Source organism: Manis pentadactyla, chromosome 1 (genome assembly GCF_030020395.1).
Source record: "Manis pentadactyla isolate mManPen7 chromosome 1, mManPen7.hap1, whole genome shotgun sequence".
Lineage (NCBI taxonomy): Eukaryota > Metazoa > Chordata > Mammalia > Pholidota > Manidae > Manis > Manis pentadactyla.
In genome coordinates, this window is record NC_080019.1 from 149,883,972 (window position 1) to 150,005,867 (window position 121,896).

General features: G+C 35.2%; 1 protein-coding gene across 1 annotated transcript; it reads left to right on the forward strand.

Annotated features, from left to right (window-relative positions):
- Positions 1–36,657: 36,657 nt before the first annotated feature.
- HTR1F (5-hydroxytryptamine receptor 1F) lies at positions 36,658–117,411 on the forward strand. The gene is made up of 2 exons (XM_036898890.2): positions 36,658–36,841; positions 112,824–117,411. The coding sequence occupies exon 2, from the start codon at positions 112,864–112,866 to the stop codon at positions 113,962–113,964; it is 1,101 nt and encodes a 366-aa protein (XP_036754785.1). The 5' UTR covers positions 36,658–36,841; positions 112,824–112,863; the 3' UTR covers positions 113,965–117,411.
- Positions 117,412–121,896: the final 4,485 nt, after the last annotated feature.

A 121,896-nucleotide genomic window follows, 5' to 3' on the forward strand; every position in this document is an offset into this window, starting at 1 on the left:
CTTGCCACAGTAAACTTCAGCAGTTTCTAGTCTAGTTCCATGCCTGGCCAGACCACACGTTTCTGGATATTAGCATGTCTCTCAGTGCTTCAAGCAGACAGCAAGCATAGTGATAATACCTTCCTATCCCACTGAAACTTTGTTCTGTAGTCATTCCTTTACTGGCATTTAGGGTGTGGTAGATTGAGTCTGCCAGCATTATCTTTGCTTATTCCCAGATAAACAGCTTTTTTGAAAGAGGTAAGATTAAAATTATTATATTTCCATCCTCGGTGCCATCCATCAAATTGATTTTACACTATTCAAGCAGAAATTATTGAAATTTAACCAGTAAGATGTCATGTAGCACTAGTTTCTAACAGTAGCTCAGTAGTTCCCTTCTTTTTTGGTTTTTTAAATGATTTCAGGATGAACCGAAGTGGATGAGGAGCCATATACAATCTTGTAGAGAAATTCCTTGAGTTGTGGCTTTTGACCCAGTTTATGTATCAGATGAAGAGGATTTATTTATTTTTGTTGTTGAGGTATAATTTACTAGTTGACAAACTATTTGTGCATAATTCAATATCAACTTCAACTTTCCTTATTCTTTTGAAGGCCGTGATTTTCTTAGGTGTCAGATGCTGTAGCCCCTTGCAACGGCTTGGAGGCTCTGGTCTGTCCTTCAAGAGCTTCCACAGAAGCCCCCAGCCCCTCAACCCTCTGGGAGCCTCCCACTCTGTGAAGAGGATTTATATATTTGTAAAGGAGTTACAAGTTTTAAGAAGCACTTGGCCAGCTGTGTATACATTGAGCTCTTTATCTATCTGAGATTGATATTCTATCTGCTCTTATAAATTTGGAATATTAAAACTTTCTCTTGTTTTTCCCCAAATAATCTGACTCTCCTTTCTGTAGCAATTGACCATAGACTAGGTACTAGCATATAATCCTGATTTCAGGTAGTTCATTAACTTATTTCTTCTCATAGTTCATAAAGACTACTTATTTCATACTTCTTTGAGTCTCATATAAGAAATATTTTATGAACCCTAGTCACAAAATTGGGACTTATCCATGCTGACTCATTGGCTTCTCTAAATGATTACCCATAAATCTTCCCCTGCAATTCAGGTATATTCAGCACATTTAAGAGAGTTCTGTTGTGAAAAAGAAACATTCCTTACAGATAAGGCTCAACCTACTTGAATCTGATAATTCTTGGCACAACTCCACATTGAAATTACAATTTTAAAAAGGGGCAAGGAAGGGCTATGAGTAAATGAGGGTAAAAAGGAAATTGATGGGTTTTATTTTGTAATAGTGGGAAGTCTGAAGCATAAAGGAAACCACAATGATATCTCAAGTGTCAATAGATGAAAACTCAGCTCTGAAAGATATCTAATAGTGAAGTAAAGAGATTAATGTTAAAATTATAAAAAGATGCTTTCAATGTTCCTGGATGACAGTGTTTTGACTGGTGGTGTTCTGGTAAATGTTTAACAACCAACTGGGGAGATGGAGAGCAAGAACCCTGCTTTGTAGAGTTTGCCAGTTTTCATAGTGTACATGCTTCTGACATGATCAATTTGAAACTATCAAGTGAAGTCACAGAGTTGGCAAGAAATGTGCCCAATGACTCTCATGAGCCAGTGGGAGCCACCTCCAACATACCACTGGTGTAATCTTTGTAATACTTTTAAAAATGGTTACCAGGCTATGTAAGAACTAATCAGTAAAAGTAAAGGATATCTTGTGTCTGGTGGTATGTACTTTCACACTTAAAGGAATGAATAAAGCAATGTGGTGCATATCAAAGTGATTGAGATCATAGGATCAGAAACTGTTGGGTTTGAATCACAGCATTATCACTTAGTGTGTGATTTTAGCAAAACTGCCTGGTCTAAGCCTTAATATATTCATCTGTAAAATTCTAAATAATGAAAGCAATTTCACAGGCATCTTTTGATGTTTAAAAGAGAGAATAAATAAGAATGTAGTTGGTATATAAATAGATAATTATTATTTTCTTTAATCTTCTGTACTATTCATTTCTTTTTGTTCTTACTAATTAGGGATTATTATAGTACACTATAGTCTTACTATATAGGAATCATAATTGATATAGTATACTATAGTGTTACTATATAGGAATTATAATTGATACAGTATAATTAGTAAGGAAAGATCATATCTCTAGTATTGACATACCTACATCACCATCTAAAAATTGCTCTGATACAAGAAGGTTTTTGAGAAATGCAGACAACACAGGAAGAGTTCAGGAAAAGGTACCTATATTTGTTTTCCTTTCCGTTTTTGAAGTGTCATAATAAAATAAGCACAAAACTTTGAGGAAGCTATGAGGCAATGGCACATGAACAATCTTTATGACTCATGGTTGCTTATCATTCTGCAGCCTCTGTGGTGAAGGGGAAAGACAGACAAGGAATGTGTAAGAGGTATTGAGTGGGCCAACTCGGTATTTACCACAAAAATACAATTGTGGAAAGGTAGAAATACTATGTCATGGGACTTCATGGAAGTAAATAACTTTTGGCTATAGGGAAGCCTGACATTTAAAATGGTATTTGCAAGATTTTGATGAATGGAAATGGTCAGATTCAGGACATTTTCGGTGAATCAAAAAAAAAATCGAGATGACACGGAAGTATAAGAGATTAAATTTTTTAAATTAAAAAGTGAGTGAGCCTAATATATTCTAAATGCAAAATAAATCTAGGATAGAATTAGAAGATATACTACAAAAGTGGACTGGTGCTATATTGACAAATGAGTCTATAAGTTTGTCTCATATTTATTATATAACTAAATGATATAAGATGCATACTCTCTATTAGCAGGTTTATATGTGTTTCTATGTAATACAAAATTAATACTAAAAAGAAAGTGTCATCTCATTTTGTAGAAAAGGTAACTGCTGCTTCCCAATTAAACATGGACAGTTATTTGATATTTGCTAATTAAAATTCTTAACTTACTCTACACCACAGGTAAAGTCAGCAGAAACTATTGATTATTGCAGATGTGGAAGAGTCATTCTCGTAGCAGATGATACTGTCTTAGTAGCTTTCATTATGAAAGCAAGAGTGACTTCCCTAGCATTTTTCTTACCTCCTTCCCTCTTTGCAGTATATCATTGAAGGTGCATTTGCTTTTGCTGGCATATAAAACAAAAGTTATCCTAGGTAGTTATTTCAGACTTTTTAATCCAAGTTGTCATTGAGGAATAAGTTACCCATCTACTCTTATGTAGTGTATTAGTTTGGATTAATTTTTCAATTTCATTTGCAGAGAACTGAGCCTTGAGGAAATTTGAAACATGACAGGAAAATGTGATTAAGGAAAGAACATTTGCAAACATGTGATTATAGTTGAAAGGAAGGACTTAATTGAGTGGCTAGGAAGATATCATTCTCCTATTAATTGTTCTTACTGAAGTCATCAGTGACCTCCAAAGTCATAAATACAAAGACTAATTTTGGTCCTCATCCTATTTTATCACTTGGAAATTTTTGCTGTAATTTACAGAAACTATTTCTCTTTTTGAAACCACTCTATTGGGGTATGATTGACATACAAAAAGTGTACACATTTAAAGTATACAACTTGGTAAGTGTGGAGATAAGTACACATTTATGAAACCATCACCATAGTCTATGCCATAAACATATTGATCACCTCCAGGTTTTCTTTTTCTCTCTTTATATTTTGGTAATAAGAATACTTCACATAAGATCAACCCTCTCAGAGCAAAATCTTCAGTATACAATACAGTATTATTAAATATGGGCACAATGCTGTACAATAGAGCTCCAGAACATATTCATACCAGTGTAACTAAAACTTAATACCCTTTAACTAACACCTCCCCTCTTACCTGTCCCCATAATCCCTGGCAACCATTGTTCTCTCTGACTCTATGAGTTTGACTACTTTAGAGTCTCCCTAAAAAATCATCATGTGACATTTGTCCTTTGTAAGTGGCTTTTTTAACTTAAGAGAAAGTCTTCCAAGCCCATTCATGTTGTCACAAATAGCAGGATTTCTTTCTCTTTAAAGCTGAATAATATCCATTGTACATACATATATATATAAATCACATGTTCTTTCCCCATTCATCTGTTGATGAAAATTGGGTTGTCTCCTTATCTTGATTATTGTGAGTAATGTTGCTATGAACATGGGAGGACAGATATCTTTTCACGATCATGATTTTAATTCCTTTGGGTACATATCTAGAAATGGAATTGCTGGATTTTATGCTAATTCTATTTTTAATTTTTTGTGGACTATTCATGCTGTTTCCATAATGATTGCAACAATTTACATTCTCATCAACACTGTACAAGCATTCCCTTTTATCCACATCCTCTCCAACACTTGTTACCTTCTGACTTTTAATAATAGCCATTCTAGCAGATGTGCAGTGCTATCATTGTGGTTTTATTTATATTTTTCTGATTAGTAATGTTGAATACTTCTTAATATATCTGTTGCCCATTTGTTTGCCTTCTTTGGAGAAATGTCTATTCAGGTCCTTTTCCCATTTTTTAATCAGGTTGTTATTTTTGCTTTGTCTGTTTTGTTATTGAGTTGTAGGAGTTCCCTACATATTTTGGATATTAACCCTTTATTAGATATATGGCTTACAAATACTAGTTCCCATTCTTTTGATTGTTCCATTTTCTGTGCAGAAGCTTTTTAGTTTGATGTAGCCCCACATATGTATTTTTGCCTTTGCTGCCTGAGCTTTTGTTGTCATACCCAAGAAATCATTGAAAGGTCAAGTCAAGAAACTTTTCCCCAAAGTTTTCCTCTAGGAGTTTATAGTTTCATGTCTTTTTTTTTTTTTTTTAGGTATCATTGATATACAATCTTATGCTCAGGTTTCACATGAGCAACATTCTGGTTACTACAGACCCCCCTATTTTCAAGTCCCCACCCCATACCGCATAACAGTCACTGTCCATCAGCATAGTAAGATGCTATAGAGTCACTACTTGTCTTCTCTGTGCTATACTGCCTTCCCCGTGCCACCCCCCCCATATTATGTGTGCTAATCATGATACCCCTTAATCCCATTCTCTCTCCCTTCCCCTCCCCAACCCCTTTCCCTTTGGTAACCACTAGTCCATTCTTGGGTTCTGTGATCCTGCTGCTGTTTTGTTACTTCAGTTTTTCCTTTGTTCTTATACTCCACAGATGAGTTAAATCATTTGGTACTTGTCTTTCTCCACCTGGCTTATTTCACTGAGCATAATACCCTCGATCTCCATCCATGTTGTTGCAAATGGTAGGATTTGTTTTCTTCTTATGGCTAAAGAATATTCCATTGTGTATATGTACACATCTTCTTTATCCATTCATCTACTGATGGACACTTAGGTTGCATCCATATCTTGGCTATTGTAAGTAGTGCTGAGATAAACAAAGGAGTGCATATGTCTTTTTAAATCTGTGATTTTGTTTTCTTAAGGTAAATTCCTAGGAGTGGAATGACTGGGCTAAGTGGTATTTCTATTTTTAGTTTTTTTGAGGAACCTCCATACTGCTTTCAAGAATGGTTGAACTAATTTACATTCTCATCAACTGTGTAAGACGGTTCCCCTTTCTTGACACCATTTGTTGTTCCTTGCCTTTTGGATGTTGGCCATCTTAACTGGTGTGAGGTGACATCTTATTGTGGTATTAATTTGCATTTCCCTGATAATTAGCGATGTGGAGTATCTGTTCATGTACCTGTTGGCCATTTGAATTTCTTCTTTGGAGAAGTGTCTGTTCAGATCATCCACCCACTTTTTAATTGGGTTATTTGCTTTTTAGGTGTTGAGGCATGTGAGCTCTTTAAATATTTTGGATATTAACCTTTTATTGGATATGTCATTTATTAATATAATCTACCATACTGTAGGATGCCTTTTTGTTCTGCTGATGCTGTCCTTTGTTGTACAGAAGCTTTTTAGTTTGATGTAGTCACATTTCTTCATTTTTTATTTTGTTTTCCCTTGCCTGAGGAGATGCGGTCAGGAAAAAGTTGCTCATGTTTATATTCAATAAATTTTTGCCTATATTTTCTTCTAAGAGTTTTATGATTTCATGACTTACATTCAGGTCATTGATGCATTTCAAGTTTACTTTTGTGTATGGGTTAGATAATAATTTGGCTTCATTCTCTTACATGTAGCTGTGCAGTTTTGACAACACCAGCTGTTGAAGAGGCTCTCATTTCCCCATTGTATATCCATGGCTCCTTTATCATATATTAATTGGCCATATATGCTTGGGTTTATATCTGGGCTCTTTATTCTGTTCCATTGATCTATGTGTCTGTTCTTGTGCCAGTACCAAATTGTTTTAATTACTGTAGCTTTGTAGTAGGGCTTGAAGTTAGGGAGCATAATTACCCCCAGCTTTCTTCATCCTTCTCAGGATTGCTTTGGCTATTTGGGGTCTTTAGTGATTCAATATGAATTTTAGAACTTTTCTTCTAGTTTGTTGAAGAATGCTGTTGGTATTTTGATAGGGATTCATTGAATCTGTAGATTGCTTTATGGAAGATGGCCACTTTGACAGTATTAGTTCTTCCTATCCATGTGCATGGGATGTATTTCCATTTATTGGGGGGTGTCTTGTAGTTTTCAGGGTATAGGTCTTTTACCTCCTTACTTAGGTTATTTGTAAGTATTTATTATTTTTGATGCAATTGTGAATGGAATTGATTTCCTGATTTCTCTTTCTGCTAGTTCATCGTTAGTATATAGGAATGCCACAGATTTCTGTGTATTGATTTTGTATCCTGCAAATTTGCTGATTTCAGTTATTAGTTCTAGTAGTTTTGGGGTGTATTTGTTTGGGTTTTCTATATGCAATATCATGTCATCTGCAAATGGTAACAGTTTTAACTTCTTCCTTACCAATCTGGATGCCTTTTAGTTCTTTGTGTTGTCTTTTTGCCATGCTAGGATGTCCAGTACTATGTTGAATAAAAGTGGGGAGAGTGGGCATCCTTGGCTTCTTGTTCCTGATCCTAATGGAAAAACTTTCAGCTTTTTGCTGTTAACTATGAGGTTGACTGTGCTGTGTGTTTGTCTTATATGGCCTCTCTTCTGTTGAGGTACTTGGCCTTTATAAAAATCATCTATCATTTTATTCTTCCCAATTTTATTTATTTCTTCTCTGATCTTCATTATATCCCTCCTTCTACTAACTTTGGGCCTCATTGTTCTTTTTCCAGTTTTGATAAATGTGAATTTAGACTGTTCATTTGGGATTGTTCTTCTTTCTTTAAATAGGCCTGGATTGCTGTATGCTTCCCTCTTAGAACTGCCTTCACTGCATCCCACAGAAGTTGGGGCATTGTGCTGTTGTTTTCATTTGTTTCCATATATTGCTTGATCTTTGTTTTAATTTGGTCATTGATCCATTGATTATTTAGGAGTATGTTGTTAAGCCTCCATGTGTTTGTGAGCCTTTTTGTTTTCTTTGTACAATTTATTTCTAGTTTTCATACCTTTGTGGCCTGAGAAGTTGGTTGATGCAATTTCAATCTTTTTTAATTTGCTGAGGCTCTTTTTGTGGCCTAGGATGTAATCTATTCTGGAAAATGTTTCATGTGCATTTGAGAAGAATGTGCATCCTGTTGCTTTTGGGTGTAGTATACTGTAGATGTCTGTTAGGTCCATCTGTTCTAATGTGTTTTTCAGTGCGCCTGTCTCCTTACTTATTTCCTGTCTGGTTGAAGTGGCCTTTTGAGTGAGTGGTGTGTTGGAATCTCCTAAAATGAATGCATTGCATTCTGTTTCCCCCTTTAATTCTGTTAGTATTTGTTTCGCATATGTAGGTGCTCCTGTGTTGGGTGCATAGATATTTATAATGGTTATATCCTCTTGTTGGACTGACTCCTTCATCGTTATGTAATGTCCTTCTTTGTCTCTTGTTACTTTCTTTGTTTTAAATCTATTTTGTCTGATAAAAGTACTGCAGCTACTGCTTTTTTCTGTCTATTATTTGCATGAAATATCTTTTTCCATTCCTTCACTTTTAGTCTGTGTATGTCTTTGGGTTTGAAGTGAGTTTCTTGTAGGGAGCGTATAGGTGGGTCTTGCTCTTTTATCCATTTTGTAACTCTGTGTCTTTTGATTTGTGAATTCAGTCCATTTACTTTTAGGGTGATTGTCAATAGATATATACTTAATGCCATTGCAAACTTTAAATTCGTGGTTGCCAAAGGTTCAAGGGTAGCTTCTTTACCATCTAACAGTCTAACTTAATTCTTATTCTGCTATTTCAAACACAATCTAAAAGTCTTTTTCTCCCTTCATTTTCTTCCTCCTCCACTCTTTATATATTATGTGTCATATTCTGTACTCTTTGTGTATCCCTTGACTGACTTTTTCAGTAGCTGATTTAATTTTGAATTTCCTTCATAATTAATTGACATACTTCTTTTACTGTGAGTTTATTTTCTCTGGTGACAGCTATTTAGCCTTACAGGTGCTTTCATCTATAACAGTTCCTTTAAAATACACTGTAGAGATGGTTTATGGGAGGTAAATTCCCTCAACTTTTGCTTATCTGGGAATTGTTTAATCCCTCCTTCAAATTTAAATGATAATCTTGCTGAGTAGAGTATTCTTGGTTTGAAGCTGTTCTGTTTTATTGCATTAAATTTATCATGCCACTCCGTTCTGGCCTGTAAGGTTTCTGCTGAGAAGTCTGATGAGAGCCTGATAGGTTTTCCTTTGTATGTGATCTTTTTTTTCTCTTTGCCTGTTTGTAATACTTTGTCCTTGTCATTGATCTTTGCCATTTTGATTATTACATGTCTCAGTCTTGTCTTCCTTGAATCCCTCGTGTTGGGAGATCTGTGCACCTCCATAGCCTGAGAGATTATTTCCTTCCCCAGATTGGGGAAAGTTTTCAGTAATTAATTCCTCAAAGACACTTTCTTTTTTTCTCTTCTTCTTCTTCTGGTACCCCTATAATATGAATATTGTTCCGTTTGGATTGGTCACATAGTTCTCTTAATATTGTTTCATTCCTATAGATCCTTTTTTCTCTCTGTTCCTCACCTTCTTTGTATTCTCATTCTCTAATTTCTATTTAATTTACCATCTTCTCTATCTCATCTAATCTGCTTTTAAATCCCTCCATTGTATGTTTCACTTCAGATACTTTCTTTTTCAAAGTTTCTTTCTCTTTCTTGAAGTCCTCCCTGAGAAATTGATTATTTTTCTGTAGTTCTATGAGCATGTTTATGATTTTTATTTTGAAACCTTTATCAAAGGAAGATTTGCGATTTCAGTTTCACTGAGCCCTCTTTCTGGTATTTGAGGGATTTTTGTTTACATAAGAATCTTTAGCATTTCATATTTCTAATGACTACTATGGAATAATAACTTTGTACAGGTGCTGCCCTTTAATGCTCAGAACCTCTATTATCTGGAGCTGCCCAGCACCTGTTTTTAGGCATGCAGTGCTGATACTTGCCAGAGGAAGAAGCTCTTTCTTGCTTTCTGGCTGCAGTGCCAGCCCCCACTGCCTGGTTCAGTGGGCCGAGCACACAGGGAAGAGCTTCTGTGCTACATCCCTCTAGCTGCCACAGGTAGAGCCACCCTCCAGCTGGCCTGAGACCATGGTGGGAGCAGTATGTTTGTGAACCAGTGCCTACTGGGAGGAAGGAGCAGCAGGCTGTCTATCTTCATGGCTACCTTGGCTCGTCATTGCCAACCATGGGAATGGAGTGCCTGAAGCTCCTGAACATTCCCAACCTGCTGGCATTAGTGTGCCAGGACTATTTTTTCCACCTGTCCTTTCTCCTGAGCAGCAAGCTCCATGTAATCCTTGTCCCTTCAGCACCCCTCTCACTGCTGGGACATCTCTCAAAGTGCCCCCTTTCTTTTGTCCTGGAGCTGCCTATTGTGGCTACCTATTCTCCACAAACAGTTGGAATCTCAGTTTCTCCAAGTATTCCACCTGTGTTTGCTTTCCAATCCCTCTAGTCTCCAGGGCACCATGTAATGTGGGTTCCTGCTCCCAGAGCAGATCTCCAGAGGTGGGTGTTTAGTGGTCCTGGGCTTCTACTCCCTCCCTGCTCCATTTTTCTTCCTCCTGCCTGTGAGGTGGGGCATGGGGAGGGCTTGGTTCCTGCCAAATTGCAGCTTTGCTGCTTTATCCTTTTCTGTGATATCTTCTCTTTTACCCCGATGTAAGCAATCTGTTGCAGTCTACTTTTGGGTCACTCTTTCTTTCAGGATCAATTGTATTTGCTGTATTTTTGTGTTTTATGTGGTTTAGGGAAAAGGTTTTTGCCTCACTTCTCATGCTGCCATCTTTTCATGCTGCCCCATTTTAATTATTATATGTCTTGTTTTTTTCCTAAGGTTCCTTGTGTTGGGAGATCTCTGCACTTCCATGACCTGAGAGACTATTTCCTTCCCCAGAGTGGAGAAGTTTTCAGCAATTATTTCCTCAAAGAAACTTCCTATCCCTTTTTCTCTGTTTTATTATTCTGGTACCCCTATAATGTGAATATTGTTCCTTTTGGATTGGTTGCACATCTCTCCTATTATTTCTTCATTCCTAGAGATCTTTTTTCTCTCTGTGCCTCAGCTTCTTTGTTTTCCTATTCCCTAATTTCTATTTTGTTTACCATCTCCTCTTAAATCCCCCCACTGTATGTTTCATTTCAGATACTGTATTTTTCAAAGTTTCTCTTTCTTGAAGTCCTCCCTGAGATCTTGAGTATTTTTCTGTAGCTCCATGAGCACGTGTATGACTTTTGTTTTAAAATCTTTATCAAGAATATTGGTGATTTCAGTTTCACTGAGCCATCTTTCTGGCGTTTTTCCTTGCAGTTTTGTTTGGACATAATCCGTTTGCTGTTTTATTTTTTTAGTGTTTCCTACAGAATAATAACTTTGTGTAGGTGGCACTCTCTAGTGCCCAGAAGCTCTCCTCTTGAGCTGCTGAGCACCTGGATCAGTGGCAGGGGTCACAGGCAAACAGAACCATCTCTTGCTGGGAGGAAAGAGCTCTTTCCTGCCTTCCTGGCTGTATTATCTGCCTCCAGTGCCAGGTCCCATGGGCCAAGTATGCAGTGAGGAGCCTCTGTGCTACACAGTCATAGCTGCCATAGGTGGGGTCACCCTCTGACTGTCCTGGTGCAAAGGCAGGGGTAGTGGTTGTACTGGACAGGTGCTTGGTGGGAGTAAGGATTGGCAGGCTTTGAATCATGGTGGGGGTCATCAGCACTGCATTAACAGCCAAGGGAATGGAGTGTCTGAAGCTCCTGAAAGTTCCCAACTTGATGGGCTGAGTGTGCTGTGATGATTTTGTCCACCTGCCCTTTCTCCTGAACAGAAATCTCTGTGTAATCTTTGCCCCTTCAGTAACCCTCTCTGCTGGGAAGTCTTTCAAACTTCCCACCTTTCTTTTGTCCAAGGAGGTCCGTTGTGCATACTTGTTCTCTACAAGCAACTGGAATCTCAGTCTCTCCCAGTATTCCGCCCATCTTTGCTTTCCAACCCCACTCATCTGCAGAGCACCATGTAATGTGGGTTTGTGCTCCTGGAGAAGATCTCCAGGGCTGGGTGTTCAGCAGTCCTGGGCTCCTTCTCTCTCCCCAATCTGTTTCTCTTCCCTCTGTGGGCTTGAGTGGGGGAAAGGCTTGGGTCCTGCCAGATCACAGCTTTGCTACTTTTGCTTTACTATTTTCTGTGATGTCTTCTCTTTTCCCCAGATGTAGGCGGTCTGTTCTGCAGGCTTCGGGTCACTCTTTCAGTATTAGTTGTATTTGATGTATTTTTGTGTTTTATGTGGTTTAGGGGGGAGGTTTCTGCCTCACTTCTCATACTGCCACCTTTTTCTGACCCTCTCTAAAAGAAAGTTTAAAAAAATTGACAATTGCATATTTCATGAGCAAATTAAAGTTCAGTGACTAATAGTTTCTGGGCCTCTGTTTGTAGTATCATCTCAGTCAAATCTCTAAACATCTTTGTTTTCTCTATTCACCTGCAAAAGAGGTATAAAATTTATTGACCTCATTAAAGATCTCATAATTATTGTTTGGAGCCAAAAGAAGAAAATTAACTGTAAGTATGAAACATAAGGTGTGAGCAGATTAATTTGAATGTCATAAGTCCATAGTTTTTCTGAAGTTCCAAACAGCCACACACATGCATGCAGGCATGTGCACTCACATATACACACACACACACACACACACATGAAATTAAATGCTATCAGATTTCTTATCTTTACTAATTCCTTCTTATATCTCCCAATGTGTAGAAAAAGTATTGGCTTTGCTGATTTGGTAGCCTCGCAATTGAAAGCTATCAAGGCAGAGGTATTAACTGCATTTAACATAGCTTTTTGAATTGTTTTAACCTACATCATTGTTCTCTTAAATTCCTGAAAGATGAGAAGTACATCCCTGTGTAGTATACAACATATCATTATACACAAATAGTCAATAAAAAGTCATCTTTGAAAGTGATAACGGTTTTCTGAATGGTTATAAACAGGATTAGAACTAATTAAAAAACTAATATGCAAGAGGAAAAGTCAGGCAATGGTCCTTATCATTCCCATTGGAAAATTCCTACCAAAAATGGTATACATTTTAGCTAGGAAAACATTATTTACAAGTCCTTGAAACTGTACCAGTTGGGAATGCTGCACTTGTTGGGGAATTGCTGGAAGCTCTGGTCTTTTATTATTGTTCTGTATACGAACTAAGCAGTGCTTTTGGCATCCTGCAAACTGTTAAATTTTACAAATGAGATGCATAGCTACAATGTGACTTGATCTCTGCTTCTGGCAATCTTTCAAATGCCTTTACTCCAAGTGACATAAAGGAAGTTTAAATTTTAGAAGTTAAAGAAGACAAATGGTAAGATTAAGATTATGGAGGTGTTTTAAATATATGTCACATTTCTCATCATCCATTGGTTTGGCAGTTGCTGCCTTGGTACTATTGCTCATGTCGCTGATGAAGCCATGCTATATAAAGCACAGATCTGTCAAATTCCGGAGAGTTAGTAGAAAGATATTCATTGTCAGAGGTAGAATTGACAAGTACAAATTCTGTGGAAACTGTCTGATAACCTTCAGAAATGGCACTCTACTTTGTAGGATCCCAAAGAGACACTATTATCAGGAAGAAAAACAGGAGTTTTTATGATTTATTCCTGGTTTCTCTGAAGAATTATACAAGTGCAATGTAACTCTGGGAATTCTGCACTTATTTATTTGTGTCATGTTTGAAGATCTCTCAGCAGAGACCTCAGCTAAGATGTAAAGCAGCCCTCTGAATGAATCAGAGAAACTGCAAAGAGCTGTGCTAAATATGTACATAGGTAAGACAAAAACCTTCAGACTTTTTCCCCCATATTGACAATATTGAAACCAACTGACATAGAGACCAGAAAGTTTGTGATAGGAACCTTAAAAATAGCCCATGTACAAGGTGATGGGGGTGACAGAAGGATGACAATGAGGAGTCAAACTCACTTTAGCTTAGCCAGATTGCATATTTCCTATGTGTCAAACGAAAATCTAAAAGATACCTGTATTTGAGCCATCCTTCCAGTACCCCACCACTAAGGCTGCCCACAGAGTAAGGCAACTTCAGAAGCAAAAGAATCTGGGGAGCAGGAAGAATGGTGGGAGACAATGTCTCAGACTTAAATATCATTCCAAGGGTCCACTTGATCCACTGGAGACATGCAATTCTGTCATCCCAAATAGTCAGCTTGTAGGCTTCTCCCACTGCCACCCCTCTCTCAGCCCCTTGTTTCCCACTCTCCTGTCCCAGTCTCCATGTAATTATACTTTCTTGTGTGTACCCCATAGACATCCCATCAAGTCTATGAGCTAAACCAATATCCAATTAGGAAAGAAGTTTAGAGCATAATATTTAAAGAGGCATTCTCAGGGCTGTGCAAGTATCTCCTTAAATTCTGCTCACTAGGAACCTTACTTGCCTCACAATAATCCCAGATATAAGAGGAGGATACAGTGGGATGTCTTAGTTCAGGCTGCTTAATAAAACATCCTAGACTGTATGTTATGAATTACAAAAATTTATTTCTCACAGTTCTGGAGGCTGGGAAGTCTCAGATCAAAATGCTCACAGATTTGGCATCTGTAAAGCTTGCTTCCTGGTTCATAGACAGCTATCTTCTCCCTGTGTCTTCACAGGGTAGAAAGGAAGAACCATCTCTTTTGAGCCTCTTTTATAAGGGCACTAATTACATTCATGACTTAATCACCTCCTAAGGCCTCAACTTCAAGTATGATGACTTCAACATAATGAATTTGGGGGAATATAAACATTCAGTCTATAGCACGGGGTAACCTTGGAATTCTCTCTGTGAGCTCTGCAAGATATTGACTAGCCTCAATGACTTAATTGAATGTTATTGCAAGATTTATAAACTCATATATTGGGTTCTTGTTGCTTTCTGTCTTCAGCTGTCACTTGAAATCCCAGGAAACAGGAAAAATATCTTACCACATCCTGTTACTTGTAGAACAACAGAGGGAGCTTACTTCTAGTCTTTCACTGTTATAGATAGTTCAGTGAATTGTCTCATGGTGCCATACTATTTTATTTTACTTCATTTAAATTATTTCTTAAGGATAAGCATTCAGCAATAGGACCACTAGTCATATGATATGAAAATTTTGAGGATGTGTTGCTGAATGCCAAGTTTCTTTTTAAAATAATTTTACCAATTGTCACTGTAAATTTGTGTAATTGTATTAATTTCTTCATAACCTGATACACCTAAGTATTTTAGTTGCTAATCCAATTGGCATAAGATGATAAGATTTTTTTTCTTAACTCTTGAACATTTTTATATATTTGATGTCAGTTTTATCTTTTGGCTCATTTTTGTAGCACAGTTTTATTTTTCATCTAGTTTGTGAGTTTGGTTCCTCTAAACTCAAGGAAGAATGATAGGAAATTTTTAGTAAATCACTTCCTGTTAACTAGACTCTCCCTATCATTTTTTCTCTTTTTCTTTGAAGAATATGCTATTCCTTTTCAAAATATCTTCAGCTTTTGTTTTCCACATTTATATTCGTGCTGGGATTTGGAAAGTTATGTAAAGAAATAAAAATGAGAAATCTGAAATGTTTATTAATAAAGAACTTTATGATTGACCAGCATCCTAATCATGCCAGCATGTAAGAGTATAAAGTTTTAGTGTATGTACTAAGAGTACATTTGCTAATATGAAGCAAAATGGTTTTACGTTTTATAAATTTCCCAAAATGAGATTCATTATTAACATTTCAACCAAAATCCATGGGGAATATTGACAAACTATAGATGTTAGTAAAATGAGGAAAAAATTCAACATTGAATGCGAACAATTTAACTTAAGACTTAATGAGCCTGTTTTCAAGGATATTGCAGATATATAATTTTATATTTTAACATTAATATTCTTTTTTACATTTCTATGTGAATATTTGAATTTCTTTTTGAAAAGTAGAAATATTATAACCCAACTTTGGAAAGTAGTAATAATAAATAAGTCTAAATCTTAAAACCTGATAGACAAAGTGACAGAAATAGGCATGAGTAAAGATTTTGATAATACCAGTTTTCTAGAATTAGGAACCATTTTATTACGATTCGTGCTCATATGCAGAGAATTGCATATGCCATCTCCAAGATATTGAGAAATATAAGATGAGAATACACTAATTTTTTGTTTTAGAATAATTAATAGTACTTCATGAGATTATTAATCATATGTATACATACTTAAAATTCAAAAGTTAAATTTTAAGTAAGAAATTTGAAAGTTAAGCCCAGTATATTTGGTTAAAATCAATCTCATATATTTGTTATTATATTACTAGTTTTCTATCTTAAGGGGAAAGGAATGAATATAAAATAAAGTGGCTAAGATTTATAGATTCAACCAGCAGTAGCATTTATTACCCTTATTTATGTTGTATAAAGTTTTGCATGACCATTTGAATATTAACTCAGGTAAATCAAAATTTAAATTTATATTGAAAGATACTAAATATGACTAAATCAAAAGAGACTGTAGGCATTTTGGAACATGTTGAATAAACCAATTATTTTTCAACTGAGAGTAATGTCCACTTACTCCCTAACTGATTTAGACAAGTAATAATGGGATTACTAATGAGTAAACAATCCTCTGGTAATATTTGGCATTTCATACTGTTAGTGCTGTATTCAACATTTTATTCCTGACTAAAGATACTAAATAATGAATAACATATGCTTTTGGTACATAAAGATTATTTAAATTAAATTCTATGTACCAAAGCATATGTTATTCATTATTTTGAATTTTAAGATCCAAATGTTTTCTGTGTTTATGTTCTTTTAATTAAAGCCACTGAAAAGAATTCCAGGAAGCTATAATAAATTACATTTATGTAATTGTCATATTTTCCGAAGTATTTCCAAGTACCTTACGTCCTTTGATCCTTTTACCAACTCTATGAAATAGGAAAGGCCAATGCTGTCAGTTCTTCTTTATTCCAAGAGAAACTGACCTCAGCCTACAGAGACAGTAATCTTATGGTATTTTATCCTTAATCCCACAAGGTATGGTATGTAGTTTGTCATTAGTTTATTCTGTATTAAAATGTCAGTCCCCCACCTGCTAGGAAGAGTCTCCTCATAACCCCTCAAATCCCAAAATATTCATGATTGTCTTTCAGTTATTGGTAACCCTAGTCTTCCTCCCCTATGTAAGTAGTGTTATAAGGAGCAGGTCAGTGAAAGTACTCTTCCAACTGTCATAATTAAATTTACTACCAGTTCTCTAATTGATTCTCTAATCAAATATCTTGTAGATACTGATGTTAATTACAAAAAAACTAGCCAAATATCTTCATTTAGTATGCATTTTATAACACAGCTGTTACTATATTTTTATCTTCACATACACATACACACACAGAAGCTATTTTCTTTGACTTCTACCTGGTGTTACACTTTAAAAGTGGCTATTTGTTGGGGAGTGGGAGGAAGGGCTACAGTTGCATCAGTACATCAGAGCCAGGGTGCATTATGGCTGGAAAAATTGGGGGAGAATAAGAAAGAAGTCATTTGTTTTATTTATTTATTTTTTAAGGACGGATTAAGAAGAGTGGGTGAGATTAAATTGGACTGTGAGCTGTTCACTAAATTCTCACAAGAACAGGAATATGAGGCGGTGGAGTGGTGATGAAAACCAGTAATTCAATGTATCATGATATGGTGAGCATTCTCAGATTTAAATGAAGCAAAAAATAAGTTGGGAATTTGGGAGAAAATGAAAAAAAACAGTGTGATAAATCAAGGAACTAAAAGCAGAAGTGACACTGCAGGGATGAAAATCAGTATGAGTAGTGTTTCCCGAAGGGCCACCATCACTGACGCATCTGTACACTAACGGCCAGGAGTGTTTAAAGGTGAAAAGAAGACTCAGGAGCCTGCTGGAAGAAGACTGGGCAGAAACAGAACTATTGCTTAGGAAACATTTGAGATAGTGAACATAGATTAAGGATAAAGTGAGTTAAGAGAATTCCAAAAAATGAAAAATGGACAAAAAATACTCTAAATAAAACCTGCAGAATTTTAGACTTAACAAATCATTATCGTCATCATTTGGGAAATCCAATTTTTATAAAATTATTTAAGGGGATGATAATTATCTCTGATGGAATGACAAATTGGCTTGGCACATCTCTTCATGTTCCTGACGATATTTGAATTAATAAAGTAAAATATTATTTTAATCACAGAAACTACCTGTTACTCACACTGCTTACTGCCCAGTGTGAGGTGACCATCCACAGTTTACCTATGCAATACACAGCCTGTATAACCCACATGCATACATTTGATTTGAAGTGTAAATAAGAAATCAAACTCTGTAATAATGGTGATCTTGGGAAAAGCAGTGGACTAGGTCCTAGCCACAAAACCCTTGGTTAGGTAACTTCTAGCTAGATGATATTATTCAAATCAATCAGCCTCTGGATCCCAGTGAGCTTATTAACAAAACAGTGATAGCAGGATTAACCTTCCAAACCTCAGCACTTCATAAACTGTAATGGATTGCCAGTTTGACTTAGAAGTAATGTAGAGAGTAGTGGTAATCCTATTCATGACCCTCTTCCCCATGTACAGTCTACTTTGCAATTCATCCTTCTTTCCAGGACTTCTACATGTTGGAATGCTCTAGGGGGTGTCTCTTCAACTTTCTTCCCTTCTTTACCCACACTCCAATTATCTCAACTGTTTCCATGGCTTAAAAAATGTACACATACAGAAGTTTTCCAGATTATAGCCCCATTCCTGAATTCCTTACAACCTCTAGATTTAGAAATGGCTCCATCACATCTTGTATGTCTAACCCACATTTCAAAACAAACATGTCCCAATTCAGCTTCTCAATAGTCTATTGATACTTGTTCCTCCCCAAAATCTTCCCTGTTTTTTCTTAGAGTACCATTTAACCACTGGTTACTTAGGTTGAAAATAAGGGTGTCCTTCTTGACCACTTTTTTCCCTTATCCCATCCAATCCATCAGAGAATCTTACTGGTTCTACGCTAATATATCCCTTATCATGCTATATGATTGGATCCCTGGCCATTATTTCAAGCTCCTCTATGTAAGACAGATCTTTTCATTTCACAAAGCCCTCCTGGAAATTGTATTTATATTTATCTGTTTATCTATTGTCTCTCTCCCTTATTGGACAAGGACTTTTTCAGTTTTATTCTAAGGCCTGTACCTAAAATGCTGCCTAGCACATTGTAGACACTCAATCATACTTGTGAATGAATGAATTCATAGCCACTCTATGAATCCCTCAGTAGAAACAGGCTTGGAATCAAGGGGAATATGATTGACATCTGCACAGGACCATTACCATGCTAGGTGTGCTTTCATAAACACATTTTTTTGTTTATGAAATACATTCTTGGCATTCCTTCTGAATACAGAAGGCCAAAAATGTCATATTGATTCAAAGAAATAATTCTACCTATTTTCAACTCATGGTAGTTCCATAATAAAGAAGGCTCTCAAAGAAAAGGCAAGGGGAAGTTGTTGGGTTCAAGTTGAACTATCCATCTCTCCAACCATTCTTCCCTACCTCTGAATTTTATAATTAGGAACACATTTTGTCTTTCCTCCCATAGTCAAAACTGATGTTCAGACTTGATTGCAATTATGTGAAGTATTATGCCAAGTCATTTTAATTGTGCAACAGCCAAAGCACATAAATATATGTCATGGTTATAAATCTGTTTCCTACTCTTCATAATGTCTTATTTGCCCTAACAACTTTGCAGACAATAGTCATAAAAAATTAGCTTTCCTGTGTGATTTGCATATCTCTCACCAGAAAAGTAGTGTCTGTTTTAGATCTTGAAGTTATATTTGATATATTTAAATGATCCTAAATAATAATCCTCAGAGCCATCTTGACCTGGCAGTGAATTTTATAGTTCATTATAGTGTTCATTTGTCTGGGCCTGCAATAAATTAATTACCAGGAAATGTATGAAATGTGCTATAGTAAAATCCCTGGTTTCTCTCTTCTGAATTTATTTGAACAATTTCTAAAGTATGTATCATTGTTTTCTGGTTAAGTTTAATCTCCTAATAGTGGAGCTGGTTGCATACCCCATATTCTATATGTTGATTGATGATGATTTCTTTTATAAAGTCTCTCAAGCTGGACGATTCATTTCTTAATGCCCTCCCCTTCATTTTGTATATCAGATGGGTCATCACACTGTCTCAGTTCTGCTTTCAAAATATCTCTGGCATCTATTCCCTTTGCTCCAGCACTGTGACCTTGGGTAAGGTCACCTCTCTGGAATTTAATTTAACCATATTTGATTTTGGATAATAATTCACAGTTTATAGGGTGGTTGTGAAAACTAAATAAGAGCATCTGGGCAAAAAGATATTTCCTGACTTGTGTTGTATGCTAACCAGATGTTAGTTCTCTTCTTGAATTCTCCTACCACTACTGGGCACCGGCATATGTTACCCAGAATACCCTTGCAGAAACCCTACATGCTTTCTTAGCCCTTTGTGCTGGTTTCTTTTGGGTAGCAAGGATTTCCTTACTTCTCAATCAGGATAAGGAAATTTGAATGAGACACCATTTTGTCTCAGGGAACCTGTTTCTTTCAGTGCCTCTGTAAATTCTCACTCTAGAATGGCTGGAAAATATTTCATTTCACACTGTTTTATTGCTTTAATATACATCAATGACTCTAGAGTCCAGGCCGTTCATAATCTTTCACTCCTCTGTACTCTATGTGGTTAGTCTTTCCAATTAGAATGCCTTTCCCCACTTGCCATTTGTATGTCCAGTGATTGCTTAATAGTTTCAGATAAAGTCCTCTATAAAAAGCTTTGTCAACCTTTGCCTCAACTCAAGAAGTTAGTTTTTCTCAGCTTAGTGTTTCCATTACAATTTCATATATCTCTATAAGCATATATCTTGTCATATTGGTACTATTATGTGCTCTTTGTCGTACCCACTATCATATGAATTCCTTGAATGAACGACAGTACTGCAGCACCTTCCTGCCATGTGCTTGATGGCCATAAATAATTAATGGTAAGGGAAGGTATCAGCATTATTTCTATTACCTGCACCTGTTGAAAACTTTTCTCCCAGATTTTCTTTGTCAAACTGTTACCATTTAGTATTCTATATCAGAAACAAATATGATTTTTCTGCAAATGCTATATCATATAATTCTGAACACCATGATTTAAAAACCTAGGTGAATGCTCTGGTATGGTATATGTGCTTCTCTCATTTGCATGAAAATAACATTTTGCAATTGAGGTTTCAAAGTTGAGTAATTTCAAAGCCCTGTTATAAAAAAAAAACCTTTAGAAAAACTAATTATATTTTAGCCAGTTTATTAAATTAACGCATTGGAAAGCAACAAAGCATAATTTCAACTACCTTCAAAATAAAAACTCACCTTTTATTTCCAAAGTACTTTCATATTACAAGTTGGTGCCAAAAAATATATCTATCATGATAGCCCTGAGAGAAGCTCCTAACTTGGAAAAAGTTGCGGAGATATAGGAATACCTGGTGTACAGCTATTGTATCATAGTTAGCCTCAATACCACCTGGCCAAAAGGGACCACACACACACACACCCAGGATCTATGCCCTTCCCTCCTAAGTTACCTCAATGAATTTCTGTGATTTCCTGCAGTGTTCATCCTTAAGACAAAGGTCAGAGAGAACAGAGCATTTAAACTTCTAGCCAGTAAACCTACTCTATGGTAGATCTAACCAGCAGGTTTGGAGATTTCTCTAATTTTATCTGGTGATGGGGAGAGTAATTGTACCGTCTTTTCCAATATATGTGATATGTTTATATTATTCACATTATTTTAAGATCTTCTTATAAATTCTTTCCAATCTCTTAAAAAATCTGGTAGGTAACTGTACATCTCTACATTCTTCAGTTTGTGTTTGAGAATTTTTGAAAACCTCCCTCAGAAAATATAACTCACAAAATGGGGAACTTGGACTTGCTGATAGAATATGAGCTGAGAGTGTCACTCTAGTTAGATTAGTGAAGCATTAAAAAATATTAGTCTTATACCTGGGGAATATTTTTATATGGCCATTTTTCATTACTTTAAAAGTAGTTTTCTAACAAATTCAGTTTAAGTATAAATACAATTCTTAATTACCTATAACCATGGGAGTGAAAAATTGAAATCTACAGATAATCTGATTTTTATTTTGAAGAGTGCATTAAACCTTTGTTCCCAATGAGCTTCTTAACATTGCTCAGAGTTGAGAATTAATCTGTGTGTATTCTATCTTCTTTTTATTTGACAGCTCACCCATGGAGGAGGAGTTGGTCAGGAAGTAGTAAGTTAGGCAGGCACTCAGTACAGAGTAGCTGGAAAAGAGTGAAATCAGAAACCCAAGGACTTGACTCAACCACAAAATTCATAGCTAACCCTGGAAAATTCAAAATAAAATAAATTTTCATTTTCATTTTATAATAGCAATAGACATTCTCAGAACTAAATACAAAACATCTTGAGTATGTGAATTTCTAGAAAGGATCATCTCTTGTCATTTGAAAATATAGGGTATAATCATTGATTCAATTTTCTGGATCAAACAGTGAAATAACTATTTCATACTTTATCAAATTCATCCAGTCCTAAGCCACAAAACAAAGAAAATAATTTCTCTGTTTCCCTTCTGGATTTTTCACGTTTTCCATCAACAAAAAAACACTGGCAGACGTGGTCCCATTTTGAAGGTGGACAGTAATGGTTTTTATTTGTGGTGCAAAGTCAGCATGCAAAAAAATGTCCATAAGATCTGCCACCTGTCCTGATCCCGTCTTTGGTTCTGCTCACTGCCTGGCCAGTACAGCACAGCAAACACAGTAGCTCCCACAGACAGCATCCTTCACAACCTCACCAACACTTTCTTCTGCCTATTTCATAACCTCAGTCTTATTCCCAAGCTCTGATATTTTGGTTGGGTGGTTTCATAAGCATTATCTCTTAATTTCTAAAAGGATTATCTTTTGAGGATAAGTAACATTCTGTATTTGTATGTAACAGGCAGAATGTGAAATCCAGCATGGAAATTGTCACATAAAGCATGAGCAATATGTTGGGCATGCCTAAAGAAGTTGTCATCTTCCATAGTAAGTTAAAATCCAAATCCTCCAGAGTTATCACAGGGAGAAATCCTCCACTCATGAGGAGGCGTGCAGACCACTACCCCTCGCTATCATTCTCCTGCAATTTCCCATTTCCTTAGAGATAGCTTCATTACCTCTCCACACCCACAGTGGCTTGAGTGGGACTGAGAAATGCTACATCTGGGTTTACACACTTGCCTCTTATTCATCAAACACATGATCACTACTCCTGTTGCTTCTAGTAAACCAGCCTCATGTAAGACACACCATTATTCTCATGGAGATAATATATCGATTATATAATATATAAATCTATATAGGAGATATATCTATATAAAATATATTGATAATTCTCTTTGGATAGAGAATCATTTATTTAAATTGTTTGTAAAAATAGTGATGTAGGTCAATTTTAACAAATGTAACACTCTGGTGGGAGATGTTACTATTAGGGGAGGTTATGTATGTTTGGGGCCAGCTGGTATGTGGGAAATCTCTGTACCTTCCCCTCAATTACAGGTGAACCCTGTATTGCTCTAAAAAAAGTTTTAATTTAAAAAAATACAAGTTCCTCCTATTTTAACAGATAGTAGCTGTACAAGTGGGGGTGAGGATTTAATAATATGGATAACTATTGAACCTCTGTGTTGCATACTTGAAACTAAAGTAAGACTGTATATCAATAAAAAAAAATACAAGCTTCAGACTTATTCCAAAATAAATAAATAATGATGTAGACCTTAATATTTAATCAAAGTATTTATAAATACTTCAGAAATTATTGATGATATAACTGAACAGTCATAACAAAGACCATATTGCCTGCAGTATTGGAAATATTTACTCTTTGGCCCTTTATAGACAGTTAACTGATTCCCTAGTAAATACAGCTTAAGTGTCTTGACCAGGGTGTTACCTAAATGATAGATCTGGAATCAGTCAGGTGCTGTGACCACAGATCCAATGCTTTTCCCTCTGCACCATGTCAACTTGGAAAACTGGTTTTAGTTCTGGATCATGCACCCTTGGCTCCAGTCTTAGAGGTTCTTGTCGTTAAGCGGAACTGGATTTGAATCCTCACTCTATCAGGGCTACCTGACTTATTTGTAGGTTCTACTGAAGATGAACATGCCAGGCACTAACCAGAGGCCTGCCGTCCCCTCCATGGCAGATAGGAAACCCTCTGCATTGGGATACACTAAATAGAGCGGACTACCTGGTTCCCAGGCTAAAAGGTGGTGAAGGTGCCAGTCCGACGCAGGGAGGGGCACTGTCTCTCCTCCTCCCCCAAGACCCATGGAGCACATGCCCAGCCCTGACCCTCCAGGGAAGAGGGTGGCAGTAATCAAAGAGACTGGACAATTAGTTGGGGTCCAAAGCACCAGAGGGCAGGGATTGAAGGCAGAATAGTACATGACTGAGGCCCTAAGCCCATGGCTCCTGCTCCACTGTCTCATTGGACTTTACTCACAAAATGTAAATTCAAAGAGAAAACTATTGAGAATCTCAGGACAGCATCCACAGAACATTAAACTCCAGGTGCAGGCCCTTTCTGAGCCTGGACCCACTGGTTGTACTTCCATAAAGCCAGCTGTGACTCTCCTACATAGTCAGATATGATGCCTTCACAAGTTAAAGAATCTATCTGAACCCCTGTAATGCAGTGTGGTTAATGGTATCTGTCTCCAAAGGTTTGGAAATCAATAGACCATGCATGTAAATCAATTAGCAATGTTCTTAGCTCTTTGTTTTTCAATTTCCTGTACTTCCTTCCAGGACTGAATCAAGAAGTGTTATTCCTATCATAGAAGACTAAATGTCATTTCCCTATTAATTTGAAACCAAATTCCTTCCTAGCATGAACTTTAGCAGTGACTGGATCATATGTTCTCCTAAAGAGAAGTCCAAATTACAAGTAAATTGAGCCATTAGTTAGAGTCATTTTGGTTCCCTTTGGTTGTCTTTCCTTGGGCACTTTTTAACTAGTTTGTACCCTCTGGGTCTGCACCTTGTAACAAAAAGAGTGCATTCCTCAGGGCACTTTCAGACCCTTGCATTAGTTGTAGTGAGCCTGTGCAAAGGATTCTAGCTTGATAATTTTAGGGTCACAAGCACTAAACTTACACTGACACCTATATTGCTTATCCTGATTGTTCTCCAGGATTCTATCCAGCAGAAAAGGAAATATCACCCATTCCCCTTCCATTGGCAAAGCAGGCAGCATGCATTTTATTGTCTGCCAGTGTTGGACCCTCTTGGTCAGAGGGATTCCATACTAGTGTTCAGCTTCTCTTGGGGTCTTGCAACCAACGAACAGCTTTAGAAAGAAGGTAATGCCTCTATTCTGTTACTGCAGAGACCTAAGTCTGAATAAACTCAGTGCACTCATAATATTACCTTCAGCAAGATTATCTCACCCATTGGGATGATGATTGTTTTTAATTTGAGAAAGGTCATTTCCTCTTTTAGTTTTTTGCTTTTTGTGCTTAGAGTCACATAACAATATGTCCTAGTAAATAATCTCCCAAAAGATTTAAAATGAAAGCATGACCTGTGGATTTTTCATTATTACTATCTTTTTAAATTTTCTCTCACTCAACTCAAAACCTTCCAGGCATTTCATTCCCACTCCCAGATAGTAATCAGTAAAAGTCTATTTTTTAAAAATACAACATTGTATATGATTATTTGCATTTTTTATTGCTCAACGCTACTTCATGGAAATCTTTAAGTCAATATGCTAATTCACTCTTTTAAATGACAACCTAATATTCCATGTTGTTAATGTGCCATATTAACTCTTTGGTGTTCTTTTTACAATAATATAGTCACCACCCCTGAACATCTAACCTAATGAATTGGTGCTTTAATTACCTTGGGAAAGATTTACAGGAGTGGCATTGCCAGGTATAAGGATATGTATCTTTAAATTAAAATAGCATGAAATTCCTCTCCCTCCACCAAAAAAAAAAAAAAGCTTAACAATGTACATTTCTATAAGCAATATGTTTTTTCCCATTATCCTCACTAGTAATAAAGAATATTTCCTGTCTGCTGTGAAATGGTATTTTATTATAACTTTCATGTGTATTCCCCTGGCTAATACTGAATTACATCATATTTTTATGTTATTGGCCTTTGGATTTTCTCTAGTGTGAACTGATCATCCATAATTCTTTTTCAGTCCAAGTTTCTATTGCATTTTTAGTCAATTTAACAATTTTTCATTGGCTTTAGCCTTTAATCTACCATTCTCATCACAAATTTTGTAGCAAAAAGTCTGTTTTCTCATAGCTTATGTATTTCTGTTCTTGTTTAAGTCTCCCATTCTTAGCTTTTACATAGAGTCCTGAAGTTTATTTCTAATATTGTTATTCCTTAATTCATCTGAACTTTATTTTGCATATGATGTGAAGTAGTGGTTCAACTTAGTCTCATCCTGAAATAATATCCAGGTACATTTATTAAATAAAACACATTTTTCCCCACTGAATTGATACTGCCTATGTCATACACTAAATTTTCATATATTCTGCAAACCATCTGCAGAATCTTTACCCAAATACATTGATCTCCATTCTTATACCACAACTACATAATCTATTTTTATATTTTTATATAGACCATTTGATAATGCAACCTCCTTCTTAGAAATATTTTTTATATTCATTTGTCTGTTCTTAGACATTCATTCTTCCTTGAGAAATTTATGTTTGTCTTAGATGTTTAAACAACAAAAAACTAAACCCCACTGTGATTCTAATTGCCTTCCAGAAAATACATAGTGTTTCATTGTTCATATTTTTGTCCTCCAATAAAGTTTTATAGTTTTTCCATAATCTGACATAGTTTGATATTTTAATGCCTGTCTTTTCTAAAAGTGGTGAAATTTAGCTGTGAATCCATCTTATCTTGAGGCCTGTTTAATGTCATTTTAATATCCTTGTATTTATTTTTATACTAATTGATCCTGTTTATCCCTTTTTATGTTAACTTCACAATTTTTATTTTTCTAGGAAATCATTTTTTTCTAGGATCTAAACTCCACTTCCAAAATGATACATGTAGTGTTCCCTAGTGATTTATATTTTTTTTCTATTAAAAAACCATAACTTTATAACTCCTTTCTTATTCTTACATTTGTCATTTCTATTTTCTTGAACATATTTTATTAGTGTTTTAACTTTGTTGTTCAGTTATAAGAATCAGATTTTAGATTCATTTTTCATTTCTAAGATTTTTCTTTTCTATTTAATTCATTTAACTTTTATCTTTATTGATCCCTCTTCTATTTTTGTTTCTTTCTAAATTTCCTGTTTTTTTCATCTTTCTTCTTTAATAATTAGGACAAGTGTGCCTATATCTTTGTTTCCAAGTTTGGTTTTGTTGGTTTCCATTCATTCATTTTGGTTTGAAGGATTAAACTTTTCATTAATTTCTTAAAAATGTAGTGTCAGCTTTGAGTTCCCCTTTCCTCTAATAGTTATCTTCAGTGGTGTATGTTAATTATACTTAATTAAAATGGTAAATCTTAATTTTTTAAGTAGTAAGAGTTTAAAGTTTTTGTGTTTATTTTTATTTTTATTGATTATAACCAGGAAAAAAATTAACATTTTTTAGCAATAGCTGAAACTGAATCTGCTGATTACACTATCTTTTTGCATTATTTTCTGTGGTTTGAGATATTTTTCCTCTTGAAATTCCAACCTGCTAATTTAAGATTTGACCTGCTAGTTGATCATCTGTTGATTTTTTTATGATTAAGAATTGTGTTATTATAGTTCTAGAAATAAGATACTGTGTTCATGAATGTTTTAAGTAGTAATGGTTGTTACTGTGTGCTCAGGTTATTTTCTGACTCCTCAAGCAGCTCTATTTCATTAGGGTGTCTTTCCTAATTGTTCTCTCTCAGGCTCTCGTGTTGCTGCCTCCGCTCTTTAGATATGTTGTTACTTTTCTTTATATATTTAACAGGGTTCTGTTCTGTCTGCTGGGATTCCTGGATTAATACTAGAAGCTTAGATAATCAACAAGGAATGGTGCTGTGGTCCCTTCTCTTGTAGGCAATAGTGCATTCACATGTCAGTTTGTCAGTCTCCCCGGGCATCTGGAGGCAGCTCTCCACTCTGTTTCCTTGTGCTCTCCGAACCTTAGGGGCAGAGAGAATTTAGCCTACTCAAGGAGTTGAGCTACTCCTTGGCCCTTTGGAAACAAACCATGAGGACTTGATAAACTCATACTGGGAATATTAAGCTTTCCCATTTCCTGATATTCCAGGGATCTTAATGGATCAAGCTCTCCCCAGAATCAGCTTTGCTCAGATTTCCATCCCAGAGACCTCCAAGAGCTCTTCAGGGTTTCTCCAAAGCAGAAGGCGAAAGATCTGCAATGACTTTTCTCCAAATCCCTGAACCAGTCTCAATGGCAAGCTCAGAAAAGAGAATGAATTTACTTTGATATTGAGAGTGAGGAGAAAAGTGGTATGCATTTAGCTGCCGCATTTCTAGACTCTTTTTCTTCCATGCATTGTGTTACCTATAATAATAAAGTAACATGTTAAAGTTAGGTATGGAGGGCAGAAACAAAAATTTCTGTATCTTTGCTCAGTTTTGTTGTGAACTTAAAACTACTCAAAAAATAGTCTATTTTTTAATGAAATATGAAGAAGTAAATATATTTGAACGTGATTTAAAAGTTTAAAATATTCAAAGGGACATCCCATACTTGCCTTATATAACATAGATTTGGCATTTATACCAGTTCTTTGTGACCTATACAAAATAAAACTTTCTGCAACAAGATCCCCCATTCAAAAAGACATATGCACCCCTATGTTTATGATAACATTATTTACAATAGCCAAGACATGGAAACAACTTAAGTGTCCATCAATAGATGAATGGATAGAGATGTGGTACATATACACAATGGAATATTATTCAGCCATAAGAAGAAAACAAATTAGACCATTTGCTACAACATGGATGGAGCTAGAGGGTATTATACTCAGTGAACTAAGCCAGGCAGAGAAAGACAAGTACCAAATGATTTCCCTCATTTGTGGAGTATAAGAACAAAGTAAAACTGAAGAAACAAAACAGCAGCAGTCTCACAGACTCCAAGAAGGAACTAGTGGTTACCAAAGGGAAGGGGCTGGGGAGGGTGGGAGGGAGAAGGGGATTAAGAGGCATTATAATTAGCACTCACAATGTAGTGGCTCACAGGGAAGGCTGTGCAGCATGGCAAAGACAAGTAATGGCTCTGTAGCATCATGTGACCAACCAATTTTCTCCTAAATATGTGCCAAACTAAATATAAGCATTTAGACAAATGTAATGTTATAGAAAATAGTACAGCCTCTATCATACCTCTAAGAATGGAAAATAAGTCTTATAACTGCTTTTACAAAGTTCAATCTGTATGTCCTCACATTATCCTCACATTAAGATTTTACTTAGAGTCACAATCAGTCCTTAGGACATTATTAATTAAAATGTACATCAGCTTCTACTGATTCTGCAGGTGCTTTCATATGCTGATGCTTTTATAGCTAGTCTTAACCCTTGTATTCCTCCAAACTCATTAGCATTTTTTATGTCTTGCTCTCTTCCTTTATGACATTGCTTTGCCTAGGACTATTTTGTGAAATCAAGAAATTATTTTACCATGCTCACTTTTGCTGTTTAAAGAGCACAATGAGCCAAAAGGGAGACAAGAAGAAATTGTCTCTGAATGTTCATGAACACAACTTGCCAAATATTTTTATGTTATACCAAATAAAAATTTTTTCTAATAAGCAGAGAAAATTCTAGTCAACTTGTTTAGTTCTGGTAGAGAATGAATGCAGATTACTACATCATTATAATGCATATTCCATATGTATTCTATGATATAAAGGAAAAGTATCAAATGCGTAATCTATGTTTAAAAATTAATTTAAGTCCCTATCTAAAGTCAACCACACAAGTCTATCCAAAAGAAAGAATGATCCTACAGATTTTTTTCCATAATAAATAGACCCAAAATTGAAAAATAGAGGACAATTACTTTTGAAGAAGTTATTTTAATATGTTTTCTAAATATCCACAGCCTTTGTTCCATTAAGAAGAAGGTTGAACCTCTTAAAAACCTTCCAAAATCGCTCCTTACCAGAGTAAGATATCTTTGATTCTAGATTTCACAGTCACGCATGCTGGTTACAAATCCTGACTCTGTCAGTATCTTTGAAACTGTCTGTTTCTCACTTTCTATTTCATTATTATTGGAATAGTATTTCTTAAGATTCTGTCCCAGGCACTTTTCATTTCTTCCTTGACATATGCTCCTGCTTGTCAATGACTCCCAAATATGTTTCTCAAACCCAGTCTTCTCTTCTGAATTTCAAATCAACATATCCAATGGTAACTCAGTATCCTTACTTGGATGTCTCAAAGGCATCTCAAACTCAATATATCCAACATGAGTCTTGATAATTCTTCTCAAACAAACATCTCCTAAACATTGTCCTTCACATTGGATGCTCCATGTTCCCTGTGTTTGATGCCAGAGTATTGAAACTGTTGTTTGACTCTGAGTGCCCCACACCAAATCAAATCCATGTCAATCCTAAATATTTCCTGAATGTATCAAATTCTCTCAATCCTCATCCCAATCACCCTTCTCTGGTCTACTACAATTTTCTCTTATTGTCCTGAAAGACTCCTCACTATCTCTTTTAATCTGTTTATCCTCTTGCAACCAGAGGAAAACTAAAATGTGAACATTTTTGAGTCACACACTAGTTTAAAATCCTTCAATCATTTTTCACTGTTCATAAGATAAGATCCAGGAACCTCCATGTGCCCACTTTTTCAGCTTCACCCTAACCCACTTCTTTTCCTTTAGTTGTTCTGTACTTGTTTCAGTTTCTAAAGTACTATAAATTTGATCTCTAGATCTTCCTACATGGTATAGTATTTACTCAGGGAAGTTTTCTCCCTACCCAACTTCCTTTGCTTCATCTATAACTCATTCCATTCTAAGTCTCATCAAGCGTATCGTATTTCAGAGAAATCTTGCCTGACCTCCTGGTCCCAATACTGGTCTCTGTTTTACAGGCGAAGAGCACTCTGATTTATCCTTTACATCATCCATCACACTTTTACTTACATGTCAATGCCTTTCTTTTTCCAGCAAAATGTAAGGAAAATGGGAGGGAAATTGTATTGATGTCATTCCTTTTAACCACTATGGTCTAGCATTTATACATTTTACATATTATAGATTACTAATACTTTTTAAAGATTGAGTGAATAATTGAGTGAGTAAATAAAGGTTAGACAAATCAGAGATATTAATACATATCTCCTAAGGTCACTGTAAAAGATCAGTGTAAAGGGCAGGGCTGACATAAAATAATTTTTCATCCATTTCTTCTTTTCAAACTTGATACATGTGGAAGAAGTATGTATTCATTTTCAATCATTGCTGTAAAAAAATTACCACTAACTTAGCAGCTCAAGCAGCACAAATTTATTATTTTCCAGTTCTGTAGATGAGAAGTCCAATATAGGCTTCACTAAGCTAAATGAAAGTGTTGGCAGGTCTTCATACCATCACCAGGCTCTAGGGAAGGATTTGTTTCCCTGCCTTTTCCAGCTAGTAGAGGCCACCCACAATCCTTGACTCTTGTTTCTCCACCTTCAGAACCAGAGACAGCAGGCTGAGTCCTTCTCACACCTCAGCTTTCTCCTGCTTTCTCCGTCCTCTTTCTGACCTAGCTGAGAAAGATTATTATATGATAGATTAAGCCCACTCAAATAGTCCAGAATAACCTTCCCATCTCAAGATCTGTACCCTTAATCACACCTGCAAACCTTTTTGACATGTAAAGTAACATACACACAGGATCTGGGTATTAGAGCACAGGCATCTCTGGGGCTTCTTATTCTGTCTACCACAAGGTGTGATGATAATGTCACTATTACTTTTATTATTAAACTAAATTTCTTCAGTATTCTAATGCTTTAATGTAAAAGAAGAAACATAAAAAAATGTTGCAGTGTACTGTTACTCTATTTCTCCTTTTGTGTGGAATACAGTAGTAAGAGGAGAAGGAATCATAACCTTTTCTCTTCCCTCACCCAAACTCAGGCCCTGGTCTAATTATTTTAGTAAACCTCAGAAGTTTTTTTGCAGATAAAGGGGTTTAAGGCTTGTTAAATATGCCCAACATGTAAAGTGTGAGTCTACAACTTTCACTGAGCAAAGTAATATACAGAGCACTGTGAAAGTTTGTGCCCCTCAGGCATGTGCCCAAGACTCAATAGGCCCTGACTATGGTTTGTGATCCTCTATGAATGTCTGCTCAGTCTTCACCCTCTGTATTGAAGTTAGTAAAAACTTCACCATCAGCCAGTGTGTTGCACTGGTTGGCGCAAGATGATAATAGTATCCTTTGCTACTGCTTTGTTTTTCTGCCAACATGAAACACCCTCCACTTCACTTCACTGTTTTGCCTGTCCATATTTCACTTCTTAAAGATTTTTTTCCAATCTCCTGTGCCCCATGAGCTTTCTTAGATGTCATTATCTCTATTTGGAACCCTAAAGTGTAGTATTTGTGGATCTGGTTTCAATTCTTTCAAGCACCTGCAATCACCTGTAAAATTAATTCTATCTGAGAAAGATGGATATTTGTGTTTTTTGACAGTGATGGGATATTTTGTGTAGACCTCCTCCTTTTTACTAAAGCCAAGCATGGTATTTTTACTAAGAATGACAGAAAGATGATTTACAATGAAAGACAGCACTTAACTCTGTAAGGGTCAAACCACTTCTAGTCCCTTTGCAAATCCAGGCTGCAAAAATTGCAGACTAAGACAAACGGTTACAATGCTAAGGTTTTTATGAATTTCCCTCTTCAACAGTGCATTTCCTTCAATGAGTTTCATAAATTTTGTCAGAGGAATATACTATGGCTGTTCATTGCTATAGCACGTTAGTCTCATATAAATGATCTGTCAGCCCAAAAAGATACTGTGTGCTCAATTGGCCAGACCCAGGTTTCTGGAGATTGGCCAACCCAAACAGCTGGTATGCAGTATGTCTCTCCACAGATAACAGGAATGAGGTATTAACTGAATGTTGCTTTTACAATGGAACCACCGAAGGGGTCATCCCTAAAGCCATATAATATTGATTGGCTTTCACAGTTACAATACTAAGGAATCACTGGGGCCACAACTTAAGGGAAGCAAACGTTTTTTCTGTGTCTGGCAGCCGGGGAATTGCATAATCTGTTACTCTCGTATTTATTTCCAAAGGGTATATTTCCTGCCTAAAACAATGTCACTATTAATATGCCACATAGCAGTAGAAATCTATCTTCTGTGGGAAAGAGGGGCTGGAAGGGAGTTGGGATGTAAACTGCAATTAAGTGTGGACTTTGGGCAATACCACTGGCACCACCAGGAAGCTTGTTGCCCAGCCCAGATCTGCTAAGTCAGAACCACATTCTAGCAAGGTCTGTGGAAACTGGTTCAGCACATTGCGTTTAACCAGCACTGCCCTGGGAAGTAGTTCTGCACCACTCATAGTTCTGTCAGAGAAACCACACCTTTCTGTACTTAACAGTTGTTTCACTCTTGCCCAGCTCAACAGGTGCTTTCACATGAAGGCCACTCCTCTTTCTGTCAACTCCTGAAATTTTGTCCTGCACAATTAATTTTGCAATTAAAGTAAATGCTGTTCTACTGTTTTACTGATTTCATTTATCTCTGCTGGCAGTACCCAAAGTCGCATCTTATATATGGTTGCTTAAGTGGTTAGTACTTATAATATATACTTATCACGTATATTTATAATGCATTGGCCTAAATTGATAGCTCATTAGAAAACCAATTGATTCTAACCTGAACACAAAAACAACAAAAAACAGAGCAACATGAACACTTAATTTACTCTAAAAATGTGGTTATTAAGGATGTAACCTTTCAGATGTGACCGCTGAGCAAAGTATATTTGACATTGAACGTAACTGAGAAAAATTTTAAATGCACTGCATAGATTTAGAACTTTGCTGAGAAATGTGTACTATAATAATCTTTATGTTATTTTGCATGATAACATTTTAGGTAACATGCATTGTTAAAGTGAAAAGTGGAAAAATTTTTATGAAATATAGCGAGTTGTGAAATCAACCCTCTTTTCTAGATTGAAACCAATAACTACTTTGTAACTTACTATACCAGTTGGTAAATATGAGGGTACTCCTATAGTGTGTGACTACATGAGTACCATTGAAATACTGGGTTACAGTTTATGTTCTTATTTCACTGAGGCATAACATACATTGGGTTGTAATTTTTGGAGAACATTAGGTTGAGTTAGGAATTCTTTCACTGTCCTTTCTCTGTGGAACTAGTATCAGGCCAGATCAGTTCATAGACATACTTCCTTTTTTGGCATCTGTCCTTTTTTTTGCCTTTATCAATTATTATTATTCCCTAGATTCAGAATCTCTAAATCTTTGATAAACTAATAGATTGAATTTTATATTAAACTCTTCCCTCTCAACACTAGTGAGATGGTAAATATTACAGAGTGAGATATCCATTTTTTTAGTGTGTTATGATCCAGACTTAGACTCAAAACAGAATATTGAGTTTATCTCAGTCACAGTACAGCATTTGTTTGCTTACATAAGGACATGGCATAATGATTGGAATATTTAAATGTTTTGCCTAGAAACCTCTGGACTCATAATGATGTAAGTGAAAAGTTGACTAAATAGTTACAGAAGAGACTGCCAGAGTGATTTACTCTGACTTACGTATAAAATAATAATATCAATTCAGAGCCCACTGTACTTAAAAAGTATGAAATTTTGGCTTTTGCTTGTGGGCAGAAAATTAAGATGATGTCTTCACTGGTTTTACTAGGAAGTAGATGCATGTTAATTTTCATATAAATATGTTTATTTCATGTACTTTTTTTCACTCTTTGTATGAGTGAATACTAAATCTATTTTGAATGAAGCCTAAGTAATCAAATTTTGAAATAGAGCCCTAAGAGTTAGAGTGAAGAATCTTACCTCCTAGAAATGACAAGTTTAATCTTTTCTTAGAAGAAACAATCAAAATGATTACTTTTAGCAGAACTACATTTCCATTAATATCCCAACAATCATTATTGACTTTAACCTAAGGAGCCACATAAGCCATTTTCTGCACTCGTATAGAGTACAATATTCAACATGCCTTACAATATTTATTATAATAGATTCAAATTTCTTTTGCTAAGATTTAAGGCCATAGAGCTCATAAATATTTTAGAAAACACAAAAATATCTCTTTCCCATTGCACTGTTAAAATTAGGTGGTTGATATCTTTCCATAGCTCTTTTAGTGACATAAATTTGTGTTCTAAACCTTTGTTGATATTCACTTATACCCACAGGGTTTTTTTTAGGTATACTTCTCTGAATTATTTTTAGATGAGTGCTCTAGGGATGACATCCTTAACTTTTCACATTCGAGTCAAAGTTAATGTAGTACCACCGCACATAAAATATAAAAAGCATGTAACCATGTAGGTGCATTTACTCCCCCATCCTTTATTATTCATACATTTATACATATTATAAAGTCCACAATCTAATATAATGATTTTCCTTTAAATAATTATTTATATTTTAAATAAACTAAGAGGGACAGAATAGCCTCTTATTTTTACTGACACATTCACCACTTCCGACGTGCCTTATTCCTTCCTACAGATTCAAGTGATCAAATCTTGATCCTTTTTGCCAAACAGTTTTTCCACGATTTTATCTCTTTCTTCTCACATTTTACTCTAAGAAGCAAGAAGAAACCCTGCCACAGCTTCAACACTCAGCTTGGAAGTCTCCTCAGTTAAATATTTTGAGTTCATTACTTCCAAGTTCTACTTTCCATATAACTAGAGAACACAATTCTGCTAAGCTTTCTGCCATCATACATCCCCTTTTCTTCCAGTTTCCAGTACCATGTTGCTTATTTCCTCCTGAGTTCTCTCTGGCAAGGTGAGCATCCACATTTTTATTAGTAGTCTGTTGAAGGCAATCTAAGCTTTTCCTATAACGCTCCTCAATATTTTTCCAGCCTCAATCCATTACCCAATTCCAAGGCTACTTCACACTTCTAGGTATTTGTCACAGCATAGCAACCCCACATCCAGTACCAAAATCTGTGTTCGTTTTCTTTTTGTAGTAACAAACTACTACAGTCCTACTGAATTAAGTAGTGCCAATTTATCTTACAGTTCTGGACATCAGAAGTCTGAAATGGTTCTCACTGGGCTGACATGAACGTGTTAGCAAGACCACAGCCTTTTCTGGAAACCCCAAAGGAGATTGTTTTTTTCTTTTTTCTAGAGCCCTGAAACTACCTGAATTCCTTGGCTGGTGTTCCCCTTCCCCGTCTAGTCTTTCTCCTAGTGGGTCACCAAAACTGACTCTGCTGCTTCCTTTCTATGGATTTGAGGACCCTCATGATTACATTGGGCCCACAAATATAATCCAGAAAAATCTCCCTATTTTAAGGTCACATGACTAGCAACCTTACTTCCAATCTGCTATTTTAATTCCCCTTAGATGTGTAATTTGACATATTCACAGATTCCAAGGACTGGGACCTTTGATAGGCTATTATTTGGCCTACCATACTCAGCATAAACTAAAACTATCTCCCTTGCAATGGCAGCCGCCCAAATCTCAGTTCATTCTCAGCCTTAGCTGTGCTGTTAGGAGTCTGCCCACGTATATGTTGTTCAGATCAGCTAAGGAACTGGTTAAGATTTACACATTTACACATAGAATTCAGGGCTCCTTCTCTTAGGCTGCCTCATTTCTGGGATCTCACCTGACAACATCCAGTGACTATGGTTAACCCAAACTCTGTCCTCAGGTTCTGCAAACCAATAAGATCATGGATTTTCTACGAACTTTTGGCCACCCTACATGACAAAGATCTGTGCCTGTCAGTGAAAAGGAATATATATGAGAAGCTGTCCTCATGTGATTCCAGTCTACCAAGTGCCGATTTCCCTCCAGTGTCTGTCTGCTTTTGGATACTCGGGTAGATCTACTGTCTTCAGGTAGGTTTTGTTTTGTTTTGTTTTCAGAGATAAGATATTTTTATCTGCATGAGGGTTGGTATGAAGGTTAGTCTAAGTGTTGGTCCAAGCTCTCTAACCATACGAGAAGCCTTGATTTTACTTTTTTTAATTGCTAATGACCTTATTTACTTGTGTCAATAAGTCAAATTCCAATAGAACAATGTTTCTTTTTCACCTTACATCATCATCTGTATCACTCACAATAAATAACAGGAAATCTACTATGCACAAATCACAACTCGATGAATTTTACTTAAAGTAAACACACCATGGTAACTAGCATCCAGATAAAAACAGAACTATCAGTTCTATAGACAGTCACCTTATGCCATCTTCCAGTCCCCATAAAAACTCTTCCCTAAAGCTAATAGTTTTCTTGACTTACTTGCTTATTCAGAACTTCATATAAATAGAATTGTTCAACTCATAGGAATTTTCTGTATGTATGGCTTCTTTTACCCAAAATTATGTTTGTAAGAAGCATCCATATTGTTTGCATACAACAGTAGTTCATTTATTTCATGAGGTTTAGTATTCCCTGTATGAAAAAATTATGATATATTTATCTTTACGACTTTTAGCGGATATTTGGATTGTTTCCAGGTTAGGTCTATTACAAATAGATTACTATGAACATTTTAGTGGATGACGCTTAGTGTTGATGTACCCAGCTTCATGTTGCACATGTCTAGGAATGGAACTGCTGGCACATGGGGTTTGCATTGTGTTCAGATTTAGTTAACACTGACAACCAGTTTACCAAAAAGTTGATACCATCAATAAATAAGAATTCATTTCCTCCACATCCTTGCTAATATGTAGTTGTTGTTTATGATGTAAATGAAGAAAATTTTTTCAAATAAGTTATCTTGTCCTAGCTTGCTTATTAATCCAGTCAATTTTTCACTAAAATGCAGGCTAAGAACAATTTTTGAAGATAATGTCAGTAAGTAAGTAATCCAGTGTCCTAAAGAGTATCAAATAATCATCCACTACTTCTAACAATAATATTCAAAAACCTTGTTAAATGCAAAAGTAGATATTTTTTTGTACTAAGATTTTCTATCTGAGGTAGGATCTGAATATTTATGCAGTTGAATAAAGATTTAAAGCTGCTAGTCAGAACCTGACTGGATTCAGAGCTTGCCCAAAAGAAACTAATCAAGGCAATTAATTTTGTTTATAATGCATCCATAAAAAAAATCATAAATACTTTGAACTAAAACAACCATCTGCTTCAGAAAATCTTTTGAGCATATTAAAAGACATCCATATTTGTACTATAGGACATCACCAGATTTTACCTGGTACTGTGACCTTCACATTATAAGGAGATTTAGAAATTGACCTAAAAGAGCACTTCAAAAACCAGAGTGTTTGCTAGTTTCATTATGCTTTCTACAATTTTGCTTCTTATAGACAATATTTCTCTCTGTATTTGTGAAAAAAATACTTGTAGTGATTTTCCTATAAAATATGAGTGTTTAATTTCTTACAATTATTCATTAGAATTTCTCTAGGATAGTGATTTTCACAGGTAGGGCAAATTTTTTGTATTAAGATTTATTTCGGAGGCATGCATAGCACAAGTGTGTGTGCAGTGCATGTGTGTGTATGTGCATGCATTTGTGTGTGTTTTTAGGGGACAGAGTTATTGAGGTGAAAGGAAGTGAGCATAGTACCACTTTTCCAGATTTCTTTACCCCCACCTTAAGCAACATTTCTGTAAAGAATGTTACCTTAACTTGAAGTGAAAGTCAGCTTAGACAATTGTTTATAGACAAAATATTGGTGTGATATGATTATTGCAAGAAGTAAACTAATTTATGATTTTAACAGAGAATACAATAGAAACAACTTGCATACTAACCTGTAGCATGTCAAGGTACTTTTCTCAAACACTGAGCTGTGGAATCTTTCGTAACTCAAAAAGGAAATTCCCTTTTGCAAGCTCATCTCAACTTGTGCACCTTAGCATGTTTTCTGTGGGTCAGTGTGTTAGCTTAATATCCTTTAGCATGTTCCCCTTAGTAGGAATGTGGTAGTAATAACAGCAAGTTCTCAGAGAAGATAGTTTGCACCAAGTTTTCTGATTACTGCACATTAAAACTTCCTATTTTACCCCCCTTTTCCTTTATGTTCTCTGTCTTCTCACACACCCACACAGAAATCTCCAGAATAGGTAAAATGGGTGGGGGAAATATGGGACTCATATTTTATTTGCTCTATCATGGGACAAAATCTTTAAAAAGGCAAAAATTGAAAAGTTTTATTCAAAAATCTCAAAGTTAAACAGATTCTCCAGGAAGATAAATTACATCCAATATCTCTCTGAGTGACATCCAGCAAACCAATGTATACATGCCCAAGGACTATTGTGCTTTTATCATTATAAGAAATTGGGCATGTACTATCTAATGAAAATTTGTTAATTCTTTCATGCAACTTGAAGTTTCTTGGCTTAAAAAAAATCAAATTCTACTCCATTCATATTACTCATTTTGCTTACTGGAAAAGAATGCAATATGGTTGAGACTTAAAATGGTACCACTTTATGCAAAATAACAGGGGCCTTGATTTATAGTTTCATCAGAAAACCTTTCCATATCTGGATTTGATCTCATAGCTTCCCTTTTTTCTTGTTTAAATAATTAATTAAAATCATATTTAAATAGTGGCTCTGCTTCACAAGTGAGATAAACTGCAGGTCAGAGTAAATGTAGTATTTTGCTATGGCTTATGATCTGGTTTGCCTTAAAAGTTTCATTAGTTATGTTTCCTTTTGGTATCTCCTGTGGCGTTTCTACTGGCACTGCTAACATTTTTCTCTCTCCTCTCATTCTATCAGGTTAATCAGTCACATCAATTCATCAAAAAAATATGCACAATTTCTGACACTCTTTAGAAGACAATTTTGTTGCCATGGTGTCTGTTAGCTTTTTAGGTTTCTCACATATATTGGATTGGATTGTTTTTCCAGCTCTTTTTACTCTTTTTTTATAATGAAGTAAATACATTTTACTCAACTTAACATTGAATAAACTCACGACTAATATGACTAATTAATTGGATTAATTCTATAGTCTTGTTGAGATTTGGGTTAGCAATTACTTCCTTTTACATGTGAGAGATGGTAATGCTTGCTAAAAGATCTGCTTAGAAAATTAGAAAGAAATATTTGGCTAACAAGGATATGCTTAGATAAAAGTGTTAATGCCTCAGGAAAAATTATAATATATACTTTAGATAAGGAGTAGATAAAATGAAACTTCAAAATAGAGAGCCTTACCAGAGAATTTGAGAAGAACCTCTCTGTGGTTTTAAGCCTGTGTTTATAAAATTCAAAGATTTTAGTTTATTGTTAGTATTCTCTAAATAGTATTGAGTTCAATTAAATGCATTTAACTATCTAGCTTTCCCTGTGGAGTTAGCTTTATTGCATTCAGTATTAGTGTACGTTTACTTACAACAAACATTCTGGTCTGTCATCTGAATCTTGTAAGGTCTTGCCTTTTAAATTATTAGTGAACCAAGGGAAATAATTTTATATTCATATGTCCAGCAAATTATCCTACAAAAATAAAGGAGAAATAAAGACTCTCCTAGATAAACAAAAGCTGAGTGAGTTCATCACTAGACTTGTCTTAACAAGAAATGCTAAAGGGAATCCTTCAAGTCAAAATGAAAGGATGCTAGTCCTTTGAGTCAAAATAAAAGCATGTGAAAAGTATAAAGCTGTATGGCAAAAGTAAATATATAAACAAATACTCAATCTTGTAACACTATAATGGTGTTGCATAGTCACTTCAATTCTACAATAGGATCTAAAAGATAAAAGCATAAAAAACAGCACTATATCATTAGTTAGTGGATACAAAATATAAAAATAAGTAATATTGTGTGTCAACTATACTTCAGTAAAAGAATTTTTTTTAATATTTAATTTGTGAATTTAGTACTGTAAAATAGGGAGGATGCAAAAGAGTAGAATTTTTGTGTACAGTTGAACTTAAGTTGTCAGTTTAAAGCAATTATTATAACTGCAATATGTTTCATGTAATCCCCATTCATAACCACAAATACCTGTGGAAGATACCCAAAAGGAAACCAGTATGTATCTATGAAAAATTAATGAAACATAAAGATGACAGGAGAGGAAAAGAAAGATAAAATAGCTATAAGACATGCAGAGAATGAATTAACAAAATAGCAATAGGAAAGCCTTACCTATCAGTAATTACTGTAAATATAAATGTATTAAATTTCACAATTTAAGAAGATCGAATGACTTATGTAAATATATTTTAAAAACAAGACCTACTATATGCTGTTTGTAAGACTCACTTTAGATTTAAGAATATACGTAGGCTGAAAATGAAAGAATGGAGAGATATATTCCATTCAAATGATATCCAAAGGAGAGCAGAGATTACTATACTACTATCAGGCAAATAGACTTTAAGTCAAAAACATTTACAAGAGACAAAGAATGGCATTATATAATGATAAAAAGGTCAATCCACTAGGAAGATATTAGAATTTAAAAATATATGCACCTAACAGCACACTCAAATACATGAAGTAAACATTGACAGAACTGAAAGGAGAAACAGAAAGCAATGCAATAGTAACAGAGACTTTAATACCTCACTTTCAACAATAGATAGGTCATCCAGACAGAAAAGCATAAACAAAACAGAGAACTTTAAGAACACTATAGACCAGATGTACCTAACAGGCATATACAGAATATTCCATCCAACAACAGCAGAGTTCACATAATTTTCAAACATACATAGAACATTCTCCAGGATAGATCATACGTTAGGCCACAGAACAAGTCTCAACAAGTTTAGTGTTGAAATTTTACCAAGTATCTTTTCAAACCACAATGGAATGACACTAGAAATCAATAGCAGAAGAAAAAATGGAAAATTCATAAATAAGTGGAAATTAAACAACACACTCTTGAACAATCAAGTACAAAGAAAATTAGAAAATATCTTGAAACATTTCATCAAAAACAAAACTTACCAAAATTTATTGGTTGCAGCAAAAGCAGTACTAAAAGGCAAGTTTATAGTGATAAACATCTACACTAAAAAAGGAGGAGAATTCCAGATAAATAACCTAATTTTATATTTCAAGGAGTTAAAAAAAGAAAAACAAACTAAGCCCAAGTTAGCAGAAGGAATGAAATAACAAAGATTGGAGCAGAAATAACTGACCTAAAGAACAGAAAAAAATCAACAAATTGAGAGTTGGTTTTTTATGAAAAGATCAACAAAATTGACAAAACCTTGGCTAGGCTAAGAAAAAAAGAGAAGAGACTCAAAAAAAATATAAATTATAAATTGAAAAACACTTTACAACTGATGCCAAAGAAATAAAAAAGATTATGAGACTACTATGAACAATTATATATCCCAATAAATGGTTAATCTGTAAAAAATGGATAAATTTCTAGAAACATACAACCTACCAAAACTAGATCATGAAATCTGAACAAACCTACAAGGAAGGAGATTGAGTTAGTAGTCAAAAACCTCCCAATAAAGATAAGCCCTTAACCAAATGGCTCGCTGGAGAAATTAACCAAACATGTAAAGAATTAACACCAATATTTCACATATTCTTCCAAAAAATTAAGAGGAAGGAACATTTCCAGATTCATTGTATGAGGCCAGCATTACCCTGATACCTAAACCAAACAAAGATATTACCAGAAAAGTACAGACCAATATCCCTGATGAATATTGTGCCAAAAAAAACCTAGCAAACTGAATTCAACAGCACATGAAAGGATCATACACCATAACTATGTGGGATTTATTCTTGAAATGCCAGGATGTTTCAGTACATGAAAATCAATTTAATGCAGCAAAAATTAACAGAATGAAGGACAACAACCACATGATCATCTCAACTGATGCAGAAAAGGCATTTGACAAAATTCAACACCCTTTCATGTTAGAATGGATAAATGGATTGGAAGACTTAATGGCCCTACTACCCAAAACAAAGATTTAATGCAATCCCCATCAAAATTCCAATGGCAATTTTCTCAGAAATAGGAAAAAAATCCTAAAATTCATATGGAATTTTAAGGACCATGAATAGCAAAAAAAAACCTTTAGAAAGATAAACAAAACTAGAGTCCTCAAACTTCATGATTTCAAAACATATTATAAAACTACAGTAATCAGAACAGTATGGTACTAGCATAAAGACAAACATATAAACCTATGGAAAGAATAGAGTCCAGAAATATATCTTCCTATGTATGCTCAAATAACCTTCAATAAGGATGCCAAGATTGCACATGGAAACAGGATAATCTCTTCAGCAAATGTGTTGGGAAAACTGGATATCCACATGTGATACAATGAAGTTGGACTTTTACCTTCCACTTATACAAAAGTTAACCCAAAATGAATTAAAAACCCAAGTGTAAAACCTGAAACTACATACAGGTAAAAAGCTTGATGACATTGTGTTTGGCAATGATTCCTTGGATATGACACCAAGAACAAGGGTAATAAAAGCAAAAATAGACAAATGGGACTATGTCAAACTTAAAAAACTTCTATACTGCAAAGAAAACCATCAACAGAGTGAGAAGGCAAAAAATAGAATGAAAGAAAATATTTGCAAACTATATATCTGATAAGAGGTTAATTTCCAAAATACATTAGGAACCCTTACATCACAGTAGCAAAAACAAATAACATGATTTATAATGGGCAAATATTTAAATAGGCATTTCTTTAAAGAAAATATACACATGGCCTATAAAAAGCATATAAAAAGATGCTAAACATTACTAATCATTAGGTTTTTTTTTAAAGAAAAAGTGTTTTACAGAAGTGTTGGTGAGGATGTAGAGTAATTGGAACCCTTTTATACACTGATGGTGAGAGTGTAAAATGGCATAGCTGCTATGGAAAACAGATCTGGCTAAAAATTAAAAATAGAAATACCATATGATCCAGTTATCCCATTTCTTGGTTTTCATCCTAAAGAATTGAAAACAGGATCTTGCACTCCCATGTTCATTCCTGCATTATTCACAATAGCCAGGAGTTGGAAATGACCTAAATATCCATGAATAGATTATGGATAAAGAAAATGTGGTATAGACATACAGTGGAATATTATTCAGCCTTAAGAAAGAGGAAATCCTGTCATAATCTGTAGCATGGATGAACCTTGAGGACATTATGCTAAGTGATACAGATAGTCACAGAAAGACAAATACTGCATTGCATGATTTCACTTATATATATTGAGTAGTCAAACTCAGAAATAGAAAGTAGAATGGTGGTTGCCAGGTAGGAGAAAAAGGAGAGTCATTGTACAATGGGTGTAGAGTTTCAGTCTTATAAGAAAAAAATTCTAGATATTTGTTGCACAACAATATGCATTTAGTTAACACTACTGTACTGTGCACTTTAAAATGTTTAAGATGGTAAATTTTATTTTGTGTGTTTTTTACCACAAGGAAAAAGAAATCAAACTTCCAAAAAGTAATTTTAGGCCTAAGAATATTAAATGTAATGTCTACAAAGTTATCTAGAAAGCATCAGTTTTTGGTCAGTCCACTGATTTCAGTTAAAATAGAAAAAGGGAACTGATATAGTAGAAAGAATGAAATATTTGCAGTAAGTTAAAATCTCTGAAAAGTAACCATAGTTTGCCATTTATAAGTTCTAGGACTTTAGCCAAATTACCTCTTCAAGCTGGTTTTCTTATTTGTAATAAAAGAAAATAATATGTTACCGCATTGTATATTATAAGTATTAAATGGGATAATGTGCCTGAATTATCTAGCATAGTGCCTGACCATAGCAGATAATGAATTTTTTCATTCCCTTCTCTTTTCCTTCCAATTCACTAAACATAGATTAGGTGGCCACTGATGCTAGAAAACCATTCCAAAAAGATAGGTGGAGGGTTTTTTAATTATGTGACAAAGAAAATATTAGTTTTAATATAAAAAGGTAATGATTATTAAGTTATTGCAGCATGCCAGGCACCATATAGGCATTACTGCTTTTGTTCCTATCATTTTGACAACGAATCTGAGGAGGGCTCTGTAATTACTACCATTTTTCCATAAAGAACCTGAGGTTAAGTGAATCTAATAACCTATCCAAAACTCCAACTAGGAAGAGCAGAGCCTGAAACCTACTCCAGATGTCACACTGAAGTTCAAGCTCTCAGCTGCTACTATACCATACTGTATGTGGAGGATGAGCTCAAATGTGTAAACAGGCTTGCCTAGAGATATAAAGCAATTAAATGTGAACAGCTTTATCTCGGGGAGGGAAAAGGGAAAGGAAAAATGGGTAACAAAACTCCATCCTTTCCTTTATACCTGTTCCAGACCTCGAGTAAAATGTATCTAGTAGTTTCTCCAATTTCTCTCTCAGTTTTATTATCTTAGTAACTAAGGCTTTCTACTATGCTTTACAAATGGGAAACAAAAGTGGTCTTGGACAATTGATACTACTTTTAATGGAGGGGAAAAAATCAGCTGCCCCTTGAGAAATGGGTTAAATTTGAACAGATTGAGAATATAGAATAGAGAGAAAGGCTAAGATGAAGGAATTAACATGATTTTTTTTTGTAAACAATGATAAGATTAATCATTCTAGAGCAGAAGTTTTGCTTTGAAAAGATTAAGCTGAAACATGTACGGAGCTCAGTGTACAACTTTGACCATTCACCACCCAGATCATTAGTTATCAAATCATCTTGAAGAAAAGTAGATACTGCTTAAGGCTCTGAAATCACTCCCAGATGAAGCTTGATAGAACCATAAAGTAGCTGCTAAATAAATTTAACTCATGTGTGAAAGGTAAAATTGAACTTGAGATGTTGACAAAAATGATTCCTAGCAGGATAGTGAGAACAAAAGATTTTTGCTCTTCTGAGGTGAATCCAACTCCCCTTTGCCCATAGTTTTGTTTCTCCTAAAAGTGTAGGATAAGGCAGAGGCAGGATCTTTCTAAGTTTGCTGGTGGTGTCTGAGTAGAAATGAGACATTGTTCTCTCAGCTCTACTCTTTTGTATCGATCTTGCTCTTTACATACACACACACATCTGCACACTCACACACACAGGTTTTTTTTTTATCAACAGGAATAAAGAGAAAATTAAAAACAAAAGAAAATACTTGTAGACTTCTTCTAGCCATTACAATGTTATTTCTTGTTAGTTTACCTTATAGTTAATTTATACCTACGTCTCAGCTTGAACTTGAGTCTCATTAAAAGTCTATTATAAAGGTGTCATATTTTAGTTGAGAAAAGCAATATTAAGTTTGTTAATGCTATGAAACGTAGGACAAAGTCTGTTACTCTTTTCATCTTTTAGTAGAAATATGTGATTAACACCCCCCAAAAAATCTTACACATATTAAATATTTAATTTAAATAGGAAATGGAAGATGAATTTGGATTTATGCTTTTAAAATATGCATATGGTAATCATATGGAACCTTTTGAATTCATATATGCCTTGAATCTGTTCTTAGCTACTTGTAGATTTCAACAAAGTAGTTATTCTTTTTTCATTTCAAACTATGCTAGAAGTCACATTACCTGCAATCTAAGTGGAAATATAGTGCATATCATTATCGTTAACAGAGTTGAAATCTTATTATCACAATAAACATTTAAAATTTTTTCAAAATTAAAATATTCATCTTGAGAGTTACAGTCATATTTCATGGTGTTTACTACTTATGTAATATAATTTTTAGTATTGATGTATATTATAATATTAAATGTCATTAACATTTTAGAATTTCTCTATTAACTCCTAACTCTCCATAACTTGGCAGAAATGTCTTAAAAGTCAAATCAAATTATTATTATGCCAAGTTAGTAGTTCATTGGCCAACCATGGCCCTCAACACACAAACACACACACACACACACACATGCCCCCGTGGATGATATCTTTAATGAAAATTTTCTTTGATAGTGTCATAACAACATTCTAGTATATGTAGAATTGTTCATTAAAGAAAAAGATGTCAATTTCTCAAGATTCTTAAAATTTCAATTAAATAGATATCTCATTAATTTATTCTAATGCATAATAAGGTATTATCAATATTTCCATAAATTGAATTATTCATTTCTTGTAGAGCTTAACAAATACATTTATGTGTGTAAGTAAAATATAGTTAGATAAGCAAGATTTGTTTAACCTCTATACCTACTTAGAACATCACCCTGTCTTATTTCTCAAAAAGAATTGAGAATATATTAATTCTATAGAACTATTAGCAATACATAAATTCTAATGATATGTCTTCTTTTCTGTTACCCACCCACAACTTTAAAATATACAGAACTTTAGAAATTTTGATTCCAGTGATTCTATCATAGCCCGTATATTTAAAAGAGATGTGCAATTTAAAAAGCATTTTTCATATAACTATAAAATTTGGTAAAGTCTGAGATTTAAGTCCTGATAAAAATAACTTTACTATGTCTGTGTTTCAAATGGTTCCTATCTCAACTCAGGAAAAATTAATAGATTTGCAATATTAATCATAAAATCTCTTCATTCAAAACAATTATTTTTATAACTTATTTTTATACACTCAGCATTATCAAAAACCACATAAAATATACATTCATTCTAATTTGAAAAAGTGGATAACTTAAACATAAATTACACTTAACATAAATATTGGTGATCAAATACAAGAATTCTGCTTCCAGAATGGCAAAAGAGTAAAGTTCTTAACAGACCCACATTACTGCAGAAAACAACTATAAACTCTGGACAAAATACAACAAAATAAAACCAACAACCTGAAAGATCTAGGGGGTGAACAGAGCCATGAAAATCCTTGCAAGAGAGCTAAAATTTGAAAGAAGATTCCAGTCATCATAGATGACACCAGTTTAGTACGCTCCATTTAGAGTTGTGTCATCCAATGATAATCCAAAATCTGCCTTTCATTGAAGAAGAGTTTACCCTTTGTGGTATCTCATGGAAGCAAAAATTATTCAGGATAATATTCAACACATTAATATGCTTAGATGAAATTTATTTCTCGTTTTAAATATATAATTTAAATTTTAACTTCAAAAATATACCTGAAGATATATAATTGCTTAAAATTTTGTAGTTTTCATAAAATTCACACCACTCATGTCTATTATGGATCCACAATAATCATTTAAGGTAATTTTAGAGAGCAGGTAATTTTAGAGATTGAAGTTTTTGAGAGGTTAATAAATTGTTGGGAGAGAAGAAACAAATCTTCCTTATAGAAGGATTACAAATAATATATATATAGATAACTCCACCTGCTCCGGGAGGTGAAGTTTAACTCCCAGCCCCTTCCATTTAGTGTGGGCTGGACGTAGAATAGAATATTGAAAGAGAAAAACAGTAACTTTACAGTGGAGAAACCTAGCAAAATCACCTTAGCTAAATGATCAATATTAGCATCACCAGTAATGTCATGTGGATATCATGTACTCTCTGATGTGACAGGATGAGAGGGGCACTTCTCATTATTCCAAATTATTCTGAAATACAGTTTAATTTTTTTTAAAATATTGCTCACATATTGATGCCAGTACTAGGATTCACAAGAGTTTCTGCTGAAAATGTTCCCTCACTTCACCTCAAATCAATTATTTCTTAATGTCCAGAAAGAAAATTTTGTGCATATATATATAAAGAATGCTTATAGTGGTGCATGTTTTAATTTGCATTCATTTTATTAAAATTGTAATTTAAATTAATCCTCTTAGATTTTCAAAGAGAAATTCTATCTAATAAATGCACATATAGATCTAGTATTTTTGTTAAAATTAAAAACATGCAGTTATCCCTCATTCTTTGAACAATGTTCAACTGACTTTTAAGTTTGACAGATTAATTTCCCCTAAACATTTGGCACCATTTATAGGCCTGATTAATTCAATTTCCTCAGATATTTTAAATTATAATTACAAATTTTAATGCGTCCAAATCTCAAACATTTCAAACATTTCAAACACTTAACAAGAAAGATTTACAAATCTAATAAACAACAATCTCTTAAAATATTAACCACTACACATAAACCTAAAAAATATAAATTTCTAGAGTATTAGAGTATCAACCATTTCAACAATCAAATATTGTACACAAACTTCTCTTTCCTTACAGTTATCAATTTAAAATTATAAATACAAAATACGCATCTCTTGATTATTCCACCTTAAAATAAAAATTCTAACATCAAATAAATAATCCTGAAAATCCAAATTAAGAACCTGAAATTTAACATCAGTCACATTTCCTTAAACATTTAAATTAAAGTATTTCCAACATGCCAGACTCTCTTAATGTCAAATTATCTTCAATATTTACAAGCTTAATGAACAAAATGCACACAAGCTATCATGAGGATTATAAACCCTATCCCTAAACTAACATAAATATATGCTTTTCATATTTTCTCTTTATGTGTATACACACACACACTATATTGAGATTTGGAATCCCTATCACACTGCAAATAATCCATTTATTACCCTTTTGGCTTCTGAAACCTCTTTATGTTTTACTTTCTTATCTGTTAGACCCATCATCATTTATGGTCATTTTTTTGATACACTGCTGTTTCTCAATATATGTCACTCATTTAGCGGAGGAATGCCCATAAAATTACCTATGTCAGTCTCCAATTTGTCATTATTCGTGTATCTCAAATTCTTTGTTCTGTTCATTAAGACATAATTATTTGAGGGAATTTTTCAACTCAGTTACCAGTTCCACAATTGCCACTGTTTGTAATCAATCTCTGACTGGCTGTACAGTGTCAGTGGGTGGGGAAAACAAATGATTTAAGTCAAGCTCATGTTCTTGTTGAACTGCCAACTCAACATGTATTTTCACTCACCCATGCAGTGCCCTCTCTTCCTTCCCTAGATCTTGTAAACACTAAAGGGGAAGAATCGCACTAAATTTACATGAGTGTTTCAGCCCCACATCTAAGAGCAGTGCTCATTCCTGATGAGAACACCTCAAGGGTTCTGTGGCTTCAGTGGTGATCAAGAATGAATCATCTCACTGATAAAACTTTATTTACCATAGATACTAAGTCAAAGATTTATAATCAGAGAAGGCTGTTATGCTTTAAAGACCTTGATAAAAAGTACTGAAAGCTATTATAGGGAATATAGGTGAAAATAGCCAAAGTTAGGTTAATCCTGTTATTGGCACTTTCCCTAGAAGATTTAAATGACTAATCTCTTTCATTTAACATTTCTACTTCTAGTGATCATTAGAATTTTCTATTTTAATATCTAGTTCCACTGTAGCAATTGCTTGCTTTATGGTTTCCACAAAGATGCCAAGACATGGTAGAAAGAACATGAATTATAAAATAAGAGACCTGGGTTTCAATTTCGGCTCTTATTACTTAACTTTTCTAACTCAGTTTTCTCATCTTGAGGAAGGGAATAAAACCCAGCCTCAACATTTTAATGCTACTCAGTACAGTTGCTGACACATTGTAGGTGTTCCAGAAATAGTACTTTTTTCATGACATTGCTTTTCAACTTAGATTCACCTGTGGTGTTAAACATGTAGAAACATTGCATTTTCAAATGCAGCCCTTAAAATAAAGCCAAATCATATTACTGTGCATCTTTTATAGCTTTGTTTTGTTTTCATCTGTACTGCAATGAGGAGTAGTGAGTTTGCATCTGGATCTCATAAGCAGAGTAGCAGATATTACGGTGACATAGCTAATATCACAGTTGTTCAGTAAAGAATGGCATGCTACCACCACCTGGCATCTTGGTCAAAGGTTTTGACAAATTGATTATGAAAAATTGATTAAATCCCTAAAAAAGGAGAAGGGCTACTAACATACTAAAAAAAAAAGTTACCATTGTCTTTATTACAGAACTGTAGGTTATTAGATTACAGGTATTTGACATCTGAAACAGCCTGAAAACTTAAATATTTCACTAATGAGGAAACTGGAAATCAGAAATATGGTACAACTTGCTGTTTATATGGCAAATCAGCAACTGAACCCAGCTCACCTGTATCCTCTTTGACTGTATATACACTAAACTATGCAGCCTTGATAAGATGCTTACGTCATACATAGTTTGCTCAACCAAAGTTCTTTGGAGCAATCATTAGCTAGTCATCTTTCTAACTCCAGTTCTTATTAAATACAAATTTTCTCTCTCTGAGATCCATTTATTTAAGTAGGTGGCTCAAGCTTGAATGCAATTTCAGATTTATCCTTATTTGGTTTGAATGTAAAAATATTTAACTCTGACTTGTTCAAAAAGATTATGAAACAAACACCTAGTGCTAAATGACTGAGTTGGAATAGCTATCTTATTTTCTCATTTTTGTTTTCAGAAAAACGTCTCAGGAGGCATTCTTTTGCTATGAGCAGTGAGTGGGGCTTTAGGTACCACTTGGGCTGAACATTTGGCATCAGTTCTGTAAATACAGTGGCCATGTAAAGCAGTCTACTACATTACCTGAACTCCCTCTTCCACCTGTGTGGCTGAGGGATGGCAAGACAGCAGGACCAAGGACCCAGGCCTGGCTAACTAATCAGATTCTTTCTTCTCTGTATGTGCATTTAGAACACAAAATACACTTAGGACATATTTGACCTGGGAGTTGATGAGGCTAATGGGCTAGGGTAGTGATATTTATTTCCCTCTAGAGCAAAGAAAGTCAAATGAGAGGGGGGGAAAAAAAGCAGATATGCTCAAGAAAGAGAATCAAGCAACCATGCTGTTTAGAGAAAGATGGGACAGCTGGCTTGCGTCCACTGACTCTTAAGCTGCCTGCTCACCCTGTGTGGGTCTGTGTGGAACTTCTTCCCTGAATGCTATGAGCTTTTTCTTGATCTTCCCAATAGATGTCTTTTATTCTTCCAATCCATTTATGCTTACTCTTTCTGCTTAGATGGGTTTTTGTTTGTTAAAATTAAAGGCTTCCTAATTCTGAGAAGGAAGAATAAAGCTGGGGGGATTACACTCCCCAACTTCAAGCTCTACTACAAAGCCACAGTAATCAAGACAATTTGGTACTGGCACAAAAACAGAACCATAGACCAATGGAACAGACTAGAAAGCCCTGATATAAACCCAACCATATATGGTCAATTAATATATGATAAAGGAGCCATGGACATACAATGGGGAAATGACAGCCTCTTCAACAGCTGGTGTTGGCAAAACTGCACAGCTACATGCAAGAGAATGAAACTGGATTATTGTTTAACCCCATACACAAAAGTAAACTCAAAATGGATTAAAGACTTCAATGTAAGTTATGAAACCATAAAACTCTTAGAAGACAACATAGGCAAACATCTCCTGAATATAAAAGCATGAGCAACTTCTTCCTGAACCCATCTCCTCGAGAAAGAGAAACAAAAGCAAAAATGAACTCATGGGACTATATCAAACTAAAAAGTTTTTGTACGGCAAAGCACATCATCAACAGAACAAAAGGCATCCTACAGTATGGGAGAATATATTTGTAAATGACATATCTGACAAGGGGTTAACATCCAAAATATATAAAGAACTTACACACCTCAACACCCAAAAAGCAAATAAACCAATTAACAAATGGGCAGAGGACATGAAGAGACAATTTTCCAAAGAAGAAATTCAGATGGCCAACAGACACATAAAAAGATGCTCCACATCACTAATCATCAGGGAAATGCAATTAAAACCACAATGAGATATCACCTCACACCAGTAAGGATGGCCAGCATCGAAAAGACTAAGAACGACAAATGCTGGCAAGGATGCAGAGAAAGGGGAACCGTCCTACACTGCTGGTGGGAATGTAAGCTAGTTCAACCATTGCGGAAAGCAATATGGAGGTTCCTCAAAAAACTAAAAGTAGAAATACCATTTAACCCCGTAATCCCACTCCTCAGAATTTACCCAAAGGATACAACTTCTCAGATTCAAAAAGACATATGCACCCCTATGTTTATTGCAGCACTTTTTACAATAGCCAAGATATGGAAACAACCTAAGTGTCCATCAGTAGATGAATGGTTAAAGAGGTGGTACATATACACAATGCAATACTATTCAGCCATAAGAAAGAAAAAAATCCTACCATTTGCAACAACATGGATGGAGCTGGAGGATATTATGCTCAGTGAAATAAGCCAGGCTGAGAAAGACAAATGACGAATGATTTCCCTCATTTGTGGAGTATAACAATGAAGCAAAACTGAAGGAACAAAATGGCAGCAGACTCAGAGACTCCAAGAATGAACTAGTGGTTACTAAATGGGAGGGGTGTGGGAGGGCGGGTGGGGAGGGAGGGAGGAGTGGATTGAAGGGTATTATGTTTAGTACACATGGTGTGGGGGATCACGGGGAGAACAGTGTAGCTCAGAGAAGGCACATAGTGGATCTGTGGCATCTTACTACACTGATGGACAGTGACTGCATTGGGGTATGCGTGGGGACTTGATAATATGGGTAAATGTAGTAACTACATTTCTTTTTCATGTAAAACCTTCATAAGAGTGTATATCAATCATACCTTAATAAAAAATTGGAAAAAAAAAAAGAAATTAAAAGCTTTCTGGAACAAGCATTAACTGGCTTTTTATACTTAGGAAAAGTTATTCTCTTTCACCCTAAATTTCCAAATCCACCTCAGTGAAAAATAGCCATTTTAAATATGTTAGACTGATTTCAATGTAAATTAGTAAATTATTATATATATACTTGACTTAAACGTTATGAGAAATTAAGATCGCATTGCAACAATACAGCTTTTAAAACCATGCTCCCCAGTGCGGTTCAGTACGGCAGGAACAGCGTTGCGTGGGGCTTGTTGGAGAAAGGGGTTAAATAATTTGTACATTCAAAAACTATTTTAAAGAGGGTCTGCTCAGAGGCAGCAATGGTGAACAGAGCGCAGACTTGATGTCAAGCATTGGGTTTGCCTTTTACTAACTGGATAACACTGACCGAGCTATTTCACTTCTCCATTGATAGCAAAGAGTTAAAAATACCTGTCCCATGAAACAGGTGGGGGGGGGGGGAATAATGAAAAAAGAAAAGAAAACAAAAAGCTTACCCTATGAGATTCTTGTGAAATTAAGTGAAATAGCATATATGAAATATTGGCAGAAAGTAGGTACTCCATCTGTGTTATTTTCTACCCTATTGCCTTAAAAAGAAAATTTGTTTGACTGTCGGGACTAATTTCCCCACCACACAAAATGCATCTTTGGATTTTGCTGAATTAACAGCAAGTTTAGTTTATACTAGAAGAGAAACTAAGTTCTAAGTGCTTCCTGCTCCTCATAGTTTCACTTATCATATTTAAATTGCCTATTATTTGCCAGCTTTAATGGGTGAATATGTTGTACTTTTAGATAAAAACCTTTTATTTAGTGAGCATTCACAATTTTAAAAAATTTATTAAAATAAAGTTATCATTTGGATGAATTTTTGCATCTTTCTAGGAATTCATAAAATTTGGTATGGAAAAAACATGGGTTGATAGTAATGACCCTAAAAAAGGAAGTGGGAGAGAAACACTGGCAGGTGGTGTGATGAGCAAGTGATTTACAGTCATAATGAATTGAAGCCCTTCCAATAGATGTATTTATCAGAAGAGTGCTTTAAAATGTCACCTATACTGCTAAATCACAAATACTTCAAAAATAAAACAAGAAAGAGAAACTGTTGTGAATCATTGATTTCCTCCACTTTGGAACAATGACACTGCTAGGAAACAACAGATGGCCTACTGGTCTCGGAATGCTGCTTTCTCTTTGTGCTGCTCGGCTAGGACCTCTTTGACTTTGTGCCTGTCATTCTGTTTTACTCCAGAGCCATTAACTGAAAGGGGCTTTACCTGTTCAGTGCCTGTGCTGATTCACAGCAGCAGCCTGGACATCCTGCTGAAGGATGGGAAGGGACCTGGAACTTAACCAGGCTTCAGGAACGGGGCTGACAGTCCATCCATCTACCATTTTATCTGATTACCTGATGTGTGCCAGGCACTGTGTTAGACATCACTATGTCATGTTGCCCAAGAAAGAACAGTCCTTCTATCTATATTCAAATTAATAAGCTGAAAGAACAGCAAGTGATTTCAATTTAAAGGTAGGTCTACCTAACAATTTTTTGGACCCTTAAATGACATGAAAAATATCCTTGGCATGAAAATTGTAATTTTAAATTTTGATCTGTTCTCCACTGTTACACATTTATTTTAGAATACCTGTGTGTAGAAACAGTTTGCTCATAGGAAAGGGATCTTCAAAGTAGTTTAAATTTTTCCATGAAATTAGCAAGCGATTTGTCTAAATTAGTTTGTCTGCCTTCCTTCATATATTGGTGGGTGTTTACTGTCATCATTTTAATTAAGGAAAAGATTTGTGTTATGCCTTTAGATGCCCAAGTTCTTATTTCTGTAGAGAATAATACTGAATACTCTCTAAGGTGAAATTTAATCAAATTGTTAAGTGCACAGCTCTGTTACACAGAGGACTCATGATTGCAGTGTTGCTGAAATTGATGAAGTTTACAAAGCTTTCATCAAATAAGGAAAATTTAACAAATTCTCTGAAATTTAAACTGAAGTTTCAGCGTTTAGACTACCTCATTGTAGTAATCAGTATTTTTCTTCAAACTTCCTCAAATAGAAAAAAAAATCACTTTTTCTGATTATTAAATCATTAGGATACTGGTGGTACAAAATTTATGAATACTATAGGGATACGTAAATAAGAATGTGAAAGTCCCCTATAATCCACCTCCAGAGAAATAACCATTGTTAATCTATGAGCCCAATATTCAAGTTATTTTTATTAGTAAATTCCTCAACTTAGTATGCCAACTATGTATGGGTCATTTTTTATAATTCCCTCATTTTTAATAACCTCTTCAATTAACAACTGAACCAATTCAAACTTGTCAGAGAGGAGGGCTTATTCATATTTATTTGAAAGTAAAAATCAAAAACCATTTTTAATTTCTTGATGAATATAGCGATCCCATGAAAATATTAGTGTTTTGAACTTATTAATTCACAACTGTCCTATAAAGATTTTACTGTAACTCAATAGTACCCAATATGGCACATATAATTCTTTGTGATCTAATGGCACCAATTTTCCAGCCTCAACTCCTATTAAGTGTCTCTTTCCTGCCTTTCCCTGAACATACATATATGGACTCTCACAGAAGCAACAAATTTGCTTTATCCACTCTTCATATTCTTTCACACCTCTCCACATGTCATTTCTTCTCTTCCATTCTGTCCCCATGCCATCCTGAAACTCTTATTTGTACCTTTTACTGGAAATTTGACCTATCTCTTCCCAGCCAACTTTGTGATGTATATAATTTTATGCAACCTGTTTATTATACTTATCTCAGTATGTTATAAATGGATTAAATGTCTCTCTAACATTGTAAGCCTGCCACAGATTAAGTGCTCCATAATTAGTTGATGAATGAGTGAGTGGATCAATGGATGGATGATGGGTATATAGTTAGATTAATGAATAGATGTATGAAAAATATAGATGACTGTGTGACTAGATGCATACATAGATGGGTGTTAGTAAGACATAATGGAATTCCCCAAGACGAAGTAACTCCATTTATTCTAAAGTGAGATCCAAGGTTCTGCTCTCTACATGAGAGGCAACATGTAGAGGTATGCATGATGGCCAAATGTTTAATGATATCGAAAAAAGGTGAACAATTGCAGTGATTATTTACCCTGAAGAATTTTTCTTAAAAAGAAGAAAAAATGTATTCAAATTATAGTCATTTATATGCACTACTTATAGATGTATCTAGTTATCATTCAAGAAAACATCATTATATGCATCATTAATATGTGTCAGTTTAACTGCTCTGTATATTTATTAGATTTAAAGACAATATGCTTGTTTTCAAGTAATTATAACTACAGTTACATTATCACTATACTTTTACACTATATTGCATTATATTATATTATTTTATATTATCATTATCTGTGAATATTATGCATGGCTTACATTATCCTAGACAGGGTATTGGGACTCCTAGAATTGGTAATTATCACTAATCCAGATACCTTAACATATCGGGACCCTGCATTTACTATGATTGCATTATTACTCTTCTCATAGCAGTGTCGAGTATTTGGTATTACTGAAATACGTAGTAAAATAGAATTTTCTAATGGCATGTCATAAACTTAAAGCAAAAGAAAAGGAAAAGAAAAAAAAACCCAAGCATAAAGAATTTAAGGGCGTAGCCAACACACTGCTGCAAGTGTGGGTGACTGATCAATACCCCTTATGTACCAGGTGAGGTTCCAAGCGCTGGAGACACAAACATCAGACGCGGTTCTTACCTTCCAGGCATTCACAGTCTTAAGTAGAATTTAGACAAAACAGCTGCTTTAAAATCTTACCAGGGAACAAGATGGGCTAAAAATAAAACAGTAAGTGAAAGAGCCCAAATTAAATCCAGTGTGGTAAGAACGCTGAGAGAGAGATGAATACAAACCCCTATCAGGTGGGTTAATTGCATAGTTTTAGAATTGTGGGGCTCAGAATTCATCTAAAGTCTTCCAGTCCTAGTCTTTGATTTGAAGATATAGAAAATGAGGCATAGAAATATTAAATACTTGAAGCCTTGGGTAAGTCACGGAGCTTCTGTAGATCTCAGCTTGTGCTTATGTTTTTCCTGTATAGACACAGAAAATGGGTAATAATCAACTGGCTTATGTCATAAAGCTAAATCATAATTCATACCTCAGGAGGTTAACTATTAGTAAGATTAAGGTAGTATGTTATTGCAATATGATTCTCTTCTCTAACATTCTAGTTTTTACAGAAAAAAATTTAATATGGGAGATGAATTCATTTTTAATTTAAAAATATGAAATCTGCACCTACTATGTGCTAGGCTGTCTGATGTAACTTCTGAGATATGGTAGCTGACGACCCTCTTTTTTTCTCTCACTTTACCTGTTTTCAGTACTTTTGAGTTACGTAAGTACCATATTTTTTAAATTCCTCTGAGTTATACTTATTTGCCCAGTGAAATTATTCTTATAAGAAATGTTGCTTATTAATAACTCAGAGAAATTCAAATTATATTTTAAAAATAGATGTTTGGATATTTGAAAGCCTAATTTAGTAGTTGCTACTTCTGAGGCAAACATTTTTGTGTGTGTTTTCCCTACCTGAGAAATAAGGTCAAGGAATTTATAAGGGAACTTTTTAAAATTTATTCTGAAATTGCAACAAGATTTTGCTTTGAGAACAAAATATGGTATATACTTAATATGTCCCAGGAAGTAAGCACAGACATTAAATTTTCAGTGACAGAACTAATTTTTATCTTTTATGGTCCTCTTTTAGCCTTACGAATGTTTCATTTATCAAAATTAATATAAATAACACAAGTAAGCATTTCCCTTTCACAATGCTAGGTAGGCCAAATGATGTATTAAGAAACCCAAACTTATTTTCTCAGTCTCAGACACAAAGATGAAAATGCCCTAAATAGTTGTCTTTCAGCACATTGTTACTATACCATGGTATATTTTAGGTGCACTTTCCTTTGATCACCATAAATACTATCAGAATTCTTTCATTAATAAAGCATTTTTAAATGTTCGTAATTACCTAATTAAGGCAGTTCCTTAATTTTTATTTTACTTGTAGTAAAATGGAAAAGAGCTGAATACCTGTTAATTTATAAAAGACTTAATTATATGTTTACAAAAATTAAAGTTCATATAGGAAAAGTAAGTAATTTTATGATTTTCAAACAGTATACATATTAATTGTAAATAGCCTAATACAAATATCTGGGTGAAGACAGTATGTCATTTTTAGGAATCCATCACTGCATAAATTAAATGAAAACTCTCCATGTAGGTCCTACACATGTGTAGAAAGGCAGGTATAAAGCAAAATGAACAACTTCATTGTTAGTACTGTAAATGGTGAGAAGTGCTATAAAGAAAAAGAGGAAGGAAGCTAGGGAGTAGCATAAATTGCATAGTCAGGGAAGTCTAACAAAGGTGATGCCGTTTGAACAAAACATGAAGGAGGCAATGGAAACTAAGCTGTGCTGATGTATGGAAAAGGAGTTCAAGGCCAGGGAATCAAAAAGTGCATTCCCTGTCTCTGTCCAGGGACGAGCAAGAAGGCCCTTGTAGCTGGAGCTGAGTGGACGAGAAGGAGGATTGTCAGGGATGAGGCCAGACAGGTATTTGGAGATGAGGTTTTGGATGCAATTGTGCTGGCTTCAGCTTTTATTTGAATAATATGGGAAGTCACTGGCAGGCCTCCAGTAATGAAGGGCCATGATCGGACTTACATTTCAGTAGGATCACTGATGCTGGACCAGTGAGGATGGCAAGGGTGGAAGCAGAGAGAACAGTGAGAATATACCACCAGTAACCTGAGCAAAGGGAATGGAGCCATGGACTAGGGAGGTTATAGAGGAGGTAGCAAGAATTACTCTCTGAATTTATTTCTAAATTAGAACCAACAGAATTTTCTGATGGATTAAATAAGGCAGAAGAGTAGGAATGAGTTAAAGAGGGCCCCCAAGGGTTTTATTCAAATCAACTGGAAGAATAGAGTTGTCACTAACTGATATATGGATGATAGCAAGGGAAGCTGGTGTGAAGGAAAGGAACAGGAATTTGGTTTTGGATGTGTTAAATTTGAGATGGATATCAGACCTCCATGGAGAGATGTTGAGTAAATCATTGTGTCTGTAAGTATGGGATCCCAGGAAAAGATATGGAGATATAAATTTGGAAATCATCAGGACATACACATGTATGGTAAGAAAGGCCACATAACTGGTATCTAAGAAGTGAGAACACCTAGAGAAGAAAGACATCCAAGAACAGGGTCTGGGACAGACACACCAGTGGAAGAGAGAGGAGCTACAACATCCGGTGTGACTCTGCAAAAAAACAATGTTTTCACAATAGCACAGTTGCAGCTGGTGTACAGTTCACGGGCACAATAAAAAAAGAAAGTATTCTGCTGTTTTCTCTTTGTTTTCAGACACTACGTTATTAAAAATTATGGCAAGATACTTGTTCTAACCCCACTACCTTAAAATGCTACTGTATTTGAAGATAGGACCTTTAAAGAGAGATGAAGGTAAAATGAGGGATGGGCATCAATCCATTATAGTTGGTGTCTTTATAGAACAGGAGATTCAGACAAAAACACAGGGAAGAACGTGTGAAGACACCAGAGGAAGATAGCAATTCACAAAGCCAAAGAGAAAGGCATTAGAAACCAGCCCTGCTGACACCTTGACCTCTGATTTCTAGCCTCCAGAAGGATGAGAGAATGAATTTCTGCTCAAGCCTCCAGTCTGCAGTACTTAGTATGGAAACCTAGCAAACTAATGCAATACCCTAAAAACTTAATAGTGCCTGGGATTTTCTAGACCTCTGAAGGGACTTCATATATATACATAACTTTGTAGTATTAGACAAATATATTGAGACAAATGTGAAGAATGAAATCAAGCCAGCTACTTAAATAAGCATACATTGGATATGATTGTTCCTTTAATATTTGCAATTAACATATACTCACCAAAAATGGTGGGAAACATGGTCTCTCCTTAGTATTCTAAGATAACTGGTTGCATAGTACCCTGCCTATTTTCTTCATCATTTTATTCTAGTCAAGAATGACCATTCTAATGGTAAGTTTTATGTAGGTTCCGATGACTAGCTCTAAAAACATCCAATATTTAGAGTTAAATCTAATAAAATACCAAGACCTCTATAAAATAACTGCCTGACATTACTGAGATAACGCAAAGAAGACTTAAATACATGGAGTGGTAAACCATGATTAGAATCACTCAATATTATAAAGATATTAATTCTTCATTTAATTAAGCAAAATAATTTCAACCAAAATCATGTTTTTGTGGAAATTGATTCCAAGATTTATCTATAAATACAAAATAACGTTGAAGAACAACAATAAAACTGGACATCTTAAAACTATCACATATCAGGATTTAAAACTGCTGTGATTAAAATTGATGTTTTTAGGACAGAAAAATAGATAATAGAACAGAACAGAGAGTCTAGAAAAAAGATATCCACACATAGGCAGTTGCCTGCTTTATTCAAGATGCTAATGCAATGCAAAAGGGAAAATATTCTTTTCAAGAATTATTCTGGATCAATTTAATTTCATTGGGGGAAGAAACGAACTACGATTCATATCCCAGAACATTCAGAAAAGGCAAATCCAAAAGAGGAAGAAGATGTTGGAAAAGGAGTTTAGGCGATGCCCTTTGAAGATGGAGGAAGGAGCTGCCAGTCAAGGAATGCCATCAGCCTCCAGAAGCTGGAAAAAGCAAAGAAATGGATTATCCCCTGGAGACTCCAGAAGTACCAGTTCTGCAAAAGTCTTTCAGCCCAGTGAGACCCATTTCAGACTTCTGATCTAGAAAGCTGTAAGAACATAAATTTGTGTTGTTTAAAAAAAATAAAGTCAAGTCCAGATGGATCATAGTTCTAAATGTAAAAAAAAGGTATCTGAAAGATAACGTACCTTCATGATGAAGATTTCTTAAACAGGACACAAAGAGCAAAAAAAGAAAGATAAATAAGAACTTGATTACAAATATTAAATATCTAGATCAGAGGCAAGAGAATAAAACAAATCATAATGCTAGAATTAAATATAGAAAATAATGTGATTTCTGAATGGGGAGTGAGTTTCTTAGTATAAAAGCAGGGGAAGAAATAGCAAAGAAATAGAATATTTTTTGATAAGGTTTTCAAGTCAAAATAAAGAGCTATCAATTGATAGCTCTAATATAGATATATTAGAGTACAAAGTAGTATAAGGTTCTGGAAGCAATTTGAAAGTGTGTGTTGAATTTGTTCTTTTAAATTTGTGTTCCTAGCCTTTGAAATAATATTTCCATTTCAAGTCATCTGTCCTAAAAAAATAATCAGTATTGGGAAAAACACTTATTCAAATATTTCCAAAAGTGTTATGACAACACATTTTGGACATAAAAACATAATTGGCAACCTCTTTTTTAGGATATTTCCCATAATACATTTTTCTCAAGTTGTTATTTAAAATGTTGTCTTATAGTGCTATGAATCTGTCACAACAAATTCTGGTACAGTGTTACCTTATTTAAAGCAGCTCAATAAATACCTTTTTAGGGAAACAAAAATAAGTAGATTGATGATTCTTGAATTAAAATGCCAGTGAATTTTGTGTTTTGTGAAAATAGCCACATTGTTACATTATTGTTCTGAAATGTTAATGCAGCTAGCTAGCACCAGGTGATCAGGAACGTCTTTTCAGTTTACCATCCACAGAGAAATCACATTTGTTTAAATATCCTTTTTAAAATTCCCCAAGTGGGATAAATGTCACTGCATTATTTTAATCATGATGATTTAATTAGTTTTCCAAGAACTATCTGATAACTTAAATGTAATTGGAGGCTATACTGTAGTTGCTATATTCTGAATAAAATTATATTTTGAGAGAGAATTCTAGAAATATTTGAAGTCATGTCCATTTCACTTCTCAAATCTTTCTCCTATGCTCTGGTTTCAATAGGTCTTATCTGAACTCTACTTAACAGCTGCTCAATCCATGCCTGCTAAATGAATGGATGAATAAACATGTGTGTGCGCTGTGAATCTTTAGGATTTAGTGCTCATCTTCTTCTCCGGCAGAGATTCTTTATTTCTCAGTAATTGCCATACACCTGCCAGAGAGAGATTAGTGTTGTTGAAATTCTGATCCGGAAATCTTTAGTTTTTTCTTTCTGGAGGAAGACTTTCTTAAGAAATTAAATTGCAGTAGTCTTCCCTCATCCACAGGGGATATGTTGCAAGACCCCTAGTGGATGCCTGAGCCCATGGGTAATACCGAACCCGATACATGCCATCTTCTCTTCTATACATATATACCGAAAGTGTAAGTTACAAATTAGGCGCAGTTAAGAGGTTAACAAAAATAATTAATAATAAAACAGAACAGTTATAATATACTGTAATAAAAATTATGTGAACATGGCCTCTGTCTCAAAATCTCTTATTGTACTGTAGTCACCCTTCTTCTGATGATGATGTGAGATGATAAAATGCCCATGTGATGAGATGAAGTGAAGTGAATAACATAGGCATTGTGACATGATGTTAAGTTACTACAGTACTAACCTTCTGATAATCTGTTAAAAGGAGGATCATCTGCTTCTGAGCCACAGAAGGTGAAACCACAGATAAGAAGGGACTACTATAATTATAGTGAAACTTTGTAACCAAAAGGTAGAAGCATTATTATTGTGCATTAAAAGCTTTCATGTTTTACATTGTAGTAATGTGGGAAATATTATTAATGTCCCCCCCCAAATCCACTTTTCTTCTACTTCTGAGCATGAGGAAGACCATATTTCCTACCCCTCCCTTAAAGTCAGTCATGGCCACATAAGTAGTTCTGACAAATGAAATGAGTGATGTGTGTCAGCAGCAATAAATACTGGTGCCCAACTATCTAGTCCATTCTTCCCCTTCTGAGCAAAAGAAATATCGTATGATAAAGTGTGACTACATGGAAAACAGCCCCTTGTCAATGCATGTTGGACTGTACAGTGAGCAAGAAATTTTAAGTCATTGAAATTTTAGTGTTGTTCATTGCCTCAGTATAACCTAATACGTATGCTTCAGACCAGATACCTCTGGTCTGTCTCTGTACACAAAGTCTCCTTCCAAGATCACATGTGCTAACAGTGAAAACAAAACAAGTAGATTAATGTTCATGATATGCTTCATCTCCTGGATACAAAAGTAGAACAATGAATTGATATGTGTTTAAGAGTTTCAAATCATCAAATTGTAGTTTCTCTTTCTCTTTCCCTTTAGAAGCCTACTAGCAACAGACACTGTAGAAATTCAAGGGCGCTGGAGATACAAAATCTGTTTCTATGAGAAGGATTTAATTCAGCTCTAAAACAGAAATAAAAAATAATATTTCCTTAAACATGATAGATGTTTGTTTTTCTTTTATAAAGAAGAAGTTGAGCTCAAAATCTAAGGCTCATATGGCAGATCCGAAGTGCCTTCAGAAATCCTGGTTCCTAACTTTCTGGTCTCCCTTCCTGATGTATGGTTTTATCTTCAAAGTTACCCCTTTGGTCTAAGATAGCTACTAGAGTTCCAGTCATTTCACTGGTACCCAGGCCTATAATAGGAGTAAAAAAAAATGACAAAAAACTGTTGCACCAAGCTGTCTTTATGCAGCCTTCACGGTTCTTTATAGCAACCCCCCCCCAACACTTCCAGTTACGTCTCATTAGCCAGAACTTGGTCACATAAACACACTGACTGGCAAATGTAGCTTGGATATACTGTCTTCTTACTAGAATTAAGAGGAGGATGAACATTAAATGGCATGTACAATCCATACCACACTCCTTGCCAAGGATCCTGTCCTACCTCAGCTTTAATAATTCTCCATATTCTTACCCCTTTACAGTCTAACTTCTTTCTATCTTTTCTCATTCTTCATATACATATTGACATCACTCTCTTAAGTGTTATACCTTTTCTTTTTCCTCTTTCCTTGATAAATTCAGTGATCCTTTTTTATTCCAAATCCTGTTGGCACTTGCTACAACTTGTAACTCTTCCTAATTGGAATGATACTACTGCCTCCTGCTTCTCCTCTCCCTCTCTGATTATATCTTTCCTTGTGTGTTAATTTACTGTCTCACATGGTATCCTTCATAGCTCAGTACTTGGTTTTTGATGTAATTCTAACTATTATATACACAACTGAGTTTTCCGTTGTCACTGAAAAAGGAAGCTTCTCTTTCACATTTGAAGAAGACTCACCAATAGAAGATATCTATTGCTGGGTATTTGGAGGAATCATTAAGAATCAAGAATAAATCAATATAACATATCAGAACATAATTCTGTGTGTTTAACAGCCTATATAGCAAAATAGGAATTGATAGAGTACCTAGTGGTTAAGTATGTATTGACTGGATTTAATTTACACTCCTCATGTGTGGAGATTATAATTTATTGTAAGAAATTGGGTTTTATTGGTTACATCTTCTTGTTGGATTGACCCCTTTATCATTATGTAATGTCCCTCTTTGTCTCTTTTTTACTTTCTTTGTTATGAAGTCTATTTTGTCTGATACAAGTACTGCAACTCCTGCTTTTTTCTCTCTATTAGTTGCATGAAATATCTTTTCCCATCCCTTCACTTTTAGTGTGTGTATGTCTTTGGGTTTAAAGTGAGTCTCTTGTAGGCAGCATACAGATGTGTCTTGTTTTTTTATCCATTCAGTGACTCTGTGTCTTTTGATTGGTGCATTCAGTCCATTTACATTTAGGGTGATTATCGATAGGTATGTACTTATTGCCATTGCAGGCTTTAGATTTGTGGTTACTTCCTTAAGGTTAGCTTCCTTACTAAGAGTCTAACTTACTTAATATGCTATTACAAACCCAATCTAAAGGTTCTTTTCCTTTTCTCCTCCTTTTTCTACCTCCTCCATTCTTTATATATTAGGTATCATATTCTGTACTCTTTGTCTATCCCTTGATTGACTTTGGGAATAGTTAATTTAATTTTGCATTTGCTTAGTAATTAGCTGTTCTACTTTCCTTACTGTGGTTTTATTACCTCTGGTGACAGCTGTTAAACCTTAGGAACACTTCCATCTATAACAGTCCCTCCAAAACAGACTATAGAGATGGAATTCTCTCAGCTTTTGCTTATCTGGAAATTGTTTAATCCCTCCTTCAAATTTAAATAATAATCTTACCGGATAAAGTAATCTTGGTTTCAGGCCCTTCTGCTTCATTGCATTAAATCATCATGCCACTCCCTTCTGGCCTGTAAGGTTTCTGCTGAGAGGTCTGACGTTAGTCTGATGGGCTTTCCTTTGTATGTGACCTTATTTCTCTCTCTGGCTGCTTTTAACAGTTTGTCCTTATCCTTGATCTTTGCCATTTTAATTATTATATGTCTTGGTGTTGTCCTCCTTGGGTCCCTTCTGTTGGGAGATCTATGGATCTCCATGGACTGAGAGACTATCTCCTTCCCCAGATTGGGGAAGTTTTCCGCAATTACCTCCTCAAAGACACTTTCTATCCCTTTTTCCCTCTCTTATTCTTCTGGTACCCCTATAATGTAAATATTGTTCCATTTGGATTGGTCACACAGTTCTCTCAATATTCTTTCATTCTTAGAAATCCTTTCTTCTTTCTTTGCCTCAGCTTCTTTGCATTCCTCTTCTCTAATTTCTATTTCATTTATCATCTCCTTATTTTGAGATCTCTTTCAGGAAGATTCATGAGGTTGATTACATTTGACTCTTTCTCTGGTGTATTTATAATTTTGCTTTGAAGCAGGTTCCTTTGACGTTTCACATTTGTATGTGGCACCCTGTAGTGCCCAGAAGCTCTACTCTTAGGAGCTGCTCAGCCCCTGGAGCAATGTTGGGGGTTGCAGGGGAGCGGTGTTGGTGCCTGGGGGGAGAAAAGAGCTGTTTCCTGCTTTCTGGCTCCTATGCCTGTCTCCACTGCCTGAACCAGTGGGCCGAACACACAGGTATAAGCCTCTATGCTTTGCATTTGTAGCTGCTGTAGGTGGGGTTTCCCTCTGGCTGGCCCAACACCAGAGCAGAGTTTGCCATTTTGCGAGCCAGGTGCGGGCTGTCTGGGAGGAAGGCACAGCAGGCTGAGTATCACAGAGGGGGGCCTTGGAGCTGTGTAGCCAGCCAGGGGGCTGGAACACCTGGAGATTATGAAAGCTCCCAACCTGCTGGGCAGAGTGCACCCAGAAAATTTTATCTACCTGTCCTTTCTCCTGAGCAGTAAGCTCTGTTCAATCCTTGCCCCTTTAGCAGCCCTCTCACTGTTAGGAAGTGTATCAGACTGCCCACCTTTCTTTTATCCCAGAGCAGCCAGATATGGATCCCTGTTTTCCACAAATAGCTAGAATCTCAGTCTCTCCAGGTATTCTGCCTTTCTTAGCTTTCCAACCCCCTAATCACAAGAGCACCATGTAATGTAGGTTTATGCTCCCAGAGCAGATCTCCAGAGCTAGGTGTTCAGCAGTCCCAGGCCTCCACTCCCTCCCTGCTCCATTTCTCTTCCTCCTGCCAGTGAGCTGGGGTGGGGGAAGGGCTTGGGTCCAGCAGGGCCATGGCTTTGGTATGTTACCCTGTTTTGTGAGGTTTATTCTTTTCTCCAGATGTATGCAGTCTGGTGCAGCCCTCTTCCTGTTGCTCTTTCAGATTTAGTTGTATTAATTATATTTTCGTATTATATGTGGCTTTAGGAGGAAGCCTCTGTCTCACCTCTCACACTGCCATCTTTAATCTCCTATCTCTGAAATTGCTATTATTGGAAATTTGCCACAAATGCAAGGTGTAAAGTAATACTGCTTTAATTTATGTGCAAGTCAAGTTCCAGAATGTCATGAACATTTAAACTTGAAATAAATTATTTACTCTTTGTTTTTTCAAAAAGCATATATATATATCATTTCATATTTTAAGGCATGAGCTTATGTGAGCCCCTCTCATAGCAATACAGTCATACATATTCACATCCCTTTGACAATTCTGAAATTAGAGAATCTGAGTGGATAAATTTGGTATTGATAGATGTCATAAGAGAAGTTGAACCTTGGAGGTTCTATGATTCCCTTAAAAGGTGCTCCCTACAGGTGGCTCAGTGTTGACTGTCAAGTTTAACAGGAGCCTCCAATTAACCAGATACTTCACTTTAAACAATAGATCAAATTAGGATATGTTAGAAAAATATATCAAATTAGACAATAGATCAAATTAGGATTTATTAGAACACTCTTCTAGGAACAATATATTTCCAGTTGCCCACTTGTCAGTTGCCCACCAGGGCTCAGATACATATGCTCCATGGCACCCTGTTTTTCTCTTTATGAGAACACTTACAATACTTTAATTATTAGTTTTATTTACATGGCCCCTATACTATGGACCTTTTGAGGAAACGTTGCTCATTAATCTTTGTATTCTAAACTATTTGGAAACCCTAGATGGTATTTTGTATTTGGAAATCTCAAATGACATGTTTTATAAAACTATAAAACTTATTATTTGAATAAGGAAAAAATGAATATGAGCCTTTGTGGAGCAAATTTATTCTGATTTTCTTTATAACCATTTGTGCCATTAGTGTACATACAAATTAGCATTTGCAAATACCTCAACTGAATTACTGCTTTTATTTATTTATTATGCAACAAATATTTGTTGATGCCTGCCTATCTTATGCAAAGCATAGTGCTAGATATTGGAGATACAAAAGTAAATTAAAACAGGGAATAGTGCATAAGCAAATAAGCCTTCAATGACTTGAATACACATTAACATATCAGTTAATTTTACAGGTGGTGGTTCTACAGTGTATGAATTTTAAACTATTTTTTAAAATGCCACATCAGAGGTAATCATGAATGTGTAAATAATCTCCACTAGTGCTTTACTGAATGATTTTGTAAAATTACTTTCTGTGCTTAAATTTTGTATACAATTATCAATAGTCCAGGTAATCTTCATTTGCTTTTAATTGAAATATATATATATATATATATATATGGGATGTATGTACCATATTTCTTCAGCTGAGTGGTAAAATTTGTGAATTGAATATGCTTTTTTTGCATGGCTCTAACTTTTCTAAGTGATAGTTTAGGTGATTTGGGATTACTTGTTTATATACTTCTTTAAAATTTCATGATTAAATATGATTTTCTGTGTCTCCAAAATGAATATTTTCACTTGCATAGATATAACTCATTTGTAAAGAGTTAATGTATCAGAAAAATGCTGTTTGCCACAGGGCATATGAAATCTTGCTACCCAGAAGAAATATTGCTGAAATTAGATGCTTTCCATAGGTTTTGATTCTCCTCACTTTATTTATGTTACAGTTTTAGTCCTTTCATTCTTTCATTCACTCCTTTATCTTTTATCAGCTTACTTTTCCTTCCACAAAATAATAAGCACAGAAAGTAGGCAAGACCACCATTCATCAGAAGAAAAGGAAAACCATAACTTGTACAGAAGGAGAAGGAAATACACACTGTGTATGTGAGAGTGCAACATATCAGTTCCAGGTGCCAAGAAAGCAACTAATGGAAAACCACCACCTGAGTCGAATAGCTCCTCAGAGCAGCTTCGTTTGTGATAATGTAGTGAAAGCACAGACATTTTTATTTGCAAAAATGCAGTGTGTGGGTTCAGAAAAATGATATATCTTAATCTTTATATTACCCTGTCAACTAGAGATAAACAGGGTTATGAGGCACGATGGATTTAGGTTTGAAGAGTGGGAACATTAGTGAAACAGGAATCAACTAGGGTCTCTGGAAGCAAGTTTCAACAGTTAAGGTGCTTCTCATTCAATGTTGGTAGCTGCAATGAGAGCAACAGTAACTAACAGCTGTGAAAAGTACGTGGCACCTGGCCCTTTACTGGTAGAGCAGGTGCAGTGGTGCTCAGCAAACCAGTGGTAGAGTTCCTCATCAGGGTGGAGCATCTTCCTGTTGCTGACTTTGGCCTATGGAAACACGGTGTCCTGGAAGACAGGAGAAACTCTCCCTAATGCCAAAGTGAAAGCCAGTGACTGACTAGTGCATAAACATGAACCGCAATTTTTGTACTTCCAGGAGGACGATTCTGAGGTGATATTTACGCCCCAGCTTGTGTGATCAGAGACAGCTGCCCTCAGTGGGACTTTGCAGTGTGCCTTCTTCCCCAAGTCCCTTGCTGGTTTCTCCCAGGATAACTTTCTTAATCATAGCTTGCACACGAGTCTTATGTCAGGGTCTGTTACTGAGAAATCCAACATACAACATGCCACTTTACAACAGTTACTTCCTTCATATTCCATATCAGCCCTAAGAGGGAAGTTAAGCAGTTTACTTTAAGAAGTACAAAGTTGGATTAAAAGTTTAGGGTGTCTGACTTTAAAACTCATGCTCTTAACCATTACTTCACAAAATCGGGACCCTAAAGGCAGAGAGCATTGTGAAGGGTATTGACAAGGAGCCAAAAACCTAAGAGAAAGAAGAGCAGTGGGGAGCTGCACTGACTCCTCCGTCCTCCCATCCCTGCCTGTCAACTGGCGGCTCCGTCACCAGGCAGCTTGGCCTCACATTGATGGCTCCTTAAGAGTTTACTTTTCCCTCTTCTCTCCTCTCCCAGAAGACAGGAAGGTGCACAACTTGTCTCCATTCTCCCAAGCTTTCACCTGAATCATTCCACCAAGGTGAGGCTCCTGCAGTGGGCCTGTCCTTGCTGAGGATTTCCCACTGAGGCAGACTGCTTTGCTCAGTCAAGAGCAAATTGGAAACTCACAACTTTAAAATTCCTGACTGAAAATAGTCTGCCAAATGTATTCCAATTAAAATGTATAACTATCAAACAATCTAGAAATAATCATTATGGTGTTTCATTAATTTTGTTTTGTTCAACAATAGGCTAAAATTATAAAATTATGAGAGATGTCATTAAATATCTCCATGTTAGAAATTGACTTAATGGTTGCAAATGAAATGATTTGTGCAAAGGAATTACTGTCTTTAAAGAATTTAGGGTTAATAACATTTCCCATATTTTTAAGGTTTTCAATATTTGCTGATGCCCCCTATCATATACTCTAAAAAATGTATTAATACTCTGACAAGTTTTACACATAGGAGAGTTTTTTTAAAAGACACAGTTGTACATTCAGGACCTAAAATTAAATGTACTGTTTTCTGTTAAAACCTTTTAATATGGAAAATTAAACAAACAAAAGTGACTAATTTGTAAATGATACTATAAAAATACATTGATTTTTATTGAAAGATTAATAATTTATTTCTTCCACAGCAATCTGAGGCTCTATGCCTGCTTGAATTTTAGTCTTTTTTCCTTTAATTCATCATCTAGTCATCAATGCCACTAAACCTATAGCAAGGGTTTCCTTTTGTAATAAAATAAAGGAATAAATGACTTAGAAAAAACTTAATAATTTTGCTTTTTTATAATTACTCCAGTGAGAGACTCACCAGAGAATGGAGGCAAAATGTGTGATGCTTCTGAACACATGTTGCAACAACTGTTCTGGAAGATAGTAAATTCTAAAATATATAACAAAGAAGAGCTAGAGCAAATTTTGAAGCACAAAAATACATAATTTAAAGTTGATTTTATACATGAAATCATGGAATATTAACAACTGAAATAAATTTTGTTTGGGGTTCAGAGCAGCTAATGCTCTTAATAACAAGCCTGTTTTACACACACAAAACATGTAAATACATAAATCCATTCATTTTGATACTAATTTAATTTGAAAACAAATCATAATGCTGACTTTGGGAAATTAATTTTTCCTTTCCTCTGATCTGTGGTCTTTGTACTTTTGGTAATAAAAATGTCTTATTAAACCAGAAAAAGCAATACTTCTAAAAAATGTGAAGTCTGATTGATTGACTCACAAAGTTAAAAAGAACTTATAGAATCTTAATTTATTCATATTTGAGGAAATAGTGGCATATATTACTTTATATAAACTGTGCAAATATTGACATTTGTATAGTATTTGAATAAGAAACAAAGAAATACAACTTGAAAATACTGAACATTAGCACTAGTGGGAGTCAAAGGATTATACTTAATCTTACATAATACTTTTCTAATGTTCTACTTAGAATTTTGAAACATCTCAAAGTTATCCTTGTAAAAATCAGTTGTTATTATATTTTTCTGTAGATACAGAAAGCAAAAAAGATAAAGCTGAAATGGCAGTGCCCATTTTTAATTTATTGTTGCTAGCTCATTGATAAATTTTGTTCTTAAATTAAGTTCTAAGAATTTTGAAGATTACTAAAGAAATGTAATCAAAGAACCTGTAATACTGTCACCCAAATACAAAGCATACTATAGAAGTTGAATGTAGTTGTTATTTATAAGAATAAAACAAATACAGGTTTTCTAACTTTTCTAAAATCAAATATTTATTTACACTAAAAAAAGTTGAATATTCCTATAAATATCGATTAAAAGATAATTCAGGTTTATACTAGTAAACCTAGGGAAGACATAAACAGGAAAGAAACAGTAGGTTCTTTCCCTAAATATTCTGAATTGTTAATTTGTAATTTGATGGCTACGTTGAGAATGGTCATAGATTTTTAAGTCTAAGAATACTTCTGGTTTTTCTCTTCAAGTGTTTCTTTCACTGAATATCTTTGAACCCCTCTTAAAATGAAATCTGTATATGTATAGTATTATCAAATGCAGTTATTTTTGCCCTCAAAATAATATTAATGCCATCACAATTTTCTTCTGTTACTCATTCAGAGTAATTTGGAATTTCCATTACTGGAAAGACTATGCTAAAGAGTGGTCTTTTGCTTTCAAATTGTCTTTGGCTCGATGTTAAAGTACAGAGAAAAAGTGGTTTGGGTACATAACTTAAGATAATATGAACATATGTGGAATGTTAGAATTGTTCTGTCTTTTAATTAACAAAAAATGAATTCATCCTCTCAGACTTACATTATAATTTTAAGTCTAGCAGGTAATTATTGATACTTTTCTCTTTTTGTTCAGTGTACATTAGAAGAACTATTACACATACTGTATTATGTAATCATAATATTAAAAAAATTAATATTTTTGTTAGCTATAACCACAGGTGTCAAAAGTACTGAAAATATTACAGAAACTCTATAGTATGATATTTATAAGCTTGAATTCTGGAGTCCTAAAGACCAACAATAGTCACTTTCTAGCTGAAAACCCTTGGAAAAATTATTTAAATTTTCTAAGCCTTATTTACTTCATCTGTAAAATGGAATAACACCTTCCCTCCAAGATTTTGGTAAAGATACACTGAGATAACATATATTAAATTTAGTATTAACAAGAATAATTACCATTGAACTTGATTAATAAAATGCTTAATGCCTCTTCAATACATCCAACTAGAATAGTAGTGTTACTATAAATTTGGCTTAATATTGAAAAATCAGAGTTTGAGATCATCAAGACCAAATCTTTTGCTGTGTTAAAATTTATTAAACCATTTGTATGTACAGTTTTGTCAAAGAATGAAAAAAAATGTTTCTTGTCTAGTAATACCGATGTTAGATCCTTACTTCACTGAAAAAAATTACATTCAAAAAAATACTATAAAACATTAAGACTTATCCTGACATTCTGGAGGAATAAAGAAAAGTAAATATGGTTGACTGTCAGTATTAAAGGTTCCGCAATTTAGGCTGACTCTTTTCACTGTTTCATTCATTTTGTCTGACCTGCCCCCAATTTTCAGAATAACCTAGTTAATTATTATATTTTCTGTGAACTCAATGGATTTGAAAGACCAAAAGGTAGCTACCCTTGCTTAAAAAAGGAAGAGGTCACCAACATAAAAAGGCCCCAAAACATTGTGCTGTGTCTAAAAATTCATATCTTTGTCTTGCTATATTACTTCTTCATTAAATCCATTTAAGCATAACTTTAAAGTCTCAAGTAAGATGAGGATATAGGGGAAGTCACATTTCAGTTCTCCTGACAGTTGGTATCCTTTTCTATATGCTGCTTTTTCAATGTCACTATTTCAGTACTATTCTGTGAAGATTTTAATTTTTAATATTGTTTGCACTTTGATAACAATACCCGTCACCATGTTTTAGAGCCTTTCTTTAGAGTACTTAATAAACCACAGTAACACTTTTAACTTGTGAAACAGTAAAACCTTACTCTGAGCCTATATACTAAGGTATGTAAAAGAAGAAGTATATTTATTTTTAGATTAGTTACATATTAGATACAAATTTTGTATCTCTAAATTCAATCAATATCTACCTTAGCACTGCTTAGTTTTTGGAAATGACAATTTTAAAGGAAATTCTCAAACCAGACTCTGAAATTTCTGGAGTGTGTGTATAAATTTGAGCTTCAGAACCAAAAGAGTTTGTGTACACACAAACTAGCAGCAGCTTGAATGTATGAATGTACATCTCAAGAACAGAAGGTCATATTAGGAAATGAATCCATGTCTCTTTTGCCCCAGTCCTTGGGGAAGAACAGCCCCCTCAGAAAGATAGAGCACTGTAAAAGATGGCCAAATTCCACCAATTCTGATACAAGTATTAAGGGAAAGAAATGACACTGGGAAAGTAAACAGTTTAATGACAGGTTATAAAGTTAAGATGAAAAGCACTGTGATCTTTCTTCTGTCTCATGGACTCAGGACAGACTGACATTCTTCTTATTGCTACTTGCAGAGCTTTGCTCCCCGACTAGACTCCAAACACCCTTCATCTTGAAGACCACACCATCTTCTTTGTATCAGCCTTCCTGTAACCTCACCATTACTGTCTACTGACCCAAGGGTCAGAGGTCAGAGATTTTTAGAATTTCTCTGGGTAAGTCTTCTTTTTCTCCCATTCCTTGTTAGAACCCTTGGGAATTCAAAACAGACAATGTAGCCTCACAGTTACCAGTTTGAACAATTTTTGTGTATATTCTGTTTTTCCTTGTCTCAAGTACAGCTACATCTTGGACTTCTACTACTACTCCAATCTAGTCCACTGGAAAATCTAACTCCAAAATCTGGTATTCTAAAATTATTTTTCTTTCTTTCATACTTGTTCATTCAAGCATAACAAACCCTTAATTTCTTCTGATCCTTCTGTTCGTCAGTATGGCCCCGGTTTTACTTTCTTCTGGGTTTATTTTGGACCTCAGCAGCAATGTCAGTTATACTATTTCAAGCCCCCCACTGTCTCAAATTCCCAAAGCTAGTGACCAGCCTCCAAAACCTGGAACTCCTGTCAGTTGTGCCCCTATTCCAGTACTGTTTGGTATAAGTAGAGTCAGTAATATAATGATCACTATGATTGCAAACTATAAGCTTTTGCATACTGTTTTATCAAAGATGTCCAGTATAGTACCTGGACCATTGTATTATTTATACCAACAACATGAATACATTAAAGTTTACTGTATGCTAGGTACTCTACAGTTTAAATGTATCATTTTAGTTAATCCTCTCAACAACCCTAGGAGATAGATACTATTACCATTCTCATAGTAAAAATGATCAAAGTAGGCACAAGAAGTCAACACCATTCAATAAATACTTGCTACAGAAACTAATCAGTGTATCTAGGCACAGTGCCCCAGACTTATATTTTAACAGACTTTACTTTTTAGAGCAGTTTTAGGTTCATAGTAAAACTGAGTAGAAGGCACAAAGGTTTCCCTTATGCCCCTCTGGTGCCTCCATTATCAATATTATAGACCCCTCCATTATCAACATCCCCCACCACAGTGGTTCATTTGCTATGATTGACAAACCCATGTTGACACATCATTACATCCCTCAATCCATAATTTACATTACAGTTTGCTCTTGGTGGTGTGTATTCTATGTGTTTGGACAAATTTATAATGATATGTATCCACCACTATAGTATTGTACAGAATAGTGTCATCACTACCCTAAAAATTCTCTATACACTGCCTGTTTATCCCTACCTGCCACCCCAACCTCTGGCCACCACTGATCTTTTTCTGTCTCCATAGTTTTGCCTTTTCCAGAATGTCATGCAATTGGAATCATACAGCACATAGCCTTTTCAGATTGGCTTCTTTCACTTAGTAATATGTATTTAAGTTTCCTCCATGTCTTTTCATTGCTTGAGTGCTAAATAATATTCCATTCTTACTTATCCATTCACCTTCTGAAGAATATCTTGGTTGAAATTTCGTTTTTCCAAAGTGGTTTTGACTCATATCCTCTCAAGTTAGGGTCCCAATATCAATGATTTATAGGAGACAAGGTCATATCCTAAACTGATTCAAAAAGATCAGATTTGTACAAGACATGTTCATATTTTCCTACCTTTTAACACCATTTTCTTTATTTCATTATTATAACAAAGCAGTAATTAAACCCTTAATGTTTACCGGTTTTTATTCCTGGTCTTTTAGTTTCTGAAGTATTGAATCCATCCCCAAAGGGCAACCAAGGCGCCCAGCATTTCAGAATCCACTAATTCACTGTAGATATTGATATGGAAACAGGCTGACTTTGAGAAACCACTCTGAATCTCAGTTTCCCAATATGTAAAATTCAGGTTAAAAACAGTATCATCCTTGTAAGACTACAGTCAAGAGTACAAGATATGATAGGTGCTTACAAGTGCCAAAACATCGCTGGAAAGAATCAGTAAGATACAATCAGTCCTGAACCCAATAAGGAAACAATACCTTCAAGGAGATATTTTAAAACTTGTTTCTCAGTTTCTTTTGCCTATTTTACAACTCACATATGCACTTTTTTGATGAAATTTTGGAAATGGATGATGCATGAAGCAGAGCTAATTACCAGGAACTGGTAATTGTTTTTTAATATTTGTAATCAGCGTAATACATGCTCCAAGATGGTAAAAAGCAATGTCTCCACTGTCCTCTTCTCAGGCCCAGTTGCTTTCTCCAGAGGCAACTACCTCTATATACTCCTGTACATTTATTTTTCCTGGCAGTTACACTATTTTCAGCCATTTAGAGAAAGAAAAATTACTTCTTACATATATTTTCTTAAAAACTATTTAAGCATGTTCTCCACCAAAATATGCAGTAACAAAGAAACATGAGGGTATGGGTTCCCAGAAACCACATAACCAACCCTTGAAAGAAGTTAATGGAAGTTCCAGGGTAACAATTTGTAGCAGGATTAGAAAACAAACATGCTATATTGGAGCAAGAGGCAGTGGAGTCCCTAGAAGGTTATCTGTGAAATAAAAAAATTACTAGATGCAAAAATTTGTGTGGACAGATAAGTCCAGAAAGATGAGGCTATTGTGAAGCAAACTGTGCAAGCAAAAAGTAGGGAAATGACTCGAGGAAAAGCAAAAACTGAAATGAAAGAGACATGTAATATTGTAGTCATTTGTTCTCTAATAAATAATATTTACATATTATGTAAATATGCATAATTATAAATAATCAAATACATAGCCACAGTTATATGTAATTATAAATAATCAAATATATAACCACAGTTATACATTTGATATTCAACTTTTAGAATCAGCCTGTACTAAGCTCTGTGAACTTAATCAAATACATAGCCACAGTTATATGTAATTATAAATATATGTAATTATAAATAAATCAAATATATAGCCAAAGTTATATGTAATTATGAATATATGTAATTATAAATAAATCAGATACATAGCCACAGTTACACATTTGATGTCCAACTTTTAGAATTAGCCTGTTCTAAGCTATGTGAACTTAATGATAAAATTGAATTTAAATGTTATGAAATTGAACAAGATAAAAGTAGAAGCTCTAAGGTGTAAAATAAAAGGAAATTTAAGGGGTCAACAGGAATGTAAATATCCTCATTTCACACAATAGTCGAAAAATATTTTTTGTTAATGAAAGCAGAGAAAATTGACAAGATGTTACTAAAAGCCACAAAGATAACCAATGAAACATTTTAAATACTGATATAAATATGTAGGGAGAATGGGGCATAGAAGGTCAGATAACAGAGTGAATAATCGAAATGATTATTTGTTATAGAAAAATGTCAGTAGGTTATTTCCAACCTGAGTTTTTAAAAAGTTGTAGGAGGAACTTATTAAATTTCCAGTTCATTTGCCTATCTTCAAAACCTTGTGTTACTCTCATCCTGTTTCATGCCTTGTGTTTGCAGATCATCATTTCTTTACAGTTTCTCCAGGATAAACTTGCTGTACTCTATGCTGAATCCTGCTTGTTGAATACTCTGGGCTGTGCCTACCTCTGCTTCACTGTCTCAATTATTATGACCCCATCTGTTTTGTTTTGTTTTGTTTTTGCCTTATTTACTTTATGAGGGATAATTTACATAAGATAATTTTATCCATTTTAAATGTAAAATTCTATGAATGTCAACGGTTGTATGTAATACCGTGAAACCACCACCATATTCAAAATACCACCTTCCAGGTTCCTCACGCCTCTCTGCAGTCTTTCCCTTCCTTTGTCCCTGGACGTAGGCAACCACTGATCTGCTTTTTTGGCACCTATGTTAGTTTGCATTTTATATAAATATATAAAATAAAATGTACCCTTTTTTGTCTGGCTTCTTTAACTCACCAAAATTTTTAGATTCATCCATGTTGTTCCATGTATCAGTAATTGATTACTTTATATTAATGAGTAGCATTCTATCATATGAATGACATATCTTGTTCCTACATTCACCTTGATGGGCATTTGGGTTTGTTTTAGTTTAAGATTATTATGAATGAGGTGGATTGAACATTCATGCACAAGGCTTTTTGTGGACATATGTTGCATTTCTCATGAATAAAGACCTAGCAATGAAATGGCTGGGTCATGTGACATGTATAGGTTTAACTTATTAAAAAGTAAGAATAACTTTCCAAAGCATTACTCTTCTTAATGGTGCATAAGAATTCCACTTGCTGCATATTCTCACAGATTGGTGTTTTCCATCTTTCTAGTATTAGCCATTATTATGATAATCTTATTATCATTTTAAATTAAATTTCCCTGATGACTAAGATGTTGACCATATTGTGTGGGATTTGGGCTAATCAAGTAGCTTCTTTTGTGAAGTAGTGTTTAAACCCAGTGTCCACTTTTTAAAAATGAGTTCTCTGTCTTTTATCCAGGTATGAGATCTTTATATATTCTGGATACAAATATTTTGTCATTTATATGTCAAATAGATATTGCCTCCCATTCTGCGGCTGGACTTCTTGTTTCTTGAGAGGGTTTTCCAGAAATGAAAAGGTTAAAACATTGAAAGCCCAATGTAATGATGTTCTTTCACTATGGTTTGTACTAATTTATCCTATCTGAGGAAGCTTTGCTTTAATCTACAGTGACTAAGATTTTTTCCTATGTTTTAGTTTAAAATTTTTGAAGTTTGGCTTTTACTTTTATGTCTCTGATCCATTTCAAGATATTTTTTATGTATCTGTGAAGGATAGGTATTCCTTTTTTTCTATGTGGATCACTAGGTCTTCCAGCACAATATATTGAAGAGACTTTCCATGTCTCCAGTGAATTGCCTTGGCATCTTCAAAAACCATTGACCATATGTGAGTGGGTCTCTTTCCAGGCTCTTTAAAGTATTCCTATGATTTATATGGTTAACTTTTCACCAATACTACACTGTCTTTTTTACAAAAACTTTAGAATAAATCTTGAAATCAAGAACTGTATATCCTTAAACTATGTTCTTTTTAAAATTAGATTTAACTTTCCATATAAATTTTAGAATCAGCTTGCCAATTTCTACAACTGATCCTACTTGAATTTTGTCTGGGGATGGTGTCAAATCTATGGATAAATCTGGGGATAATTAACATCTTCATTATACTGAGTCTTCAGATCCCTGTCTTTCCGCTTCTTTAGGTCTTCTTTAAATTTCTCTCAACCATGTTCTGTAATTTGCAGAGCAGATGGTTTGCATGCCTTTTGTAAAATTAATTCCTAAATACCTTATGTTTTTTGTGTTCTTGAAAATGACTTTTTAAAATTTCATTTACTGGGATATAGAACTACAATTGACCTTATTAACCTTGTATCCTGCAACTTGACAAAATTCACTTATTCTAATCGTTGATTTTTAGATTCCTATACATTTTCTAAGTAAACAGATGTGTCATGTGCAAATAGAGAAGGCTTTACCTCCCACTTTCCAATCCTTATGAATTTTATTTTCTTGTCTCCCTTACCATGTCTATGACATACAATGTTGAATAGAAGCTGTGAGAGCAAGCTTCCTTGTTTCTCGGCTTAGAGAATAACATTCAGACTTGTCCAAGGAAGCATGATATTAGCTGTGGATTTCTAATAGATACCTTTTGTCAGGTGAACAAAGCTCCCTTCTCTCCCTTGTTTTCTGAAAGGTGTTTTTTTTAACCATGAATGAGTGTTGAATTCTATGAAATATTTTTTCTGCTTCTATTGAAATGTTAGCACAGCTTTTCACCTTTATTCTGTTAATGTGTTGAAATTCATTGACTGATTTATTAATGGTAATGTAACTGCATTCCTGAGATAAATCCACTTGGTCAGGCTCTGTTCTCCCTTTTAAATACTGCACAATTCTATTGCTAGTATTTTGATAAAGATTTTAAGATCTAGGTTAACACAGATATTGGGGAAAATACCTGGTTTTATTTTTGTTTTAATGTCTTTCCCTGGTTTTTATATCAGGGATATGTTGACTTCATGAAATAGCTGGAAATGTTCATACCTCTTCTATTTACTGAATGCATTTTTATTAAATTTATATTCTTTCTCCTTTAAATATGTGGTAGAATTCACCATAGAAACCACATAGAGTTAGAGTTTTCCTTGTGGGGAGTATTTAATGACTAATTCAGTTTATTTCATTGATTCAGGTCTCTTCAGATTATACCTTTTTTTTCTTGAGTGAGCTTTGGTAATTTCTGTCTGTGAAAGAACTCAGTTCTTTTTCCTTCCTATGTAAGGTTATACTGTGTGATGTTTTTTCCCCTGTGAGTGTCCTTACTACTCACACAGAACACTTCGCTTCTGACATTCTGGTCACCAAATGTGTGGAGGTTTGTTCCCACAATAATAAGCAAGTATTCAGCACCATCTGGGTGGCCTACAATTTAACTCAATTCTGACACTACCTACCTGAAGACAGTGTAAGATCTCACAGGCTAAGGCTCAGTCTCACAAGACTGTCCTGCATCCCTACTTCAGATGCCAGTCACACGCCCAGGGTGTCATCCAGTTTTATGACCAACTGGCCATAGGCTGGAGGTTCCATCAGCTCCCTCTTCAGGTTGGATTAATTTGCTAGAGCAGCTCACAAAACTCAGGGAAATGCTTACCTATATTTATGAGTTTATTAAAGGATATGATAAAGGATACAGATGAACAGCCAGATGAGATACATGGGGTGAGGTCTGGGAGGGTCCCAAGGGCAAGAACTTCTAGCCCTGCCTAGCTGATGTATGCAGGAATGATTAATTATTAACTCCATTTCCAGTCCCTCTCCCCTCTGTGGGGGGTGATGGATGAGGCTGAAATTCCAGCTTCTAATAGTGACTCAGTCTTTCTGGTGACCAGCCCCAGGGTCACCTCAAAAGAACAAACAATGCTCCTACTGTCTGTGTTAAAAACTGGGTGCAGAGATTAATATATATTTTTTCTATTATCTCATAATATCTTTCAAGAAATTTAGCCATTTTACCTACATTGTCTGATTTGTGACATTATTGTTTCTAATATTCTCTAATTATTCTTTTAATCTATGTATGATTTATATGGAAAATCCCTCTTTCATTTCTGATTTTGTTGATTTGGGTTTAACCTTTTATTTTTCTTGATCAATCTAGAAGTTTCACTTTTGTTGACCTTTTCAAAAAACACTTTTGACATTGTTAATTTTATTTTTGTTTTTTTTGTATCATTGATTTCTGCATTTTATCTTTATTTCCTTCCTTATATTTACTTAGATTTAGGCTTGCTCTTCTCCTAATTTACTGAGACAGAACCTTAAATTTTTTATTTTTAATACAAGCAATAAGCTCTAAATTTTCCTCTAAGAAGTTTAGTTGTCTCCAGAAATTTTGATGTATATTTTTATTATTATTCAATTCAAAATACTTTTATTTACCCTTGAAATTCCATATTTGACCCATGGGTTTAGAAGTGTGTTGTCTAATTTCCAAAAACTAGAATTCTACTAAACATTTTATGTGTATTATGCAGTTGTTGGGTGTTCCATAAATATAAATTTGACCAGGTAGAATTGTGTTGTTTAGATCCTCTATGTTCTTATTCTTTCTGCTTCATTTTTTTTTGTCTCTTTTTTCCATCATTTTCTGAGGTTTTCTTTTTAAACTTCTACTATGCTGTCTTTTTCTCTCTTTAATCCTTTAGTTCTGTGTGGCTTTGAACACACAGAACCCAAAGTAGGATTGTTAACTCATTGAAAAATGTGTAAAGTCCTTCAATAGTTAATGACCCACAAGACACATTCCACAAACATTAATCTTTAAGTACACCTTTTTCTAGTACATTTTCTGCTACATTTGACACTGTTAATCATCATTTCTTTCTTAAAAACCTCTTCCCTTGGTTTCTGTGATAGTGTATTCACTTTATTTTGTCATCTGTCTTCCCAATCTACCTGTGCTCTATCTGCTTCACAGTTAGAGGTGTTACCTCATAGGATCCTGTGTTAAAACTGTTATTTTATACTTCTCCCTTGATTATTTTATCTCTGCCGTCACCAAAATGCATATGGTATCAACATCTTCCTCAGCTCTGAACTTTCTCCTGAATTTTAGATCCATATTGTCAACTGCCTGTTGAATATTACCTCAAGGTAAAATTCCAGCACCCCAAATTGCGTATGTCTAAATACAAACTCATTACCTTGACTACTGCACTGAAACTATTAACTGATTTGAATTATACATCTACATTGTTTGACATGAACAACGCCTCAGTCACTCGAGGTAAAAATATTAACACTTGGAAGAAGGCAATGACATGTAGTGGTTAGGACTAGAGGCCCTGGAGGCAGACTCTTAAATTCATGTGTTTGCTCTCCGAGTTTCAATTCCTCCATCTGTATAGTTGGAATAGTAATAATGCCTAAATCCTAGAACTGTTGAGAGGGTTAAATGAGACCATGACTATAATACAATTAGTATGCCATAAATTTTTGCCAGCCTCATAATATTGAAGTTCTCCCTTGCTTGCTATACCCAGTGCTGCAGCCTAGCAATTTGAACTCTTTGTCTTTTCAATAAAAACAAATTAGAAAATTTTGCAAATTGGAAAAAAAACAAATTAACATCCAAAATTAAAGAATAGTTTGAAAAAAATGTTTCAGTTACATTGAGAAAGGGATAGTTTGCTTTAGTTCACTTTATGAGACTTCAGACAGTGTTAGTATGAAAGAGACAAATATATGTAAAATATGCCTTAGCAAAAGGATTTAAGACATTGCTGTGGGAATATTTCATGCTGTTTTGATAATGTGATTTTCTTAGTGTAATAATTAAATCTACACTGAGATGTGATGTGAGACCACCATGTTTAGGGAGGGTTACAAACATTAGAGATTAAATAGGAATGACTCAGTAAGCTAACTAATGAAATAAGTACATACAGTACCACAACTAAATACAAAACCATTTAAATAGGCAAAGTTACCAAGTTTCAAAGTGCTCAAATTTATTGGACTCAACAACCATTTAAAAACTTGAGCTTGTTAAATAAAAAATAACATTTATATATTTCCTTTGCTTCTTTATGGAAATAGTTAAAGTTCATATTGATCCCTAAAAACAGTGGTTCTCAGCCTGACTGCACATGACAATCACCTCAACAGTGTTTTAAAATCCCAGTGCCACACCCCAGATCAATTAAATTAGTATTTCTGGGACTGAGCTGCAGCCACCAATATTTTTAAAAGTCTCCAGATGATTTCAAAATGGCAGCCAGCAAACTGAGAACAGCTGCCTTTTCACTATTTGATGAGCCTCCTGTTTAGCCCTGTGAGAGGTCACTGATCTGCTATTTGGAAACGTCTTTGATGAGTAATAAAACAAGTGGTCTAGTTGTCCAGGTGAGTAAGAAAAAAAAACCATTTCTGCTTTAGAGGGGTAATTCTGAAAACTGATGAAGTAGTCTGGGTAGTTCTAGGGAAGCAGAAGCCAAAAGAAACGGACTTTCAGGGGATTCCTATGAGTAGGGAAAGAATATGGGTTTGAAACCCAAAGAACCTTTTTCAGATCCAGTTGTGCCAACTTAACTGGCTTTATTAAAATAAAGAAATCACTAGACTTCTCTGAGCCTGTTTCTTCATCTATAAAAGGGTATAATGCTTTTGTTGTGAGGATATTATGAAAATCACATAAACGAGCCATATGAGACATGTGCAGTTTCTATTATCATAGTAGATACTCAACAAAGTTTATTTCCAGTTTTCCTTTTCTTTCATCCCTATGCCTTCCCTATTCTCTATTCCCTGTTACTTGTTGTCTTGCCAGTGGGTTTGAGCCCCGGACAAGTTCATTATGGATTCAATGAGACTGAAAAAATGACAGTGGAACATTCTTGGGGTGAAAGGGTTTATACCCAACTTTATTCCCATGGTGGCAGGTCAGTCACTAGAATCCTGTTCACTCAGAGCGAGTCTTCATGCAGCAAGCTGGTCTCTGCCTCTGGGCCTCTCTGCCCCCGCAGCCGTCTCAGTCTCTGCCCTTGTTGCTGCCACCACTCCAGCCTCCGCTCTCCTGCAGACGTGCAGCAGCCCAGAGCACTGAGCAGAGCTCTTTATACAGAGTCAGTAGCAACCTACTCCCCACACTTGTGTAGTGGGCTAGCCAACCAGGGCCAGGTGAGAATCCTGGCCACAGGAACTTTCATTTTATCCATACTACCCCTCCCTTCAGAGGCACCCGTTAAGTTTAGTGGGTCATGTCCAAGGATCATAGCTTGAGAAATATTGCTGAATATTAGTGATGACTAGTCAAAATCCAGAAAACTGATTTTAACTTGCTCCTCCTTCTCATTGGAAGAGAACCCATTCCCAGCCAACTCAGATGAAGGGAAGAAGCCTAAAAGTCATGGGGAGGTTTTAAAGTCAATTCCGAGATGAAATGTTAAGCTGGAGATTTAGAGTTGAAAGTGTTATCAGGATTGCAGTTAATTGTGCTGTTGAATTTTTCTTATTTTAATGTAGTATGTATAATCATAGTATCTAGTATCTTACCCAGAAAGACAACTTCTCTGTATGCAAAAATTATACAACTGAATTCACTGAGGTTTTTTTTCATTTTGTAATCTAAAATATGAGAAATAAAGGAGACAGCATAAAAGAGACAGTATCTAAAAAGGAATGGAATGTACATAAATCCTGCCAAATTTGGGTGTGTTAGCATGATCCGGTAAAATACAGACACCAAATAAAATTTGAATTTCAGGTAAACAATGAATATTTTTGTAAGTATAAGCATTCTAGACATGCTGAAAAAAGTATCCATTATTTATCTGAAATTCAAATTTAACTGGGCTTTCTCTATTGTTTTTATTTGTTAATGCTGGCACTCTGAATGTGCTAAATAATTAAATTGCATCAAAAATGAAATCTATAGAATACAAGCAATAAAGACAGATAATTTTTAAGCTTTCAAATATTAACATGCCACAACTGAAAAGAAAGGGAAAGAAGGAGGCAGCTTTGATTTTTTTTTTGCAAACAGACAATAAAAATTACAGTGTGTCTAGGAATGCAGAATAGCTAATTTGTCAACTACTTAGGACAGCAAATATTTAAGGGGAAAATAGAAAATTAATAAGCAAATCTTAATTTTGTGAAATTGCTTTGAGAAATAGAGATTAATACAGTGAAAATAACTACATAGAACATTTTAATCTGTAATTTTTTAAAAAGTCATAAACCCATAAACAACTTTTATTTGAATAAATGTAATATTCCTTTAGCATAAAACTAAAGATAAGCCAAGAGAAAAATTCATATGCATAAAGAAAACATGAACTTCATTATACTTAAGTCAACATATGAGAATTGTCAGCTGCTTTTAAAAATAAAAAAGGAAGCTCAATATATATCTGTTATGAATTGATTCATTATAGACATGATAGACTTTAAATTAGCAAGATATGAAGTAATCAGAAATTCTTTTGAACAGTAAAGTATATTAATTACATTGATTAGCATTTTATTTCAATATTTATACTCCTCATATTTGTATCAACAGAATTTCTGTAGTATCTAACTCATGGAGAAAAAAACAGAAACACAAGTTACAATTGACAATTTGCATCGTCCTTGTCAGGAAAGACCATTTTTAAATAACCACAACTAAATTGTTTCCTAATAGCTCTTACGCAAATGCAGACAAATCCCTCTCCACTGCCACCCAGACAGTCTCTCTTTGCTCCTACAGTTTAACCTGATGATCTTTTTCTACAATAAATATCACTTTAATAACACTAAAAATTATGTTTCATTTTTTAACTTTCTTCATAAATTCCTAATAGATCAAATAATTGTATGATTTCATCTTTTTCAGTAATTTTAACTAATTTCCCAAATTAGTTTAAAATACTGATTTTATACTCTGATAATGGTATTGTACTAAATTTTTCAATAAATAAAAAATTAGTAGTTTCAGGCAAAAGTTAGTGACACATTTACCCTTTCTATCCAAATAAATCTACCAAATGTGAATTATTGGCCTTCTTATTCACTGAAACATCCTTGTTTTCTTGATTTGTTTTTCATAGTTGAGTATTTAATGAATAAGCTAAATTTTCCCTAAGAACACTTTCATTTGCCTCAATCAATTAGAACATGTGTATAGAACTAACATGTAGTAACTCCTAAATAAGGATTGCTTTTGGACATTAGTCAGCTATTTATACTATTTCTGAAAAAGCACTGCATTTGGAAAAAAACAGTTCCTGCCGCAACTATCTCTAGAAAAGCTTCTTCTTTTTTAATGTTAGGTAGGAAGGAGATGCTGAACTGTCCTGACCTGCCTAATTCACTAAATGTGAAGAATTTGAGAAACTCGGAGTTACCCTCACTAAATCTTATTTCTTCTTAAGTTGAAGCCTGCAGAAAACAGTGAGCCATCCGCTGAATGTTGTGTCCTCCACGGACACATTAAACTATTGCCTTTCCCCTGCAAGGTTGCAATTCCCCCTTTAGACATATCTGTCAGTTAAAATGTTACCTACAACCTTGGTTCCTGCACAGGAAATCCATGATTTTGTAGTTCAGAACTAAGATTTGGGCTTATGACGCCTCAAACTCCATGGCGGTGAAAACGTTCCAGAGCCAGACAAGCCCCTTGAGGTTCTTTCCTCCTAAAATTGATTGCATAGCAGAACACAGTTATCACAGTTTCCTACTTAGTTCTCCTGCTGAAAGATTTAGATTAACTTTTCTCAAAGAGGCAAAATGGAGGGAAAAAAGGAGGGCAGGCAAAAAGCCTGGCACTATAAAAAGCAGTTTAATTAGAGTAATTTCCTCTGAGACTGCCTTGATATCATCTTACAAAGTGACCTAGAGAGGAACAATTAACCACATTTCAAAGAGATGGGGCAACATCTGTGCCAATTGCCCAAAACAGTGTGGCCATCAGGTACTCATCTGATCAATTTCCTCTGTGCCTTGGAAGAATGCCAAGTATTCAGCCTCTTTGAGGAATCTTTTAACAGCAAGTACGCATTAAAATGCAATAACATTGTCCACAAATATTAGAGTATGAAAATGCAATATAGTCCGTACCCTTACTCTGAATCTTCTCATCATCTACTGAGTATACATTAGGCCAAAATAAGCCACTTCTAAGGCTCTGATGTCATTTATTTACCCTAACAATAAACATACCAATAAAATTATCAACCTGGAGTAATCAATAATTTAATTCTTCGGTACTACTTAATATTTAGATTTAGTTAACATTGTTTGGGGGAATCACCTCTTCTCTGAGATTCCTTTGCCATCTACTCACTGTCCTTCCCCCAAGCCATACTCCTGACTCCATTCTGAGGGTGACATCTAATGACACCTTATTCTAAAACCAATTCAAACTTTCTCCTCAGAATTTATCAATAGGGCAGGGAGATACTGAGTCAGCTAACTTCTAGATGAAGCAGGCTCTTGAATGGAAAAGTTATACAACACTGAGTCCAGGAATTCATATTGGTTGACATACCAGCAGAAAAAGTAAAGAAAAAAGGAAAGACAAATGCAGACAAGGGAGACCATTGGAATCTTGAAAGAAAGGAAGATGATCCCCCTTTCCATTTCCCTTTCCAGTTCCCTGAGGGGCCCAACTATACTTTATCTCCTGACCTCACGTGATATAAAGTCACCTGTTCTAATGAGCCCCTTTTCTTAAGCTGTCTGATTGGATTTCTTTTTTTATAAGCAGTCATGTCCTTCATAAAGCCAGATCAATTAATAATGTATTAATTCAATTAGTAACATGAATTTGCAGAAACACTGAATTAGTGGCAAACATTTCTATGCAAATAATATTCTACATTATATAGCCTTTAAAAAGATGTTCCAAAAGCTACTTAATAGACATTGCCTATCATTTTTTGCACTATTAACTTACTTTTTCATATATATTACAAAAGTAAACTTCAGTAATGTAAAACTTCACTAACAACAAAGGAAGTAACTAATGTCAAATTATGAAATAGAGGCATAGAAATTGTCAGACTGAACTGAACCATACAAAACCAAGGCAAGATTTGGGGGAAGATGCCATTTCCTTCTGGACCTTCCATACAGACAAGAAGCATTTTGATCATATGCTGCCTTCTTAAATTCAAGAACACTGGATAATAATAATATCTTTGGGAGAATAACTGAAAACACTCCTGATGAGCAAAAGGTTTTCCAAGGTATTTTGAGGATAGTAAACAAACAGAATTAATATAAAGCTAAGTATTATACCCACAGAACACTAGTTTTAGATGGCTTACTTGGTACAAAAGTTAGCCAGGACAGGTCAAGGCATTGAGTATCCATGTGCCCTTGAATTGTCCTCCAAGTCAATGCCATACTGACTAAGACTATCACTTCCCAGGAAGGCCACATCAGCTGAAACTAACACTCTACTTTTCCCTTACCTCCTGTGTATCTCAGTTGGCTTCTCGAATTCTCTACTAAAATGTCTTTTAGGGACTTCATATTATGTCCTCCTCTTCCTTGACAGAGTAGAATACCAAGAGAAGTGTGTTGTGTAAATATTTTCTAAATCATTCTTTCTCCCACTTTTGTGAGTTTTTCCATCCAAAGGAGAAAATCGACTGCTAAATATAGGTATTTTATTGCATATTAAGCTTCAACTTTGATAGAAAAATAATCATCTGTCTCATGGACATCTTTTGCATTACAATTTCATCATTTTAGACAACTGAAATCTGACAGAAAATGGTAAATAAGTTCAATTTTAAGTTGATGACTCAATCCAAATGACAAAAATAAACTCCATTAGTGATCTAAGAATTGAAATATGTTAATTAATTAGATTATTTTACATGTTTTTTAAAACTCATAAAGGACAACTGTGCTTTGACAAGGTTTAGAATATCTTTCAAATACATTAACTCATATACTCAAGTATCTACTTGCTGAACCCACAAATAGGGCTTTCTTGCAGACTTATTTACATGATTTATGGACTTGGAAACCTCCTATTACCGTTTAGATCATTAAAATTATAACTTGTCTATTCTAATATTAATTAAATTTAAGTAGAAATGGGTAAATGACATTTATTTAACCCCTAATAGTTACTCATGTTCATGGTTTTGAAATCCTTTTTGAGCAAAACATCAGTACTTTGCTTTGTTGTTATACTCCGCAGATGAGTAAAATCATTTGGTACTTGTCTTTCTTCACCTGGCTTATTTCACTGAGCATAATACCCTCTAGCTCCATCCATGTTGTTGCAAATGGTATGATATGTTTTCTTCTTATGGCTGAATAATATCCCATTGTGTATATGTACCACATCTTCTTTATCCATTCATCTACTGATGGACACTTAGGTTGCTTCCATTTCTTGGCTACTATAAATAGTGCTGCAATAAACATAGGGGTGCATCTGTCTTTTTGAAACTGGGCTCCTGAATTCTTAGGGTAAATTCCTAGGAGTGGAATTCCTGGGTCAAATGGTATTTCTATTTTTAGTTTTTTGAGGAACCTCTATATTGCTTTCCACAATAGTTGAACTAGTTTACATTCCCACCAGCAGTGTAGGAGGGTTCCCCTTTCTCCACATCCTCGCCAACATTTGTTGTTGTTTGTCTTTTAGATGGTGGCCATCTTGACTGGTGTGAGGTAATATCTCACTGTGGTTTTAATTTGCATTTCTCTGATGATTAGTGATGTGGAACATCTTTTCATGTGCTTGTTGGCCATCTGAATTTCTTCTTTGGAGAAGTGTCTGTTCAGATCTCCTGTCCATTTTTTAATTGGATTGTTTGCTTTTTGTTTGCTGAGGGGCAAGAGCTCTTTATATATTTTGGATGTCAACCCTTTATTGGATATGTCATTTATGAATAAATTCCAAACATAGGATGTCTTTTTGTTCTACTGATGGTGTCCTTTGCTGCACAGAAGCTTTTTAGCTTCATATAGTCCCACTTGTTCATTTTTGCTTTTGTGTCCCTTGCCCTGAGATGAATCCCACTTGATCATGGTGTATGATCAAGAAGTTACTCTTGTTTATGTCCAAGAGATTTTTGCCTATGTTTTTTTCTAAGAGTTTTATGGTTTCATGACTTACATTCAGGTCTTTGATCCATTTCAAATTTACTTTTGTGTATGGGGTTAGACAATAATCCAGTTTCATTCTCTTATGTGTAGCTGTCCAGGTTTGCCAACACCAGCTGTTGAAGAGGCTGTCATTTCCCAATTATATATCCATGGCTCCTTTATTGTATATTAATTGATCATATATGTTTGGGTTAATATCTGGACTCTCTATTCTGTTCCACTGGTCTGTGGGTCTGTTCTTGTGCGAGTACCAAATTGTCTTGATTATTGTGGCTTTGTAGTAGAGCTTGAAGTTGGGAAGAGAGATCCCCCCTGCTTTATTCTTCCTTTTCAGGATTGCTTTGGCTAATTCAGGGTGTTTGTGGTTCCATAGAAATTTTAGAACTGTTCATTCCAGTTTGCGGAAGAATGATGTTGGTATTTTGATAGGGATTGCATTGAATCTGTAGATTGCTTTAGCTGGATGGCCATTTTGACAATATTAATTATTGCTAGCCAAGAGCATGGGATGAGTTTTCATTTGTTAGTGTCCTCTTTAATTTCTCTTAAGAGTTCTTGTAGTTTTCAGGATATAGGTCTTTCACTTCCTTGGTTAGGTTTATTCCTAGGTATTTTATTCTTTTTGGTGCAATGGTGAATGGAATTGTTTTCCTGATTTCTAGTACATCGTTAGTGTATAGGAAAGCAACATATTTGTGTATTAATTTTGTATCCTGCAACTTTGCTGAATTCAGATATTAGTTCTAGTAGTTTTGGAGTGGAGTCTTTAGGGTCTTTTATGTACAATATCATGTCATCTGCAAATAGTGATAGTTTGACTTCTTCTTTACCAATCTGGATGCCTTGTATTTCTTTTTTTTTGTCTGTTTGCCATGGCTAGGCCTTCCAGTACTATGTTGAATAAAAGTCAGGAGATTGGGCATCCCTGTCTTGTTCCCAAACTTAGGTGAAAAGCTTTTAGCATCTCACTGTTAAATATGATGTTGGCTGTGGGTTTGTCATATATGGCCTTTATTATGTTGAAGTACTTGCCATCTATACCCATTTTGTTGAGAGTTTTTATCATGAATGGATGTAGAATTTTGTTGAATGCTTTTACAGCATCTATGGAGATGATCATGTGGTTTCTGTCCTTTTTGTTGATGTGGTGGATGACGTTGATGGATTTTCAAATGTTGTACCATCCTTGCATCCCTGAGATGATCATGGTGTGGATTCTCTTGACGTATTTTTGAATAAGGTTTGCTAATATTTTGTTGAGAATTTTTACTTCTCTGTTCATCAGGGATATTGGTCTGTAATTTTCTTTTTTGGTCAGATCTTTGCCTGGTTTTGGTATTAGAGTGATGCTGGCTTCATAGAATGAGTTTGGAAGTATTTCCTCCTCTTCTATTTTTTGGAAAACTTTAAGGAGAATGGGTGTTATGTCTTTTCTATATGTCTGATAAAATTCAGCAGTGAGTCCATCTGGACTGGGGGTTTTGTTCTTGGGTAGTTTTTTGATTCCCGGTTTAATTTTGTTGCTGGTAATTGGTCGGTTTAGATTTTCTGTTTCTTCCTTGGTTAGTCTTGGAAGGTTGTATTTTCCTAGAAAGTTATCCATTTCTTCTAGGTTATCCAGCTTGTTAGCATATAGATTTTCATAGTATTCTCTAATAATTCTTTGTACTTCTGTGGTCTATTGTGATTTTCCTTTCTTGTTTCTGATTCTGTTTATGTGTGTTGATTCCCTTTTTCTCTTAATAAGTCTGGCTAGGGGTTTATCTATTTTGTGTATTTTCTCAAAGAATCAGCTCTTAATTTCATTGCTTTTTTTCTAGTGTTTTATTATTCTCAATTTTATTTATTTCTTCTCTGATCTTTATTACGTCCCTCCTTCTGCTGACTTTGGGCCTCATTTGTTCTTCTTTTTCCAGTTTCAATAATTGTGACTTTAGACTATTCATTTGGGATTGTTCTTCCTTCTTTAAATAGGCCTGCATTGCTATATACTTTCCTCTTAGAACTGCCTTCACTGTGTCCCACAAAAGTTAGGGCATTGTGCTGTTATTGTCATTTGTTTCTGTATATTGCTTGATCTCTGTTTTAATTTGGTCATTGATCCATTGATTATTTAAGAGCATGTTGTTAAGCTTCCATGTGTTTGTGAGCCTTTTTTCTTTGTACAATATTTCTAGTTTTATACCTTTGTGATCTGAGAAATTGGTTGGTAAAATTTCAATATTTTTCAACTTACTGAGGCTCTTTTTATGGCCTAGTATGTGTTCTTTTCTGGAAAATGTTCCATGTGCACTTGAAAGGAATGTGTATCCTGCTGCTTTTGAGTGTAGAGTTCTGTAGATGTCTGTTAGGTCCATCTGTTCTAGTGTGTTGTTCAGTATCTCTGTGTCCTTACTTGTTTTCTGTTTGGTGGATCTGTCCTTTGGAGTGAGTGGTGTGTTGAAGTCTCCTAAAATGAATGCATTGCATTCTATTTCCTCCTTTAATTCTGTTAGTATTTGTTTCACATATGTACATGCTCCTGTATTAGGTTCATATGTGTTTATAATGGTTATGTCTTCTTTTTGGATTGACCCCTTTATCATTATGTAATGTCCTTCTTAATCCCTTGTTACTTTCTTTGTTCTGAAGTCTATTTTGTCAGATACAAGTACTGCAACACCTGGTTTTTTTCTCTCTATTGTTTGCCTGAAATATCTTTTTCCATCCTTTGACTTGTAGTCTGTTTATGTCTTTGGGTTTGCGGTGAGTCTCTTGTAAGCAGCATATGGATGGTTCTTGCTTTTTTATCCATTCTATTACTCTGTATCTTCTGATTGGTGCATTTAGTCCATTTACATTTAGGGTGATTATCGATAGATATATACTTATTTCCATTGCAGGCTTTGGATTCATGGTTCCCAAAGGTTCAAGGGTAGCTTCTTTGCTATCTAACCATTTAACTTTAACTCTCTTTTTATGCTATTATAAACACAGACTGATTGTTCTTTATTTCTCTCCCTTCTTATTCTTCCTCCTGCATTCTTTATATGCTAGGTGTTTTATTCTGTACTCTTTTGTGTTTCCTTTGACTGCTTTTGTGGGTAGTTGATTTTATTTTTTGCTTTTAGTTAGTATTTGGTTGGTCAGCTTTCTTTGCTGTGATTTTATTTTCTCTGGTGACATCTATTTAGCCTTAGGAGTACTTCCATCTAGAGCAGCCCCTTTAACATATCCTGTAGAGGTGGTTTGTGGAAGGCACCTTTTGCTTATCTGGAAATTGTTTAATCCCTCCTTCAAATTTAAATGATAACCATGCTGGATACAGTATTCTTGGTTCAAGGCCCTTCTGTTTCATTGAATTAAATATATCATGCCATTCTCTTCTGGCCTGTAAGATTTCTCTAGAGAATTCTGATGATAGCCTGAAGGGTTTTCCTTTGTAGGTGATCTTTTTTCTCTGGCTGCCTTTAATACTCTGTCCTTATCATTGATCTTTGCCATTTTAATTATAAAATGATCTTGTCTTCCTTGGGTCCCTTGTGTTGGGAGATCTGTGGGCTTCCATGGTCTGAGAGACTATTTCCTTCCCCATCTTGGGGACGTTTTCAGCAATTATTCTTCAAAGACACTTTTTATCCCTTTTTCTCTCTCTTCTTCTTCTGGTACCCCTATAATGTGAATGCTCTTCCATTTGGATTGGTCACACAGTTCTCTTAATATTCTTTCATTTCTAGAGATCCTTTTATTTCTCTCTCTCTGCCTCAGCTTCTTTGTATTACTGTTCTCTGATTTCTATTCCACTAACAGTCTCTTGCACCTCATCCAGTCTGCTCTTAAGTCCTTCTATTGATTGTTTTATTTCTGTTATCTCCCTCCAGACTTCATCCCTTACGACTTTTTATTTTGAATTCTTTTTCAGTAAGTTTGGTTATATCCATCTCACCAGGCCCTCTTGGGTTGTCTGAGTGATTTTTGACTGGACCAAATTTTGCTGCCTTTTCATGGTGATAGAAGTGATTGCCGGCAGGTGGCGTGTGTGTCAGCTGGGAGCACAAAGTCCCTTCCTGCTTGCTGGTCACCTTGCCATTCTCCGCTGCCTGTGCCGGTTACCCACACACCGGGAGCATTCTCTGGGATAATCTTCTGAGCTGCCATGGATGGGGTGGCCCTCGGGATAGCCTAGGACACTGTGGGAATCGCAGATGCTTCGGGTGTGTTCTCCTGTGAGAACGGCACCCCTTCATGCCTTCTGGACCTTGCTTCAGCTTCCTCTGACTGTTCTGGGCAGCTGTGCGCTGCTGGCAGCCTCTGGGTCTGGCCCGGTTAGCTGTGCACTGGGAGACAACTCTGCGTGGTTCCTGTGGGCAGGGCTGCTCCCAGGCTGCTACACAGCTGTGGCGGGTCAGTCATTTTGCTTGTAGCACGGTGGGGGGAATTGGATGGCAGGCTGCTTATTGCCGTGAGGGGCTCCAGAGCTGCATTGCCACCCAGGGGGATAGGGTGCCTGAAGTTCCTTAAAATTCCCAGCCTACTGGGCTGAGTGTATTGGGATGATTTTGTCCAGCTGTTAAGCCCTTGTTCCTTTAAGCCTTCTAAAAGTGCCTGCTTTTCTTTTGTCCCAGGGTAGCTGGCTGTGGGGATCTGCTCTCAGTCTCCATCTCGGATTTTACTTTTCCATTTCTCTAATGTCCAATATACCATGCAATGTGTGTCTGTGCTCCCTGTTCAGATTACTAGGGCTGGTTATTTAGTAGTCCTGTGCTTCCACTCCCTCCCCATTCTGATTCTTTTCCTCCCGCTGGTGAGCTGGGGTTGGGGGAGTGCTTGGGTTCCACTGGGTCATGTCTTTGTGTATTGCCCTTTTCATGAGATGCTGAGTTCTCACAGAGGTAAATGTAGCCTGGCTGTTGTACTGTATCTTCTGGTCTCTCTTTTAGGAATAGTTGTATTTGTTGTATTTTCAAAAATATATATGGTTTTGAGAGGAGATTTCTGCCACCATACTCACACTGCCATCTTGAGCCATCTCCCAGTATATGATCTTATACTAGTTAAGTATACAGCATAGTATTTTACCAGCTACCCCACATTATTGAATCCCCACCCCAACTAGTACAGTTACTATCTGTCAACATAGAATTATTGTCTGTATTCTCCCTGCTATACCAATGACCAACTTCCATTATGATTGAAAATTTTTGTGCCCCATGGTACCCCTTCCCATCCCAACCCCTCCCCCATGGTAACCACCAGTCACTTCTCAGGGTTTATAAGTCTACTGTTGTTTTATTCATTTTTTGTTTTGTTTTGCTTTTAGAGTCAACAAATAAGTGAAATCATATGGTATTTTTGTCTTTCTGTATCTGGCTTATTTCACTTAGCATAATACCCTCTATGTCCACCCATGTTGTTACAAATGGCAGGATTTATTTCTGTTTCATGGCTGAATAATGTTCTATTGTGTATATGTACCACATCTTCTTTGTTCATTCATCTATTGATCAACACTTTTGTTGCTCCCATATCTTGGCTATTATAAATATGCTGCAATAAACATAGGGGTGCGTATATCTATTTGAATCAGGTATTCTGTTTTCTTCAGGTAAATCCCTAGAACTGGGATTACTGGGTCAAATGTTATTTATTTCTATTTTTAGTTTATTGAGGAACCTCCATACTATTTTCCACAGCAAATCCCACCAACAGTGTAGGAATGTTCCCTTTTCTCCACATCCTCACCAACATTTGCTATTTCTTGTCTTTTGCATAGCAGTCATTCTAACAGGTGTAAGGTAATATCTCATTGTGGTTTTGATTTGCATTTCCTTGATGATTAGTGCTGTGCAGCATCTTTTCTTTTTTTTTTTTTTTTTTTGGTGTTGAGTCATATGCATTCTTTGTATATTTTGGATGTTAACCCCTTATCAGACAGATCATTTACAAATATATTCTCCTATACTGTAGGCTGCCAGTTTACTCTGTAGATGGTGTCCTTTGCTGTCCAACCTTTTTAGTTTGATGTAGTCCCACTTGCTGATTTTTTATATTCTTTCCCTTTTCCAGGGATATGTATCCATAAAAAAGTTGCTCATGTTAATGTTCAAGAGATTTTTCCCTATGTTCTCTTCTAGGAGTTTTATGGTTTTGTGTCTTAGGTCTTCATGTTTTAGATCTTTAATCCATTTCATGCTTTTTTTGTGTATGGAGCTAGACAGTAATCCAGTTTTATTGTCTTGCATGTAGCTGTCCAGTTCTCACCAGTTATTGAAGAGGCTGTCTTTCCTCATCATATATTCATGGCTCCTTTATCATATATTGATTTACCATGTATGTATGGATTTATATCTGGCTTCTCTGTTCTATTTCATTGATCTATGGGTTTGTTCTTATGCCATACTGTTTTGATTACTGTAGCTTTGTGGTATAGCTTGGAGTGTAATACATACAGATTTTTTCTGGCATAGCTTGGAGTGTAATACATCCAGATTTGTTCTTCTTTCTCAGGATAGCTTTGGCCATTCAGGGTCTTTTGTGGTTCCATATGAATTTTAGGATGATTTGCACTAGTTCACTGAAAAATGCTGTTGGTATTTTGATAAGGATTGCATTGAATCCATAGACTACTTTGGGCAGGGTAGCCATTTTGACAATATTAATTGTTCCTGTCTATGGGCACAGGATAGATTTCCATTAATTAGTGTCATCTTTAATTTCATGAGTGACTTACAGTTTTCAGAGTATGGGTCTTTCACGTCCTTGGTTAGTTTTATTCCTAGGTATTTTATTCTTTTTGATGCAATTGTAAATGGAACTGTTTTCCTGATTTCTCTTTCTCTAGTTCATTGTTAGTATGTAGGAATGCAACAGATTTCTGTGTATTAATTTTGTATCCTGTAGCTTTGCTGAATCCAGTTATTAGTTCCAATAGTTTTTTGGTGAAGTCTATAGGGTTTTTATGTATAATATCATGTCATCTGTAAATAGTGACCGTTTAACCTCTTCCTTGCCAATTTGGATGCCTTTTATTTCTTTGTGTTGTCTAATTACCATGGCTAGGACCTATAGTACTCTGTTGAATGAAAGCGGTAAGAGTAGACATCCTTGTCTTTTCCTGATCTTAGAGGAATATTTCAGCTTTTCAACATTAAGTATGATGTTAGCTGTGGGCTTGTCATATATGGCCTTTATTATGTTGAGGTACTTGCCCTCTATACCCATTTCGTTGAGAGTTTTTATCATGAATGGATGTTGAATTTTGTCAAATGCTATTTCAGTATCTATTGAGATGATCATTTGGTTTTTATCTTTTTCTGTTGTTATTAATGTGGTTTATCTCATTGATTGATTTACAAGTGTTGTGCAATTCCGGCATCCCTGGAATAAATTCCACTTGGTTGTAATGGATGATTCTTTTGATTTATTTTGAATTCAGTTTGCTAATATTTTGTTGAGGATTTTTGCATCTATGTTCATCAGATATTAGTCTATAATTTTCTTTTTTTTTTTTGTAGTGTCTTTGGTTTTGTTATTGGAGTGATGCTGGCCTCATAGAATGAGTTTGAAGTATGCCTTCCTTTTCTACTTTTGGAATACTTTAAGAAAGATGGGTATTAGTTATTCTGTAAATGTTTGGAGCAATTCAGCTGTGAAGCCATCTAGTCCTGAATTTTCTTTGTTGGGAGTTTTTTTAATTATCAATTAGATTTTGTTACTGGTAAGTAGTCTGTTCAGATTTTCGGTTTATTCCTGGGTCAGTCTTGGAAGGTTGTACGTTTTTAGGAATTTGTCCATGTCTTCCAGGTTGTCCAGTTTATTGTCATATAATTTTTCATAGTATTCTCTAATAATTCTTTGTATTTTTGTGGTGTCCATAGTGATTTTTCCTTTTTCATTTCTGATTCTGTTTAAGTATGTACACTCTTTTTTTTTTCTTGATATGCCTGGCTAGGGGTTTATCTATTTTGTGTATTTACTCAAAGAACCAGCTTCTGGTTTCATTTATTCTTTCTACTGTTTTATTTTTCTAGTTTGCTTATTTCTGTTCTAATCTTTATTATGTCCATTCTTCTACTAATTTTTGGTTTCATTTGTTGTTCATTTTCTAGTTTCTTTAATTGTGAGTTTAGACTGTTTACTTGTGATTGTTCTTGTCTCTTGAAGTAGGCCTGTATTGCATGTACGTCCCTCTTAGAACTGCTGTTGCAGCATCCCACAAATTTTGGACTGTTGTGTTTTTGTTTTCATTTGTCTCCATTTTTTGCTTGATTTCTCTTTTTACTTGTTCATTGACCATTGACTATTTAGAAGCATGTTGTTTAGCCTTCATGTATTGTGGGGTTTGGGGTTTTCTTAATGTAAGTTTTTTCTAGTTTCATACCACTGTGCTCTGAGAAGTTGCTTGATACAATTTCAATCTTTTTTATTTTGTTGAGGTTTTCTTTGTAGCCTAGTATGTGATCTATTCTGTAGAATGTTCCATGTGCACTTGAGAAAAATGTGTATCCTGCTGCTTTTGGGTGGAATGTTCTATAGATATCTGTTAAGTCCATCTGATCTAATGTGTTGTTCAGTGCCTCTGTTCCCTTACTTATTCTGTCTGGTCTGTCTATTCATGTAAATGCCATGTTAAAGTCCCCTGTTATGAATATGATTGAGTTGAAGTATATTTCTCCCTTTAGTTCAGTTAGTATTTGTTTTACATAGTTAAGTGCTCCTCGGTTGGGTACCTATTTCAAACTGTTGTATCCACTTTTTGGACTGATTCCCTTATCATTATGTAACATCCTTCTTTGTCTTTTGTTACTTTCTTTGTTTTGAAGTCTATTTTGTCTGATACAAGTACTGCTACTCCTGCTTTTTTCTCCCTATTATTTGCATGAGATATCTTTTTCCCTACCTTCACTTTCAGTCTGTGTGTTTCTTAGGTCTCAAATGAGTCACTTGTAGGTAGCGTATAGGTGAGTCTTGTTTCTTCATCCATTCTGCTACCTTATGTCTTTTGATTTGTGCATTCATCCCATTTACATTTAGGGTAATTATTGGTACGTATGTACTTATTTCTATTTCATTCATTGTTTTCTGTTTGTTTTTGTATTTCTTATCTGTCCCTTTTTTCCTCTCTTATACTCTTCTCTTCTTACTTGATGGTTTTCTTTAGTGTTGTAATTCGATTTCTCTTTTAAAAATTTTTATGTTTCTATTATAGGCTTTAGGTTTGTGGTTATCAGAAGGTTCATGGATAGTTTCCTAAATAAATAACAGTCTATATTAAGCTGATGATTGCTCCATTCCAAACACAATCTAAAAGTACTTTTTTTCTTTCTCCTCCTCCACACTTTATGTAATAGGTGTCATACCTGTGTTTTTTGTGCATCCATTGACTGATTTTGTGTATAGTGTTTGGTTTTACTACCTTTGTTTTGCTTTGTTTTGGTTTAATTTCATACTTGCTTGGTAAGTATTGGTCTTCTACCTTTTGTTTGAGAATATTTTTACTGGTGAAAAACATTAAGGCTTAAGGATATTTCCATTTACAGAAATCCCATTAACATATCCTGTAATTCCAGCTTAATGGTCATGAATTCCTTCAGCCTCCATTTATCTGGGAAAATTTTAATATCTCCTTCAATTTTGAATGATAACCATGCTGAGTAGCAGATTCTTGGTTGAAGGTCCTTCTGTTTCAATACATTAAATGTTTCATGCCACTCCCTTTTGGCCTGAAAAGTTTCTGGTGAGAAATCTGCTGGTAGCCTGATGGGATTTCCCTTATTTGTAATTTTTATCTCTCTCTGGCTGCTTTCAATACCCTCTCTTTATCCTTAATATTTGTCATTTTAATTATTATATTCTTGGTGTTGTCTTCCTCGGTTCCTTCTAGGTAGGGGATCTCTGTACTTCCAGGACCAGGGTGTCTATTTCCTTCCCATATTAGGGAAGTTTTCAGCAATTATTTCTTCAAAGAGACTTTCTAGCCCTTTGTCTCTTCTCCTCTGGTGCCCTATTATGCAAATATTTTTTGTTTGGAGTTGTCACACAGCTCTCTTAACAACCTATCAATTCTAGATTCTTTTTCCTCTCAGTTCTTCAACTTCGTTGTTTTCCTATTCTCTAATTTCCATCTTATTTATTGTCTCCTCTACTTGCAGCAATCTATTATTCATTCCCTCCATTGTATATTTTGTTTCCTTTGCTGTATTTTTCAGCTCTGGGTGGCTCTTTTTCAAATCATCGCTTTGTTGAAATCATTCCTGAGATCATCAATTCTTTCTGCAGATCACTGAGCATATTTATGACTATCATTTTGAAATCTGTATCAAGAAGATTAGTGGTCTCTGTTTCATTTAGCCCTCTTTCCAATGTCTTATCCTATTCTTTTGTTTTGAACATATTCCTCTGCCTTCTCATTTTGTCTGGGTTTCTGTGTTTCTTCCATATTATGAGATGGATCTGCTCTGCTTCCTGGTCTAGAAAAGTAATGGCTTTATGAAGAAGGCATCCTGTGGTTTCCAAAAGTTCAAGACTCTTTCCTCTGCAGTGCCTGTTTCTCCTTTGCAGTGGAGCCCCAGATGCTGTTGATGGGCTGTGGGTGGGGCTGTCTTTCTGCGTTTCTGATTGATCTTGGTCAGCAGAGGCCCTTTGTGAGCCATGCAGCTCAATTCTGCTATGATCATTGTGGATGTGTGCATCACACTGCTGCAGCCTGTCTGGGTGGTCAGGGCATATGTGCAAGGGATTGCAGTGTGGGGCTGGGCCACTAGTTGGGAGGAGGGAGCATTTGCAGCTGGCTCTCTTAAGCACCTTCCCAGTTGGGCTGAGATGGGCCAGAAAAGCTGGAAAAACATCCTTCCACCTTTCAGGTCCAAGAAGGCCAGGTGGGCATACAGACAAGTTCCTTAGAACTGAGCCACCAGCAAGAGGGATGGAGCATTTGGGTGTCCCATGCACACCCAAACAGCTGAGTTGAGGAAGGACTAGGGAAGCTTATCCATCTGCCCTTTCTCCTGTGGAGAGAGCTCCATCCTACCCCTACCCCTCTGGCATCTTTCTGGCTTCTGGTAAATCTTTCAAACTGCCACTTCTGTGTTGGGTCTCAGCAGGACCAATGGAGTGTGCCTGTCCTCCACAGGTGTCAGGATTCTCAGCCTCCCAGAGTGCTTCAGCTCTCCTTGGTGGCTAGTGCTGCTAATTACCAAACCCTAATGCAATATGGACTCTGTTGCCAGAGAAGATCTCCAGGGCCAGGTGTGCAGAGTTCCTGAGTGCTTATCCCCTCCCTGCTCTGTGCCTCTCCTCCCACTTGTGGGCTGGGATTGGGGAAAGGCTTGGGTCCCACTCAGTCACAGCTCTGCCACTTTACCTTTCTCTTTGTGGTCTCCTCTTCTTCACCAGGTATAGATGGTCTCTACTGCAGTCTTCCAGTTGTTTTCTGGGTTAGTTATTTTTGTTGTAGCTGCTTGCTTGGCAGGTATGTGGGAGGAAGTTTCTGCCTTGCCTTCCTACTCCACCATATTTTTTGCCAGAAGTCCTTATTAAAATACTTTTAACCTAGAGATACTAGCCTACTGGTAGTAATCAAAGTACAAGAAGGATAGCAGTAATTGAAGTTACTGAATGAGCACTTGTATTTTAACTTATTAAAAGGTAGCCCAGAAATCTTGGAGAAGAGAAAAAGTAGAAATTTCAATATTCTTGGGAAAAAAATATTAAGTCAAAGTACATCGAGAGGAATTTTCCTTTCTTGGCATTCAAATATAGACAATTTTTTTTCATAATTATCTTGGGGCTTAATCTCAAGATGTTATTCTCTTAACCCTGTGCTTCAACTTGTATATTGGCATTCTAGGATAATTTACTGTGTAAAACAGAGACAAACAAGATATATTCTACAGCATTATATAAAGCCAACTAAATAAAATGAAAATAGAAAGATACTCATCTTATTTAAAATTGTGGCTACTTTATAACTTATATTTCTATAAAGTCAGTGTATATTTAGGCTAAACATATCTCAATCTGTCACTGCCTTATGCAAATTTAAAAATTAAGTTTTCTTCATAATTTAGTTAATAGCCTTGGTTAACCAGCAGACTGAAAGACCAGAATGCACTTAAGCAGATCTCCAGATCATAGCTATGTAACATCTGCCTTGTGTTTCAGTGCTGAACATTCTATAATATCATTAATTTCAACTGACAGAAATTAAGCACTAACACTGTTACTAGACTTCTGCTTTGTACACCAGCCTTACCAAGCCAATGGCGCCCAGTGTCAGTATTAATCATTTGTTTTATTTATGATACTCAGTTAATCAGCTAGTACTTACTAGATCTATCATATATGAAGATGTACTTTATGAAGCTTATTAAGGGGTCAAAAAGAGAAAGTGGATCAAAGATGAAAGAAGAAGAAGAAGAGATATTAACAAAAGATTCACATATTTACAAAAAATATAATTAGCATTTTACAGAAGAAAAATAGAACAATGTGGAAGAACACACATCACAATCAAGTGAAATACCTTTCATTCTACCAGTCAGATTTACAAAAAATGTAAGTCTGATGCCTTTCAAATGCTGGCAAAAATAAATCAATAAAAAGTAAGAGAAAAAAAAGATTGTTGTGCTTGAAATTACTTACACCTTTTCAGCTTAGTTTGGCTAAATAGTTATGAAGTATCAAAATATTGAAGTTGTTAGATCAGATATCACTGCTAAAGTTAGATCTCTTTTAACCTCACAATAGCAGCTTTCATTGGATTTTAACACATCCTAAGCATGTGATTTATTTTTCCAAATAATTTACCATAGCATTTTTATTCATGTTTCAGTAAACTTAGCTATTGTCTCCCCAAGTTCTGAGATAGACTTTGTCCAATGCAGCATTTTATTCTAGATTAAGAATAAAAAATTAAGTATCTAGATTAAGATATTTATCAGAGCATTAATAATTAACTAACTTGAAAGAGAAATTTTAAAAAATATTCTTCATTTCTAGCCTGTAGCTAAATCTCAACTTTCCAGTAACTTTCCTGTAATGGTACAGAATTTCCAGATTCTTTATGTAGTTCCTGGTAATAACCACTTACATAAGACATATCCAATGTCACTGTGGAGTGAACTGTTTGCCTTACTGAAAACTCAAGGCAAGGAGGAGGGAAAGATCACAAACATGTTCTTTCAAAATTTCCTTCTCTAGTTTACTAACATACTACCCATTTTCCATTTTAACTCAGTATTGGGAGAATACATCATTCCTCATTCATTGTAATTGTACATTGTTTACTTCCACCACCACCTCCTTATAATGGAATTAGAAAACTTAGTATTAGACAATGGTGGTACTATAGATACTATAAAATCAATACTGAGGTTAAAAAAAAATACTATTTTACCATGTTAGAGCCATTTCATGATTTCTCTAATGCTTATGACAATCCTAACAGTAGGGGTTCCTAGCCCCATAATACAGATGTCAAATATAAGTATTGAGTTTATTAAGTGCCGATCACCTAAGGGATTTATATTTAGTCTTCAACAACACGTTGTAAAGTTTGGCTCTTATTATCTTCACGCTACAGATAATGAAGCTGAGTCTTTGAAAGTTGAAATGACTTTTCCCAGGTCACACTAGGAAGTGAGAGAGACACGCTTCCAATTAAGTTCTTTTTAACTCTGGCATCTCTGGGTTTTTATTCACAATACTTGATAGTCTCTTCATTAACTGAAGTTCCAATCTCAGGAATAAACATGGGTTGTTATTGTCTTCACAAACCCACTCTTCCCACATCCCCATCCCTCCTCCACTCACACACAAACTCAGTTTTCTCCCTCTTTAGGTTTCAGTAACAAACAAAGGGATTAGTACAGCCTACTGAGCTGTACTTGGATATTTGCTTCCTTTCCAGAGAAGGCCCTTCTATAGCTGATTTCACAGTGTTCATTGAATGTAGTGCAGTTTTCCGTAAGATTTTCATTGTCCCAATTTAATAATTTTCCCAATTGTTGTACCACCACCATGCAAGAATCTTTTGAAAATAACTAGAATCATTCCTGCAATGAAATGTGTGCATATGTAAATTACATTTAAAAATAGAATTGTTCTCTTCTTTCTAAATATGATTAAGACTTGACTAAAGATGTTAATGCTTTAATGGTTAAAGCTGCTTTTGTTAATGGTTTTAATGAAAATATTGCTTAATACATTTAAGATTTGGTTAAAGCTGCTTTGGTTATTAATATCCAGTTAACACTTAGTGTGCTGCTTGTATCAGTCTGAAAAGGGTCACAAAAATAGACTTAATCAAAATATTCCAGGAGCAAAGAGATTTAATGAAGATATTGGAATTTATATGAATGTTTTAAAAGCTAGGGAAAAAGGTCAAAATTTAATTCAATCCAGCTACTGCCTAAAGTCAAAGAAGCAGGCAACCCAAGCAAGCTCCTCGGCCTAAAGCCCCAAACTAGGTAGTTCTCAAAGGCTTGCTTAGAAATTGTTGTAGTTCTCTAAAATACCAGAGAAAATTCCCAACAACTGGTTCCAAGAGCACGCAGAAGCTGCTGTCAATGTCTGCTCAGCACCTGGCTGCAACCAGCTTCAGAGAGTCATCAGCTCACCTCTCCTCCAAACCTTCTGGGAATTCCTCTCCTTACCAAACTCTGAAGCCACACTCTTTAGAGAAGGGGATTCTGGGAAATGTAGTTCTCTATTTCTCCTGTATGTTGCAGGGAGGGGAGCTAATAGTGATGTCAAATTGATGACAAACAAACTATCATAGTCCATTCTTGTCAACTCAGCATCAATACACATGATATTGGATTTAGGACCAGTGGCATGTAGAGATTGAAAAAACTGTGAAGCGACTATTAGTAAACGAGCTTTTAGTGGGGGCTGGAAAGGAGGTAATGGAACTGTCTTGGAAACTAAAGAGAGGGCAACCCATGTTTACTTAGCAGCAAAACAATTTGTAAAAGTGTGCTTTCTAGTAACTTGAAAGGTAAAATGTGTTTGATGAACTTGCCAGTCTGGCCAAGAGGATTTCCATGCAGAGTGCCAGTTGACAGTTTTTTAAGCTCTGTCTAGTAAGCTGTGGAAAGAAACAGAGGAATTGAAGTTTGCAAGCAAAACTTAGAAGAAATATTTAAGAGCCAAGACTTTCTAGATAGGAAAATAAAGCTATTTTATATCACTGATCTGTCCAGATAGCAAAATATTCTCAAAGTAAAAATGGCCTCAGGTAAAGAACAGAACATGGGTATGGCTATAAAATCCTTTATTAGAACTTCAGAAAGGTTTAAGGGAGTGCCTCCATAGAGTTTCTCAGTTAAACAAAGGGCTTCTGAGAATCTTAAGGGTTTTTTCCCACAGCCCTAACATTTTGTTCAAAGTAGAGAGAAGTCTGTCTTGAAAAATTATGCATGTGGCTTTTGGAGGCACGTTGTAACTTCCAATCAGACTCATAGGGAAACACAAAGTTTTTAAGAGAATTATTCTAACTTGGACCAAAGGGAAATGAGACAGTTCAAAATGAAAAGATTTTCTATAGGCAAAAAGTGGGCTGTAAAGTCTACTTAGCTATAAATCCAGACGATTTCTCATAGAAAATACAAGACTTCTCTAAGAACAAATCAAGAACTCAGAGAGGGTATTCAATCAGAAAACAGTGAATTAGGGACCCAAGTTAGGTAGCAGAAGTGTACTTAATGGAGGCGCAATTCTAACCTTCAGATTAGAGCAGTCTGACATTCATCTTGGTGGATTTTAGGTCAGTAGCCACTCTGTGCCTCCCAGTTCCTCACCTTTTTGAAGGGGCATATCTATTGCAATTATGCTGTCCCTGACTCACTATTATATATAAGGAATTGGGGAACAGTTACCATGTCTTTTTAGTTCACAGGTCTCTGAATCAACAGTCACTGCCACCTCAAGGAGCCTCATCTGCTTCTTGACTTCATGCAAAACACAAGATAATGGACTTTGAGACTGGTGCCATGACTGAATGGGTTTTGGGGGGCCAGAAAGAGGGTGAATATATTTTGAGTATGAGAGAAATGGGAATCACTGAGCCTCCAGACAAACTAGGGAAAGGATAACCCATGGGCTGAAACTGAGACTAGGTCAGACAGCTGGCAACCACAGGTACATCACCTAAACTGGATAAGGACAGAGAGGAAGCAAGACATCATGGGAAGGAAAGGTATCCACAGCCAAAAAGATGGTTAGGTTTACAGATCTGAGTAGGGTATGTCAAGAACTAGAATTGGAGAGATTTAGAGATCAGATCCAGCAGGCAGTGGTAAAGAAATAGAGGAAAGAAAATGTATACACATATTTGGATAATGTGAGCAAGGCTCCATTGACATCAGAAGGACTGTAAAGCTTTTGTGAAGAACGACATTGTTCCCTGTGAGTCTTCACTGGTCTGAAGGAGTTAAAGAAATTCTTAATAGTTCCGTACTCTAGCCCTGGAATCACTCATCACATCTGAAATTGCAATCCCAGGATCTGAATGTAACTGCAATCGCTCTTTTTTTCATCCTTACACATGACCTGAGCCTGTATTACACCTGCTCCAGAACCTCATTAAGACCTCAAGTTAACCAACATTGGCCTGTATCCTCATCAAATTGCCCTCTCTGATCTACTCTTTTCTGAAAACTAGCATTGAACAAGCATCACCCCCAACATCTTCACTTGGCCTTGACACTGGTCTACATCCCAAAACCTGATCCCATTCTGAGTCAATTCAGTTATCTTTTTCTCTGAGATATAATCCCTAATTTTGGAGCACCAATGGAGGATAACAAAACTTAGACCAGTTTTATTCCAATGACTCCCTAAAGGTTCTAATTTCAGCTACATCCTTAAGAGTGTTCTGTAGTCTTTTTTGCTTATGCCTTCTCCCTAAAGCAACAGCACAACTCTTCAAGCCATATCACTCTACCTACTCATTTCACCCCTCCCAAATGCAGATCTTACCTTTTCATTTACCTTCTCAAACATTTCAAAGACTTCTGACTGCCTATGAAATAAAATCCAGTGTCCTTATCATAGCATGCCAGCCCCTTTATTGTCTTCATTTAACTTTGATCCTTCCCCTCCAACCTTGGTCCTAATGTGCCATATTATGTTATTCTCATGTCTGAATGCATCCTGCATTTTTTTGCTTGTTTTTTCTTGAGGTATAATTTAATATTATATTTGCTTCAGGTGTACAACACAGTGATTCGACATTTGTACACACTGTGAAATGATCACCAACCACAATAAGTTTAGTTATCAACTGTCACCACAGGAAGTTAATACAATATATTGACTGTATTTTACTTATTTATAAGGGGAAATTTGTAGTTCATGATCCTCTTCACCCATTTGTCCCCCAACCAATGGCAACCACCAATCTGCTCTCTTTATCTGTGGATCAGTGTTTTCTTTTGTTTTGCTTGTATGTTTTGTTTTTTGGATTCAACATGTAAGTGAAATCATGGGGTATTCATCTTTCTCTGTTTGACTTATTTCACTTAACATAATACCTTCAGGGTCCATCCATGTCATCACAAGTGGCAAGATTCATTCTTTTTTTGGATGAGTGATATTCTGTTGCCCATATAAACCACATCTTCTTTATCCACACATCTATTGACAGATGCTTAGGTTGCTTTCCTATCTTGGTGATTGTAAATAATGCTGCAATGAACGTGTTGCATTATATCTTTTCAAATTAGTGTTTTTATTTTCTTCAGATAGATATCCAGAGGTGAATTTACTGGATTGTATGATATTTCTATTTTTAACTCTTTGAGGAACACACATACTGTTTTCCATAGTGACTGTCCCAGTTTACATTCTCACCAACAGTGCACAAGCATTCCTTTCTCTCTACATCATCACCAACACTTACCATCTCTTTGGTATTAGCCATTCTGGAAAGTGTGAAGTAATAGCTCATTGTAGTTTTCATCTGCATTTCCCTGATGATTAGTGATTTTGAATATTTTGTTATGTACCTGTTGGTCATCTGTATATCTTTTTGGGAAAAAAATGTCTAGTTAAATAATTTACTCATATTTTTAATTGGATAGTTTTTCTTTTGCTACTAAGTTGTATGATTTTTTAAAATTTATTTTGGATATTAACCTTTAATCAGATATATCATTTTCAAATATATTCTCCCATTCACTAGGTTGCTTTTTCATTTAGCTTGTGGTTCCCTTCACTGTGCAGAAGATTTTCAGTTTGATGTAGTCCCATTTATTAATTTTTGGAGTCAGATCCAAAGAAAAAGATCACTAAATCAAATGTCAGATAGCCTGTTTTCTTTTAGGCATTTTAAGGTTTTGGGTCTCATATTTAGGTCTTTAATCCATTTCAAGATTTGTTTTCATTTTTGGGGTTTTTTTTGTATATGGTATAAGAAAGTTCAGTTTCATTCCTCTGCATGTAGTTGTCTAGTTTTCCCAACACTATTTATTCAAGAAATAATTTATTGCCTCCTCTACATAAATTAACTGGCCATATATGCATGGGTTTATTTCTGGGCTCTATTCTGTTCCATTGATGTAAAATCTCTTTTTAGGTCTATACCACGCAGTTTTGATTACTAGAGCTTTGTTGTATAGTTTGAAATCAGGACATGTATTACCTCTAGCTTTGCTCTTTCTCAAGATTGTTTTGGTTATACATGGTCTACAGTGGTTCCCTTTAAATTTTAAGACTATTTGCTCTAGTTCTGTGAAAAATACCTTGGAATTTTAATAGAGATTGTATTGAATATGTAGATTGCTTTGGATAGTATGGCCATTTTAATAACATTAATTCTTCTAATCCATGAACATGGAATATATTTCCACTTATTCATGTTCTTCAATTTTTTTCATCAATATCTTACAGTTTTCCCTGTAATAGTCTTTCTCACCTCTTTGGTTAAGTTTATTCCTACATATTTTATTCTTTTTCATGCAGTTGTAAATGGGATTGTTTTCTTGATTTCTCTTTTTGATGGCTCATTATTAGTATATAAAAATACAATAGATTTCAGTATATTAATTTTGTACCCTGCAACTTTACTGAATTCATTGATTAGTTCTAACACTTTTTTTGGTGGAATCTTTAGGGTTTTCTATATACAGTATCAATTTTTGTATGATCCCCTCCAAGTTATTTACAATATAAAGTAAATTAAACCACACCTTTATGAGTTTATAGTTTAACTTGAGAACAAAATAATTGGACATCAAGATCAAACAAACACCTGAATATAAATCAACATTCGATTTTTTAAAACTCTGTATAAGCTGAGGAGTACATACATCATGTCATTAGATCAATAAGTTGGCAAATATTCATGCTGAACAAAGCCTAATGAAGTTTTTTCTCTTTGTTATTATTAAGAAGGCTACATGTAACTGATAACTAAAGACTCTACTTAAAGAGAAGTTCTATTTCCCAGTGAAGACAGTCAAAATATAGAATGTAAACTATGTTCTCAGAGTAGGAGAACACGTGTGTCATAGTCTATTTCCAGTAACCCAGAAGTGGTCACAGTGGGAACCTAAGATGTAAAGCAATATGAAAGAATCTGATTAGAGATCATGTATGAATTAATGAAGGTAAGTGTTTTGAAATTCTAAATGTAAGTGATAAGGAAAATAAGAAAAAAAGAAAGAAAAATAAATCCAGTTGTGATTGGCTACATTTGTTTTCTTGTTTTCTTTGTTTTCTATAAACACAACTATGAGAGAACTTTTCTAAATTTAATATTGTGGAGATTACTTTTGACTGCAATGGAATTCATATGGCACATTTTTCTTTTTTTCTTAGTATTAAGTACCATTTTACTGAGCCTAATTTAAATGCTACAATGTGATGCTTAAAGAAACCCATTGAATTATCAAATAATTCATCTTCTAATTTTAAACTGGTCCATTTCCTTACATAATTAATTTTTATTATGGGAACACACATGACTATTTCCAGTTTCTGTTGTTTAATATTCTATTCAGAATGTAATTCAAGATTATCTCTTGAAGAGACTCTTAAGCCAACTGTTCACCAGGAAAATTAAATTGGAAAGTTATTTTTGCTTATCATGTGGAAAATATCATCACTTTTAAATTTATTTCCATAACACTAAATAAACACTGTTGCAAAGGAATTAACCAATTAAGAAAATATTCAGTTTTTTATTAAATATATAGTACAAATTTTATGATGAGAGAAATGGGGAAAATTTGAAAGGAAGGTAGAAATTAGTTCATCAACCATGTTTCTAATATGTCCAATTTGCTTTGAAGTGGGCAATTCACCTATAACCATTGACTAAAGATATTTATCTAAAGATGTTTACAGGGAAAATAGCTAAAGACTATGAGGTCCAGTGATATTGAAAGCATGGATGGAGGATTTTCATGACAGTCCTGATGGTACCAATGAGCACTCCATGACATCTCAGACCCTGATATCCAGTACTGGTTTAGAAATATGTTCATATAGCATAACTCTCATAACAGGCTGAAAATATTGGAAACAATGTAGGAAAAGAGCAGTTTATAGGCCTAGAGCAGGAGGTCCAAGAGCTGCATGAAGACAGCAATAAAAATAAGGAAACATCAAAAGAAAAGCTAGAATACGATCACTTATTTGAGAAACCAAGAAATAAGACTGTGAGAAAGTAAGGTGCTGAGAAAATTATACAGCATAAATGTCAGAGCTGTTCTCAATAGAGAGGAGCTCATAGATGCTACAGCAGTAAAAGGATTAGGCAAACAGCCGAGAAACAGCTGTACCGCTTACTCCCCAGAAATCTAACCCCCTGGACCAGCAGTGTCAGCAACATCCTGGGAACTTGTTAGAAATATAGGTATGGGGGTTCCTTCCTGTGTTACTGAATCTCAATGTCCAGAGGTTAGAACACAGTAATCTGTGCTTTCATAGCCTTCCTAGTGATTCTGAGGCAAACTAAGTTGAAAAACCACTGGCTTAGAATTTCCCAGGAGATTTCAGCTTCCATTCTTTATCTGACACTTACTTGCCCTTTACAAATAACCAAGTGTTGGTATAAGTAACATAGATGTACATCTACTTTTCAATTACATGCAGGACAACTACTCATTTTCTGTGTAGTAAGTATTCAAATTTCTTCTGCCACTCAATTTGCTTAAGAACAAGCCATCAGCACCTGCCTTCAATGTACATGAGAAAACAAAAATTAAATGCAATACTGAAAACCCCAATGTAAGTAGAATATAAAATATGCAATACCCCAAAGTTTTACAATACAAACACATACTTCATAGTAAACACTTGATATAATAATATTAAGTATTTAAAATTATTGTTTATCAGTTCCAACAAGTGAAACAAAAACATTTTAAAGTAAAAATAATTTAAGAAATGGGGAGGTATAATAATAGTTATAACTAAGAATAAAGCTTCAGATTTTCATCTTCTCTCATCTTTGCCTAAGATACAAATAGCTGCTAAAGAATTATTAAATAAAAAGAGAAAGGCTGATGTAAAAAGAAAGAAAAAAGAAAACTATCATATAAAAAAGAGTAATCTTATCTCTTTACACTCGAATTGCTCTTATTTGACTTGTAATTCAATAAAAGCTCAGAGGAAACAAGAATAAGCCTTGTTGGGAGGATCCTTTTTCACAAGGTTACATGGTCATTACAATGGTGCCTTATAAAGAAGAGGAATTTCCATTTCAGGGTGAGTGCTAGTGTGAACTCTCCTTACTGGCAAGTTCACCTTAAGTGATTTATTTGGTCATATATGTCATTGGGCAGTGTTGTATGGCTAATTGACTCTAACTAATTTTATTGTGTCTTTTTAAAACCAAGTTAACTACTTATATCCACAAAGACTACGAAACACTCTGACATTTTGTGTTTCATGTCATTCTATGACTGATCTCATAAAATGATCATAGAATGTTAGAGATACTAAAAATATTTTATTTCTATTTCCTTTTGTAAACTTTATATCCTGACATAAAATACATTAAAAGTTCCTTTAGTTTCCACAAGCCCAATGATAATGTTCTAATGTAACTCTGGATTAAGTAAAAAGTTATTTATGATTTTGAATACTCCCTTTAATATATTTTCTATTACATTATACAATGCATAAATATATGTTCGTGACATGTGCTTTTAGACTTTTTCTGCTGTGAACAAAGAGGAAAACACAGCTAGGATTAATACAGCTATTAAATGCAATTCTATAATGGTAGAGATTTTACTGAGTAATAGGTTAGTTTACCCATAAAAATTGTTTTATTTGAGCCATATTTTAAGAAATGTTTTAGAAGTTATTTTTTGTTATTGTACTTACTGGATTTTTTAATTAAAAGAAAAGAAACGACCTGCAATTTGAACTTCATTTTTTAAACCCATAGAATGTCCTGGGAAAACATACACATATACTTTTTAAAAAATTATTCTGAGAGAGAAAAATATTTAAAGATTTCTCTGAACTGTTTTCCCCTCCTTTGTTACAGGTATCCATTTTTTTCCAGCTATATTAATCTTTTTTAAAAAATGGATTTCTTAAACTCATCTGATCAAAATTTGACTTCAGAAGAACTGTTAAACAGAATACCATCCAAAATCCTGGTGTCCCTCACTCTCTCCGGGCTGGCACTGATGACAACCACCATCAACTCCCTTGTGATTGCTGCAATTATTGTGACCCGGAAGCTGCACCACCCTGCCAACTATCTAATTTGCTCCCTGGCAGTGACAGATTTTCTTGTAGCTGTCCTGGTGATGCCTTTCAGCATCGTGTATATTGTGAGAGAGAGCTGGATTCTGGGGCAAGTGGTCTGTGACATTTGGCTGAGCATTGACATCACGTGCTGCACATGCTCCATCCTGCATCTCTCTGCTATAGCGTTGGACCGGTACCGGGCAATCACAGATGCTGTCGAGTACGCCAGGAAAAGGACTCCCAAGCATGCTGGCATTACAATCACAGTAGTTTGGATTATATCCATTCTTATCTCTATGCCTCCTTTATTCTGGAGGCACCAAGGGACTAGCAGAGACGATGAGTGCATCATCAAACACGACCACATTGTTTCCACTATTTATTCAACATTTGGAGCTTTCTACATCCCGTTAACACTGATTTTGATCCTCTACTACAAAATATATAAAGCAGCAAAGACGTTATATCACAAGAGACAAGCAAGTAGGATTGCCAAGGAGGAGCTGAATGGCCAAGTCCTTTTGGAGAGTGGTGAGAAAAGCACTAGACTGGTCTCCACACCCTACATGCTAGAAAAGTCTTTATCTGATCCATCAACAGACTTTGATAAAGTTCATAGCACAGTGAAAAGTCACAGGTCTGAATTCAAGCATGAAAAATCCTGGAGAAGACAAAAGATCTCAGGCACAAGAGAACGCAAAGCAGCCACTACCCTGGGATTAATCTTGGGTGCATTTGTAATATGTTGGCTTCCTTTTTTTGTAAAAGAATTGGTTGTTAATGTATGTGAAAAGTGTAACATTTCTGAAGAAATGTCGAATTTTTTGACATGGCTTGGCTATCTCAATTCCCTTATAAATCCATTGATTTACACAATCTTTAATGAAGACTTCAAGAAAGCATTCCAAAAACTTGTACGTTGTCGATGTTAGTTTAAAGAAAGTTGAGTATTAAAAAGTTGGGGATTTTTTTCAGGTGAAGTAGCTAAATGAATGCTAATTAATAAAGCTTTTAAACTTTAGAAGGAAATAAATTAAAACTGCTAAAATGATAAGAATATAATGTATGCTTTAATAGCAACATGAACAAAACATAAAATTTTTCCATTTAAAGATGTTTCTTTTGACCATCATTCTATAATGCTCAAAATTAGAAAGTAATTTATTGCTTATAAACAATATTTTGCCTATGCAATGTTCCTAAAAGGCTAACTGGAAATATATATATGTATGTCTACATATACCCACAAAATTAATAATACAGCTTTTTCAGGTTCATGTCTTACAACAATAAGAGTATTCAATTAACAGCAGAACTCCATTCATAATTTCTATATAATCTTATTGTTTTATTATATAATTCTATTATTTTGTAAAAACTATAATTTACCAAGCACACATTTCTCCTAACTAGCCACTCTTGTTCCCTTGCCATCTTATCCTGGGTAAAAGGGGAGTGGGGAAGGAGTTAATAAAGACTCATGTAATGTTGTTGAAGGAAATGTAAAAAGTCAGAGATTGATATTATCTTTGTATTTAGATAGTAAACAGCAATCATGAAGTGAGTTATGTATGCAAAATAATTCCAAACACTGAACTTATGCATATTTAGCATATTCTTTTTGTTCAATGAATTCCTAGAAGAATATTTTCTTAACCATATATCATCAACATTTGAAATCAAAGCCTTACTCTAGTAGCAATAAATCAAGAGGGGTCCAGGGAGAGGTATTCTAATTGTCCAATGTTTATTTATAAATCATATTTAAGGCACCAGGTACTCTAGGTTGCTCACTACAGTTACTATACTCCTTATGTCTTTTTAAAAATATAAAAAATATTTCATTTCTGCTAATGTTAATAAGGTCAATCATTAATTAAAATGTCCATGGTACTTTGGCAGCTCCATACCTTCAATTTGAACATTTTTCTTTCATTACTAAGAATGTGACAGGAACTCGTAGAACTTTCCACTGACTTTCAGAAAAATTCCTGCTTTCCAACTAGTAGAGATAAACAGGAAATATTCATATTATGTTAACTATATATTATGTATAATTATCTCCCAGTCACTCCGCTCAGTCAGTGAATCAAAGCAATTCCATAAGTTTCTCTTCAATATTTATATAGGAATTTAGAAACACAAGAACCCTACTTCTGAGATTTCATTTCATTTGAATTGGCAAGATAATAGACCACTTTTTGAAAGGCATACCATCAACTAAAATCATTTGAAAAACAATGCATTCTTTTTTTTTAAGCTGTACCTTTACGTGTATTCTAAATGTTCTTTCCTGCTTAGGAGCTTAAGAGTATATTACATCAATTTTTATTTGTCTATGACACATTACTATCAATTGAACAAATATTTACAGAATTCTCACTTTAAGGCATTGAGATGTACTATATAGAAGATGCAAAAAAAAATAAAATACGGCTTCTCCCCTTAACATGTTTATAATCTAAAAGGTGAAACAAAGAAAAAAATGAACACTATAATAGAAAAGAAAAAACAAAGATCTGGCATGAAAGTTTAGGTAATTATGATGGCATGATACTTTATGTAGTATCAGCAAAATTTCATAAATAATGTAATGAAAATAAATAATAAATAAATAGCATTGGGCAAGAGAAATGGAATACCACACTCTAGGTGATGGTAATGTCAGAAGTTCAGACTGAGCAGTGAGGGTACTGGAGATAATGGCTTCTTGTTAGAAAGCAAATGAAGAATCCAGGCAAGAAGTGGTTGAAGTCCTGAACTTGATTCTGGCAATAAAGGATGAAACAGTTGAGAGACAGTTGGAGGCAGAATCTACAGGATATACTAAGTGTGTTAATAAACAGACAGATGGAGGAAAATGAAATAGAAACACTGAGATACTTGTCCTCAACTGAAATCGGGAATTCAAGAAAAAGGGCCTATTGGTGCAGTGAGGGCTTCTGTTTGGGTATCTGAAGCACACGAAGACATGTCAGAGCTCACATGCACTACTGAACAGGTTTGGCTCAAGTAAAATGCACAGTGAAGTGAGGTTGATCTAAGGCTCCTACCTACCTCTTTTGTCCTCTTCTCTTCTCTTTATCTCCCAGGGCCCTTAGTGCTGGGTTGACAGTCCAAAGCCTATTCTTGTCCCCATCCTTCTCCACTTATTTCTCTTTCCCTTTCTCACCCAAATTTGGTTCTATGATTTATTTAGTCAGAGTCCTTGCTAAAGAGACAAACATCTGTTGATTTATTTACAACCACCTTACATGTCTATATAGTTATATTGGAGAACTCTTAAGAGACACAGCCCATCAACCTAAGGAACAAATCTCAAGCAGAGAGAGGTTTACCCAAATATACAAACTACCCTTACTCTGAGTTAGAATGAAGCTCAAATCTAGGGAAATAATACTGTAAGTGACAGAGGAGACAAAAGACAAGTCTCCTTTCAGAGCTCTGAGGAGAATCAAGTTTATTATTTCTGTGTGTACAAAGCGTTTTTTAATTCAAAAGGGCCACAACACATTACAGTAATGATCACTTCATCAGTGTGTTTCTCCTACATGGAAGGTATAGATCATGCCATCCCTTATAAACAACTGTGATTTCTCTTCATTATCTCTACATAGTAGGTAATGTTAATAATCTTCAATTTGCACTTTCTTTGACATGTATGAAGAACAGATTACACATAATATACTTCCCTGAATCATGACTTATTCGCAATAAAAACGTCCCAAGTAGCTAAAAGCTGAACATTTTTACAGAAAAAAAATGTAATAATGCACAAGAAAAAACACTACCAATTTATATAAGGATATAAAATGTAAAAAAAAACTACTTAATAAAGGCCCCCTATTGCTCATTACATTGCATCCAGACTCTCTCTCTTGGCTTTTAGGCCTTAATAACAAAAGATACCGCTCTCTGGAATATCATATTTCCCGCTCTGCTCCCTAACCACAACAAATGCCCCCCTCTGCCATCCTGTCCCTCTCTTCACTGTCCTCTCCGCGTGCCTTGCTCATTCTTGTCTCCGTTGCTCTTTTAGCTATTTTTTTCCTCCCACCTCAAGTGCTCTTCACCTCCTTTATGGTTTAAGCAATTATCCTTCAAAGCACAGATTAAATTCCACTTCCTCCTTAAAACTGAATTCATATTCAATTTCAATATTGTGAAGAACAATATTGTAATCAATAATTCCTTATTTGTTTTTAGTATCACTAATTTCTTCAAGAGTGTTTGGTTTTTATACCAACTATAAACAGTATATAAGTTACTCGAAGGGTATATGCTTATTTCCTTATAGTCTTTTCATACCTATTTTAAATATTTTTGAATAGTGATCTCCTTCTGTAAGTGAGCCTGGTCCATTTCACTGTGTCATAGTAACTAAAGTATATTAAACAGTTGATTTATCTTTATTCCTATATTTAATTAAAAGAAATACAAGTGTGTTATTATCAAAAAGGAAACTGAGAGGTAATGGATGTTTTGCTAACTATAGAAAATCAGTCCTTATTTTTCAATGATTAAGAACCATCTTACTACAATAAAATACATGGAATTCATAGAACAATAATATTTTGGAAATATCTATGCATAATGATAAATCTCAATAAGCTATGTGGTAATATACATTGTAAATCATAGATGTACTATATAAATAAGGCTTTAAATTGCTTAATTCTGAAGACAGTATTTTGATTGCTTTTTTACAACAGATACAAACAAATACACGTGGTTATATTAAAATTCAGCTATTGGCTTTCTGCCCGCTTGATGGAAATCCCACCTCTTCATACTCCCTCTCGGGCTCCAGTCCTCCTCTGTTCCACGATTTGTATGTGGATGAAAAGAGGATAACATTATAGAGTAAGAAATATCTCTGTACTGAAATAGAAAATGCAGTATGTTCTTCAGCTCTAAAGGAACAGTTTTTATTCTCAGAGGAATTCTAGAAGTCATTCTGTATATTTTTTTAAAAGCTGCAGAAACAACATTTCTTAACAGTTTCACTTAGCTCATGCATCTTAAAAGAGGTAAATAATTGAGGCCCACACCTACCTCCTCATCCTCTATGATTATGGTACAAACGTTCCTGGGCTACCCAAACACAAAAATGGCAACTCTTTTAAAACTGCTTGACTCTACAGTAAGTACCTGAGAGTCCCTCCAATACTGGGGAACACAGTATATTAGCTCTGGTTACTGAACTGAACTCCCCTTGTTCTCCAAAGGGCATGTCTGTCATGGTTGTCTCTCCAGCCACAAACTTGGGTTCTAATTACATACTCCCCAAGAAAGGGAATAAAGGTTAAATTGCAAGTTCATACTTTTATCTCTTGTGTTTTCATTTATGTAGATATTTCAAAATTTAAAACCTGAACTCAGCAATGACTTCTTGTGTTAAGCTTGATTTTTGTATTAAGCTTGATTTCTATTATACATTCCAATCAATCTAAAAGTTTAAGAACTATCTACTCTACTTGCCATACTTATACAGAAATAACACCAATTATAAATGTATGCATACATTAAGAATCTTCTGTCTTTTTCCCTGTCTTCATAGTATATCATAAGTGAAACATCTGGAGGCTCAGGTTGGATAATTAATTTCTTATATTTGTATTTTCCATTAAATAATGGCTAGACTAGAGTTGTGTATATTCACTATTAAACCTGAGCCAAAACTTTAAATGCATTTTCTTTCTCAAAATCTTCCTGCTGATGAAAAATAATATATAATAGTTATTATCTTTAGAAAAAAAGACATGAAAAACCACTTAAATTTATTTTAAGTTTTAATAGCAATTGCCCAAATTAGAGGAAATGTTCAAACATGAATTTTAATAGCCTATGAAATATGAAAGACTACTCAATTTTCTGCTGTTAAGAAGGTAATAAAAACAAATGTAAGCTGGAATTTGATGTTGCTTAACCCAAAAATGTTGTAAGATGTGAAATAAACCATATTCTTCAAATAATGAGTTTTGGCTTTCACCTTATTATTTCAAAATATCCTATAGCATTCTATTTTAAAAACTTCAGAGGGAGAATAAAAATATGCAGCAAATACAGATTTTAAGTGTCCAAGTATTTTCCCATAGTGTTTGTGGAAGCCTGAACAATAAAATGAGTCTCTTTTACTTGACCACAAAGCCAACACTGACTTCACTTCTGGGCCTTTCACCTCGCTTCACTCAAAATAACATACATTCTTATTTTTAAAACTCCATTTAAAATAAAGACAATTCTTTTTATTTTCCTGAATTAAAAACAATCTGTAAAAAGTAGTTACTCGCATAGTGTTACTACATAATATTCAAGTGTCAATGAAAAAGGATGGGAACTTTCTTCATTCTTGTGTTGTGTTTTATCCCACTTCCAATCTTTCAAGAACAGTTTGGAGTGTAATGACGTTGGATTATTTATTAGATTTTAAGAAGCAGCATCTTTCCACTTTTCCCTCTCAAAATATATCTTGATTGCAACGAAGTGAAAGAAGTGTTGGCGCTTAAAGAGGACGAAAAGAAAAGGTTACAGTGCAGGTTAAATAAAACAATGTTTGCACTAATTTCATAGCGGCAGGTATATCTTAATTAATTATTAAAGAAACTATGTTTTAGGGAAACAGCTGGGGGAGAAAACATTTGCATCTATCTCCCAATACTTGTGACTAGGCACTTGTACTTCCTGGAGAGATGTGAGTTTGGTTTATTCGGTTCTTGTTTCTCCTCCTCCTCCCCCCTCTCTGTCCTCCTTTAGATTATAATATCAATTTAATATACACATCTGACATTTAGACAGTGGTGCTTTTGAGATTTTCTCCAACTCCACTGCTGAGGTGGTGGTGTTCAGTGCCATCGGGAGCCAACGTCGCCCCCAGCTCCGCAGAGAAAACCCGCCTCCACGTCTGCCCCCTTGCTCGCGCTCCGGGGGTGGCCCGGCTCAAAGACCGTCACCGGCTTGGAGTTTGGAGCATGCGCAGTCGCAGGAGCCTCGTCAGTTCCGTAAGCGGACCTCGGCGCTTCGCCCCAGTGACAGGGTTCTTGCCGAACTGGCCTGACTGTACAAAGACGGGGGTGTTCACTTCCTACCATTCAATTTAAGGTAACCATTTTGCCACACAGTGTGTGCCTCTCTGTTGAGTCTTCAGAGCAAACTGCATCTTGTACTTCGTCAGTTTGCCTCAGCTGAACTGAATTTTGGGATACCAGCGCAATTGCAATACCACATTTGCCTGTGGGAAAACAGAGATGCCCTTACCCCGTTTTGACCTTGGTCTTGAGAGATGTTACAGGTGCCAACTAAAATAGAACCTTTACAGTTGATCCAAAAAAGCCTCATTGAGGAACGGGATTTATGTCATGGGTTTCTCTAACTCTTTTCCAAGTATTTGGGGAAAGAATAAGGCAAAGTATTTCTTAGAAACATGGCAGGGAATTGGATTTAGATGAACTTCTTCCTCTGAAAAAACCATCATAGAAATTTAAGAAACTTTTTTCCTTTTTTTCTTTAAGTGCTGTGCAATTTAACTATGGTAGATCTTAAATTTGGATTTATTTTAAGTTACCCTCCTTGGAGTTCATTGTAGTTCCTGCTTCTAACGTCTGTTACAAGTTTCTGAAAATTTCTCAATCAATAAATATCTTCAGGTAATCCCCCTCCCCTTGCTCCCCAGTCCTCCCTCCCTCTCTCTGTCTCTTCTCCTAGAATTTCAGTTAGCTGTATGTTAGACCATCTTATTCTGTCCTTCATGTCTCATATTTTCTACTTCTTTGTATCCCTGGGCTTCAGTTGTATCCCGTTTGATATAAAACCATCCACTGAGTTTTAAATTTTTATTATATTTTTCATTTCTAGAGTTGTTAGAGATTTTTACACATTTTTATTTACTCAATATGATGCCTATTTTTTGAAACATTTTAAACAAACATTTTTATTTTTTTCTGTTTGACAATTCCTATATCTGAAGACTTGTAAGCCTTTATGTAGTTTATTTCCTCATCTACGGTGCTTTGTTTCCCTGTATTTTTTTAATATATTTTTCTCTTTGCTTTGAGCTCTCATTTTCATTTGAACTTTGAGGTCTGGGATGAAGGTGGATTCCTTCACTGGAGGATTAGCCTTTGTTTCTGCCAGGTGTCCATGGGCATTATCAGTGCTGTATCAATTTAAACTGAATTACTGACTTGAGATTTGTGTGTGTGTGTGTGTGTGTGTGTGTGTGTGTGTGTGTGTATGTGTGTGTGTGTCATAATACCAGCTGGTGTGAATTCAGGATAAAAACTTAAATGGACACCAGATGGTGGTTATGATTCTTTAGGAAAAATCCTATTCCGCATCCAGTCAGAATCAAGGTTCAATATTCACATTTCAAGATGGGTAGTTTTCCTTTATTGGTCAGTTCTGCATTGGTGTCAGGGTGCATTATTAGTTAATAATTAAACCAGCAGTATAACACATTCGAGTTCCAGTTTTACTTAAAAGGGGCTTCCTAATGTAATCCCTAACTTGAGGTGGGTATAGGCTTTGTTTCCCATCCTTGAAACCTTAAAAATTAATGCTTGAGATCATTTGAGCTCAGGAAATACCATGGAGGCCAAAACCCAACCTCAGTTCTTCACTCACCTCTCCAAGTTCCTGCCTTTAACTTCTTTTGGCCTAAATAGAGTTCACTTTTTTCTGACAGCATTTGCATGCATTTAAGATTTTAAAAATAATTTTGCTCAACCATTTTAGTTGTTTTCAGCAGTAGGATCAGTTCAGGTACTTAGTTCATCATGTTACCAGTAATGTAAGTAAGTTTGCTTTAAATACACTTTTTTCTTCTGCATTCATTACAATTATCTCAACTCTTTACTCCATTTTAT

Bases quoted from the DNA above. Each gene is read 5' to 3' on its own strand.
- HTR1F (XM_036898890.2), top strand. From the start codon at position 112,864: ATGGATTTCTTAAACTCATCTGATCAAAATTTGACTTCAGAAGAACTG.